The 144,179-nt window shown below is 45.1% G+C and overlaps 2 protein-coding genes and 1 pseudogene across 2 annotated transcripts in view; 2 read left to right on the forward strand and 1 right to left on the reverse strand.

Annotated features, from left to right (window-relative positions):
• Positions 1–17,136: 17,136 nt before the first annotated feature.
• LOC142301743 (migration and invasion enhancer 1-like) lies at positions 17,137–26,952 on the forward strand (annotated as a pseudogene).
• A 21,696-nt stretch (positions 26,953–48,648) lies between these two features.
• USP50 (ubiquitin specific peptidase 50) lies at positions 48,649–110,491 on the forward strand. The gene is made up of 7 exons (XM_075342765.1): positions 48,649–48,750; positions 49,610–49,795; positions 64,906–65,101; positions 85,980–86,177; positions 86,827–86,969; positions 91,223–91,355; positions 110,282–110,491. Exons 1-7 carry the CDS (start codon positions 48,710–48,712, stop codon positions 110,480–110,482), a joined length of 1,098 nt encoding a protein of 365 aa, XP_075198880.1. The 5' UTR covers positions 48,649–48,709; the 3' UTR covers positions 110,483–110,491.
• Positions 110,492–132,954: 22,463 nt separating this feature from the next.
• Positions 132,955–144,179, reverse strand: part of USP8 (ubiquitin specific peptidase 8) — a 163,131-nt gene continuing 151,906 nt past the window's right edge. The window contains 4 exon segments of the mRNA XM_075345832.1: positions 132,955–136,490; positions 138,460–138,589; positions 138,694–138,836; positions 140,009–140,245. Of these exon segments, the coding sequence (XP_075201947.1) occupies positions 136,305–136,490; positions 138,460–138,589; positions 138,694–138,836; positions 140,009–140,245 (696 nt within the window). The 3' untranslated portion in view covers positions 132,955–136,304.

Consider the following 144,179-nt stretch of genomic DNA (forward strand, 5'->3'; position numbering starts at 1 on the left):
TTCTGGAAGTTCTGCTATGGGTTCTGGCCCGGGGAGCCTGCAACGTTCCCTGGGCCTCGGTTTTTACTGTTTGGAGATGATCTTTGCACTCCTCCAGTCTCTAGGGACCGTCCCCTGTAGCAGCTTAATCTCTCCACCGATGTTTTTGTGGACCAGGCCACCGCAGCTCTAAACTGCCCTGGACAGCTATACAGACTGCCCGTGGCCCTGCGACTCCTTCTGTTTTCTACGTGGTGTCACCTGGACCTCTGGGTCCCAGGGTCTTCACCAGGAAGCGTCTCTTTTCTTATTTCTAGCCCCTGACTGACTTGGGGCTTTTCTCTCCTCTTTACTTCTCCTCCTTGCCTGCCTCCAGCAGGCCTCCTTCTCCTTCCCCTCCCTCTCTTCGACTAACTAAACTTGACCTTCCTCTCTGTGTCTGCTCTCAGATGGCTCCTCCCACCTCCCCAGTTGCTCTGATCTACCCTATAGGAGCAGGGATGGGTCTTATGACCCCCTCCCAGCATGCAGCATGGGAGGGTTGTCTGCCACTTTCCCTGGTCCCAGTGTGTTCCTAGCAATGGGTGTAGTGTGGATTTACCAGGGGACCGGAGTTCACTCTCTTCCTCTCTCAGAATGGGGCATCACACCACTGGATTGGGTGCAATGACCTGTGGCGACGGAAGCCTCAGGGGCGCCACACTCCCCCACAGCAAATCCCAGCACGTCCTCGGGCTGAAAAACAACAGAAAATGTGGAGAAACTGCAAAAACATTTTTACATGCATGTAACAACAACAGTAAAACATTTCTTCCCTTTATGGGAGGCACATATAGGTAAACGTTGCAAACTTCTTATAAAGAAAAAACTCTAAGTGTGCACTTCCAGTCCATTGCACGGTTCGGGCACATCCCCCATAATTCTGGTAGGGGGCACAACGGGTGCAACTATATACATTTCTTAGCTACCACAAGTCCAGTAGCCTGGCAGTTCGTTCAGCTTTTCAAATAACAAAGGGCAAATACACAACCAGCCACTAAGTCCAGTGGCCTGGTTACACAGACACAAAAACATTCACCGGGGACCACATTCCAGTTCCGTGGCCCGGTACATACAAACATGGGGGGTGACATCTTCAAAAAGTACAAGGGGCAGTAAGGCAGGAAAGGGTGTCATCTTCAAAAAGAACATAAGGGCAGCACAAAAGGGACATCTTCACAAAGAATGAGGGGCAGACAGGGGCTATTTACAGTTCAGCTTCTTCTTTTCTTTACTTTCACTTTACTCTTGCATTTCTGTGCTGGAGTCCCTTCTTGGCAGGGCCCTAGGCAGCATATAAGCCATGGAGATCCGGGTCTGCGTCTCCTGAGTGGCTGTTGCAGGACCGCTGCTCAGTTCTGCGGCCTGGGCCTGCCTTGAGGTAGTGCTGCTGCTAGGGGAGATGCTGCGCGCTGGCATCGTGCGGCGCCACTCTGGTTCTTCTGGGGCCGCTTCTTCCCTTAGGATACGCACGTGCAGCGTATACCAGCCACGGCTCCCCATCAGCCGTGTGTATTCCACCACATCACCCGGTTTAGCATCTCTCCCTGGGTGGCCTCTGGGCAAGTGCTCCTCGATGTCGCGTCGGGCCACAAATACGTCTTTGCCCAGACCGGGCTCCCTGATGAAGCCCCAGCCGCCTTTTTGACGGAAATCGATGACTAGGCCCCGTCTCACTGGGCCCTCGGATCCCTTCAGGGCCTTCCTGACCTGTTCCTTGGAGGCCAGGTTAGCGGCTTCTTTGGCCTTCCGCTTCTCCTCCCGGACCTCCCGCTCCCTCTGGTACTCTGCCACCAGTCTCCGGCAAGTCAGCTCGTTTGCTAAGGGAGTCTCCTTGGGGCGCAGAGGCTGCTGAAGTCCCCCACTTGCAATGGGCGCTGCGTCCCAGTTCACTCCCGGGGATGTCGTTCCCAGGAGGCTCACAGGGGGACTCGGTAGGGGGCCCGCTAGCTGTTCGGGGTCCACCCCACCCCAGGCGCCGTCTGCGGGGGTCTCCGGCAGGCCTCCGGTACCCCACCGGGCGTCAGCGGGGCTGGCGGGGAAGGCCAGTGGATTGGTGAAGGGGCTAGGCGATGGCGTTTGGCGGGGCCATGGGTCCGGACGGGTCGGGGGTTCATTTTGCTCACCCTGCTGCTGCTCCGCGGCATCCATCCACTGACCCAGGCCTTCCGGCACCAGTGGTGTTTCTCTCTGCCGGTCCGCTTCTACTTCCACGTTGCTCAGCCTTCGCGCCAAGGTTCGCATATCCTCCCGGAGCAGGTCCAGCTCAGGATCCATTCTTCCGGTCCCTGGTGCACCTTGCTGCAGCTCCTCCGCCATGCTGCCGACCTGGGGAATGCTGACTGGAACACTGCTCGGGTGCTCGACCACGCCACTCGGCTGCACCCTTTCCCTTCTTGGAGACGGGGCCGGAGGCTGCACTAGTATCTGGCGCCAGACTGGCGCCCAGCCCATCACGACCGGCATCACTCCGCTTGCGATAAGGTACATTTTCTTTATCTGCTGGTCTGGCATTTAGACTCTTTCTGCCAGCCGGCCAGCTTGTCTAGTCGCCATTTCTTCTTCTTCCTCCGCCTTCCATGGCGGGCACTGCTTCGCGCTCTTTTCTTGGACAAGGGGGCGGGGCTTCTCTTCGCGCCCTTTCTTCTTTCACGCCCCCCTTCTTCCCGCGCTCAGTGGCTTCAATGGCGGCAGTTTCTCACAGTAAACACAGGCTATTTCACGATTCTTCAGGCGCACAGTACCCGGTGTGACCGGGCACGAAATCCTGTTCGTGACGCCAAAATTGACTCGCCCACCCCAGGGCTATGGGACACCCGGTGCCGGGCCGGACTAGTCCGGTGGTAGTCAGTGGTGGCTGGGCCCGGCTCCGTGGCCCTGGTGGGTGTCAGTAAAATATGTGGCTAGATGAATAAAGTTTGTGTTCATGACGCCACCTGTGGTATGCGGCTAATAGGCCGCCGCTGCTGTATGAGGCCTCCGGGGGATGTTATAGCAGCAATGGTGGTACTGCTCCCCACAGGTGGAGCAATGCCCGGGGCACTGTTGGTGCTTGTGAATGTCTATGCAGCTGAAATGACTGAGACCACTCCAAGGGTGCAGTTCAAGTTCTTTACTCACAATTCTTGTCGGGTCCCGGGAACCCTTGGACTGCTGGGACCACTGTCAGGGACCTCCGCCGTTTTTGGGTGATTCTGAGAGTAAAAGCCGGTACCCTTCTCTTAGTGTCTCTATCTTCTGCTGTCTTCCTTAGCCTTGCCTTTGATAGGATTAACCTGGCTTGGCCTCCACTACAGCCTCCAGGCTGGGGGGTCACCTGTCGGCTGATTACCCCTTTTCTGGAAGTTCTGCTATGGGTTCTGGCCCGGGGAGCCTGCAACGTTCCCTGGGCCTCGGTTTTTACTGTTTGGAGATGATCTTTGCACTCCTCCAGTCTCTAGGGACCGTCCCCTGTAGCAGCTTAATCTCTCCACCGATGTTCTTGTGGACCAGGCCACCACAGCTCTAAACTGCCCTGGACAGCTATACAGACTGCCCGTGGCCCTGCGACTCCTTCTGTTGTCTACGTGGTGTCACCTGGACCTCTGGGTCCCAGGGTCTTCACCAGGAAGCGTCTCTTTTCTTCTTTCTAGCCCCTGACTGACTTGGGGCTTTTCTCTCCTCTTTACTTCTCCTCCTTGCCTGCCTCCAGCAGGCCTCCTTCTCCTTCCCCTCCCTCTCTTCGACTAACTAAACTTGACCTTCCTCTCTGTGTCTGCTCTCAGATGGCTCCTCCCACCTCCCCAGTTGCTCTGATCTACCCTATAGGAGCAGGGATGGGTCTTATGACCCCCTCCCAGCATGCAGCATGGGAGGGTTGTCTGCCACTTTCCCTGGTCCCAGTGTGTTCCTAGCAATGGGTGTAGTGTGGATTTACCAGGGGACCGGAGTTCACTCTCTTCCTCTCTCAGAATGGGGCATCACACCACTGGATGGGGTGCAATGACCTGTGGCGACGGAAGCCTCAGGGGCGCCACAGATACAGCACCTCCATAATGACTAGTAAGAAAGTTGTGCTGCCATTTTATAAACATAATTCAACAAGCTTGTTTGGACCTGTACTACATTCAGCATAATAGCATGTCTGTGGCTCACTATCGTAAGCCTTAGTGACAGGATCCCCAAGATAATAGCAGATATCTCCATGGAATCCTCTCGTCCCTGGAGATCCCAGGAGGAGCGTCTATTTTACATTTCAGATACAATAATTGTACGGCTGAAGATCTAGATACTAGATTTTATCACGAGGGGATGTTCTTTTTATTCACACATTTTTCATTGTATTTTATTTGCAGATTAACTTTTCCTGTTTACTGCAATGTCATGTAAAAGCATTGTTTACAAGCATGGAACACTTGAATTTGCGCTGATCAAAGCAAAACGAGATCATCATTGATCAACTAAGACAAGTTGTGTAATTTTGTTTTCTATTGGTCCTGGTCATTTTTGTACTTAATAAAATACTTTTTTTTGCAAAATATGTATTCTTTATTAACTCTGCCATATATATTGCCTGTTTTCCTCATGATAAGCCTGGAGTTGCACAGTTAAATATGAAGTGCAACTGCTACACATCCACATTGTAACGCTATTTGACATTTCAAAGTTTCTAGGCAAAATAATTACCGTATTTTTCATTTTATAAGACACACCGGATTATAAGACGCACCCCAAATGTGAAAGAAGAAAATAAATAAGAAAAAAATCATTTTTACTTTAAAAATGGGGGTCTGTCTTATAATCCTAGTGCCTCTTATATTAGCTCACCGAGGGGAGCAGCAGTGGTGGAACGGCTCAGGAAGGTCACAGGAGACAGGGTAGGCGATGCTGTGGGCTCGGAGGAGAGGGTGTCATGGCTCAGGAGGGTCAGTGTGCGGCAGCGGAGGATCAGTGATACTGCAGACTTGTGGGGTGTTGTGGCAGAAAGCGCCATTGATCTGCCGGCGGACTGCCGGCTCCGTTGAATCGCTGGCCATTTACGTGATGGACTTCAAAAAAATAGCCACGGAGGCCATTTTCTCGAAGTCCATTGCATCAACCACCAGGAATTCAAAGCAACCCGCAGGTCAATGGCGCCATCTGCGAGACCCCACACGCTGACCCTCCACTGCCGCACACTGACCGTCTTGAGCCGCGACACCCCCTCCTCCGAGCCTGCCGGCAGATCAATGGCACCCACCGCCGTAACATACCACGAACCTGTAGTATCGCTGATGCGCCACCACTGCCGCTGCGGTAAGCCATTTGCGCTTTGGAAGACGCACCCCCATTTCCCCCCCAGTTTTGGGAGGAAAAAAGTGTGTCTTACAAACCGGAAAATACGGAATATACAATCTAAAATTTCCAGTACAATTTCCACTGAGAATTAAAATATGAATTCTCACTTCATTACTGGGCATGACAGCTTTGAATTATGATATCATATGTTGATGTTTCCGATTTTTTTAAATTATTATTAGATACATTATAGCAAACATGGGCAAGCTCAGATTCATTAAAATGAACCAGGCATGGATCCCACAGACCTTGACCGTACCTTTTAGCTGACTAGAGAAGTATAGCAGCCACACCAAGCCATTGTTATACTACACCGAAGTTTGTTCATTCTATGTGCCATTACCAATGTTTGGGGCCTACCCAAATTAAAAAGAAACAACATTTTGCTGCCTCCTCCTATGCCTCTTCCACCGACACCACTATGTCTATCTTCTCAACCTCCTCCTCCACGTGGACCTCTGCCTCCTGGTTCAGGATTATTAGTATTTTTTTTATTGTATATTATTTTAAAGGGCTTCTGTGTGCTCTGTGGGGGAACTCTGAAAACAGGCTCTGAGGGGCCACTTTTAAAGTTTTTATTTTATTCATTTACTTCCCATTCAACTGTTATTACTATGGTGACAGAACTCCTTTAAAGGGAATCTGTCACCAGGATTTTGTAATGTAAGCAGAGGACGGCATGCTGCAAGAGTAAAGGTGGTGTCACACACAGCGACAACGACGTCGCTGCTACGTCACCATTTTCTGTGACGTTGCAGCGACGTCCCGTCGCTGTCGCTGTGTGTGGCATCCAGCAACGAGCTGGCCACTGCTGTCAGGTCGCCGCTCGTTGCTGAATGTCCAGCTTCATTTTTTGGTCGTCGCTCTCCCGCTGTGACACACAGATCGCTGTGTGTGACAGCGAGAGAGCGACGAAATGAAGGCGAGCAGGGAGCAGGAGCCGGCATCTGGCAGCTGCGGTAAGCTTGTAACCAAGGTAAACATCGGGTAACCAAGGTGGTTACCCGATATTTACCTTCGTTACCAGCCTCCGCCGCTCTCACGCTGCCAGCGCCGGCTCCTGCTCTCTGCACATGTAGCTGCAGTACACATCGTGTAATTAACCCGATGTGTACTGTAGCTAGGAGAGCAGGGAGCCAGCGCTCAGTGTGCGCGGCTCCCTGCTCTCTGCACATGTTGCAGCACAGCGACGCGTGTCGTTATGATCGCTGCTTCGGCTGCTGTGTTTGACAGCTAAGCAGCGATCATAACAGCGACTTACAAGGTTGCTGCTACGTCACAGAAAATGGTGACGTAACAGCGACGTCGTTGTTGCTGTCGTTTAGTGTGACCCCAGCTTTAAAGAAGTAAAAACATCTTGTTTCTCTTATCTGTGTGCTATTGTTTACTCATAGGAAAGGGTTTATTGCTCTGTGATTAACGTTGGTGTGTCTTTACAGACCAGTCCACCAGCCCCCTGTTGTGATTAACACCTCACAGTCAATGCACAATCTGTATTGAGAGTCTGTTGTGGGCAGGGACAGCTCCCAGCTCTGCTACACTCACACTTGGCTAGTTTCAGAATCTCTTTGCCTACATTATGTTGCTCTCAAATGAAATAGGAAAAACCTTGAGACAGATTCCCTTTAAGTAATTTTACCAATCCACATTTGTTTGCAGGGCATTTATCGTACTCTTACCCACTTTTTGCTTCCTTTTGCAGCCCCCTAGCCCTTACTTCGACCATTTTACAGCACCGAAGTTTGTGTCCCCATAGACTTCTATTGAGCTTGGGGTCTGGGGTCAAGATCAAGTACCGAACCGAACTTTTAACTACAGTTTGGGCAAATCCAAACATCCACGTGTACACTCATTCCTAAGAAAGAGAAGAGAACTGTCTGATGACTTGAGAACCAAAATTGTTGAAAAATATCAACAATCGTAAAGGTTACAAGTCCATCTCCAGAGATCTTGATATTCATTTGCACAACATAATCAAGATGTTTACAACATATGACACTCTAGCTAATCTCCCTGGACGGCAGAGAAAAATTGCTGAATGGTTGCAAAGTAGGATAGTCTGGATGGTGGATATACAGCCCCAATCAAGTTGCAAAGAAGTTCAAACTGCCCTACAGGCTGAGGGGCATCAGGGTCAGAGAGAACTATCCATTGACATTTGAAGTAAATGATCTGGCAGGAGACCCAGAAGGACCCCACTGCTGACACAGAGACATATAAAAGTCAGTTTGCCAGAATGTACATGAGTAAGCCAAAAATCCTTCTGGGAGAGCATCTTATGGACAGATGAGACCAAGATAGAGCTTTTTGATAAAAAAAAAAACAACATCATTCTTCTGTTTACCAAAAACAGATTGAGGCCTACAAAGAAAAGAACACAGTACCTACAGTCAAATATGGTGAAGGTTCAAAGATGTTTTGCCTTGACTGTGTGCAAGGTATAATGAAACCTGACGATTACCAAAGGATTTTAGGTCACAAGATAATGTCCAGTGTCAGAAAGCTGGGTTTGCATCCGAGGTCATGGGTCTTCAAGCAGGATAATGAACCCAAACATACTTCAAGAAGCCCCAGAAATGGCTAGAAACAAAGCGCTGGAGAGTTCTGAATTGGCAGCAGTGAGTCCGGATCTAAATCTCATTGAACACCTGTGGAGAGAACTTAGAAATTGCTGTTGGGAGAAGGCACCTTCTAATATGAGCCCTGGAGCAGTTTACCAAAGAAGAGTGGTCCAAAATTCCAGTACAGAGGTGAAAGAAGCTTGTTGATGGTCATGACTGTATATATTTCTATAAGAACTCATTCACATGTCTGTATTTAAAAATGTACATGAAAAAACAGTACTAGTGTCAATTAGTGTTTTGCATCAGTGTGCCATCCATGTGTCTGCTTTTACCATAATTTTTATCAGTGTTTTTCATGGATGCATCAATAAATAAATAAAATTACAAAGCTTCTCTTATACTTTTCAATGTTAAACTTGTACAGCATATGGACGCCATCTGCGTGCTGTACGTATTTCTCATGGACCCATAGACTTGTATTGGCCCTTGTCATCCGTGCTGCTGGAAAAAAAGAGAATTTTGTTTACTTACCGTAAATTCTTTTTCTTATAGTTCCGTATTGGGAGACCCAGACCATAGGGTGCCTCTAATACTCTTGCCAGGGGATCCCTATCCTCTGACCTCCGTCCATCAGAGCTCACAGAGGATTCATCATCAGGTCCCAGACCCCGTCCTTCTAAGAGAAGGCGCAGGGTTTCCTCCCCCTCCTCATCCCGCGGCTCTGACTCAAGAGCTGACTCTCAAGATGGGGAGGATGCCCTCACGGGGGGCTCGGAGGCTATGTACCCCATCGATCTCTCCGAGGGTGACTCAGATGTTAGTGACTTGATTGCTTCTATTAATTCTGTACTGGATCTCAATCCGCCAGTATCAGAGGAGCAACCCTCTCTGGCAGAAAAGCATCAGTTTACCTCGCCTAAGAGAGTAAAGAGTGTGTTCTTTAACCACTCCAGTTTTCAGACCGCTGTGACCAAACCCAGGGCCTGTCCTGACAAACGCTTTCCAAAGCGTGGTTCTGATGACCATTTTCCCTTTCCACCTGAGGTGGTCAGATGAGGGGGGGAAGGAAACCCTTCGCCTTCTCTTAGAAGGACGGGGTCTGGGACCTGATGATGAATCCTCTGTGATCTCTGATGGACGGAGGTCAGAGGATAGGGATCCCCTGGCAAGAGTATTAGAGGCACCCTATGGTCTGGGTCTCCCAAAGGAACGGTAAAGAAAAAGGAGATGTCTCCTTCTGTTTTGCACATATACTGACATGTGAATAGCATCATAGATTAAAGTGGGTATGGGCTCTATCTGTGAAAAAACGGATATAACACGTATGCTCAACATGGACGTCTGAATGAGGCCTGAGACTGTGACATTTGGGTCAGGAGAGGCGTAGCTAGTCCGCCCATTGTGGATAGAGAGAACCAATAGCACGGATGTGTGAATGAGTCAGGTGAACCATGAAAGATCCATTCATTTCGGTCTATGCACAGACCATGAACCACAGAAGTGTGAATCCGGCCTTATGCGTGCTTTCTGAGATTTTAACACTCACTAATATTAAAGATAATGCTTTTGTAATAACTGTAAATTTTCCCTTTTGCAATATTGTGACCACATATGAGAGCAATGCTATATTGTCATTGTATCCTGTTGCAAATAATACATTGTAGCAATAGTGGTTGCAGAACTTACTAACGATGACATACAGAATGAAGGTAAATATTTACAGTGGGTACGGAAAGTATTCAGACCCCTTTACATTTTTCACTCTTTGTTTCACTGCAGCTATTTGATAAATTAAAAAAAGTTCATTTTTTTTCTCATTAACCCCTTCACGACCTTGGACGGATCTATCCGTCCAGGATCGTGTCCCGTTAAGCCCCGCCCCCTGCCGCGGGCAGGCGGCGTGGATCGGCACACATATCAGCTGTTTTCAACAGCTGACATGTGTGCCTGCTAGCCGCGGGTGGAATCGCTTCAACCCGCGGCCATTAACCCCTTAAATCTTGCTGCCAAAGTCTGGCAGCAAGATTTAAATGCTCGCGGCCATGTTTGTTACTTACCGCCGCCCCCACCGGAAGTCACGTGTGTTATCACGTGACTATCGGTGGTTGGCATCGTAGCACAGGGTCATGTGATGACGCCTGCTGCTATGATGTTTCACTTTCGTTTTCCCTCGGCCGAGAGCAGAGGGAAAACCAAAGTGACTGAATCTGCTGTTTACAGCTGTATTGCTGTGATCAGCAGATAGCGATCAGCGATCGGATTGCTGATTGCTATAGCCCCCTAGGGGGACTAGTAAAATAAAAAAAAAAAGTAAAAAAAAAAGTTTTAAAAAAAACAAAAAACCTAAAAGTTCAAATCACCCCCCTTTCCCCCCATTGAAAATTAAAGGGTTAAAAAATAAATAAATATACACATATTTGGTATCGCCATGTTCAGAAATGCCCGATCTATCAAAATATAAAATCAATTAATCTGATTGGTAAACGGCGTAGTGGCAAAAAAATTCCAAACGCCAAAATTACATTTTTTGGTCGCCGCAAGTTTTACGCAAAATGCAATAACAGGCGATCAAAACGTAGCATCTGCGCAAAAATGGTACCATTATAAACGTCAGCTCGAGACGCAAAAAATAAGCCATCACTGCGCCATAGATCCCAAAAAATAAGAACGCTACGTGTTTCGGAAAATGGCGCAAAACGCGCGCCACTTTTATTGGACAAACTTGTGAATTTTTTTAACCCCTTAGATACAAGTAAACCTATACATGTTTGGTGTCTACAAACTCGCACCGACCTGAGGCACCACACCCACACATCAGTTTTACCATATAGTGAACACGGTGAATAAAACATCCCAAAAACTATTGTGCAATCACACTTTTTTTTGCAGTTTTTCCACACTTGGAATTTTTTTGCTGTTTTCCAGTACAATATATGGTAAAACCTATGGTTTCATTTAAAAGTACAACTCGTCCCGCAAAAAACAAGCCCTCATATGGCAAGATTGACGGAATAATAAAAAAGTTACGGCTCTCGGAAGAAAAGGAGCAAAAAGCAAAAACGCAAAAACGGAAAGTGCCCGGGGGCTGAAGGGGTTAATGTAGACTCCGCATCGCATCTTGACAGGAGAAAAAAAACAGAAATATAGACATTTTTGCAAGTTTATTAAACAAGAAAAACTTGCCGGACGCGCTGGGCACGCACGCGGTTCACCTCCTCTGGTCTCCTCATACCTAGGTTTGTTACCCAGCAACCGCTATACCCACAGTTCCGTGCTTAGCCCATGTTCCTGAACATTTAGAACCTCTGACTCTATGAAAAAAACAAGCATTTTTCCTCAAAATTATTGTTTTGGACTATGACCTGAATATAATATATTACCCAGCCATATACAAGTTTTTCAAGGAATTTCCATTTTGCGCTATGCGCACTATTTTCAGTCTCACAGTACCCTAACCGTAACGGTTTTCGTCATCTAGCCACACATATACGGATTGGCCTTTTCAGCTCTGATTGAGCTGTGCGTCACGTACATATAAGCCAAGAACCCCTTCAGAAGAAACCATAAGCATAGATGAGATCTTACCATTGATTCTCCACGGGATACCCCATATCCCCAATTGTAGTCAGTCTGTCCGACCAGATGAAGGCCGAAACGAAGGCTGAAACGTTTTAAAGTGGACCTTCTGCAATTGTACCTCTTTTTTTCAATAAATAATCTGAGACAAATACAGACGTTTTACTTCTTGACTTTCCATTGCGAGGCATAACGGTGTGCCGGAGTTACCCTCTTTATACTCCATTTTTTCCTCCTGAGCACCTGTGACAGGTGACGCTAGGTCTTTCTTTGAAATTTGAAATATTAAACAAGAAAAACTGAAATATCACATGGTCATAAGTATTCAGACCCTTTGCTTAGTATTGAGTAGAAGCACCTTTTGAGTTATTACAGCCATGAGTCTTCTTGGGAATGATGCAACAAGTTTTTCACACCTGGATTTGGGGATCCTCTGCCATTCTTCCTTGCAGATTATCTCCAGTTACATCAGATTGAATGGTGAACATTGGTGGACAGCCATTTCCAGGTCTCCCCAGAGATGCTCAATTGGGTTTAGGTCAGGGCTCTGGCTGGGACAGTCAAGAATGGTCACAGAGTTGTTCTGAAGCCACTGCTTTGTTATTTTAGCTCTGTGTTTAGGGTCATTGTCTTCTTGAAAGGTGAACCTTCGGCCAAGTCTGAGGTCCAGAGCACTCTGGAAGAGGTTTTCTTAAAAGATATCTCTGTACTTGGCCGCATTCATCTTTTCTTCAATTGCAACCAGTTGTCCTGTTCCTGCAGCTGGAAAACATCACCATAGCATGATGCTGCTACCACCATGTTTCACTGTTGGGATTGTATTGGGCAGGTTATGAGCAGTGCCTGGTTTTCTCCACACATACCGCTTAAAATTATCACCAAAACATTCTATCTTCAACTCATCAGACCAGAGAATCGTATTTCTCATAGTCTGGGCGTTCATGTGGTTTTTTTTTTGTAAACTCTATGCGAGCTCTAATATGTCTTGCACTGAGGAGAGGCTACCATTGGGCCACTCTGCCATAAAGGCCCGACTGGGGGAGGGCTGCAGTGATAGTTGACTTCGTGGAACCTTCTCCCATTTCCCTACTGCATCTCTGGGTAAAAAACTGGAGGGAAGAGAGCGCAATAGGGTCTTACCCAGTAACAAGGAACAAAAGTAGTAAGGGAATATGCTCACTTTATTAGGTTGTGTATCGTACAACCAGATGTAAAGCCTGTAACCAGCTGCTGCAGAGTCTACATTCTAAGAAGCCAAAGATCACTCGAGAACACTGTAAATGTGGAACTGTTACTGCGCTGCTGGAGATACGACACATATCAAGGAGAGGTATAATATGTTTCGAAGTGTTACCCCACTTCTTCATCAGGAAATCCATACTAGTTGACTCCTGATGAAGAAGAGGATTAACACTTCGAAATGCATTGACTTAAACCCCTGCATTATACCTCTCCTGGATGCAGTGCAGTAACAGTTCCACATTAATTGTTCCTTAGTACTGCATCTCTGGAGCTCAGCCACAGTGATCTTGGGGTTCTTTACCTCTCTCACCAAGGCTCTTCTCCCACGATTGCTCAGTTTGGCTGGATGGCCAGGTCTAGGAAGAATTCTGGTGGTCTCAAACGTCTTCCATTTAAGGATTATGGAGGCCATTGTGCTCTTAGGAACCTTGAGTACTGCAGGAATTATTTTATAACCTTGGCCTGATCTATGCCTTGCCACAATTCTGTCTCTGAGCTCCTTGGGCAGTTCCTTTGACCTCATAATTCTCATTTGGTCTGACATGCTCTGTGAGGTCATATATAGACAGGTATGTGCCTTTCCAAATCAAGTCCTATCAGTTTAATTAAACACAGTTGGACTCCAATGAAGGAGTAGAACCAGCTCCAGGAGGATCACAAGGAAATGGACAGCATGTGACTTAAATATGAGTGTCTGAGCAAAGGGTCTGAATACTTACTACCATGTGATATTTCAGTTTTTCTTGTTTATTAAATTTGCAAAAATTTCTACATTTCTGTTTTTCTGTCAAGATGGGGTGCAGAGTGTACATTAATGAGAAAAAAAATGAACTTTTTTGAATTTACCAAATGGCTGCAATGAAACAAAGAGTGAAAAATTTAAAGGGGTCTGAATACTTTCCGTACTCACTGTATATAAAACATTTATTTGTATCAGCTCTCGGCTATCTTTGTATGCATTCACAGAAGAAGGGAATAGTCGTGGCACTGACCAAAAGTCCATATATTCAGACAACTTTACTTTAATCCATGTTAAACAGATATTTTGGATACTCTTAAGGCCCCATTGACACGTCCATGATTCTGATATGTATGACGTCCATTTTCATACGTACAAGAGACACGGACAATCACCACAGACCCATTAAAATCAGTGGGTCTGCGCACACATCCTTGTTTTTTCAGGGACGTGTATCCGTGTGGCGCACACACATGTCCATGTGTTCCGCACGGAGGCAAGTCCATGTTTCTCCGGCAGCACTGATGTCACACAGACTGCACACTAACTTGATCCATGTGACACGTACTGGAGAAAATACTTGTCTTTGAAATAAAATTATTTTTTACACTCACCTGTCTCCAGCAATGCTGTCTTCGGTGCTGATGTCATTTGTTTCTGGGCCCACTTATTATGCTCATGCATATTCACTGAACTGTGAACTCGGAAGCGGCAGCACCAGGGACAGGTGAGTATGGAAGTTCCTGCTGTCCATGTGCTATCACAGAGAGCACACGGAGAGCATACTGACAGCACACGCTAAACACACATGGAACATGCACACACATATGCACCCACATCATGGACCGTGAAAAAGTGCGTTTTTATCAGGGACGTGTGTATTGGGCCCAACATGATTTAAATGGTTCTGCCACTCTCTTCAATATCAAGGACTGATATCACATTAACTCAATGGATATGTTTTGACTAGAGCTGAGTGAACTCGAGGTAGGCTGTTTGACGCAAACACAGACTTTATGAAGTTCAGTGTTCATGCCACAAACTTTACCAAAAAAACAGAGTTCGGGTACTTTACGTATACAAACCACTCGTGTGAGCATCGCTGGGCCTGGGTATGCTTGGTGCTCAGACAAGTGTGAGCCGCTAGCAGTGTCTGAATGGCTTGCACTCAGGGTAACAACAGCATGATCGGATGTAATGTGTACAAAAACAAAATATGGAAAAACCTCGCTCACCCGCCAATGGAAGTGTTCTGTTTTTGGCTGGCTGCATGTAGGCAGAGACCCAAACTGCCCAATTAGTGACTTTAATTGGGGTTCAGGTCAGGTCCGGGTCCCAAACTGAACTTTATCTAAAGTCTGGCTGAACCCGCCAAACTGAACTTCCATGGGTCCGCTCATCTCTCGTTCTGAACTTAAGTTCTGCTATCTTCTTTGTAGGATGCTCTAGGTTACCACTGAACCTAGAAACTGTCTGGTTACCAAACCTATTTTATTACAATGCAGTTGTCATTATTTTACATCTTTGAATAATGTGCCAAGGTGTCAGCTGATCGGTCACATGAATGCATTTCATGATCATTCCACACCTATAATGCTCAGGTAACATAATATACACCTGGTTATATGGCATATGCGTTCATTTTCCTGTAATCTACAGATATTTCATGATCATTCCACACCTATAATGCTCAGGTAACGTAATATACACCTGGTTATATAGGATATGCGTTCATTCTCCTATTATCTACATATATTTCATGATCATTCCACACCTATAATGCTTAGGTAACATAATATACACCTGGTTATATGGCATATGCGTTCATTCTCCTATTATCTACATATATTTCATGATCATTCCACACCTATAATGCTCAGGTAACGTAATATACACCTGGTTATATAGGATATGCGTTCATTCTCCTATTATCTACATATATTTCATGATCATTCCACACCTATAATGCTTAGGTAACATAATATACACCTGGTTATATGGCATATGCGTTCATTTTCCTGTAATCTACAGATATTTCATGATCATTCCACACCTATAATGCTCAGGTAATGTAATATACACCTGGTTATATGGCATATGTGTTCATTTTCCTATTATCTACATATATTTCATGATCATTCCACACCTATAATGCTCAGGTAACGTAATATACACCTGGTTATATGGCATATGTGTTCATTTTCCTATTATCTACAGATATTTCATGATCATTCCACACCTATAATGCTCAGGTAACATAATATAAACCTGGTTATATGGCATATGCGTTCATTTTCCTGTAATCTACAGATATTTCAAGGTCATTCCACACCTATAATGCTCAGGTAATATAATATACACCTGGTTATATGCCATATGCGTTCATTCTCCTATTATCTACAGATATTTCATGATCATTCCACACCTATAATGCTCAGGTAACATAATATACACCTGGTTATATGGCATATGCGTTCATTTTCCTGTAATCTACAGATATTTCAAGGTCATTCCACACCTATAATGCTCATATATAAAGTTAATTCCATGTCTAACTTGCCAAAGAAACCTTTTATAGATCTACATAATATACACCTAATAAGTTATTATCCTCATTCTTTTTATTTATTCCTTTTCAGCATTCTTTTTAGTATGTCCCTTCACATGTTACATATTTAAATCACACCAAATCTGCAAGGAGAAAATACTCAATGTGTCCATGAGACTTCAGGATCCTCATTAACTTTGCTGGCATCAGGAAACCTTTCAGAATTTGTGACAAATCTGCACTGAAAAAACGCATCAAAAACATGGAAAACCTGCCACATGTGCACACAGCCTAAGGCTACTTTCACACATCCGGCTTGAGCCCTGCGGCTCAATCCGGCTGTGCAAGCTATGCAACGGATGCGGTGAAAACACCGCATCCTTTGCATAAGTTTTTCCCATGCGGCCCGCCCGGTTTTTGCCGCTTGCGGCATGCTACTGAGCATGCGCAGTGGCAAAAAACGCATGCGGCGGCCGAATGCGGTATTTGCCGCATCGCGCCGCATCCGGCCGCCATAGGCATGCATTGAGAGATGCGCCGCATCGGCCGAATGCGGCGCGATGCGGTTTTTTTTTGCCGCACGAAAAAACGTGCCAGGCAACGTTCCATCCGGCCGCCGCATCGGATAAATCTGCTGCATGCGGCAAAAACCGGATGGAACGCAAGGCCATGCGGCACAATGCAGCACTAATTAAAGTCTATGCAGGAAAATCGCAACCGGCAGCAAAAAAAACCGGTTGCGATTTTCCTGCAAAGTGCCGGATTGTGCCGCAGAAGAAAAACCGGAGGTGTGAAAGTAGCCTTAGACGCTGCAGTTTTTTAGGTGCAGCAGAAATACGCAGCATCAAAAACTCACTAAAATTTCATTGTGACAAGAAACCTATAGTCTTGCTGTAGCAGAGCTGGTTTACACAATGTGAGCTCTCTTCATGTGATTTCCATTTACTACACAAAGTTGCCATAGAAAAGTCCGAACTTAGGTCTGTGTCGCCTTGGAGATGCTATGTTTCTACGCAGTTCCTATCTTTTTCCTCCCACGAGAATTGTCTAATATGTAAGCCAAGCAGGGTATTGTGTTGCTGGTTTCAAATTACAAGTCACATGACAGAGAAAACACTAGTGGAATGACTAGGCAGATCTCCAAGCCTGATCCTCCTCTGCCGCTCCCATCAGATTCTGAGCACTGACTGCAGCCTCCACCATCCCCAGGAATCAGCAGCATGCAGACACAAACACAAACCATGAAGATCCATGTAGAATACTGGTAAGTTTTACTGTGCAGTTAAATCATATACTAGAGCGCTGATCTCTATCGTTACGTGGGTTTATGTTCTCTAGAAATTTACCCTTGTCTTGCACCATGAAAAAAAAATCACTAGTTGTACCAATCAATCTGCATGAGATCACATTGACCCCATGGTACCAGACAAGGATTAAGATCACAGACGTTGTCCTCCTGCCCATTTATGTCTCTTCTTGAAAATTTGTAAGATTTTCTAGGTGATTTCTGCAAGATTTCCTGACACCTCTTAAATATTGTACCTCCGTCAAGTTTATATTATGGGTATTAATAAGTGTACTGTTATAAGTGTAACACATAGATAAATGGACAGGAATCTGATGTAAAAGTGAATTTAGCGATCCAAATGTTAATTGATGACACTTTCTTCTTTCTGCTTTTTAGTGGAAGATGAGGATATGAGCCCCGTTATCAGGAGCTTGCCTCTGAAATCAAGGAGCATGTACCTGATGCGGACATTAGTGGTGGTGTTGGCAGAGTTGGTGAGTATTATTTCTAATAATCCTCTATAAATGAGCCTGTTCCTGGTATAGGTCAGTATTGAGATGTAATCTTGTGATAGTACTACGATACATTTTTATTATTATTAATTCATTTCTGAATACTTTCTAGTGTGTTACAGATGTTTTCCATTTCATGCATCGACCGCATATGTCATAAATTGCCTACTTCTTGAACAACCCCTCTCTCCAGGCAAATGCCAATGTGAACATTGACGTAGCTACCCATAAACTTTCCCCTCCAGTCACTTCTCTGGAAGGTCTATTCTCATATAGATCATACTCAATAATATGTTTCATGTTCAGCATGCACCTGTTCATACTTGTCTGTTAGGGAGTATATTTCATGTTCAGTATGCACCTGTTCACACTTGTCTGATAGGGAGTATGTTTCATGTTCAGTATGCACCTGTTCACACTTGTCTGATAGGGAGTATGTTTCATGTTCAGTATGCACCTGTTCACACTTGTCTGATAGGGAGTTATGTTTCATATCAGTATGCACCTGTTCACACTTGTCTGATAGGGAGTATGTTTCATGTTCACTATGCACCTGTTCACACTTGTCTGATAGGGAGTTATGTTTCATGTTCAGTATGCACCTGTTCACACTTGTCTGATAGGGAGTATGTTTCATGTCAGTATGCACCTGTTCACACTTGTCTGTTAGGAAGTGTCATCAGTGTTTTCTGTTTTATTCTCCTATAGATGTGAGTAGTGAGACTATAGCTATATCTCCTTTCACAGATCATCAGACTGACCTCCATTCTCTTGATAGGTGCAGGCCCTAAATGTGGGTTCCAATAGATATTATAGCTTTACCGTATCCTAGATAACATCTAAAGAGATTTTCCTATCTACCACGGTTCACAAGCCTTTACCTCCATACTTTTTTTTCTCCTAAATAAATAAAATTAAATTATAATTTTCTGTTACAATGAAAGAATATTGAAAGCAGTTACACAATAAGTTTTATGCTCTGGATAAGATGGGGTTAAAAAGTCCACACCCTCCAAAACAGCCAGAGCTGTTATTATAGGCTATTGACCTCATTAGAATACTTTGGCTCTTTAGTTTTCCAGGTCGGACAGGTAGCACAAATTCATAACCTGACATCAGCTCTATATGAGTTTGTTACTATGAGTTTGCCCATTTTATTTATTTTATTAATTTATTTTTACCTCATATTTGTTTAACACTGTGTACCAGAAGTCCAAAAGACGCCTTCTCTCAGGTCACATGTATTTCATGGAATGCAGGGTTTTCTTCTCTTTAATAATCCCGTTTTGATTATAGCATGTGCTAAGGGTGAGCCGTATACAGTATGATATTTTAGGGAAGAATATCGGATATTCTTCAAACCCCATTGGGTTTCTTAGTGTTAAATTCAAACCATACTGGACAAGGATTGTGTTTTATTTATTATTAGATACAATGGTAATATTGGTATTTGTTTAACTGTAAATTAATTTTATTATTGTATTTTCAGGAAGCTTCGAAGTGAAAGTCAATGATGAGTTGATCTTCTCTAAACTCGAGTGTGGCGGGTTTCCATATCCAAAAGATGCAAGTGTTGATATATTAATTATATTATAGAGGAAACATTTGTCTGTGGCATGAACACGGAACTTCAGATTCGCTCTTTTCTAGTTATAAGTAGCAAAGGTTATGATCAAGAGAACCTGTGAGGCGATTTATGCAGAATTTACCACATGGGGACATGCTTCACTAGTGGTGGACCCAGACTTAAGGGCGCTTTACACGCTACAATATATCTTACGATGTATCGGTGGGGTCACGTCGTAAGTGACGCATATCTGGCATCGTAAGTTACATTGTAGCATGTAACAGCTACGTGCGATTGCGATTGAATGGTAAAGCGTTCATCGCATGCACGTTGTTCATTTCCTAAAAATTGAACGTGAGGTTCAATCTTCCCGAGGTAGCACACATCGCAGTGTGTGACACCCCGGGAACGATGAACAGATCTTACCTACGTCCTGCGGCTCCCGCCGGCAATGCGGAAGGAAGGAGGTGGGCGGGATTTTTACGTCCCGCTCATCTCCGCCCCTCCGCTTCTATTGGCCGGCTGCCGCGTGACGTCGATGTGACGCCGAATGTCCCTCCCACTCCAGGAAGTGGATGTTCGCCGCCCACATCGAGGTCGTATGGACGGGTACGTACGTGTGATGGGGGGTTATTCGTCTGTACGACATGTTCAACAAATTGAACGTGCCGCACATACGATGGGGGCGGGTACGATCGCATACGATATCGTATGCTTAATTGTAAAGTGTAAAGCAGGCTTTAAGGACTCCTGTACAAGAGCTATTTAAGGACCCCCTCTTATCCCTTAGTTCAACATAAAGTATCCATAAGAAATTTCTCTAACAATTTTCCAGTAATTTTGAGTTATGGAGTTTATTAATTCAAGCCCTTATAACCAATCTATTTGATAGTAGGAAATTGCTTTTAGGATGACAGTGGGCGTCCCTAACCTAATGAGCCCCTGTGCAATTGTACAGGCTGCACCAATGGTATGTCCACCTCAATGCTTCACATTGATGTTTTAATGTAGAATGCTATGCTATATGAATATTAGTTGAAAAATAATTTAGTGAGTCCTGACTAGGGGAAGAAAAGCTTGGGTGGTTCTCCACCTGGCTTGGCTTGATTGACAGTTCATTCTCTGTGCATAGGCCGTCAAATCAATGGGGACCCATGACCTCACCCAAATGACTTTTGTCCCTTTTCTACTCCCTTTTCTTTGTCGCTCCATTGGGAGACCCAGACAATTGGGTGTATAGCTTCTGCCTCTGGAGGCCACACAAAGTATTACACTTTTAAAAAAGTGTAACCCCTCCCCTCTGCCTATACACCCTCCCGTGGATCACGGGCTCCTCAGTTTTATGGAATTTCATACCCAGCCAGCGTTAGTCATGCTACCGCGGGACAAACAGCTTTCTCTGCAGGCGGGGGTGCAGTCACTTCTTTGGAGTCAGTCACACCCCTTAAGGCGCCTCATGCACTTCCTGGGGAAGATGGTTGCAGCTATGGAGGCAGTGCCGTTCGCGCAATTCCATCTACGGCCACTCCAATGGGACATTCTTCGCAAATGGGACAAGAGTGCTGCTTCCCTCGACAAGAACATCTCTCTTTCCCTCGCAATTAAAACATCACTTCAGTGGTGGCTCCTACCCACATCTCTGGCCCGGGGAAAATCCTTCCTACCCCCAAGCTGGGCCGTGGTCACCACGGACGCGAGCCTGTCAGGTTGGGGAGCGGTTTTTCTCCACCACAGGGCTCAAGGAACCTGGACTCCAATAGAATCGTCCCTTCAGATCAATATCCTGGAAATAAGGGCAGTATATCTAGCCCTATTGGCTTTCCATCGGTGGCTGGAGGGTAGGCAGATCCGAATCCAGTCGGACAACGCCACTGCCGTCGCCTACATCAACCACCAAGGCGGCACTCGCAGTCGTCAAGCCTTCCAGGAAGTCCGGCGGATTCTGCAGTGGGTGGAAGACACAGACTCCACCATCTCCGCAGTTCACATCCCGGGCGTAGAAAACTGGGAAGCAGATTTTCTCAGTCGTCAGGGCATGGACGCAGGGGAATGGTCTCTTCACCCAGGCGTGTTTCGAGAGATCTGTCGCCGCTGGGGAACGCCGGACGTCGATCTCATGGCGTCACGACACAACAACAAGGTCCCGGCCTTCATGGCACGGTCTCAGGATCACAGAGCTCTGGCAGCGGACGATTAGGTCCAGGATTGGTTGCAGTTTCGACTGCCATACGTGTTTCCCCCTCTGGCGATGCTGCCCAGGGTACTACGCAAGATCCGGTCCGAATGCCGTCGCGCCATTCTCGTCGCTCCAGACTGGCCGAGGCGGTCGTGGTATCCGGATCTGTGGCATCTCACGGTGGGTCAACCGTGGGCACTTCCAGACCGCCCAGACTTGCTGTCACAAGGCCCGTTTTTCCATCTGAATTCTGTGGCCCTCAACCTGACTGCGTGGCCATTGAGTCCTGGCTCCTAGCGTCTTCAGGGTTATCTCAGGATGTCATTGCCACCATGAGACAAGCCAGGAAACCAACGTCCGCCAAGATCTATCACAGGACTTGGCAAATCTTCTTATCCTGGTGCTCTGATAATGGTTTTCCTCCATGGCCGTTTGCATTACCCACATTTCTTTCATTCCTACAATCTGGAATGGACAAGGGTTTGTCTCTCGGCTCTCTCAAGGGCCAAGTGTCGGCGCTCTCCGTGTTTTTTCAAACGCGTCTAGCCAGGCTTCCGCAGGTCCGCACGTTCCTGCAGGGGGTTTGCCACATGGTTCCACCTTACAAACGTCCGTTGGAACCTTGGGATCTTAACAGGGTCCTGACGGCTCTTCAAAAGCCGCCTTTTGAGCCGCTGCGGGATGTCTCTCTCTCCCGTCTTTCTCAGAAGGTGGCCTTCCTGGTGGCAGTCACATCACTTCGCAGAGTGTCTGAGCTTGCAGCGCTGTCATGCAAAGCTCCCTTCCTGGTTTTCCACCAGGATAAGGTGGTTCTGCGTCCTGTCCCGGAATTTCTCCCTAAGGTGGTATCCCCTTTTCATCTAAATCAGGATATCTCCTTGCCTTCCTTTTGCCCTAATCCAATTCACCAGTGTGAAAAGGATTTGCACTCTTTGGATCTAGTGAGAGCACTCCGGTTCTACGTGTCTCGCACGGCGCCCCTGCGCCGTTCAGACGCGCTCTTTGTCCTTGTCGCTGGCCAGCGTAAGGGCTCTCAGGCCTCCAAGTCAACCTTGGCTCGGTGGATCAAGGAACCGATTCTCGAGGCCTACCGTACTTCTGGGCTTCCACTTCCTTCAGGGTTGAAAGCCCATTCTACCAGAGCCGTAGGTGCGTCCTGGGCATTGCGGCACCGGGCGACGGCTCAGCAGGTGTGTCAGGCAGCTACGTGTTCTAGTCTGCACACTTTCACGAAGCACTATCAAGTGCATACCTATGCTTCGGCAGACGCCAGTCTAGGTAGGCGAGTCCTCCAGGCGGCGGTTGCCCACCTGTAAGAGGGGGCCGTTTTCGGCTCTTTTTATTGAGGTATTGCTTTATCCACCCAGGGACTGCTCTTGGACGTCCCAATTGTCTGGGTCTCCCAATGGAGCGACAAAGAAAAAGGGAATTTTGTTTACTTACCGTAAATTCCTTTTCTTCAAGCTCCTATTGGGAGACCCAGCATCCGCCCCTGTGCCCTTCGGGCTGGTTGTTCTTTGTGTACACATGTTGTTGATGTTGATTTGTTCTTTGGGTTCATGGTCTTCAGTTCTCCGAACATCCTTCGGATTGAATTTACCCTAGACCAATTTATAAGTTTTCTCCTTCCTGCTTTTGCACCAAACTGAGGAGCCCGTGATCCACGGGAGGGTGTATAGGCAGAGGGGAGGGGTTACACTTTTTTAAAAGTGTAATACTTTGTGTGGCCTCCAGAGGCAGAAGCTATACACCCAATTGTCTGGGTCTCCCAATAGGAGCTAGAAGAAAAGGAATTTACGGTAAGTAAACAAAATTCCCTTTTTTTGCATTATTTTCTCTGAAACCCAGCAGCATTTCAAAGTAACATACAGGGCTGCAATGACGGAGCATTTGTCTGATAAAGCACATTTATTGCTTTGCCAATGAGACTCCATTTTAGTTAGAAATGAAATTGCCAGTTTTTTCGAATTAACGCTTAGTACGTCTCCTGGCGACCTGCCCTGAATTGGGCTAGCGAAACACGTTAAGATACTAAGGATTGAGGTGTATTAAATAGAAAAATATTTGGACGCTTTTTTTTTATATTGGTGGCAATGCTGCTTATAAAATTGTGTGTAATTAATACCATATTTAATTAGTTGTTTTTGTTGTCTATTTTTAATTTTATAATTAAGGATTAAAGGGTGTATATTAGTGACTCCTTGTAGTTTCAGTGAATGCTCTTTAGTTAGACAGACTAAAGGCTATGTGCCCACGCTGCGGAAAATGCGCGGATTTTGCCGCGGATTTCTCGCGGAAAAGCCGCGGATTTTCCAGAAATCTGCAGCAGACTGTGTGCACACGTTGCATCTTCGCCTTGTTTTTTTATGCGTTTTTGCTTGCAGATTTGTCATAAAACTGGAAGCAAATCCTGATGCCAGCAAAGGCAGTGAGAATCGGGAAGTGTTGTGCACACGTTCAAGATTTTTTCCTTGAAAATTTAATGCAGAAATTAATCTGCAGCATGTCCATTCTTTCAATGTTTTTGGCTACATCTTCCCCATCAATCGCTATAAAAAAAAACACATGCCAAAAACGCATAGAAAAATGCTGCAAAACACGTGTTTTTGCCGCTTCGTTTTTCTTGCTCAGAGATGCAGATTGTGTGCAGAAATTTCTGCAATGTGGGCACGTACCCTCAGGCAGGAATTACCGTGAATTTTCCCTGGCAATTTCTTATATTGTGCTTTTTGATTTTTTTTATCCTATTTTGTTCTTACATTGTTCATTGTGTGGTAAAAAAATGACCTGGAAAGGTAGTTATTTACAGTCACCAAACTTTCATCCTCTTTCTTTTTCTTCCAGTATATAAGTGATGGAGAAAACTTCTGAATTATATTTATTTATTTTTTTACTTTGCTTTCAGTTGCTATTTTACAAGACCTGTAACATTTTCTTTTATTTTTTTTGTTGAGTAAGGGCTCGTTTTTTTGTATGGTGAATGAATGTTTTTATTGATCTCAATTTAGAGTAGATTGACGTTTTGATTCCCCTTAATTGCATCCACCAGACACCCCTCTGCCATGATAATCAATCAGTACGCCATGGTTGTGTCGCAGGAGCCGATGGAAGTGCACACACTGAAATTTGCTCTATTTAAAGGTAACCTGTCAGGTGCAATATGCACCCAGAACCACAAGCAGTTTTGGGTACATATTTCTAATCCCTGCCTAACCGTCCCTGTATACACTAGCATAGATAAAGGGATATTTAGAAAAAGTATTGCTAAAGATCTTTTATCGTATGCTAATGAGCGAGGGAACTAGTCCCTTGGGCGTTAGTTCCCCTGGCTAGTCGGATCCATTAGCATGTTATTATGCCCCTGTGGGTGTGCTAGCATGCTAATGAAATGCGTAGCATCAGAGGATGATCTCACTTACCTCACCTCTCCGGCTGCCATCACCACCCGACACTGGATTTCGGCTCAGTGCTCATGACCCTGGAGTTTCGGTCATGCGCACTATGAAGCCGGGTGTACGTGTCCTGGCTTCAAACTGAAGTAGTGCGCATGACCAAAACTCTGGGGTCATGCGCACTGAGCCGAAATCCATCGTCGGGCGGCGATGGCAGCGGAGAGGTGAGTGAGATCATCCTCTGACACTGCACATTAATTAGAATGTTAGTACACCCACAGGGGCGTGCAAATATGCTAATGGAGCTGACTAGCAAGGGGCACTAATGCCCAGGGAATAGTTCCCTCGCACATTAGCATACGATGAAAGATCTTTAGAAATACTTTTTCTAAAGATCTCTTTATCTATGCTAGTGTATACAGGAACGGTTAGGCAGGGATTAGCAATATGCAACCATAACTGCTTGTGGTTCTGGATGCATATTGGACCTGACGGGTTCCCTTTAAATTCCATTTGTCAGAAATTTATAGTGGCATCTCAACAGAAAAGGTCAAAACTCAACTCCAGCTGCGGCTGTTAAAAGGGGTATTTTCTACTGCACAACTCAATTTTAATTAATTCATGACACTAATTAAAAGAAAATCCGTGTACACTCACCTCCTGCAATGACACCATTCTATCGATTGGTGCTTCAAAAGCGTGACGTAACTTGTTGTGTGATGTGCCAGCTGCAGCCACTGAGCACCTGCTCATCACCTGCAGCCTTTACTATTTCATCAGAGTGGACATCTTCCCTGATAGAGTATTGATGCGCTGCAACTGATGAGTGTCCTTTATTGGCTGCAGATGACACGTGACACAACAAGCAACATGACTTTACGGGAATAGTGGCTCTGACATCACTAGAATGGCACCACTGTACATGGAGAATACATGCTGTTTTTGATTAGGGCTCTCAACTGATTAAACTGGGGTTCTCCAGTAGTGGAAAGCCCCTTAATACACAAATGCAGGATATGTAAGACAGCCAGCATCTCCTGCATGTTAGTGGAAAGCCCCTTAATACACAAATGCAGGATATGTAAGACAGCCAGCATCTCCTGCATGTGAAGGAGGCTTAGCTCCTGAGCACATTTCATTCTTGCAGACCCCTACCTGGGATGTTTATTCACATCTTAATCGGGTATGAGTTAATTTTAAAAGCATGTTTAATTTGAAAAAATAAAATGCGACCTACGAATCCAACAAATGGTTTGAAGAGCGTTCTGAAAAATTTGGTGGCCATTTTTCTTCACAGTCATATGGTGGTGTTACATATACGATGCCACCAAGAAGGACAGTGTAGAATCAGCTTTTGTTTCAATAATTTGTATTAATTTAACATTTAAATAACAATGATATATTATGAAAGAGGTTGGTAAGAAAATGGAAGAAGTATTGTCTTAATTCGCAGATAAGATTATATTAGAAGAGGGAAAGGGAAAGGAGATTAGTACATTTTAGGGCATCATATAAATAATTTGTAGTCAGTTTTGATCAATTGCAAATAGCAATGCCAATGCAATGATTTCTCTGTAGAAAACTGCTATGTCTCAATAGACGATGAGGGTACATTAGGGCAATAGACCATATGGATGACACATAAATTGACTGTATGATGTTGGTTGTGTAGCAATGTGCAGTAGGCTGCATTATTATGTAACACTTCCCTGTTTTATGTAATAAGTAACATATTTCTGATTCTTGCGTAATTAGATCATAGAAGCACTAAAGAAGATGAAAGATGGGAAGAAAGCTGACAAAGTCATCAGAAACAAGAAAAGCTGCTCTGTCCAATAAAAGAAGGAAGAGTTGAGGTCGGACTGGTTTACAGACAAGAACAGATTCTGTTAATGACTGGTTTCGTCTAAAAAGTCGAAGAAATCATGAACAATCTTAGAATCTGGTCTTAAAACCTGTAACTCAGCTATAACCTTGCTCCGCATCCAATAAATGTTCCAGATATTGTCTGACATGTTATATCTTCATTTTATTTTCTCTTTGATCGCTCAAGCTTCAATCTACAATCACTGAATATTAGTAGATCACAGGTAGAATAGGTAAGAAATTAACAAGTGTTGTGACAGAAATTACCTACTTATTAAAAACTTTCTTTATTCATATGCATTAAAAACCAAAACAAAAACATAAACCAAATGTGGACTAAAAAGTTCCTATGGTAGCATAGACAATACCATGAGCCCAATTTGAAATTTCTGAGACCCTTAAATGTCAAAAAACAGATACCTCGTCAGATTAGGAGGCAAAAATGGGGGGGGGGTGGTAAATTCCCTTTCCTCTCACCCTAATTCAATATATCACTGCCTGTCAATGGAGTACATCCTAATGTAAACGATGCCCCCATTCCTCGGCGGCTCTCCCTTCTCTGACCCTCACTTACTGCGTGTTGGGTCACCAGGGTCACACGTGAAAATTATCACTTAGGGTTCATAGACAAAATATAACCACTACCACTTAAAAATCAGTGCACTCGAGAAAATCCTCATCTAGATAGCAGACACTTGTATAGACACATAAATCATGTCTCATAGAAAAGGAACCACATACAATGATAGATATCCCTTTCTAGTTTACTGCTATTCTAGAAAGGGCTCAGCAACTGTATTAAATCAAAAAATCGTGTCAACAAATTTTTCACCCAACCTAGAAACGGATACTCCAATAGTGACATTAGACCATATCTCGTATAGTACAGGGGGTTGTTTATAATAATAAATGTCCCTAATAAGCTTTCCTCTACCTAGCAATGGAGCACACCCTCAGTTTTTTGGTGCCCCCATTCCTTGGCGGCTCTCCCTTCTGTACCCTAAAACTCACTCTCAATTCATTTGGGATTATGGTTTCAAGATATGGAATAATTAGTTCCAAGTCACTTATCTGTCATTCTAGGAATTGCTCTGGGAACATATCATTTTCATGTCAGCATTAATTCCTATTTTATCTCGACGCGTTTCTCTCCGCCCCGATTGTGGATGGAGTTCATCAGGAGATTTTTGTTAAACAGCACAATGGCTTCCTATAAAAAAGTATGTTAAAGTCAAGATTTTTTATATATTTTGCAATGAAATAATCAAAAAAGAAATTGGCTCCCAATCATGGACCAATTCACCCCATCTTAGTGCATCACGTTAGTTGCCCACCCACAGACCAAGAGACTACACAGCTCAAATGAAGCTGCTCTTACCTTAGATGTATCACCTTCAAGAATCAAAGTGGTATGATACAAAGAGGACAGGCAGCAGGGGTTTAAATAGGGATAAACCCTCCCCTTAAGGTCATGTGACATTTTACTAACTTTCTATTGGTGGACAGCTTATTTACAACTATAAGTTACTATCTGCTTCCAGAATACATTTAAAGAATCCCTTTATGTTTTTAGGGCTGGCGCTAGTCCAAGGAACACATCCTGATCCGGGAATATAGTATGCAGGCCAGAATAGCGTATTTCGCTATCCGGAAGTGTTAGTGGAACGCATAATGCGTTCCATGCCTCCGGACCAGGTACTGATCGATCTGACAGCGCAGGCGTGCGACGCGCAGCACATCTTACATCACACGCCTGCGCTCTGATTCCCCCAGATCGGCTGGCTACATGAGATGTTCCTTAAAGACACGCATGCGTAGTTATGCCAAATGTCCGGAAGTATTAGTGGAACGCACAATGCGTTCCACGCCTCCGGACCGGGTACTGATCAATCTAACGGCGCAGGCGTGCGACGCGCAATACATCTTATATCGCACGCCTGCGCTCTGTTCCCCTTACATCGGCTTACTACATTGGGCGTTTCTAAAGGCCAGGCATGCGCAGATATGCCAAATCGGGACTTAGATTACAATACCTTGCTGCGATCTTATTCAGCCGCAGCAACGTCCTTTTTCCTCCACATCCATAGAATAAATCTAAACGTTTTTCGAGCATGTAGACTCCGGCCAGGGGATCACAGAATTAATTGTTTTATTATGTTTGGCTAGAGATATTCATTAGATAATTGCCAAGTCCATCTTCCCTTTAAGGGGATTTTTCAGGTAGATACCATTAGTTTTATTATATTATTTAGAACATTCAATCCTATGTACAATATCCTGGACTACCGTATGTGCAGTGCACTCCCATGATGCACACTTATAAATGGGGTCAAGACAGCCCCTATAGGGCAAAAAGAATATTTTTAAAGAACGGGGTGACCAATTTTAGATCAATACATCCCATGAAGGCAAATAAAGAACCAATGACACCAGCTATACTAAAAGGCAAAAACGTCTTTCTCCTACTTGGTTCATAAAAAGCAATTTAAGGTCAATTGTTCATTCAACCCATCAGGGTGAACTGATTTGAACTGATAGATCCACTTACATTCCTTTTGAAGTAGAATCTTATTCCAATCTCCCTTTCTAGGTGACGGGGACACCTGCTCGATTACTCTAAAGTTTATACTATGCAGGTCTCCACCATGGACCATACGTACATGTCTAGATACTGGGGTATCCCTGATGTTCCGGATATCTCCCAGGTGTTCACCTAATCGTTTGCGTAGTTCTCTTTTCGTCTTCCCTATGTAATTCTTAGGGCAATTACATGTGATCAAGTAGATTACTCCTTCGGAGTTGCAATTAGCAAATTCCCGTACCTGGTAAGTTTTTCCAGTGCATGCACTTGTTACTTCTTTGCTCTGTATGATCCATTTGCAAAATTTGCAATGGCCACATTTATACGTCCCCGTCACTTTCTTTTCTAGCCATGTCCCTGTGGCTTTCGGGGCTTCATAAAAGCTGTGGATTAAGCAATCCCTCAATGCTCTCCCTTTTTTAAAAGTCACTGATGGTCTAGGTGCAATATATTTTTCCAAACTAGGGTCAGCCCTCAAGATACCCCAATGTTTCTCAAAAATTGATAGAACTTCCCTACTACAGTTGTCAAAGGTACCAATAAGTCGTACCATTGAGTTGGACATTTCTTTTCCCCTAGGAATCAACAGATCTTGTCTATCCCTCTCAGCCGCTTCTTTATACGCCTTAGTCAGGATAAAAGGGGGGGTAACCCCTTTCTGAAAATCTTTTTTGTAAATCTTTTGCTTGCTTATGAAAAACATCATTCGAGGAGCAATTTCTACGTAGTCTCAAATATTGGCCTTTTGGGATTCCTCTTTTCAGAGGTACTGGATGATGACTTGTCCAGTGAAGCAAGTTATTTGATGCTGTGGGCTTCCTGTGGACTTTCGTTTGTATCAATCCCTGTTCGTCCTTACTTAACACCACATCCAAAAAGGGTAGATCGTTCTCTCGGACCTCTGATGTGAAAAATAGACCCAATTTATTTTTATTGAGCTCTTTAACAAACTCCTCAAACAAGTCTCTGGGGCCGGTCCATAGAATTAGTATATCATCTATGAACCGACCCCAGAACATGAGATGGTCAGTCCACTTTGACATTGGTTCCTGGAAGACAACTGTATCTTCCCACCAACCCAGGGTCAAATTTGCGTAAGACGGGGCGCATGAGCACCCCATTGCAGTTCCCCTGAGTTGGTGGTAATATTTTCCATTAAACAAGAAAAAGTTATGATTTAAGACATACCTCAAAAGATCTAAAATGAAGCAATTATGTCTCTCAAAGTGAGTACCTCTTGTCTCAAGAAAGTACTTTACTGCTTGCATCCCTATGTCATGTGGTATTGAGCTATACAATGATTCTACGTCTATGGACGCAAAAAAGGTTCCCTCGTCCATAGTAATTCCATCAATTTTGCTTAAGAGGTCACCGGTGTCCCTTATATACGAGGATAGAGATGTCACAAATATTTTTTGACATTTAAGGGTCTCAGAAATTTCAAATTGGGCTCATGGTATTGTCTATTCTACCTTAGGAACTTTTTAGTCCACATTTGGTTTGTGTTTTTGTTTTGGTTTTTAATGCATATGAATAAAGAAAGTTTTTAATAAGTAGGTAATTTCTGTCACAACAATATTACCCTACCTGTTAATTATATTATAGAACTGAATTCCAGTGGGAAGTAATTTGACGACAAAGCACAAACTGTGACCCATCAAGATTTATTCTACAGTGCAGTGATCATTCTCACCTTTTCATCCTTTTAGTACTAGTCCTCTTCACCACCCTGTCATAGTCATTTCTTCCATTGTATCTCCCAATCTCACTATACTGGAGCTTGAATCTGCAAAGATTTAAATTCTGGAAATCGAGTGACTTTTACAGGAAAATTCAATTTGCAGCTAGTACAAACTGAATGTTCCTCTTGGGTCTGTAGAATAAACTTAGGCTGTTACATTTTTACTTTTGATTTATACTAGTTTTACCTTTCCCCCCAGGCCTCCATTTAGTTCTCCGTGCCTCCTCTTTTCCCCTTCTCTCATTGTTAACCGAAGAGGTGAGTTTTGTTTGTTTTTTTGTATGCTTGGCTTTTTATGGATCAGCAAAATGGTGGACATTAACAATGTACTACGTGATCCCCATATAGTAATAATGTCCCTTAGTTCTGGCCTCATAAATTATTACTGATCCCCTATGAGGCCCGTTATTGTAATAATATCCTATTCATTAACATTTGCTCACATTGTTGTTTTTTTGTTTTTGTTTTTTTTTCAAATAGTACAACAATCTCTCACCTATCCTCTCTTCCACGCCGAGTGCATCAGTCCTCTTCCTCCTTCTCCTGGCACCCAGTGCACCACTTACTAGAAACCTGCAGGGGCAGTGCACTCCAGTGTCACATTACAGTTGGCATAATGACGTCATATCGCAGGGCCTTGCTGATGTCATTACCCTGGACTGCTCAGATAGGCCTGCATCTTCTCTAATAGGCCTATACCTCTGAGGCTGCAACTCCAGGTGAAAATAGTTGGCTCCGTCCAGCCCCCTATATTCACAGGCCCAGTTACAGTCGCATACTCTGCAACTTCAGGTTTAAATTCATTGGTCCAAGTGGGCCCCCCTCACTCACAGGCCCTGTCACTATTGCATCCCCTGCGACCGCAATCGTTATACCTCTTCATAAACCCCCTTTAATAAAAGTAAAGTTATCGCTTAGTCTACCTAATGTGCTGTTGATGTTTTGTCTAGTAATGGAAAATATTGGATAAATAGGCTGTAGGCCTATATCTGATACATGCGGCCCAATCTATGGACATCATGTACCAGCTGTCAGGGTCTTTTTTAAAACAAATTTTTAAAGCAAGAGATAACCTTTGCAAGAATGTTTAGTTATTTGGTGATAAGATGGCTGCCTAACCATTACTAGTTCAGTACTATAAATAGTGTAAGCAGAAATCTCGCCAGAATAATAACAAGATGTATCACATAAACCAGTAGCACGCAAATAAAATTGAAACCTACGTCTAAAGCAAGGGATTTAACCTGAATCCTAAGGCTCACGTGTAGTCCACTATGCCATTCTGTGTGGCCCGCAACCATCTGCTCACAGAAATGTGTTTCTGTAAGTGGCTGTCTGCATGTAGTTTCATTAACAAACAAAAGCCGGGTGGCACAGTTGTGTCCCTTCTAAATTTAAGGAGAATAGTTCCTTGACCCTTAAGGCCCCTTTACACACTGAGACTTTCTAGCGATCCCACCAGCGATCCTGACCTGGCCGGGATCGCTGGAAAGTCTCTAATTAGTCACTGGTGAGCTGTCAAACAGGCAGATCTGGCCAACGACGCAACAGCAATACAGACCTGCAGAATGACCTCGCTGGTCATTGGGGACGTGTCACACAGCAGCTATTTGACGTCTCACACCTATGTTAGGGGCGTGGTGTTTGGCGCTGAAGCCACCTAGGTGTCATTTTTACACGCCCCACTTAGCTCCGATTGGTGATTGCTAGTGCGTTCTTAGTGGCGATCCCAAGCTTGGAAAGATTGGCAAAAGTCGCGCTTGTATATCCTTTGTTCCTGAGCTTCTGTTGCTTAGTGGATCTTTGTAGAGTTCTCTGTGCAGCGACTCCACACTGGTTTATCTATACATCATCAATACAGCTTCAATCAAATGATGCTTACCGTATAGGCTTTATAGTATTGCAGACTGGAGAACTCTCTAATGATCCGCAAACCAGCACGCTCAGGAACAAGGTAGCTTTGAAATGAAGGACGGAAGTGCTAAAGTTGCCTTCTTTTCAGTGAAAGCTGCCCAATCAGAACGCAACAGCAACCACCAAGCAGAGGTAAGGGGGCAGGAAAGGGAACGCTATAGCACACCTACGGGCTGGGTTCTAAGTCGCTAACGATGTCGTTGTAACGGTGTCAAACACACCGATGCATGCTGCGCAGCAGGAAACAAAGGACCAAAAATGTTCCTTAACGATTTGTAGCGATCAGCGACCTCACACGGGGGCCAGGTCACTCATGCGTGTCACACAGTGCAACATCGCTAGCGATATCGCTGTAACGTCGCAAATGGAACAATTTCAGCCTTGTCTTCTCAAGGAAAATATAGAGGCTACAAGTCAAACACCTACAATAGTGAAGTACTGCAAGAACACGGCTTCTTTTCTCAAGGTATGTATTGTACTTACAAAAGATTCATTAAAAACAACTGTGAAAAAGTACACCACAGCAAGCCCAACTTGAGTTTCACCAGCTTCAGCTTCATCTGGGGAATGGCTAACTTGTCATCTATTCGCTACTCGCACAAATAGTCCGGCATTCGGATTACTCGTTTACATAGCGAGTTTTCTCCATTGACTTGCATTGCACACACTATTCAGAATGCATATGCGAGTATTAGACAGTACTCGTTACGAGTATCGCAAATCCAGTATTTCGAAACTCGCTCATCATTAGTGCTAGCTATTCCCAGTGCCTTTCCTTCAAATTGCATATTGTGCTCATTCTGCAGAACCACAGCTATTTCCTGGCAGGCAGTTCCATATATAAAGTTAGCCTGTGTGCAAAGCAAGAACAAAAAACAAACAAACATAATAAAAATAAACATGCAAAAAAAACCCCACCAAAACACCCTGTCTGATCATAGCCTAAAGCTGTTTTTTTTACTTCAAATGAGTAGAAGTTAACATTTGCTTTCATACTTCTGGGAGTAAACAAATGAATCTATGCACATAAAATAACACACAGTGTTAAAGGCAGCATGCCTATCAAAGTGACTGAAGTGCCCTTTAAGGAGCATGAAAACTTCTTTAGAAAAAAAACACCAAAAAAATACAATAAAATGTTATGTTTTTTCTACAAATCTCTATAGCAGTTTGATAGTGTACATTATAATGCTCGTGTGATGCCCTAGTCGGGCCAGGTAGTCACAAATAGGCCCCTACACTACACTTTTCTCTCACAGGTGACATCAGCCGACCTCTAAACCCTAGTCACCCCCCCTCAGGGCCAGATAGACACACCAGGGGGTGAAACAAAGCGGTTGGAAGACGCCCACCAAAGAGTTTAGACAACTTGGGGCAGGAAAAACACAGTGTCAGATCAGTTTCAGAGTTCAGGGAGAGTGGAGGTCAGGCCTGTGTGACAGGCCTGAAGCAAACTGACAGGTACCAGGGTAGGTACCTGATAATGAAGAGGATTCTGCTCTACATATGATGCTGCGGTCATATAGCTGATAGGCAGGGATACAAACTCAGACCCCACTGAACTAATATTAATGACCTATTCTACAGATAGGTGATCAGGGAAGCTGTTGTTGTCACCATTTAGGGAATGTGTAATGACATTTTTGGGGGCAGATCCCACCATGGAAACTATTATAAAAAAATCCTGGAATGATCATCTGCCTCTCCTCGCTGTCCACAGGATCAGGATTTTGAGCATCTCTTACCAACTTTGGGTTTCTAAAACCACCAAGTGATTAAAAGAAGTGACTGCTCCATTCTTCTGGTGTTTTCCACTCGGAAAACGCTCTGTATTTTACAATGCAGATCAATGGGAAGGCTCGGAAGATGCCGGAATCTACAACTCCCAGCTTGTCCATAACAATGGTAAGGAGATGCTGGGAGTTGTTGTTATCAGACTGCGAACTATACAGGAACCACAATAGGCAATATCACAAATAATCATTTACATCCAGGTACCTTTATAGGTGACATCTTCTGAGTAATTCCCATCCCTTTTGCCTCCACGCAGTACAGATGCCATGATGAGGTTTTGTGCCCACCGCTCATCTCTGAAGACCTCCCTCTTTATTCTTCAGCAGCACTTCCCCACACAGCACCTTTACCAATAAAAGTATCATTATACTGCCCCATAAATATAAATATCTCCCATGCTGTGCCCCTAAAGAAATAATTGCTGTGCTTCCTTCACAAAATATCCCCCCCACACTGCCCTTATCCAAAATACCTCCCACACTGCCTCTCTCCTTAATATACCCCCACGCTGCCTCTTTCCATAATGTCCCCATACACAGTTTCTCTCCATAATGTCCCCTCCACACTGCTCTCTTTTTAATATACCCCCACACTGCCTCTCTTAATAATATCCCCCATATTGCCCCATTTTTTTCTTTATTATTATTATTATTATTTATTTATATATTCCCCCCAAACTGCTCTTTTGAAATACACACACACACACACATTGCACCCCCCATCACCCCTCCCCCCACACACAATACAATGTACCGCCCATTTCCCCTCCCCCCACAGACAATACAATGCACCCTCCATTACCCCTCCCCCTACTCACACAGACAATACAATGCACCCCCATCACCCCTACACACACACACACACACACACACACACACACACTACAATGCACCCTCCATTACCCCTCCCCATACACAATATAATGCACCACCCATCACCCCCTCCCCACACACAATACAATGCACCACCCATCACCCCCTTCCATACACACACACACACACACACAATACAATGCACACCCCCTGCACACACACAATCACACACAATAAAATACACCCTCCATCACCTCCTTCAGACACACTCATACCAAACAATGCACCCCACATCACCCCTCCCTCGACATAATACATTGCACCCCCCATCACCCTCTACACACACAAATTACACTACCCCATCACTACACACTCCTGCCTCTCCCCCTCCCTCGGAATACAGTAACCACCCCTGCCTGTCACAAAGCTGTGTTCCTTCACAAATGTTCCCCCATTATGTGTCCTCAGCCCCTCCCAACTCATCCCAATATCTACGGCTCCTCTATGAAGCGCTTACTGCTGCCTGATGTATGCTGTGTGGCGCCAGCAGCACTGTGATGACGTCAGCAAGGTGCTGATCTCATCACGTTGCTGCACGTCGGGGCAGGGCTCAGTCCTGGCGCACTGTTCAAATGTATTTATATCTGAAAGACGCAAATACATTTGAATAGGAAGGAGGAAGCTGCGGTCACCGGCACCACCATTGCCACGCTCCTCAGCTTTGTGTGCATGCCGGGCACACTATCACACAGCAGAGCCGGCACAGCACAGCGCGCTGCCTCCTGCTCCTGCTGCAGCTAGTGTGTGCATGGCAGATAATGCTGCCCAGCCTGCATACTGCTGAGGAGAGCGACGGTGATTGTAGATACAGCAGCCCACTACAGGCACCGGCCCACTACAGGGACCGGCCCATCTGGCATTTGCCAGAATTGTCCTATGGTCAGTCCGGGCCTGGGTATGGATATGAACAATCACTGATATAGTAGGTGCAGTCGGGCTGGCCGATGTGGCAGAGGCCGGTATAGCAGGCTTGACCAATAAAGTACGATGCAGCAGCGGCCGATAAAGCAGACTTGGCCGATAGGGTATGATGCAGCAATGGCTGGGGTAGCAGACTTGGTGGACAGGGAACGATGCAGCAGCAGCAGGTCCTGGAACACAGAACAGTATTAGCAATGTGGAACACAGCACTAAACAGCAGCAGCACTTAGGGACCTGAGAACTACCAACTTATAGACCAAGTTGCCCATGCACCTCCCATAAAGGAAATGTGCCTTAAATACCTGATGCCTCTCAGCCATAGACTGAGAGGCACATCCAAGTTAAAGCGTACTGGCCTTTTAAGACAAGGTGTTCACACACCCTAAGAGCAATTCCAGGAGGCCAGTGTCGCGTGCATAGGCCCCGCTGGGCAGCGGCAGGGACCGAGGAGAGATCTGTCAAGCGGTTGGGAAGGTGAGAGTGTCCGCGCCCCCACCAGCTGAGGGGAGAAGGATAGTGCGGGGATACCAGTAAGGGAGTTACACACTAAAACCCTATGAGAAATTTTCAACAAATATCTGGAAGTACACATGAAAGATTAGTTAGTTCTTGGAGGTAATAGTTCAGTATTTCCTCTTTATTACAATATCATCCTCCAGTGTTTGGCAGAAGGTGTCAGATTGCCTCTCATACAAATCCCATCATTGACATTGCTGTAGCTCTAACAATTGACTACAGTACATACTGTAGATTGCTAATGCTCAGTGGCCTTTACTTAGGAGTCACTGGAAACCAAACTAACCACTCCCATAAACAAAAGGCGGTCAACAAATGTCATGTACTGATTTCCCTGAGACTTCACAATCCATTTTGTGGATATGGATATTACAGCTGCCACACTAAAATGGGCACAATGGTCATTTGAAGATTACTCGACAGTTTCCATTGCCACTTCATCCTGCTCCCTCTGTGGAAGATGTTTTAATTTGAAACGCAGAACAAAATCAACCGAAGCTAAAAGGACTAGATTTGGAAAACCTATTTCCCAAGCAACAGCAACAAAACACTTATTTCTTCATTTCTTAGATGAAGAGATACTGGGAAGAGTGCAAAAGAAAATCAACAAGAATATAAGGAGACTACATAAAAATGGAGGTCCGTGCCTGGTGAAGGTGGAGCAGGCAGATGTGCTGAAATGGGTGGGAGACTTCTTGTTGTGTGGCCTAATTGGATTGTATGAAAGATCTCCAAAAGAATCATTCGATACTTCAATGAGAAAATATGTCACTTCTGTCTCACAGGAACCATTCCAAGATTTGTTTCATCTATTTTACGAGGAAGGAACTAAAAATGTAAGAACTTTATTTCAAGAAATTGATCAGATGCAAGAAAGACTTGGATTAAATTGTAGGACAACTTATCAACCTGTACAGTTTCTCTGCATTGAAAAATACAAAATTGACTTTCGAGAATCCCAACATCCCAGTGACCTGCGAGTTGTTATACTGGTGGAAAAAGAAACTGGTTACATGTGTAATTTCTATATTTACTCAATTACTGAAGTCCTTAGGCAAGCTCAATGCATCCCATTCCTATACATCATGCGCAAACTTCTAATCCCATTTTGTAAGAGAAATTATACAGTACACATTGACAGTTCAGCCCTCATAAATAAGGCAATTTTTGAAGAATTTAACAAGCTGGGCTTAAACCTGCAACTTGTTTCTAAGCTCGGAGGAAAATATGGGTCAAGTGATAATAAAGAAAATCATAAGGATAAGACATTTGGAGAATATTTCAAGCTGCCTTGCATAAATGGATACAGACTATTCCCAGTCTATGGAAAAGACATTAATACAATTATATTTTCGGTAGTGTTTGGACTGTTAGTAACGTTTTCTTGTTTTAATTCTTTCATCCTTTATTTGATGGAACACGTAGACTATGGGGAAAATGTCTCACTACAAAGATTTGTAAAAATGCTCTCAGAAGACATACTGGGAAATAATGTCCACATGGATACTTCTCAATGGGAGGAACCTAGCTCTGATGAACACCAAGATGCAGATATGTACAGTGATTCAGAATGGTAAGTGCCAGAATAATCCTGCAGAAATAATTTAATGATTATGTCAGGGGCAGACACTGTCACCATCACAGTCACAGCAGGCAAATCCAGCGTGTGCGCAGTAGTGTTCTTCAGCCTGAGTTAATTCACCCCAATTGAATCTACTGCGCATGCATCGGTGAGTCAGTTCCACTTACGTTATCGGTGCGCTATTAAACGTTGTCATCCTAACTCCCGCCGATTAAATAAGGGGTGAATTAACTCAGGCTGAAGAACACTACTGCGCACACGCGGGATTTGACAGCTGTGACTGTGAAGCTGAGAGGAGATGATAGGAAGGATAATAAACCAGGGAGGCGGGGATTTCTTCCTGGGAACCAACCACCCAGTAACCGAAGCACACCGCCCAGTAGCCCAGTAGGCTAATTTGCATATGGTGATCTAAAGTTATGTTTCTGCAACAAAACATCTACTATGAGGCATACAAGTAAGACTACTTTCACTATCCTATTACCTGTATGCCCATAGTAATAGCTTAAAATGGTCAAAGGGGTGACAAATTCCCTTTAAGCGCTGTCATTGTTCAATGCAAATGTCTAAATTCTGTAAATGTCATAGTTATACTGTACATTGTACACTTTTCAGGTCCCAGAGCCCTTGTCAAGTTGTTAATGGCTACCCTTCATAATCATGATGGGTCCCTGAGCTGCTTCATTGGCTACACAGGCAATATGTCCGCCCTTCATCTATACTTAACTTAAAACATTAAGCATGTGATTAATCTACATTTTAGTCCTGCACCTCCTTTTGAAAGCTGCAGGACTGCATTTGGCATTTATGCTGCCCTAATCACTTTAAGTTGTCACGCCCCCTACTGGTAAGTCAGACTAAGGGTATGTGCACACGAGATATGCATAAACATTCATAATATAGAACGTGGCCCATACAAAAATCATACCAGGTGTATACAGTTGAGCTTAACATTTGCTGAAAAATACATATTTATTTAATATGCAAATGAGAGCTCTTCAGTGCACGCTATGCATTGGTGCAGTTTTATGCCCCAATATTTGCATATTAAAGCCAGTCCTTTTTCTTTATTGATAGCGGTCTGCTGGAAATAGAGAGCGCTCCCAGTGACAATGTAGGTGCACAGACAATATAGCTATGGACATGCTCTGCTGCGCAGATCCTGCCTGTCGATGCTCACTGCTCGAAGTACCAGGCAGTCTAGCAAGTGACTACAGGAAGAAGAGTACCATATGTGCACATGCTGTCGGTCCACTTAAACACCCCTCATCCTCCTTATTGAAGCAACTAGAGTGTGGCCAAAGGCAATCAGGAGCCAGGTATCATTTTGTGCATGGCCTCACTGACACTTGGAGCGCATCGATTTTAGGCAGCGCTTGCTCTTATCAATGGAGCGCTGTCAATCAAGTCAGAAGACTGGCTTCAATATGCAAATAGAAAAGTGTAATGTTGCACCAAGTCATAAACCATGCCAAAAGTACACCAATGTACCCTCATTTGCATAATAAAAAAGATTTTCATTATTAGGTTAAACTGTATATGCCTGGTATGATTTTTATATGGGCTACGTTCCCTAAATAAATGTTTGGGCAGTTTAATTGCCATTTTGGGGGTGACAGACCCCTTTAAATATCATCTTTCTTTGCAGCACATTGTCTTGCAATCATGTACTGTACACATGAAAGTGCAGTCAACCACTGTATGAACAGGATATTAAACGACTGAAGATCTGTTTGATATAGTAGATAAGCGGTTGTTTAAAAACTGCATTTGGACAATGTATTTAGCCACCACCTGCATTTAGCCACCCTTAGATCTAGGTACTTCACAGGCCCTGGTGCCATGAGGCACCACAGCTTGTCTCTGCAGACCTCCATCTTATTTGGTCTTCTGCAGCACATCCTGACATTTTGCCCTTAAAAATAAGTGTCAATATAATGATGCCTGAATAAAAAATAATCACCCATCCTGTGCCCTAAATAAGCCTTATGTTGTGCCCCCAAATGAATAACTGCCCCTCACTGTGATCCCTGCACAAAGAAACCACCCCACACTGTCCATCTTATGGTACATGGTCTCAACACTATCCCCCCTTATACACCGTGACCACCTCACAATCCCCCCTTATACATTATATCAGTATTTGCTGATATAATCATAATATATCAGTATTTGGTTATATAATCATAATATATTTGTATTTGCTGAAGGGTTCTTTTGACTGACATTATACAACTGCATGGATAAATTATAAATCTCAGAGAGTGGTAGAGCAAGGTATTTCCAAGCCGCGCCAATGACTACCAGATCAGGAAAATTTGAAGATTAATGTAGCTTCATTTGTGCACTGGTCAACGCGTTTCAGGAGACTCTGCTCCCTTCCTCAGGACAGTCAGGCAAAGAACATTAAATGGGATTTAACTTCAAATCTTCATAATCTGGTAGTCATTGGCGCGGCTTGGAAATACCCTGCTCTACCACTCTCTGTTATCTGCCGATTTGGGGACCCCTGCCGTGACTCGGAGTTACTTACATGCTGTCATAGGAGTTGTGACTTTCACAACCCCTATAGGTTAGTTTGACCACCCCTCTTCATAACCCCCCCCCCTTCCTACCGGGGTAAGACCCTATTGCGCTCTTTTTTCCAGTTTTTTCTTCAAATTATAAATCTCGTAAGACATCAAAATACAAACTGCTTAACAGGTAAGCGGGGATTACAGGAGGTGCAGGCACTTGTATAGATGATAGCAGTTTCACACCTTACAGTGCTTCAACAGGTCCTCATGGACATATTGAAGCACTGTAAGGTGTGAAATGGCCATCGTCCGTACATGTACCTGCACCTCCCATAATCCACGCTTACCCATTAAGCAGCTTGTATTTTTATTATCTGACGAGATATGAAATAAAGAAGCATCGCACCCCGGTGAGTGCCCCCTAGATTTTTTTCTTCTATTCACTATTGGAATACACTGCACTGTGGATTTTCTCCAGGACCAGGAGCGCCATCACTGTGTTAAATTACCCTGCGCAAGGTTTGCTATAGCCCAACCCTCAAGTGAACCTGACACCATGTTTGCCAGGTATTATTCTTTAGTGTGGTTCTGATTTTTCTTTTTCCATTGTTATTTTGTAAATTATAAATCTGCATACAGTGTGTCATCTATTTTACATAGGTCCCCATAAACATTAATATCATAGAGAACTTGAAAAATTCCATTATACATCTCTCTGGTCTCTCGAGAGGAAAAATCCACCCCCACACTGAACATATGAGATTAAGTATAGCTAGGGAGAAAGAAACTAATTCTAACTGAGGAGGAAGGAGAGCTTGCAATCTAACAACTGGCCTCCTGTTCAGCTAGAACTCACTGGTGTGGACAGGTAATTACGGCAGAGGAATATTTGGGAAAAGCCAGTAAGTCTGAGATTCATTTACACAGAGGAGAAGAACTGTCTTCTCAACTACATACACTTTTTCTCGTCAAAGCATCTTTGCTAGATACTTGAGCACCAGTGGTCAGTGATGAATATTCAGATTTGTATAGATTTGATATTTATGGGAGGTACAGTTTTTGGCATGGAGATCACCAGAAGAACGTGTATATTATTATTGTATTTATGAGGTCTGCCCAAGATTACTAAATTAATATCAGGATAGATGACAATCCATATATCATATTTCCTAGCTATGGAAAGGTAACATCATGATAGGAAATATGGCGGGAAAAACTTCCACCTGAGATCTCCAGGGAAAAGATATCCTGTAAGTTGGGGATCTCCTAATTCTCTAGGACCGAGCACAACCCACAAACAGCCCCCACATGAGTTCATCAAGGGGAGGTATTTGGGTGCAAATTTGATCTAATATAAAGCATAAATTGAGTTTGGCCCTTTGTCAGTCCTTGAAAGTTGCAGCTTGTTGTTGGTTCTTTCCGATTTCAAAAGAAGTACCTCTCTCCTCTAAGCTCTGAAGCCATTGCAATTATATCAGGTTTGTTTAGTAATTTTATTTTGATAATCTTTTTTCATTTACATAGCTATATATTGTATTGTTTTATTTCCCTTCAAAACATATTTTGTATATTTTTATAAACACTGCACACTTTTGGATTAAATATATAAAATGTAATAGCTTTGTTCCTCTTGCTCTATAAATCACATCCCCGAAATCATATGCTACCTGTAACAGGTGTCCAATCAGCCGATAAAACCATTTTTGGTGGCAGCTAGTTTTTTATTCTTGGGTTATTGTGGGGCTTTGCAGTGAGGGTACTGAGGGTTTTATATATATATATATATATATATATATATATATATATATATATATATATATATATATATATATATATATATATTCCAGGCATTAGAATTTGTTGTATATATACACACACTACACCCTCACTGGGAGCTCCCCAATAATCAGCATAGTGGGGGAAACAGACTCAGCCTCGTCCATTAATCGTCGGTCAATTAAAATTGACCTGACATTTTGAGGCAGTGACAAATTGGTGTCAGGGGTAGGATATCTGTGTTGACCCCCCAACTGTCTCCCTGACAAACTGGTGCCAAGCGTTGGGATTATAGAGCATTAGTTATCTTACTTGAGCAATCATTCCTGTCACTAAAAACTTGAACGCTAAATGCAAGGATTCTGTACAGAGTTTTGAGCTTTGAGCTCAGTGTTTAATTATACCTAGAACATTACTGTATGTGTAGCAGTTACATCTCTCCACCCTCTCTTCTTTGTCTATTCTATCTTTTATTTGGTGAGTGCTAAGATGGCACCTTCTTATAAGAGGCACAAGAAAGCCATACTGATATGTATGTGTGAAGAGTGTGGTCTCGATGGGTCCAGCAAAACCAAAGAATTCTTGATCAAGGCCTTAGTTGAAGATGATGCTAAGGACCCAAAGTGGCACCAGAACCTAGGAACACTACATGACCTAGCTATGGATTTGGTTCCAGAACTGCCTGACTCAGAGGGGGCTGGAAGCAAGTACATTTGCCAGAGTGGAATTAACTCATTCTGCAGAAAATGAGAGAATGTGATCCTCAAATGCACCTGCAGCTGGTGCTACAAGAATGCAAAGTTAAGTTTGCAGAACAGCAGGTTCAAGTCAAGCAAAACGCTGCTGAGCAACATGCTGAGAGAACCAACTGGAAGGACAAACATGAGAGAGCGGTTTGTCAAGCCCAGTAGGAGTACCAGCTGAAAGTAATCCAAATCCAGAAGTTGCAATCTAACTCCCTTAACAGTGAGTCCAGTACTGTCAACATCTTTAACCCCCGAAATGTGCATTTTTCTGTCATAAAAAAGGTCTACGATTACAGGGACACCAAATATGTCTATGTTATTTGTTGATTTGTTTTTATTATTTTTTAAAAAAAAAACTGCATTAAAAATTACATTATTCTAATTTTTGTACTACTTTTTAGTAATTTTATTAGAAAATAAATCTCTTTTATTCTCCTTCTAGAATACAGGATGTAGAGATGCACTGCTCTGTACAATAGATATCTATGTCAAGTATAATCTGCCTGTGAAATCAGAGGCTGCACTGCAGCTTCAGGTACATTAAATCCCCCCCAGTACCATCACCAGAGTCTGTGCCTCAAAGGTTTAGCTCCTGTGTAAATGTTTGAAGGTTGTAGGTTTGAGCCTGGGGAAGAGGGAAAAACAAAATAATGATATTTTTGTAATTACACTATGTAACATGATTTTTGTTCCCAGGAAATAAATGTCATTTTTTAATTGGTTATATCATAAAAACATGGAAAAAATGTAAGCCTGCAAAAACTTTGATTTTGCAGTCAGGACACAAGTTGAAATTGGAATACCATCTTAAGGAAAATTACAAATGTTTGGGTTTAAGTTCATAATGAAAACGAAATACAAAATAATTCAAATCATTAGCATATTTTAATCAAAATGCTACAAATTGATGAAAAGGGACCTAGAAATGTTTACTTTTGTGATGGTATGTCAGATCACCTTTACACATTAATCCCCAAATGTTGTCGCCCATCAGCTTTTCCTTGTAGCTTCCTTGGAATCCTACATTTTGAACTTTGCTATCTTAATGAAAGCACTCTCCTTGCACCTCTCAATAGGCTCAAATCTTCTGTTTGAGCCTATCAAGATGGGCATCAAGGATATGGACTTTTAGACCTCGTGCAGCCCATTTTGCTATAGCTTTTCCCCAATCTCAACCAATGCAACATAGTTTTCGATCTTATGGTTTCCAAAGGAAGCCTGTAACTACATTAACAAAACTGATCCATGCTTCTTTCTCTTTTTTTTGAGCAGTTTGGGAAACTCTTGACACACCATAACTTTCTTGACTGGAGGGCCAACGAAAACGTCAGCTTTAACTTTTGCTTCTGAAAGCTTTTGTAAGAGATCTTGTAGATACTTAAATGGCACTGATTCCTTGTCCAAAGCTGTGACAAATTGTTTCATGATGCCTAGTTTGCTGCGCAGAGTTGGGGTAAAGGGGGCTTTACACGGTAGCGATATCGCTAGCAATTTGTAGCGATAGCGAGCGTGTAAGTACCCGCCCCCGTCGCGCATGCGATTGTTTGTGATCGCTGCCGTATTGAACATTATCGCTACGCCAGTGTCACACATACTTACCTGGTCGGCGTCGGCGCTGTGACTGCCGAACAATCCCTCAAGGGGGAGGGACGTTCGGCATCACAGCGACATCACCGCAACGTCACTAAGCGGCCGGCCAATCAAAGCGGAGGGGCGGAGATGAGCAGGACGTAACATCCCGCCCACCTCCTTCCTTCCGCATTGGGGCCGGCGGCAGGTAAGGAGACGTTCCTTGCTCCTGCGGTGTCACACATAGCGATGTGTGCTGCCGCATGAGCGATGAACCACCTGGATAAACAACCCTTACCGATTTTTGAGTTTGGGACGACCTCTCCATGGTGAACGATTTTCACCATTTTTGAGGTCGCTTAAGGTCGCTGGTCAGTGTCACACGCTGCGATATCGTTAATGACGCCGGATGTGCGTCACTAACAACTTGACCCCGACGACAAAACATTAACGATAAGACAGAAGGAGAATCGGGCACTGCAGAGCGGGTACTGCCAGACAGTGGAGCCGTACTCACGATTTCACAGAATCAGCTGTTCCTGGGTCTCTTATGCGCCTGCATGTAAGGTGCTTAGCAGAGTGGTGCTCAGCGGCAACGTGAAACAAAGTTCAAAGATCCAGTGTAAGAAAGCGGCAACTCACTCCATCAGATGCACAACGTTTCTTTATTCTGCGGTTGCAGACATATGCAGGAGCATTGGGGAGAGAGGGGAGTGCGGGGGACGGTGAACGGACGACAGCCTGTTTCGCGCTGAGTAGCGCTTTGTCGAGTCCTAGAAAATGCAGCCAGCTGATCGTCTTTATGAGTCATTCCAGCTGACGTAAGTGCTATTAAAAAGCAGCGTGAACTGCTGACAAGTACACACAATATCAACAAACCGCAATGACGCTGCGATGGTATACCGATCTTATACACATATATTACAACAATATTCACTGCCATGAATGGCATATCATTATACATTTCCAAATGACCAAAGTCATATTTTTTGCAGATAGTGTTCATTTAGGTACGTAGGAAGAAAGAGGTAAAGTAAATAGTAAAGTAATTCATCAGAACTTTTGCTGGCTCACACAAAAATCAGTACTGGAGCATAGAAGGAAAGCAATTTAAAATAAGCCATTAGGAAGGAGCTAACATCGATTTTTTTATATTATCCATACATATACTCATTTTTATTATTTTTGTTTTTATTCTTTTAAAAAATATCTGCTTATCAACAGAGGCACTGTTCTAACTAGAGAACGTGATAAACACTCATTCAAGTTATTTAATGCATTTTTTTGCCTATTTTATAATCTATGAATTATATTTTTTTAAAACTCCTTTTTTATTTGGGATAGTTCTTTATCATAAACGGCAGATTTATCTCAATAGATGTCACCATATCTTGTTTTTTATAATATCTCATCTCTCTCACAAAAAGCAAAAAATGAAGGATAGCATTAGGGAGTTGAATCCCTGCTAATTTTTTTAAATTACCTCCTAAAAATGCCAGATTTTTTTGGAAACCACTCGCGTTTTTATACAAAGATTATTTAATATTTTTAATATTTGTTGTATTTTTTATATATTTTTTTATAGGTGGGTAATATTACCTCTATATTTTTCCTCCCTGATATGAATTTTTTATTCTTATTCTAATAAATCGGACCATTATGCGACGTATTACCGCGCACAAGAATGTAAGAAAAGGGGTCCGTTATCTGTAATGTGATTTTAGAAGGAGGAAAAAAGTTTTTTTTTATGTAAGAGAGGAGAACAAGAAGGAACTTAAAACAGAAAATTTAGAACAGAAGGTTTAGCCAAAAGGAGGGAAGGAAGGAAAAAAGAAGATTTGCCATGAGCGACCTTGGGGATTTTTGTGCCCTAGATGTCATAAGCATGAAGATAGTAGTCGGGCAAGGGGTAACCCATATGCAGAACTATACTATTCTACCATTATTTTATGCAACTTTTTTATCTGCGTTTTTTTGATGTTTTTTGATCTTCATTTTAACATTCTTAATCAGTATTTTTTAATCTCTTAATAAAAACAAGAAAGAAATATTTTTAATGATTTCGTCATAAAAATACGGCCATGTCATTACGGTCATTAAGACCTAATGGGCCCATTGCTCTTGTTTTTATAATTAAGCGTGATTCCTTTTGTAAAAGCGCTTTGTGAGTGTCCCCTCCCATACCGGATGGAGACACTCTCAAAATGCCAGCAAATCTAAGGGACTCGGGGTTTCCAGCATGCTGTTCTCTTATGTGCTGGATTAATCTAGGTGAACCACTACCGGAGAGAATAGAATTAAAATGTTCTCGAAAACGTACATATAAACAGTGGATGGTTTTTCCGATGTAGAATCGTAAGCACGGGCAGAAGATGACATACACCACATTCTTTGTTTTACATGAAATAAAGTCCACTATATCAATGGTAACATCTCCAATATGTAAAATTCTGTGAGGTGGAAGGAGCAAAACTTGCAACTCCCACACTTGAAATTACCCTTCAGTGGGGTTTTTTGTAACCATGTGCTTTTTTGATCCTTCCATCTATTATGCACTAGGATATCTCCCAGATTTTTGCTTCTCTTATAAGTGACCAAAGGACCAAGAGCCGTCCTATGTTTTAGGTCAGAGTCGTTTTCCAAGACATGCCAGTGTTTTCTAATGCTGGCCTTTATCTGATTGTCCATGGGGCCAAATTTGAAGGTAAATAGAGAAACTTGGGACAAGAGCAGTGACCAGCGGGACTAAGCCCTCAAATCATGACAGTCCCGCTGAATCTAGAACGATTGGGAGCTATGATGATACCATTTGTTTTATCATACATGGTATTAGAAGGCAAGAAAAAAAAATCAGAGTATGGTAAAAAAAAAAAAAGACAATAAATATAATTCCAAGATTGTTTTTTACGGTTTTCATTGTGTCTTTAAAATGGCCAGAAAATAGGATCGTACACTGTCATAATTCAGCACTTTGCAATCACAAAGAGGCACAGGCTTTTTGTTTTGCCACAATGGCCAGAGGAGTTTGTGTTACTTTGATATCGCTGTTTGTGTTGAATTACCCCCATTGAAGATATACAATTGGCAGTAAAAAAATCACCACTCTACAACGTCAAGCCTTTTTTTGTTACATAAATGTGTCCCCAACACAAAAATCCCATGTACATAAGAGATCTGATACGTTGGACATCCAACCAAATAGCTACAGTATTGTCCAGTGTGAACCCAACATAATAGAGATGTCAGGATTCTAAATCCTCTCTGTGATGTAATACTGACTTTAGAGCTTTCCCTTTATAAGCTGTAAAATCCCAACGACATGGAGAAGTGATCGACCATGATACTATAGCGGCCACTCCCAGGAAATAAATTCAGGGATGGATGGCAATAAAATGCAAAATGAACCAAATACTGAGGTGTAAGTGTCATAAATCCATACATGCAGGATATATAAATACTACATTGAGTAGCATGTTAGTACATCCTTGTGGACGTGCTACCATGCTAAGAGGGCAGGCTAGTCTGGGGAAGTAACACCCTTGCGTCTAGTCCAGGGCCTCATTAGCATATGATAAAGGATCTTTAGAAATACTTTTTCTAAAGATCTCTTTATCTATGCTACTAGATACAGGGACGGTTAGGCAGAAATTAGCAATATGCACCCAGAACTGCTCGTGGTTCTGGGTGCATAATGCACTGGACAGGTTCACTTTTAATCCATTTAACTTAAAGGGCTATTTCTATCTCCAAGTTCTTCTCCCTATATGTAGTAGGTGTAATAAAAATAATATTAGCAAACATCTCCAAGTAGAAATATACCTTAGTTTTGCTGATAAGCTATGTCTCTTACCTCATGTGCAGGAAATTGCAGTAGCTTAGGTATTCATGGTTACAACCACTATCAACTAACTAACTGTCCCTATATGTATGGTCATAACCTTGAATACCTGAGCTACTGTAATGTCCTGCACATAAAATAAGGGACATGGCTATATCGGGAACTATACTATATTTATAACTGGGAGTAATTGCTAATATTCTTATTGCACCTACTACATGTTGGGATAGGATTTTGGAGATGAGAATAGCCCTTAAAGTCCAGAAGTGATGTAAAAGTCCCTGTGCTGTCTTCACCTGCTGCATAATTCCATATAATGTTAGTACGGCTTTATATTGCTCCACTGTCACAATGTGTGAGCTCAGCACAGTATGACTTGAAAAATTCAGTAAGACCAGAACTTACTAACTTTTCTCTTTCTCCATTTTTTTTACTACAGCGAAGTCGGAGCAACTACCTCTGTTTATGACATGTCTGTGCAAAATAAAAGAAAAAGAAAAGGACTGACTGGCCTGCGTAATTTAGGAAATACTTGTTACATGAACGCCGTCATACAGTGTCTGAGCTGCACCACGCCACTTGTAGAGTATTTCTTCTCTTGGCAGTTTGAGAAGTTTGTCAGTAGGTAATGAATATGATCATTTACATCTAATACTTCTGAATTCAATGGGCTTTAATAACCAGCTCTAAAATTATTTCAATGTAAGGACTTGTATGTTATATAGAATAATAATACAACAATAAAACAAACTAAAAATTCATACATAATAAGGATGGGGCTACAAGGCATTGTTGGCCATGACACAGATCGCACGGCCAAAGATTGCTGTATGCTCCTGATACATCGCAGCAGAAAGATAGGTCGTAGCACTACTCCCCGGGCCATGGGTGGAGGCCAGCATGACCAGGATTGGAGGGGAATAGAAGATGTCTGCTGGGGGGAGGAGTAGGCCCACTACAGTGGTTTTAAAAGGATGAAGTGGGGGTGGAGCGTCACCATTCCCGCTCTTTTGAGACAGTGCAAGAGTCCCACCCGCTCTCCCGAAAAGTTTATTCACGAGTGGCTGAAGTTGTTTAAATTAGTCCGGTGGATCCATCTGGGTATGGATCCCCTAATTGGCAAGGAATGGTTGGTTACCTGGTGATTTTTGGTCGGTGGACCCCGGAGGAGATTCTCGGGCCCCCATGTGTGTCTGGTTAATGGAGAAAATAAAATGTTGTGGTTTTGGTGCTGCTAAGCTGGTGTGGGTGACGGCTGGGAGCAAGATAGTTTATGGTTTGGTTATGTAATCACCAGGTTTTATAGCTTCAAAGACCTTACCTAGCTTTCACTGTATTTTTCTGTTTATATCTGTTTAATGAAATCGCTGCTATGGACAAAATGATCTAAAAAGGAAAAATGGAGTAGGAGTAGTTATAATTAGGTAAAAGGGGATTTGAGGGGTGGGGTTGTTGTTGGGGGAAATTCTGGAATCTACAATTCCAGGGTCATGCAAGTGAGTGGCAATCCACAATGTACAGTCATGGCCAAAAGTTGTGAGAATGCTACAAATATTAATTTTTACAATGTCTACTGCTTAAGTTTTTCTAATGGCAATTTGCATATACTCCAGAATGTCATAAAAAGTGATCAGCTTAACAGCAATTACTTGCAAAGTCAATATTGGCTAAGAAAATGAACTTTAACCCCCAAAACACATTTCAACATTGCATTCCTGCCTTAAAAGGAGCAGCTAACATTGTTTTAGTGATTGTTCCATTAACACAGGTGTGGGTGTTGATGAGGACAGGGCTGGCGATCAATTAGTCATGATTAAGTAAGAATGACACCACTGGACACTTTAAAAGGAGGCTGGTGCTTGGTATCATTGTTTCTCTTCAGTTAACCATGGTTATCTCTAAAGAAACACGTGCAGCCATCATTGCTCTGCACAAAAATGCCCTAACAGGGAAGAGTATCGCAGCTACAAAGATTGCACCTCAGTCACCAATCTATCGCATCATCAAGAACTTCAAGGAGAGAGCTTCCATTGTTGCCAAAAAGGCTCCAGGGCGCCCAAGAAGGACCAGCAAACGCCAGGACCGCATCTTAAAATTGTTTCAGCTGCGGGATCGGACTACCAGCAGTGCCGAGCTAGCTCAGCAATGGCAGCAGGCTGGTGTGAGTGCTTCTGCACGCACTGTGAGGCGGAGACTCTTTGAGCATGGCCTGGTTTCAAGGAGGGCAGCAAAGAAGCCACTTCTCTCCAGAAAAAACATCAGGGACCGACTGATATTCTGCAAAAGGTACAGGGAGTGGACTGCTGAGGACTGGGGTAAAGTCATTTTCTCAGATGAATCCCCTTTTCGATTGTTTTGAACATCTGGAAAACAGCTTATTAGGCGAAGAAGAGGTGAGCGCTACCACCAGTCTTGTCTCATGCCAACTGTTAAGCATCCTGAAACGATTCATGTGTGGGGTTGCTTCTCAGCCAAGGGAATCGGCTCACTCACAGTCTTGCCTAAAAACACAGCCATGAATAAAGAATGGTACCAGAATGTCCTCCAAGAGCAACTTCTCCCAACTGTCCAAGAGCAGTTTGGCGCCCAACAATGCCTTTTCCAGCATGATGGAGCACCTTGCCATAAAGCAAAGGTGATCACTAAATGGCTCATGGAACAAAACAGAGATTTTGGGTCCATGGCCTGGAAACTCCCCAGATCTTAATCACATTGAGAACTTGTGGGCAATCATCAAGAGACGGGTGGACAAACAAAAACCAACAAATTCTGGCAAAGTGCAAGCATTGCTTATGCAAGAATGGAAAGCTATCAGTCAGGATTTGGTCCAGAAGTGGATTGAGAGCATGCCAGGGAGAATTGCAGAGGTCCTGAAGAAGAAGGGTCAACACTGGAAATATTGACTTGCTGCATTGACTCATTCTGTCAATAAACCCTTTTGGTACTCATAATATGATTGCAATTATATTATGTATGTATGTATGTATATGTATGTGATGTAAACATCAGACAAACACAATTAAAAACCAGAGGGCAACAGATCATGTGAAAAAATAATGTTGGTGTCATTCTCAAAACTTTTGGCCATGACTGTACTGCAATGGTGACAAGCAAATTGAAAAAAGTCAAAACTAATGATATAATCTAATCTGCCCCAGGTTTGAATCCAGCAGGAAATTATTTTTTTCTAATGTAAATTGTATGCTCTGAGGTCTCTCCAGTTCCCAGAACATAATCAATAAATGTAAAAAAAAAAATAAAAAAAATGTAAAAAAAAGTGGTCGATCAACCACTAGTTTGCTGCTAATGATCGAATCACACAAAAAATTCAGATTCTGGGGAATCCAAATATTTTCTAAAATTTGATGTAATCAATTCGCCTCAAAGAGATTCGCTCACCTTAAGTCATAACCATTTTGATTCAGAACCTTGCGGGTCTGAATGTAACCCCTTTCACTTGCACTTTGCAGTGTTGAAGCAGCGGCATACAACATTATTATTTGGCTGTGCGGCTTCTTTCGAGAACAAATGTGCTGTATAGCTCCAATTTAAAGAATATTGTCAAAATGTTCTCAAATCATAATATTGTAAAGCTGGATCCAGTTGGATAAAAACACGCTAGGTGGGCTGCGCTGCTGGAGTAAACGGGGGGTTCCACAATGATGATAATTAGTGATGAGCCAGCACTACCATGCTCGGGTGCTTGATACTCATAATGAACAGTTGGTGCTCGGATGGGTGCGACTCAAGTACCCGAGTATAATGAAAGTTGGGGGACTCTAGCATTATTCTGGAAGATTTTCCTGAAAAATGCTCAACTTCCCCTTTGACTTCCTTTATACTCAGATATATTTCGGATACATGCATCTAACTGCTCATTACGAGTAATGAGCACCCAAGCATGGTAGTGCTTGCTCATCACTAATACCGATCACCCGAGCATGGTAGTACTCGCATATCACTAGTACCAATCACCCGAGCATGGTAGTGCTCATTCATCACTAGTACCTATCACATGAGCATGGTAGTGCTCGCTCATTATGAGTACCAAGCACCCAAGCATGTTAGTGCTCGCTCATCACTAATACCTATCATGTTAGCATGGTAGTGCTCGCTCATCACTAGTACTGAGCATAGTAGTGCTCACTCATCACTAGTACCGATCACCCGCGCATGATAGTGCTCATTCATCACTAGTACCGAGCACCCAAGCATGGTAGTGCTCGCTCACTACTAGTACCAAGCACTTAAGCATGGTTGTGCTCGCTCATTATGAGTGTGACGCCCTGGGCAAGCCAGGGGTCACAGGTCATAACACCACCACACCCTACACCCCAGTTAGGAACACCAAGGCTAACCTAAAATCCTTGTTGCCTTCCTCCAGGGGCTGATGTTCACACCAGGGGGTGGGCCAGGCGGTTGGCTCCGCCCACCGAGGAGTTCACAGCCCTGGAGGCGGGAGAACCAGGCAGTTGAAGCCAGACTAGGGTCTGAGGAGGAGTGGAGTTAGGGGAGTGAAGTAGAAGGAAGCAGTAGTGGAGCTAAAGAGAAAAGCTGAAGTGACAGAAAAGTGACAGTAGTAAAGCCTGAAGTTGGTCCGGGTGTGTGCCCAGGACAGTGACAGCAAGGTCAGCAGATGGCGGTGATAGTCTACAGGGGGACTGCTCGGAGGTTGCTGGAAAGATCGCGGACGGGTGGTGACCCGGCGGTCTGGAGCAGTATACGAAGAACAGTCAGCACCAGGGCAGGGGCCTTTCGGATCCCGGCAAGGCTAGGAGTCGCCATAATTTGCCAAATCCGTCAGTGAAGGGGATGTCTGTCTCCTAACAACCAAGTCCCGATTGAAGGCAACAGTCCAACCGTAACAGAGAGACACCGCCAGGGCACCAGTTTCTCAGGGCCAGCACCTGCGGGCAAAGTAGGGCTCCTCCGGCCCATATCCAAGCCGGGGAGCGGGTTACCGGTGGGAACCCATCGCAACCATCATCATCTTAGGTGCAGGGAAAAGAGACAGTCACCGTCACCTACTGGGGAAAGCAAGTGCAGCCGTCCGTGGGAACCGTCTTTCCAGCCGTGTGTTTTACCGAGAACTGTGTCATCGTCTCAGGCTGAGTGAGTACCACAGTGCCGCAAGGCACAGAGCTGCCCCCGCATCCCTGCACCGCACCAAGCCCTGCATCACCCACCTCATCATTGGGCCCCCGGGACAACCAACCCCCTACCCACGGAGGGGAGGTTTAACATCTGGCTGCTCCATACCACCACTCCCGGGATCCCCATACAGAGCAGCGGTGGTGTCAACAAATCACCACAACCGTGGGTGGCGTCACGGACAATAAACAATCCCAAATCCCAATCCCCTTTCACTCACGGGCGAGGAGCGCCGCTCGAGTCCCCGGAATCCGGCCCATCGCTCGAGCCACCGAGCAGCAGAGGCCGCAGCAGCGGCAGCCGGACCCGAGCAGTAGGGAGAGGCGCGGCGTCCCCTCCTCCGCCCGCGACAACTTGGCATCACGAACAGGATCTTACCACTCTGCCGTTGGCTAGAGGTGCGCCTTGTGACCGCTGGAGGTATCCGGCCGAAAAATTTCAGAAGTTGCCATCTTTGGCGCGAAAAGTTCCCGCTCGAGCGTCTTCTCGAGTAGTAGAGGCGCGAAGGCCAAAACCCCGCCCCGAGAGAGGAGGGGCCGGAAAGAGGCTGAAGGAGACGGAATGGCGGCTAGCTGCATGTGAGCGCGGCTATAAAAGCAGGGACGCCAGGACTCTGCGGACATCTTGTTCCTGGGAGAAGCCGCCAGCAGCATGTGGATGCCGTCCCGCAACACCGTAGCCCCCGCGCCTGGAACTGCGGCGTGGGTGGAGATCCGGACCGCGCAGCTCTACCAACGGCTGCAGGTTAAGATGCAGCTCCTCATGGAGGAGTGGGAGACCGACATGGCGGACGTTATAGCAACCGTGCGGAGACGCGAGGAGGAAGCGGAGGAAGGGAGGGTGAGTGACCCACGCCCCGATGCCCTTGAAGGGCCGGTCATCGCGGCTGCGGGACCCGGTCCAAGCCCTCTCCCCCCGCTGCCTCCCTCGCCACCTGTCTCGGAAGCCGTGACCCCGCCATTAGGCCCGCTACCACCGCAACCGGTAGCGATACCCAGCATGCCCGCCCAGGCGGGCCGACCTGTAGCCGGAGCCCGTAGTCGACCGGAGGTGTTGCCCTGGAAGGCTCCGAAGACCGAACCGGAGGCGTCTTCCGAGAAAGTCCCCGAGCCGGAGCCGATGACCCGCTCCGTGCCGAAGGCCCAGCTGTGGAAAGCCCCTGTGCCCATCCCCCACACCTCGGCTGAGGTAGCGCCGGGTTGTTGCTGCAAGGCGGCGTCCAAGGCCACGTCACCGCGGGACATGTCGCCCAGAGTACCAGCAGTGGGCAATATCCAACAGGTCTTGCGGGGCCCGACCCGTGCGCCGGAGCTCGCAGCAGCGCCGTACTGGGACAGGGAGCCGGTACCGCTGGGCCTGGAGATCGGTGAAAGAGAGAAGAAGAAAGCGGAGCTGGTGGCCCGAGCAATTAGAGAAAAAGAGAACCTCCGTCAAGCAACGTTCCGTGTCCGGGGCCCGCTGTACGAAGGGCAGGTGAGGAGGTTTGATGTCCGCCGGGGCTATGGGTTTATATATGAACCGGGCCTGGAGGCCGAAGTGTTTATAGCCCGGCGGGATGTGAATGCCCACCTGCCTGAGGAGCATCCCGGCCGTAACCTGATGCCGGGCGACATCGTGCAGTATACCCGGCACTGTGGGGAGAGGGGGTAGTTCGCGCTGGACGCTAAGCTAAGGGGCAGCCAGGAGTCCCATGTGAGCGCCGCGCCCCCTCCCTCAGATGAAGCTGACGACTTGGAGTAGGGCAGCGGAGCACCGTTGTCCAGTCCCCGTTGGGACCACCACTGAGTTTGTCTGAGTTTTGTTTGTTTGGAAAAGTTCTACAGATGATGATAAGTAAAATGAAACCGTGAAGATCATCTGAATAACCGTGATTGGAAACAGGCCGTAGCCGGCACCGTTGTCCCCGTGGGGACCGTTTAAAAAGTTGCATGAGGAACTGCTCATGGACAAGCCCGTGAACTTGCAGGGCAACCACAAACGTTAGTGGCTTGTAAATAAGTTGTTTTACCGTTACCGTTTTCGCAGTTGCCGCCTCCGGAGAGGCAGGTTGGAGGGAGGGTCCTCAGCAGAGCAGGCTGGGGCCCAGCCACCACAGGAACCGGTGGCTACCCTCTGGAGGGGAAGGACAGATCCCGCTCGGGTGACTTGGTGCAGGACTGGGGTAAAGGGGTGCTGCCTGGGCTTTAGGGGCAGCATCAGGGCCAGGTTGCTTGGGTGGGAGAGAGCGGAGACCGTAACCGTAAACCGTTAGCAACGTTTAAGGACTGAACCTCCCGATGTGGGATGATGTCATAAGTTGTATGTGTGTTATTCTCTTTTATATATTTTTCAGAAAATAAAACCGGTGTTGGACGGGCAGCCCGCGGACGGTCTGCATTTTGCTAAGGGGGAATGTGACGCCCTGGGCAAGCCAGGGGTCACAGGTCATAACACCACCACACCCTACACCCCAGTTAGGAACACCAAGGCTAACCTAAAATCCTTGTTGCCTTCCTCCAGGGGCTGATGTTCACACCAGGGGGTGGGCCAGGCGGTTGGCTCCACCCACCGAGGAGTTCACAGCCCTGGAGGCAGGAGAACCAGGCAGTTGAAGCCAGACTAGGGTCTGAGGAGGAGTGGAGTTAGGGGAGTGAAGTAGAAGTAAGCAGTAATGGAGCTAAAGAGAAAAGCTGAAGTGACAGAAAAGTGACAGTAGTAAAGCCTGAAGTTGGTCCGGGTGTGTGCCCCGGACAGTGACAGCAAGGTCAGCAGACGGCGGTGATAGTCTGCAGGGGGACTGCTCGGAGGTTGCTGGAAAGATCGCGGACGGGTGGTGACCCGGCGGTCTGGAGCAGTATACGAAGAACAGTCAGCACCAGGGCAGGGGCCTTTCGGATCCCGGCAAGGCTAGGAGTCGCCATAATTTGCCAAATCCGTCAGTGAAGGGGGCGTCTGTCTCCTAACAACCAAGTCCCGATTGAAGGCAACAGTCCAACCGTAACAGAGAGACACCGCCACCGCCAGGGCACCAGTTTCTCAGGGCCAGCGCCTGCGGGCAAAGTAGGGCTCCTCCAGCCCATATCCAAGCCGGGGAGCGGGTTACCGGTGGGAACCCATCGCAACCATCATCATCTTAGGTGCAGGGAAAAGGGACCGTCACCGTCACCTACTGGGGAAAGCAAGTGCAGCCGTCCGTGGGAACCGTCTTTCCAGCCGTGTGTTTTACCGAGAACTGTGTCATCGTCTCAGGCTGAGTGAGTACCACAGTGCCGCAAGGCACAGAGCTGCCCCCGCGTCCCTGCACCGCACCAAGCCCTGCATCACCCACCTCATCATTGGGCCCCCGGGACAACCAACCCCCTACCCACGGAGGGGAGGTTTAACATCTGGCTGCTCCATACCACCACTCCCGGGATCCCCATACAGAGCAGCGGTGGTGTCAACAAATCACCACAACCGTGGGTGGCGTCATGGACAATAAACAATCCCAAATCCCAATCCCCTTTCACTCACGGGCGAGGAGCGCCGCTCGAGTCCCAGGGATCCGGCCCATCGCTCGAGCCACCGAGCAGCAGAGGCCGCAGCAGCAGCGGCAGCCGGACCCGAGCAGTAGGGAGAGGCGCGGCGTCCCCTCCTCCGCCCGCGACATGAGTACCGAGCACCCAAGCATGGTAGTGCTCGCCCATCACTAGTACCGAGCCCGGTAGTGCTTGCTCATCACTAGTACCAAGCACCCGAGCATGGTAGTGCTCGCTCACCACTAGTACTGAGCACCCGAGTATGGTAGTGCTCGCTCATTACGAGTACCGTGCATCCAAGCATGGTAGTGCTTGCTCATCACTAGCACCAAGCACCGAGCATGGTAGTGCTCGCTCACTACTTGTACCGAGCACCTGAGCATGCTCGCTCATCACTAATAATAATAATTGACCTTTGTTTTTTTCCTTGATAAAGACACTGGTGCCGCGTTGACTTGAGTTGTGCATAAACAACCTTATACCAAGATTATTAGAGGAATGGCTGGGCTGCAATACCAAGACAGGTTATTAAACTTTTGGTTATTTAGTTTGGAAAAACGAAGGCTTAGGGGGGATCTAATCACAATGTATAAATATATGAGGGGACAGTACAGAGACCTTTCCAAAGATCTCTTTACACCTAGGCGCGCGATTGGAACACGGGGGCATCCGCTACGTCTTGAGGAAAGAAGGCTTAATCATAATCACAGACGAGGATTCTTTACTGTACGAGCAGTGAGACTATGGAACTCTCTGCCGCATGATGTTGTAATGAGTGATTCACTACTAACATTTAAGCAGAGCCTGGATGCCTTTCTTGAAAAATGTAATATTACCAGTTATGTATATTAGATTTTATGACAGGGTGTTGATCCAGGGAACTAGTCTGATTGCCGTATGTGGAGTCAGGAAGGAATTTATTTCCCCATTGGAGCTTGTTTGCAACATTGTTTTTTTTTGTTTTTGCCTTCCTGTGGATCAACATGTTAGGCTACGGGTTGAGCTAGATGGACTTAGAGCAGGGGTGGGCAATTAATTTTCCCATGGGGCCGCATGAGAAGCTTGGATGGTTTTAGAGGGCCGGACTAATATAATTAACTAGGTTCTACAATATATATATATATATATATATATATACACATATATTATATATATATATATACATTTAGGTCCAGAAATATTTGGACAGTGACACAATTTTCGCGAGTTGGGCTCTGCATGCCACCACATTGGATTTGAAATGAAACCTCTACAACAGAATTCAAGTGCAGATTGTAACGTTTAATTTGAAGGTTTGAACAAAAATATCTGATAGAAATTGTAGGAATTGTACACATTTCTTTACAAACACTCCACATTTTAGGAGGTCAAAAGTAATTGGACAAATAAACCAAACCCAAACAAAATATTTTTATTTTCAATATTTTGTTGCGAATCCTTTGGAGGCAATCACTGCCTTAAGTCTGGAACCCATGGACATCACCAAACGCTGGGTTTCCTCCTTCTTAATGCTTTGCCAGGCCTTTACAGCCGCAGCCTTCAGGTCTTGCTTGTTTCCGTCTTAAGTCTGGATTTGAGCAAGTGAAATGCATGCTCAATTGGGTTAAGATCTGGTGATTGACTTGGCCATTGCAGAATGTTCCACTTTTTTGCACGTAGCTTTGGCTGTATGCTTGGGGTCATTGTCCATCTGTACTATGAAGCGCTGTCCGATCAACTTTGCGGCATTTGGCTGAATCTGGGCTGAAAGTATATCCTGGTACACTTCAGAATTCATCCGGCTACTCTTGTCTGCTGTTATGTCATCAATAAACACAAGTGACCCAGTGCCATTGAAAGCCATGCATGCCCACGTTGCCTCCACCATGTTTTACAGAGGATGTGGTGTGCCTTGGATCATGTGCCGTTCCCTTTCTTCTCCAAACTTTTTTCTTCCCATCATTCTGGTACAGGTTGATCTTTGTCTCATCTGTCCATAGAATACTTTTCCAGAACTGAGCTGGCTTCATGAGGTGTTTTTCAGCAAATTTAACTCTGGCCTGTCTATTTTTGGAATTGATGAATGGTTTGCATCTAGATGTGAACCCTTTGTATTTACTTTCATGGAGTCTTCTCTTTATTGTTGACTTAGAGACAGATACACCTACTTCACTGAGAGTGTTCTGGACTTCAGTTGATGTTATGAACGGGTTCTTCTTCACCAAAGAAAGTATGCGGCGATCACCCACCACTGTTGTCATCCGTGGACGCCCAGGCCTTTTTGAGTTCCCAAGCTCACCAGTCAATTCCTTTTTTCTCAGAATGTACCCGACTGTTGATTTTGCTACTCCAAGCATGTCTGCTATCTCTCTGATGGATTTTTTTTCAGCCTCAGGATGTTCTGCTTCACCTCAATTGAGAGTTCCTTAGACCGCATGTTGTCTGGTCACAGCAACAGCTTCCAAATGCAAAACCACACACCTGTAATCAACCCCAGACCTTTTAACTACTTCATTGATTACAGGTTAACGAGGGAGACGCCTTCAGAGTTGATTGCAGCCCTTAGAGTCCCTTGTCCAATTACTTTTGGTCCCTTGAAAAAGAGGAGGCTATGCATTACAGAGCTATGATTCCTAAACCCGTTCTCCAATTTGGATGTGAAAACTCTCATATTGCAGCTGGGAGTGTGCACTTTCAGCCCATATTATATATATAATTGTATTTCTGAACATGTTTTTGTAAACAGCTAAAATAACAAAACTTGTGTCACTGTCCAAATATTTCTGGACCTAACTGTATATATATATATACACACACGCATATATACTGTGTGTGTATATAATATATATACATATACACACAATGTATACATACATACACACACAATCCCCATATACATCACTACACCCGCCACATACTACACCTGTAATATACATCCCTATACACTACACCTGTAATAAACTACACCTCTATATACTATACCACTATATACTACACCACTACACCCCTATATACACCTGTATTATACTACACCCCTATATACACCTGTATTATACTACACCATTACACCCCTATATACACCTGTATTATACTACACCACTACACCCCTATATACACCTGTATTATACTACACCACTACACCCCTATATACACCTGTAGTATACTACACCACTATATACTACACCACTACACCCCCCCCATATACCACACCTGTAAAACTACATTCCCATATACTAAACCACTACACCCCAAATATTTGTCAAGAGTTAACCCCCGCCCCCCCCCCCCCCCCCATTGCCCCCGCAGGTTACTAGTAATCACTCACCTCTCTTCTTATTGTCCCCTCCTCAGGCACCTCCGTACGAGCTCCCCGCTGAGCGGCTTTTCTTTCACATGCCCAGGCTGTGCCGACGCTGTATTCCCAGGAGCCGCTGCTTCTCTCCATCCGGCCCCCGCCGCTGCAGCAGCTTCTCCTGCCGGCCGGGAACTTTTCAAATGACACACACGCCGTACTGACGATATCAGGGCGCACGTGTCACAGAGAAAGCTGCGGCAGGGAACAGAGGAGAGATTCCTGCGTTCCGCTGCCTGCACTGACTGTGCGGAGCTGCAGGATCTGTCCTCTGTTTCCTACCCGGCACGCAGCGTGTGATAAGGGCAATCTGACCACGGGCGTCCCGGAGCCTGGAGCTCCGGACAACAGGTCAGATTGCCCTCATCAGTGACCGGCCAGCAAGGACGCCCTGAGCCAGGCGGGCCGGTCACAGAGAGTAGGCGGGCCGGATGTGGCCCGCGGGCCGCCCCTTGCCCAGGTCTGACTTAGAGTCTCCCTTCAACCTTAAAAACTATGATACTATGATTGTCATCATTGTAGAAGAATCAGTTACTCCAGCAGAGCAGCCCACCTAACATGTTTTTATCCAAGTGGATTCCAATATTTCCTGGAGGATTCATCCACCAGCCACAGGGCAGCAGCAGCCTACATAAGAGTTGTGCCAGTGACAACTCAACCAGATGAGCATTAACCAGCACTTAGCCATTCTCCCTCCATAGGGTATCAACCTATTGTGCGCTCTGTTCCCCACATCTAGATTTCTCTTCCAATATAATGCCATAATATAAATTAAGACATTTAAAACCACAAGGGGGAATAAAGGTCATGTAACTTGGTCGATATTCAAAATATATTTAAATATCCCCAAATTTCTGTGAGACACCCAAATTAAGCTCCTGCTGCTGCACCCTCATGATGCAATTTAACAAATATGGTAAATACCAGTGTGACGCCCTGGACTAGTCAGGTCGTCACAGGGTTCTGCACAATCTTTCTCTCCCCATGCAGGGCTCAACCCCCCATGGTTCTGGGTCCCTATCTTGCAGTACTGCCTCCACCAGCATTCACAAATCCTAGTGATACCTTGCACCACACCTGTCAGGCACCCCAGTGGGCTGCTTAAGCTGGAATAGGGCAGTCCACCTAGGGGTCAGACAGAGTGGTGGGAAGGGGGAAGTCAGCGAGGGAGGAAGTGGAGAGCAGAGCAAAGCTGACAGGCAGAATAGTGAGAGCTCCCAAAGAGTGAGGAGCTGGGAGTAGCAGCTCCCTGAAGAACAGAAGTAGCTCCCAGTGAGTGAGGAGCTGGGAGTAGCAGCTCCCCAGAGTTCAGTGGTAGCCCTTGAGCAGTGAGGACCTCGAGGAAACTGGGAGTTGGAGCTCCCAGAGGAGAAGTATCCTAGGTTGAAGACGGTGGTCTGGACCCAGAGGAGTCGGAGACCCGGTCGCGGGAGGTTGTGACTGGGTGCTGGGCTAATCTCGGAGGATAGCCAGCAGTCACAGTTCAACAGCTGGGCTGGGACCGAAGGCACGATGGGGTACACGGGCCCTAGGTCGGGGAGAAGCTGCAAGCAACCCGGCAATTAACCTTCAGAGGACAGGGCCTCTATGGACTGTTCCCACCAGCTCAGAGATCAGGGGCACTAGCGCAACGAGGGGGATAGGGCTTTCCAATAAAAGCAGCCCACTGAAATCCCAAGCATGAACCCCTGAGAGCAAGATCCTTTGCTAGCCACAGCAGGGAGCGGGGCCCGGAAAGCTCCAGGCTGACGGGCCGCAACAGACAATCTAAATTCAGGTGCCAGGAGAGAGGCCACAGACCACCAGGCAGTGCTGCAGGGGACGGGACCCGGACGAGCTCCCCTCAGGAGACAGCGGCAGTCAGAGACTTGGTTTACTACGTTGTTAGTGTCTGCATTCTTCTGAGTGAGTACCTGATTAACCCCTGCAACCGGCGAGCCTGCGAGCTCCTACATTCCCAAGGCAACATCCAGAGTCCTGGGGTAATCCCCTACCTGTGGAGGTATGTCACCTAGCTGCCCCACTCCATCATCCCGGGTACTCCCAACGGCAGTGGCGGTACTCCTCATTATCGCACACCACGGGTGGCGTCAGAACTATATCTCCCCTGTAAATAGCCCCTTCTTCATTTGAGTGTGGCCCCTAGTTCCCGGGTCTGGAGACCCTTGAGCCACGAGCACTCACCCCCGGATCCGAGCAGTTCGGCCGCTGCTGGAGCGGCACACCAGTATAATGTAATACAAAAATAAGAACTCTTTTATCTAGTGACTCATTTAAAAAGGGATAGAACTCTGAACTATAAAGTCTGTTTTCTGTGTTTCATCCCCATAGACTATAACAGTCAAGTGTGATCTGCAAAATGGATGAGAATAGGACATAGAGCAGAGTCACCCTGGCATATGACTCGCACAAGTGCAGTGAGAAAATCTCACATTGCACTTGGTCCCATTTAAGACAATGCAGCAGCTCAGATCTGCGAGTTTTTCCTCAGCCCTAATCAAACTTGTGTCTCGTATCACACAGACCCTTACAAGTCTATCTGTGCAAGAGAAACATCAGACTGCACACGGATGTCATCCAAGTGCAGTGTGATATATGCACAGGCTGAGAATGGAGAAGATGGGGGGATTAATCTCTCCCTTTCCGCCGCAGCTGTGTTCCGAACTCCGGAACGGATCACAGTCGCATGACACTCGGCTCACACTGGCAGCAGAGAGGGAGCTGAGGGTCATTAGCAAATCACATCCGATGCGCTCACATTGGATGCCGTATGCTAGTGTGACCCCTGTCCATAATCTGAGTCTCACTTACAAGAGGCACAGATATGTATTTAAAAATGATGTGTGTGGATCAATGAAACTCTACGGTTTAGTGTGCTGTCCAGGGAAAAAACAGGCAACACTAGGATGTGTCCTGTGGATGTGTGAACATAGTCTAGTACCAAAAACAATGCAGTTACAATTGAGACAGTTATATAATTAAGGTTAAACCCAGTAAGATCAACTGTGCATGTGACAAGGCGCTCACAGTGAAGTTAATTGCATCCACATAAACCGGCATAAACTAGTAACCTTCCATCACACTCAAAAACAGGAGATCAAGAAAATACACTAAGGGTTAACCATACTGACCAGTGTAAGTGACGGTACCGCAACAAACAGTCCTGTTTGTTTATGTGGATGCAATTAACTTCACTGTGAGCGCCTTGTCACATGCAGAGTTGATCTTACTGGGTTTAACCTTAATTATATAACTGTCTCAATTGTAACTGCATTGTTTTTGGTACTAGACTATATACTTTACTAAACTATGTAACTGCAGTACTATATTACAGTTGTATATGCTTAATATAGGTGGTTATTTATACCATATATATTGATGCCTTACATAAATTATTATTACTGATCTAATCTGGTGTACGGTACAACTTACTTAAAACTGAGGACCCTTGTTGTGAACTAATTTTATTCTATTTTGTATCAATAAAAATGGTGATTTTAATTAATTGGAGTCATACCACTCTTTCTTTGGGTTGATATATTATTATTGTGGTAACCAGCAATTAATGATTAGGTCTGTGCAGTGATCTATTTCTAATGCCCATATTTATCTATGTAAAAATGTATCTTGTGCTTATTAAGAATTAGATGTATAATCCATCATGGGAGCTAGTCATTATATTGATGCCTTACGCCAAAAAAAGAAAACATTTCTCGTGTATTGCTGACAACTCTAGGTTTTATGGCTCTTTCACAGAGAGAAAAAAGAAATGGTGAATGCATTTGCTAACCTAATGACAGACATGTGGTTTGGGAAAGACCAGTATGTGTCCCCAGAAGACTTCTTGTCTGTAATGAATAAAGTCCATCCACCTTTCGGGAAGCGCATTCAACAGGATGCTCAGGAATTATTGATTTACACCCTCAATGCATTACATGAAGACCTATCAAATGTAAGTAAATATATATAGGAGAAGGGCAAGGAGGCAGTTTTATAAAATAATCTTCTATTGTGTTTGTATAGAGAATCAATGGTGTTACACAATACTTAAAGGGAACCATTAAGCATGAGTTTTGCTAAATAAAGTAAAACCAGTGCCACGCTGGCGCTAGGAAGCTGAATACAATTATACCATTAATTGACAAATTGCATGGTTGATGCTCAAAAATCTTGAATCCAAGTTTCAGGAATGCACTGCTCATTTTATTGGCATGTGCATCGAGGCGGGACTATGTGGGCCACGTCTTATGTTCCTCATCTGCCCTTGTATTCTGGCCTGGCTGTTATTTTCCCGTCTTTGCCTTTTCCTTTATGTCCGGCATGTGTGCTGTAGCATTGGAAAGTTAAAGCAATTCTTCAGTAACATGGCGTCGAAGTCAGCGCCTGTGCATATCGCCATCATTGGCGCTAACTTATTGAAGAGGGTCTCCTCCTGCTTGCTATATGTCCGATGCTGTTTCCGGGGTCAGCTTGATTCCAAGCATTCTGCCTGCTTCGGGTCCTGCTGCTGCTAGGCGGGCTCCTCATCTATTGTGACCATGCCCACTCCCACGGTGTTGAAGAGGGAAATGGATGCGAGGACGCATACGCCATTCTTCGCAATAGCATAGGAAGCAGGAGGAGACCATCTTCAATAAGTTAGCGCCGGAAATAGCGCTATGCTTAGGCGCTGAGTCAGACACCATCTTATTGAAGAGTTAATTAAATACTTGCCAATGCTACTGCGCACGCATCAGACATAAAGGAAAAGACATAAAGGAAAACAGGGGGATAAAAGCCAGGCCAGCATACAGGAGCGGATGAAGAACGTAAGACCTGACCCACGTAGTCCCAGCCCAATGCACACACCAACCAAACAAGCAGTGTATTTCTGGAAGCTAGATTAAAGATTTTTCAGCATCCAATCTCTCAACTAAAGGTATGATTGAACTCCGCTTCCTAACGCCAGTGTGGCACTACCTCTGCTAATATCTCAGAGGCTGTGGTGGAGTGGTGCTTTAACTGTAAGTTCATTGATCCTGGTCTTATACTCACCCTCCAGTGGCTTCATCTTTTTCCAGCAGCACTTCGGTCGGTCTCCGGTTTTAATTTATAAAAAGACACTGGAGTGGGGCTTTAAGGTAGTATGTGTCCCATTAGCCAATGTTTCTATGCCATAAACCACAACTGTACTTTGCGACTAGCAGGGGTAAAGTGATGTAGTGTAAGAAAGGGCCTTAATAAAATAGGTAAAAGCAGCTACTATTAGTGTAATATATTAGTAAAGTATATGTCATGTCTATACAAACAGTCTCCTAATAATAAGTGTAAAGTTTAGGTTTTTTTTAAAGATATACTGTATATACAGTATATAACAAGTGAGTACACCCCTCACAGTTTTGCTAATATTTTATAAACTATCTGTTCATGGGACAACAGTGGAGATATAACACTTTGATACAATGTAAAATAGTCAGTGTACAGTTTGTATAACAGTGTAAATTTGGTGTATCCTCTAAATAACTCAACAGCCATTAATGTCTAAACTGCTGGCAACAAAAGTGAGTACACCCCTTAGTGAAAATGGCCAAACTTTTCCCCAAGTAATCATTTTTCCTCTGTGTCATGTGACTCATTAGTGTTACAAGGTGTTAATGGGGAGCAGGTGTGTTTAATTTGGTCCTATCGCGCACACACTTTCTCATACTGGTCACTTGAAGTTCAACATGGCACCTCATGGCAAAGAATTCTCTGACAATCTGAAAAAAGTATTGTTGCTCTACATTAAAATGACCTAGGCTATAAAAAGATTGTCAACACTCTGAAACTGAGTTGCAGCACAGTGGCCAAGACCATACAGCGGGGTGTAAGGTACCGTCACACTAAGCGACGCTCCAGCGATCCCACCAGCAACCTGACCTGGCAGGGATCGCTGGAGCGTCACTACATGGGTTGCTGGTGAGCTGTCAAACAGGCAAATCTCACCAGCAACCAGTGACCAGCCCCCAGCCAGCAGCGACGCGTGGAAGCGATGCTGCACTTGGTAACTAAGGTAAATATCGGGTAACCAAACCGATATTTACCTTGGTTACCAGCGCACACCGCTTAGCGCTGGCTCCCTGCACTCCTAGCCAGAGTACACATCGGGTTAATTACCCGTTGTGTAGTCTGGCTATGTGTGCAGGGAGCAGGAAGCCGGCACTGACAGCATGAGAGCGGCGGACGCTGGTAACGAAGGTAAATATCGGGTAACCAAGGAAAGGGCTTCTTGGTTACCCGATATTTACATTGGTTACCAGTGTCCGCAGAAGCCGGCTCCCTGCTCACTGCACATTCAGTTGTTGCTCTCTCGCTGTCACGCACAGCAATGTGCGCTTCACAGCAGGAGAGCAACAACTAAAAAATGGTCCAGGACATTCAGCAACAACCAAAGACCTCACAGCAGGGGCCAGGTTGTTGCTGGATGTCACACACAGCAACATCACTAGCAAGTTGTGTCTCAGCAGCGATGTTGCTAGCGATGTTGCTTAGTGAGACGTGGCCTTTAGTCCAAACTGAATAGAACTAACTAGAAACTAAATGGCTAAACTCAATGGAAAACAACAACCTCCTGTGGTGCGACAGTAATGGCCTTAATTACAGAACAAAACACGGTGATTATAGAATGTTAGCTAAAATCCTTCAGGTCATTCGACCCGTCTCTGGGTTCCAAAGGTAGAAATGTTAAATGAACCCCCTCTGGGACTTCTAGTGTTAACAAGACAGGTTCCACTCACAACAGGCCTCACCACAGTTGATATAGAAGTTGAGTGCATATGCTCAGCGTCATATCCAGAGGTTGTCTTTTCAAAGTAGACATATGAGTGCTGCCAGCATTGCTGCAGAGGATAAAGGGGTGGGGGGCAACCTGTCTGCATGGCTTTCATCCCACAAGGAAGCCTCTTCTGAAGATGATGTGCAAGAAAGCCCGGAAACAGTTTGCTGAATCAGACTAAGGACATGTATTACTGGAACCATGTCATATGTTCTGATGAGACCAAGATAAAGTTATTTGGTTCAGATGGTATTAAGCGTGTTTGGCGGCAATCAGGTGAGGAGTACAAAGGCAAGTATGTCCTGCCTACAGTCAAGCATGGTGGTGGGAGTGTCATGGTTTAGGGCTGCATGAGTCCTGCAGACTATGGGGAGTCTGGGGGGAGAGAGCTTTTAAACTAGGATCCGGGTAGGAGGGATTGTAGTGGAGCAAATAAGGGGATAGATAGAGCAGATAGAGACAATGAGACGATAGGGGTCAATGAAGGATTAGAGGGGGATGGGACATGCAAGGAACGTAGGGAGGCTAGAAGAGATAAATGTGTTAATAATATTAAATGTCTACTGGCAAATGCAAGAAGTCTTGCAAACAAAATGAATGAATTGGAGACTCTTATGTCAACCATAGATTATGATGTGGTGGGCATTACGGAAACCTGGCTGGATGAAAGCCATTACTGGGTGACAAACATACAGGGTTATACTACATTCAGGAAAGACAGGAAAGACAAAAAAGGTAGTGGGGTGTGTATATTTATCAAATCTAACCTAAAACCTGTGTTGAATGATGACATTGGGGGGAACTGCAACAATGAGGAGTCAGTATGGGTAAATGTACATGGGGAGGGGAACAATGGAAAAATTCTAATTTGAGTTTGCTATAAGCCTTCTAACATACCTGAAAAGGTAGAGGGTGAAATGCTGCAACAAACTGAAAAGGCAGCTAATAATAATAATAAAGTTCTTATTATGGGGGATTTCAACTATCCAGACATTCAGTGGGACATAGAATCTTCTGGCTGTGCTAAAAGCTGTAGGTTCTAATCTACAATTCAAGACAATTTCCTCTCTCAGATGGTAGATGAACCGACAAGGGGAGATAATTTGCTAGATCTGGTCCTGTCAAATAGACCGATTACAATTTCAGATCTACAAGTCCGGAAGCATTTGGGCACCAGCGATCATAATATAGTAAGCTTCAAAGTAATATTTAATAGAACATTTCAAAGGGGAAATGCTAAAACCTGGAATTTTAGGAAAGCTGATTTCAACAAATTAAGGGAAGAGCTTAAATGTGTAGATTGGGACAATGTTATAGTAACTGGGGATACTGAACATAAATGGGGTAAGTTAAAGGATATACTGCTAGAGTCCTGTAAAAAACTTGTACCCTCTGGTAATAAAATGTCCCGGAATAAAAAGAAACCACTATGGATAAATAAGACTGTACAAAGTATAATAAAACAAAAACAAAGGGCATTTAATATCTTAAAGGCTGAGAATACAGAAAAAGCATTTCAGAAATATAAAGATATCCTGACTGAGTGATTTTATGCTTTTGCACTTTCAATTTTCCTCTCTTGTTTCCAGGAACCACAACTTTTTTTTTATTGTTCTGTCCACATAGTCATTAGATGTACAGTATATCACAGGCTGATATACTGTACTATCTAACGATGGGAACATTGTAGCACTTGTCAGATGAAAGCACCACACTTTAACCCCTTAGTGACGGAGCTAATTTTCACCTTCATGACCAGACCAAATTTTGCAATTCTGACCAGTGTCACTTCATGAGGTTATAGCTCTGGAACGCTTCAACAGATCCCAGTGATTCTAAGGCTACATGCGCACGCTGCATCTTGTTGTGTTTACAAACTGCAGCCAAAACTGCACCTTGTCAGAGAGCGCCTGGAAATGTCACAAAAAACGCTTGTAATTGTAGGTGCGTTTTCGGTGCGTTTTTCACAACATGCGTTTTTGCTGCATTTTTGGGACAAATGTTGACAAAAACGCAGGAAGAATGAACATGCTGCATTTTTTTTGTCACAAACTTTTGACAAATAAAACGCTGACAAATAAACTGCAATGTGCGCATAGTAAATCTGACTTCTCATAGACTTTACTGGGAAGTCAACTGTCAGAAAGTTCTGACAACAAAACTGCAGCCAAAAACGCAGCGTGCGCATGTAGCCTGAGATAGTTTTTTTGTTACATATTGTACTTCATGTTAGTACCAAATTTTGGACAATATTTTTTCAGTTTATTTATGAAAAAATTGAATTTTGGCAAAAAGTTTGAAAATTTAGCAATTTACAAATTTTGAATTTTTTTACCATTAAACCAGAGAGTTCTGTGACACAAAATCTAAAGCTGAGTGTGTGTGTGTGTGTGTGTGTGTGTGTGTGTGTGTGTGTGTGTGTATGTCTGTCTGTCCGGGATTGGCATCTGCACCATCGCAGCTACAACCACAAAATTTTGCCACTCACACTTCTGGACGCCGAGAGCGTTATAGGCTATGTTTTGAGGGGAAATTTTAACCCCGCTCTTTACAGTTATTCGCCAAAAAACCTGCCTCCATTAAAGCGAATGGAGCTGGGAGCCACAGTGCAGCCAGAACTTCAGAAGAATGCACAGCCACACCCTTATATGGAATGTTGGCGTGTCACAATGCAGCCAGGGAAAGAGACAGACCAGACAGGGAAAGAGGCAGACATAGACAGGGTAAGAAACAGACATCGACAGGGTAAGAGACAGACACAAAGAGACAGACACAGACAAAGAGACAGACAGGGAAAGAGACAGACACAGACAGGGTAAGAAACAGACAGACAGGATAAGAGACAGACACAAAGAGACAGACACAGGGGAAGAACAGACTGACAGGGAAAGAGACAGGCAGGGAAAGAGAGGGAAAGAGAGAGACAGGTTAAGAGACAGACACAGACAGGTAAAGAGACAGACACAGACAAAGAGACAGAGACAGACACGGAAACAGACAGACAGGGAAAGAGAGGGAAAGAGACAGACAGGGAAAGAGACAGAGGGAAAGAGGGAAAGAGACAGACAGGGAAAGAGAGGGAAAGAGACAGACAGGGAAAGAGAGGGAAAGAGAGGAACAGAGACAGACAGGGAAAAAAACAGACAGCAAAAGTGACAGAGATAGACAGACAGGGAAAGAGATTGAGACAGACGGAGAAAGAGACAGAGACAGAGACAGACAGACAAAGAGATAGAGAGGGAGACAGAGATATATATACAGAGGGGGAGACAAACAGAGAATGGGAAAGAAACAGAGACAGTTACTATCCCGGGCAGCGGATATTGTCTGCAGAATAAATTTTTGTTAATACATTCTATTTTGTTAACAACAGTTATTAACCTGGGTGAAGCCGGGTAGTACAGCTAATAGTTAATAAATTACATTTTCCACTTTACATCAGCGAAATTTTGGAAACAAATTTTTTTTTGTTAGGAAGTTAGAAGAGTTCAAAGTTTATCAGCAATTTTTCATTTTTACTTCAAAATTTACAAAATCATATTTTTAGGGAGCACATCACATTTGAAGTGAATTTGAGAGGCCTAGGTGATAGAAAACACCCAAAAGTGACACCATTCTAAAAACTGCACCCCCAAAAGTACTCAAAACCACATCCAAGAAGTTTATTAACCGTTCAGATGCTTCACAAGAACTAAAGCAATGTGGAATGAAAAAAAGCAAAAAATAAAATGTTACCTTTAAATGTTGCTCTACCCCAAATTTATTCATTTTTAGAAGAAATAACACAACAAAATGGACCCCAAAACTTGTTACCCACTTTCTTATGAACGCGCTGATACCCCACATGTGGTAAGAAACCTCTGTTTGGACAAATGGGAGGACCTGGAACAGAAGTAGCAATATTTGAATTTTGGAAAGCAAATTTGGCTGAAATAGATTGCGGGCACCATGTTGCATTTACCAGTCCGCTAAGGTACCTAAACAGCAGAAACCCCCAACAAGTGACCCCATTTTGGAAACTGGACCTCTCAAGGCTTCGATCTAGGGGTATACTGAGCATTTTGGACCCACAGGTACTTCACAGATTTTGATAACGTTACGTTGTCATATTGAACATTTTCATTTTTTTCTCAAAAATGTTGCTTTAGCATCAATTTTCTCACTTTTTCAAGAGGTAATTCCTAAAATTGGACCCCAACGTTTGTTACCCATTTTCTTATGAGCGTGGTGATACCTCACATGTGGTCATAAACCTTTGTTTGGACAAATGGGAGGGCTTGGAACGGAAGGAGCAATATTTGAATTTTGGAAAGGAAATTTGGCTGAAAAAGATTGCGGGCACCATGTCGCATTTGTAGGGCCCCTAAGGTACGTAAACAGCAGAAACCCCCCACAAGGGACCACATTTTGGAAACTAGGCCCCTCAAGGAATTTAGCTGTTTGGTGAGTACCCTGAACCCCCAGCTGCTTCACAGAATTTTATAATCTTAAGCCGTGAAAATAAAAAAAAACACACACACATTCAGTTGTATATATTAGATTGACAGTTCCTTGACAAAATCTGAAGTTTAGATGTCTAGGGAAGATGACGGGACAAAAATGAGGGATAGAGTATGGAGGATAGAGGAACATCCTCTCTTTGGCTCTGATGTACATTTCTGCTAAGATGGCACTGAGCAGAAAGTACAGGATGGGAGGAAATAACATAGGAGGAGTTATAAAAAGAGAGGCATGGTGGGAAAGTACAGCTACAACACATGAAAACATATTATAACTATGGCCAGTAGATGGCAGCAAAAGACAAAAAAACACTGTACAACCATCATACTCTATATCAGTTTCCCACAATATTTCTGGGCTTGAGAGCCACATTCAGCTCTGAGGAACGGTTGCAAGCCGCATTTAGATCTTGACCCTCACAGTAGTGACATCGGAGCCCCCATTACCAGTATAATAACCGGCAAAGGTTTTCTACAGAAATCACATTGAGGCAGTATACTAAGACCTGGGAATTACTACCTTACCTTCATTCACATTTGTTCTTCTGTGTGGGGCTACTCACAAGTCACCATCTGGAGACCTGAGCTTCATAGCTGTTTGATGGTCCCAGTGCTTATGCACCAAGCTGGAAGTCAGTCACAAGCCATACATCAAGGACTCACAAGCCACATGTGGGTCTCGAGCTACAGGTTGGGGACCCTTGCTCTGTATAATGAATGAATCCAGTCATATAACATTAGGCATATGTCCCTGCAATGGCTGTAAGTTCCAAAGAGAATGGCTGGACAGCACACAGAGCTTCAAAAAGACAATTATTTCAACGATTTACTGCAATATTGTCCCCAAAGAGACTGAAAAATGAAGCAAAGGAAAAAAAAGTTTTTTAAACATGCATAAAAGTAAATATAAATTAGAATCACTCCCTACCCCTCCCCCCACCAATAAAAATAAAGAAATAAAGATTAACATATTTGCTATCACTGATATTTTTACACCACTTAAATTTTAAAAAAAGAAAATAACCCTAAAACTATACAAGTTTGATATTACTGTAATCATACTGACCTAAGAAATCATGTGTCCAGGTCATTTTTTTACTGTACAATGAATGTTATAAAAGCAAAACCCAAAAGACTATGATGGAACTGCATTATTTTTTACCATTTCACTGCACATAGAATTTCTTCACATTTTCCAGTATGTTGTATGTTTTAATGAATAGTGCCATTCAAAATCACAATTCATCCTGGAAAAAACAAGATATGGCTAAGTTGAAAGAAAATTAGAGTGATGGCTATTGGAAGAAGGGAAGGGAAAAAAGAGAGCAAAAAAAGAAAATATTTTTGTGGGAAGGGGTTAAATAGTTAAGGCGTAAAAATAATGGAGGTATCGGGGGGCGTGTCCTGCAGGTGTGGCGCCCCTGACCTGGTCAGGCACCACTGAGTACTGCACCCATGCTGGGACAGTACTTCCAGGTAATCCTGAAGGCTGGAATAGGGTGTGTACGCCAGACGCATAGCAAGCAACCAGGTCTCCCACACCTTGAGAGGGGACCCTTGGGCAGACCCAAGAGGGGGCTTGCCTCCACATCTCAGCAAGGGGTGTAGTGGAGGGCCTGGAAACTAAGGTTGCAGCAGCTGTCAGGAGAGGAGGAGGGCCAGTCTGATAGTGAGTGTGGTTGCTAGGAGATACAGTAGCGCGCACAGAGGAGTCAGGCCCTGCACGTGAAGTAGCCGTTAGCGGGGGAGTTCGGTCACCAGCAAGTCAGTCAGAAAGATGCTGAAGGAGTCAGCTGGTCGAGTACGGGGACTCCTGGTGACTAGGCATGCATGGGGAACAGGTCCCTAGAGTGGACATCCATTTAGTGGTCTGTTAAACCTGCAGGTGGAGGGACTAGAGGTTCCTCACCAACCATACAGAGTCCGAGCCTCAGCAGCAACGAGGGGGCCCATAAGAGGGATCGAGCCTGGAGCCATCTCACTTGGTCCACGCTGCCGGCAAACGGGCCAGAAAGTGGAGAAAAGGCAGTAGCGACTTCCCTGGATGAATCCCAAGGTACTTTAAGTCAGGGGTTATCCGAAACAAGAAGTGCTAGGAAGGCGAGTTAACGGTTACCGTTAGACCAGCCTAAAGGATACCTGGTTCCACTTGGTTGAATCTCAGCATCGCCCGGGTTTCTCACAACAAAACATCCAACAGTGAGTAAACAAGTTGAAAGACTTTCTGGACTGAGACTGAGTTATTCTACACACCCGAGGTCCTGGGATCAGCCTCACTCACGGGAGGCCACACCACCCGACTGCAGACTCCATCAGCCCCAAACGTCATTAAACCTGCAGTGGCGGTCACCCATACTCTGACCGCATACCGTGAGTGGCGTCAGGACTCCTATTTATATATAAATCCACCATACCTGTTGCCAGAAATAAGCAAGTGGAGACCCAGTGGCGTCCCCGAAGGTGGAGTGAAGTCCCTGAGGCGACCGCTGCAGGTGGGCGACACACAGGAAGCTGGAAGTGCAGTGAGCAGCTCCTGAGCTTTTAGGTCCTTAAACAGCATCCAAACCGGCTATTATCTGCCCTAAAGTCCTCACACCCGGTGATAAGGATTCTTACTGCTTGAAGATATGAAGGACCCAAAAGTTAAAAAAGCAGACAGAGGAGAAACACATTGAAACTCACTCAGTTCTTTCCTGCTGTGGATGGCAATCAAGATGGAGCTGGAGACCTCACCGGTGATCTGCCTGCAAGCTCTGCTGTCTCTGGGGAGAGCCGTGCGGTAGAGATCGCCCCCCTCCCCCTTGGTCAGCGCCAACCTCTTCTCGCTTCTCTGGGGAACCTGGGAACCTGGAGGGGGACTGCCCAGGCACCGGAGGAAGAATGAGCTTGTGACAGGAGAATTGGAGGGGAGGGAGGATGATGGGAAGCGTGGTGCAGTCAGGCCTACCTCCCTGCTGCTGCACCCGGTGCCAGTGCGCAGTCCCAGTCTGAGGAGATCATCTGAGGGGGATATTGAGGACCCAGCAGCCAGTTCTCCCAGATTATCAGCTCCGGTCACCGAGGAAGTCATGAGAGCTCTAATGCAGATGGTGCCGGCATCACTAAAGGAGGAAATACAGAATGCCCTGCAAGGACTACAGAAAGAAACCTCAGCAGTGGGAGAAAGGACCTCCCATATAGAACAAAAATGGCTGAACTAACCACAATGCATAATGAAGTAGTGGACTTGGCTCTTTCCACGGAGGGAGAGGTGGAGGCCCTGAAGTTAAAAATTGGGGATTTAGAATATAGATCCAGGGGGAAAAATATACGCCTTAGGAATACCAGAGTCAATTCCAAACAAAGGCCTCCGTGAGTATCTCATTGATCTTTTTACTGCCCTTATGCCTGAAGAAGAGCAACTAGATCTATTAATAGATAGAGCACATAGACTTCCTAAGCCAAAATGGATCCCTTCCTCTGCACCAAGGGATGTGCTTATATGGGTTAATTTCTTTCATATTAAAGAAAAAATATTGTATGCAGCTCGCACAGCATCCAGCGTGCCTGACCGTTTCAGGGACATTCAGCTGTTTCTAGATCTCTCGGCCTCTCCACTGCCAAGAAGAACCTTTGCCAATGCCACTAAAATTCTGCGGGATTAAGCTGTTCAGTACAAATGGGGTTTTCCTGTTAAGCTTCTCATCTCTAAGAATGAAACCAGACATGTAGCCTCCACTCCTGAAGAAGCCCTACAACTGTGTAAAGCATGGCACTTTATTTCGTCGGCCCACATCATACCATCTGTGGTACCCTCCGCTACAATAGTTCTAGAAGAATGGTCCCAAGCTCCATCCCCACGAGGGTATAACACTTGAAGCCTAACCTTTGTGGAATACGGGTGTGGAGATCGTCTCTGCTCGTGCAGCTGTTGATAAATAATTAAAGGGCTGACTGTTGAATATGCGTTTTTGTTTTTTTTTTCTCTCCTCCGCTTTTCTTGAATGCCCTGCTTTAAGTTCTTAATTCAGATACTTGTTGGTGTAAGTAAGGACCAGCTTGGACGTGTTGGACTCTTTTTTTTCTCCTACTCTACGTGGCCTGGTGCCTCCGGGTTTTCTTTTTTTCTTTTCCCTTCCAGAGTCCTTCTCCCCCTTGTTTTGTCTTGGGACTCTTGTTCTAGGGCCAACCCCCACTGTCTTTGACCCTTTCTCCCATTTCTCTGGTCATCCTACTATGAGTGTCATGTTTAATTTTTTGGTATGCATTTTTTGTTTCTTCCTTCCTAGGTGTCCCTGGACATTCATGAATGTGGATCTGACACATAAGTACTGTGCTATGAATTTGATATGTACCAATCTATGTAGGGTTCTCTCTATCTACCCCTCCCTGAATAGGAGGGTATCCATGTTAATGCCGGCTAATAAGGTTCTAATTTTATTTTGGAATGGCCTTTAAAATAACCTCAGTTAATGCTTAGAGCCTTAACTCACCCAGTCCAAAGCAGACGTGTGTGTTCAAGAGACCCATTTGAATCTCATAGACGTGGGGAGACTCAAGCATAAGAAATTTCACTTCATATTTTCCTCCCCAGCAGGAAACAAAAAAGGAGGGGTCTATAGCTATTAGCGACTCCATTGCTTTTTCATTGATCTCACAAATTATCGACATGGAGGACCGATATGTCATCCTTAAGTGTAAGATTAACAATGTACCATACACTTTAGTCTCTTTATATGCCCCTAATGTCAATCAATACAAATTTATAAAAATGCTGATTAATTTGGTAATGCGTACTAAAACTGGCCAATTCATTGTAGTGGGGGACTTTAATACTGTTATATGGCCCTCTATGGATTCTACAACCAAGACCCCAAGATCCACACCGAGCCCTTTAGAAAAAATGTTTCACTCCAATGATCTCTTTGATATTTGGAGACTACGTAACCCATCGACTAGACTGATTTCACCTTTTTATCCCACCCTCACCAGGTCTACTCTAGAATAGACTATTTTTTAGTTGAGTGGTCCCTTTTGACTACCATTGAAGGTGTGGGGATTCATGATATTTCTTGGTCAGACCACGCCCCTGTGTCCTTATCCATTTCCGAAAGTTGCAATTTACCCCTGCACCTTAATACGTACATTTTAAATCACCTTAATTGTGGCAAGGAGGTCGAACAAGCTATTAAAGAGTATTTTCATGTGAATGACAACGGAGAGGTCCAGCATTCTACCTTGTGGTGCTCTCATAAGGCTAACATTCAAGCTTATTTTATCAAGCAGATGGCACATAACAAAAAAAAAAATATCAGGAACCAAACTTACATTGATCTACATAACAAACTCACACTCCTCCACAGGTTAAATAAAGCCTCCCTTTTGAAGTCGCGGCAGTTAGAGATCTCACAAATTACCAGATTCATGAATTGGACTTATATAAGCATGAACTGGCTTTAAAGAAATTGAAAATGTTGTTTTATTATTATTATTATTATTATTATTATTATTATTATTCTACTGCCAGGGTAGCAAACCCGGAGCTTTGTTGGCCAAGCAAATTAAATACCGACAAGTCAAGACCAGAATCCCATACATTATTCACCCTGACAATTCTAAGTTGATGGATCCTCAAGATATAGCTAATGAATTTACAAAATTTTAGGGTGAGCTATATAATTTATCGTTGGATCCCCTTATGTCTCAACCTACGCTGGCTGGTGTCTCTGAGTTTTTGGGGAGAGTTATTCTCCCTCGGATCACGGAGACAGAGGCAAACGTTCTTTCCCAGCCCTTCAATCTGGAAGAAGTCGTAACGGCTATTAACTCTCTCCCCCTCCACAAGTCCCCCGGCCCAGATGGCTTGCTTAATGATTATTATAACAAGTATAAACTCCTCCTGGTCCCTGTTCTCACAAGGGTATTTAACCAGAGAAGGTCTCAAGCCAAATTTCCACCAGAGATGTTCACAGCCTTAATTGTCACCTTACCCAAACTCTGCAAAACTCTGGACTCCCCGGCCAATTTTTGTCCGATTTCCCTCTCTAATGCAGATTTAAATCGGACGCCTTCCCTGCTCCTAGGACTGGATGCGGAGAAGACATTCAATCGTGTACAATGGGGATATCTGAGGGTAGTGCTTGAAAAATTTTGGTTTTCTGGACATATACTTTCGGCAGTTATGACATTATATACCTCCCCCTCTGCGCAGGTGTACTCTTCAGGGTGCATATCCAGCCCCAATCTCTATTTCCAACAGTACGCATCAGAGGTGCCCTCTTTCGCCATTGATATTCACGCTAGTAATGGTGCCGCTGGCTCAATTAATAAGGAAATCCACAGAAATATCGGGTATAAAAATCGGGTCAACAGAACACAGAATATGACTTTTTGCGGACGATGTCATTTTGTGCTTGACTAATCCTGAATCCTGTCTTCGAGGCGTATCACGAATTATAAATGCAATAGGAAAAGTAAGCTATTATAAAGTAAATGCCTCAAAATCCTTGGTGCTGGGTATTAATATTCCTGAGACCCTTAAAGCCCAGTTGCATAATAAGTATCCCTATGGCTGGACAAAAGGCACTTTACCCTATTTGGGAATTACCCTAACATCTTCGATTAAATCTTGGAAGCTACTAGATCCCCAAAGCAAATTCTCCAAAAGGAGGCGCACAATTCTAAACTTCCTCCCTTGTGGATTAGCCGTATCTCTATAACAAAAATGATGCTCCTCCCTAAGTTAATTTATTATTTCCGCAACCTCCCCATTCTGCTCTCCCATGCCACATTGAGAAGCTTGCAGTCCATTCTGATGTCCTTTATTTGGAATAATAAATGGGCCAGAGTATCGGAGCGGATCTTGTATCTGCCAGAGGAGCAAGGGGGATGGGGTACCCTAACCTCCTTCATTATTATAGAGCTTCATTGATGGATTAGCTTCAATACTGGTGGTCAAATGACACTTCAAAACAATGGGTCGAACTGGAGACTCAGATGATGGGGCTTCCCCGGATCTCCTCACTGTCATGGCTGGTAAGGCTATCTAAAAAAGCAAATTCTTCTTCTTCACCAATGATTCGAGCTGCGATCTCTATGTAGCTGGATAAGAGTGTGGGTCTGCGACTAATTCCGCTCAGGCGGGATGATATCCTGCTGGAGCTACTCAAATACCCTATATCAAGTATTAATTTGGAGGGGTAGATTGCTAAAGGCATTACCACAGTGGGTAAATGATATCATTCAGATACATTGAGAACCTTTTCAGACTTTGTGCAATCATACGGTATCCAGAATAGTGATTTTTTTATTTATTTACAAGTGTGACATTTTCTTGCTACCCTGGATGGAGAATCTCCCCCTTTACGCTCCCCCTATGAATACTATTTTTATACAAATAGGGATTCAGCCAAGGGCACTACTCAGGCTTGTAAAGCTCTAGTACGCGATCCCTCTCCTCTGTCCCTTCTATTTGTCGGGAAATGGGAAAGAGATCTGGGACATCCTTTTCTGCAGAGGAATGGTCTTTTATTTTTAGCATTAATAAAAAACCTCCCACTGTATTGGTCACTTGGAAGCTTCCCGAAAGCTCTTATATAAGTGGTATTTCACTGTGTACAGAATTAACAACATTTTCCCACACTCTTCCCCTCAGTGCTGGAGGTGCGATACGGAGGTGGGCTCACTACCTCACTACTCCATGTGTGGTGGTCATGTGGACAGCTCCAGGGGTAATGGACCCAGATACAATCCATCCTATGGTCCATACTGCAAATGGATATACCGTGGGGTGCAGTTACTGCTTTGTTATCATTGGACTTGGACAAGATTCCTGAAAAAACCCCAAAGCGTCTAGTAAGGGGTTGCCATGGTCGCACAGGCAGCATAGATTTATGTTATAAATTGATTAGGTGACGAATGAGTTAATATATTTGAATTTTTTGCGGTTCTGTGATGTAACGCGGACAGTTGGTAGATCTGGTTTGTACCAGCTGTTGCACGCCTTTTTTCCCCCGCAGGTGGTTTAAAAAATAAGTGCGGGAAAAAAGATTATTTAAGGCTGACAGGTCAGACAGCTGTTTAGTCCAGCTGATGAAGATTGAGAAGCATGGAAGAGCTCCTGCAACAGCTGCTGAGAAGAGGCGGCGAACGGGGAGGCAAAGAGTGGCTGAGATAATGTCTGGAAGTTACCGCTCCGTCGGCGATTCCAGAAGGGGATGAATCAGCGACTACGCCAGAACTACTGCCTGAAGAAATTGCTGGGTCCGTGGCTGAAGCGGTGATGGACAAGAACCTGCGGAGAAAGAGGCAAAGAAGAGAAGCGTACTCACCGCCGGCGGCTGCATCCAGGAAGAACACGAGTGAGCGGAGGAAGTCGTCGGTGTCAAATTCCCTCGGTGCGGCATCGTGAGATCAGCGATGTCATCAGAACAAGCATCGCGGCAACAGGAAGTCGGGCCAGGTCACCTGATCGGAGAGGCCGGAAGAAGATGGCGGCGGCCGGTGAGCGGGGACGCAGCAGAGTTCGGGGTGTTCAGCCGCTGCCTGCGCAACAGAGCAAACCTAGGGCAGCGGCGGCACTCGGGGCCTGGGTGGGCGGTATGCCTGCTGTGTCCATGGGACATGAAGAGGATGTCCGGAGCTGCCCTGAAGAGGATCCCCACACTTCTGGCGCCGGGTTCAGTGATGAGGGGTCTGGAGGAAGCCTTTGCCAGCAGGACGCCACAAGGGGTGAGATGTCTTCTACCCCTTTTCCTACGCAGAACACATTCCCCAATGATTTTAAAGAGGTTGTCTTTAACACATTAGTTGAGAATTTTAAAAGTGGTAATCTTAATTTACCTTTTATAAATAGTGTAGGTAGCAATAGAGCTCAGGGTGTTCCGGATTCTTTTCTTAAAGAGGCTCTGACTTGTGAGTTATCACCGCTCGGCTTTCACTTGAGTGCCTCTGTTAGGGAAAGGATCTGGAATGGGGAATTTATTGATTTATTTTCGTTACTTCCAATTAATAGGGATCAGCAGCATAAATTGGATAGGAAGGATGATAAACATGATAATGATGATAGAAAAAAGGTTTTTAAATCATTTAATAATTGGATCCAAGCCTTTTCCATTTATGCTGCTGTTTTAGGGGGAAAAAAAGATCTGATTTATGTAGTGGATTATTTCAGCACGTAGATATCATTCTGGAGGTCTACCGCAATTTTGGTGGCACAGCATGGTTAATCTACGATGAATCTTTTAGACAAAAAATGGCAGTTCATTCCAATATTAAGTGGGGGGTAAAAGACGTAGGCCTCTGGCTGAATTTGATGCTTCCTCAGCAGAATAATATGGTAAGACAGAATTCTCAGGTGGTAAAAAAAAGGTGTGTGTTTCGTGTTTAACGAGTCCTCGTGCAAATGGTTAAATAACTGTCGTTTTCGACATGAATGTTCGTTTTGCGGAGGAACACACCCCGTGTCTAAATGTTTCAAGAAACATGCACAAAATAGTACTCAGGGACCTTCCATTAAAAAATAACTTAGTAAAAGCATTGACGCCGGTGAGAGTGGAAAAAATGCAGCCATGGCTCGATCTGTTTCCAGACAGCGTGAAGCGTGAGATGGTCCTTGGGGGGGTTTTCTCATGGATTTTTTGTCCCTGAGTTTAAGGGTGTTGGTTGTTATATCTTTGAGAATTTGGCATTAGTAAAGGAGTATCCTGGTATTGTTAAGGAAAAGATTGAGAAAGTTGTTGAAGCTGGAAGAGTCGCTAGTCCGTTTAGTTCCCCCACCATTTTCTAATTTTAGAGTTTCTCCTCTTGGGCCAGTGCGTAAAAAAGAAGTGGGTAGATTTAGACTTATTCATCATTTATCATATCCAAAAGGATGTTCTCTAAATGATAAAAATTGATCCATCTAGTATGGCGGTAAAATATGCGTCTTTTGATATGGCGGTAGATTTACTTAGGCAGTTTGGAAAAAATGCGTTATTGTCAAAAGCTGACATTAAGTCAGCTTTTAGGTTGTTACTTGTTACCAATTAATCCGCTAGGTTTTAATTCTAGATGATTTTTTGTTTATAGGTGATAGTAATTCTATCGTTTGTGCTGATTTGTTGTTCAAATTTATGGAGCTGGTTAGTTTGTTTGGGGTCCATTTAGCTGATGAAAAAACGTTTTATCCATGTTGCAGGCTGGAGTTTTTAGGTATTGTTATTGATTCTAATAAAATGGGAGTGTGTGTTGCCAGAGGAGAAAGTCTCGAAGTTAAAATTGCTGATCAGTGACATGATAGTTAAGGAGAAAACTAGTTTGAAGGATTTACAATCTCTATTGGGTTCATTAAATTTTGCGTTAAGGATTATCCCGATGGGCAGAGTTTTTTCTAGGAGCTTATATGGCGCTACAAAAGGTGTTAAGTCTTCCCAGGCTCATATTAGGTTAACTAGAGGAGGATTTGTCCATTTGGATGGAATTTTTACGAGATTTTAATGGTATTTCTTGTTGGCAGGATGATTTTAGGTCCTCTGAATCTTTATCTTTGCATTCAGGTGGAACCAGTCTTGTTGGCTATGGGGTAATTTTTAATGGTCATTGGTCGGCCAGTAGTTCGCCTTAGTCATGGTTATGTAAAAATGTCACTAAGAGTATTACAGTGCTTGAGCTGTTTCCTATTTTGGTAGCAGTTGTAATTTGGGGCCATTTCTTGACAAATAAAAGAATAGTTTTTTATTCCGATAATCAGGGGGTAGTTTTTAGTATCAACACTTTATCCTGCAAATGTTTCTGGACAGCAAAAATGTTAAGGCATCTTGTCTTAATGTGTCTCAAATTTAATATTTGGATAAAAGCTTCATACATTACAAGTAGAAATAATAGTTTGGCTAATTCTCTTTCTCACCAGCAGTGGGTGAAGTTTCGGCAACTGTTACCCGATGCCGATCCAGACAACACCTCTTGCCCTCCTCATCTTTGGGACATTCTATGGGATTAGTTGCGGGTGTCATTAAAAATGCATTGGCTGATAGATCATGGACCGGGTACGCAGTCGCATGGAAGAAATGGCGTGATTTTTGTCTGCATAGGAATTTTAATTTTCTTGAGACAAAAATGGACTCAGTCTTACTATTTGTGCATGAGTTATGGAAAGAAGAGATCAGTTATGGTTCATTAGCAAAAGTTATTGCTGGTGTATCATTTTTTATGAAAATTCATGGTAATCCCCCGTTGAATAGTTTTTTCCCTGTCAAACAAGTGTTATAGGGTTTAAAAAGGTCTGGGTCTCATCCTGACAAGAGGTGTCTAATTTCTTATAAATTATTGGGTAAACTTTGCGACACTTTACCGTTGATATGTTTTGACCAGTTTCAAACTTGTTTGTTTCGAACGGCTTTCATTCTTATGTTTTTTGCTGCCCTGAGAATTAGCGAGTTAATGAGTGTTAGTAAGCGACAGTTGTCAGGTTTATCAGTGGGTGATGTGATATTATCAGAGCATCAGTTACTGATTACTTTACGTAGATCCAAGACTGATCAACTTGGTAAAGGGTTTTTGATTACATTAAAAAAAATTGTTGATTCTTGTTTGTGTCCATTTATTAATGTAAAAACTTGGTTACAGCTGCGTCCTAATGTGCCTGGTTCTCTTTTGGTACATGCTAATGGGGAACCTGCCACCATATTTCAATTCAATAGTGTTTTAAAAAAATGTTTAGTCAAATTGAATATTAGTTAAAAAAAAATGTCCTCCCATTCTTTTAGAATTGTGCTGCCACGGAGGCTGCCATGCTCGGGTTAGGTGATGACAGAATAAAATATATTGGATGTTGGAAGTCAAAGAGGTTTAAGTCTTATATTCGCCCTAATGTATTGTTCTAATCATTCCCCATTTTTTCAGGTCCTTTGACGGTATGGATAGTAGGACATTCTTTTATTTATTGGGCACAGAAGCGAGCTGGGTGCAGGAATTATACAAAAAATTATCTTTTCAGCAAGAATTACTTCAATTTTTTTGGTTTGGGTATAGGGGTCTTCGATGGCTCAGTCTGATTAATGTATTAAATGATTTGATTTCTATTGCTCCTTTTCCTGACCTAATCATCATCCACCTTGGCGGTAATGACGTAAGAAAAATTAATACATTGCAGATATTATTTCAAATGCGCAGGGACTTAATGCTTATTAAAAGCCCTTTTCTGGACACAGTCTTAGTTTATTTGGAAATGGTGCCACGCTTAATTTGGGTGTTGTTTTATGAATAATATAAGGAAGAGAATTAATAAAGAACTGGAAATTTTTTTTGGAGTTTTAGGTGGTTTCACATACTGTCATGTGGACTTGGAGGGTTTTACTCCTTGTTTATTCAAACAGGATTGGGTACACCTGTCTGAAATAGGCTTGGATATTTTTAATTTGGGCTTACAGTCTGTGGTTGAGAGGTGGCTGTGTGGTGGGGGGGGGGGGGGGGCACGTCTGTTTAGTCGTGTTCTGGTGGAAAAATCACCCAGTTCTTCTGGGTGTATTTGGTTGAATTCTTTCTGGTTTTTATTATGGAGTTATGATATATGTTTGGTTTAAATAATTTGTATATGGGGTTTATCTTTGATGGTTAATTGTTTATTAGTAACTCTTATTGAACCATCACGGCCACTTTTCATCCACACATTGTCTTTGTCTCTTTATTTATTTAATTTAAGTTTTAATGAAAGTATGCCTTGTGCTACAATGTGGAAGATGACTTAATTGCATCCCATGTTCTTGCAGTAGCCAGATTGGTTGATCGATACCAACTGGAAATCGTCCAAGATACTCTCCATTCAGGAGATAACGAACAGGATTCATAATAATTGTGTCATGGAACATATGATAGCCAGCCAAATAGGAACTCTAGAAAAATTCAGATCCCGATGGGACAAATGGTTTCAGTTATCCAGTTATGCGTTATAGCGAGAATATGTGTAGGAGGGTTTAATGGTGTGAATAGCGATAGCCGAGTCGAGCCTCGGGTGGACCGGAATAACCCTGTATTGTGTCATGTTCTAGTATGGTGAAAGGGATAAATCTCTGAATCATAATGTGTGATCTGATCCAATAATTTGGTATGTTCTTCTTTCTCTTTCCTCCCTTCTCCTTTTCTCACCCTTCTTCTTTTGATTATGCTTCTCTTCCATTATCTTTAACTGGTGTTAGGTTTCTAAGGAGCGTTTAACTGGTACACAACCATTGAAGAATTGTGATTGTTGACATGACAAGAAGTGTATTTCTCAAATTGTTTGTACATGTTAATTTGAAATCAATAAAAGTTTATATTAAAAAAAAAAAATCATAATGGAGGTATCAGTAGATAATGCAGACTATGGTGGGTCCCAAGTATAGAAAGTTGGAAATTACGTCTCAATGTAGCAAACTGAAAACTGGTTAAGAATAATTGGGGTTCCTTTCACGTTTTGCTATCAGGCCCCAACACAGTGTAATGTACCTAGATATTTTAAGATTTTATCTGGGTCCAAAGGACCAACAAGACTTTTGTGAAATTGCCTTCACGTTTAACCAAGTCAAATAATTGCTTCATTACAGAACAAAAAGAAAGCCGCAGACAATGCTGGAAGCAGCAGTATGGGAAGCAATGCATCAGAATCTATTATTACCCGCTTACTACAGGGCGTTATCAGACAAAACACAACTTGCTTGGTATGTGGAAACACAAAACACAAGGACGACAATTTTACTGTACTGTCACTTTCTTTGGCCTCTGAGGACGAAACCTCTGTACAGGTAAGATGTATTAACATGCAGGAAGTAGTCACTCATGTTTACAAAGACAGAAATATTAAATACATATATTCCAGCTTCAATTCTTCTCATAGATTACACAGATATATCATACATGTAAATAGATTGGTGCATTGTGTAGTGCGCATGCGGTCTTTGACCTTACCTCGTACCTACACATTACAGTACTTTGATCTGCCCTCATGAAAGTGTGCCTGCGCAGGACCGCAATTGCAGCCTGTGTGAATGACATAGGACACGTCATGCACATGGGCCTGCGAAGAAGGAGGACCGCGATCGCAAAAGAGAGGAGGCGCCGGACTGGAGAGCAGCGACACCCATCGAACCAGACTGCCCCCTAGGTGTCTATAATAAAATAGTTTTTTACGTTACACAACGCAGCCTGGGCTCTTATATACAGTATTCTGGAATGTAGTATATAACGGCTTACTGGTGGTGGCCGCAGCTTATAGTCGCCAAATCTGGTGACAAGTTCCCTTTAATATCTAGGATCCAAAATCCCCGTTCTCTGAATCGCTGAGGATCTCAGCAGTCAGACTTCAGTAATAATCAGGTTATCCATAGTTTTTATTTAATTTTTTTAAAACACTTTTTTTATCCCCTTATCTCTATAATTTTTTGTACATTATAGGAATGCCTTGAATGTTTCTTTCAACAAGTATCGCTGACGGGAACAGATAAAATCTTCTGTGTCTTTTGTAAAATGAAACAAAATGCTACAGTCAAAGCCCAGATATGGAAACTTCCCAGGATTCTAATGCTCCATTTTAAAAGGTATGATGGCAGTCCATTCTGATAATAAATGACACATTTGAAGTATTAATATTTCTTAAGAATGCATAACTTAGAAGTCCAAACTAATGTAAATGTCATGCAAGAAATGTCACTAAACCAATGTGTGTGATTAGCATTTACTACAGTCTGGTCTGATGTAGAAGCAAATTACTTCCAGTAAATTCAATACGTCAGTAAGATGCTTAATATCTCAGAAGCAATTCCCTACATTTAATATAATCTAAACCTGCATTACATGGAGCGACTTTCAGATGATGAGGCCTTCTGCACATGTCTGGATTCTGGATCTGTTTTTCAGTTTCCTATACATAATAAGGCACCAGTGCAATTCTATTGGGTCATAACTTCCATCACACATTTTTTGTGTAAAGGAAGCCTTTTAGAGAATTTTTCTACAAGCTAGGAAAAAAACATTGCCTCAAAAGCAAACAACATTTTAGGGTGTAAAAAAAGATAGATTAGATCCCGTGATCCCAACGTATTGTTCCCCCTCTATAAATCACTTGAAAGGCCACATCTAGAATATGGGTCTAGTTTTGGGCTCCACATTTTGTAAAAGATATTCAGAAGTTAAGGCCCCGTCACACGCAGAGATAAATCTTTGGCAGATCTGTAGTTGCAGTGAAATCATGGACATATTGTTCCATTTGTACACAGCCACAAACCTGGCACTGATTGTCCACAATTTCACTGCAACCACAGATCTGCCGCAGATTTATCTCTGTGTGTGACAGGGCCTTTAGAGTCAGACCTAAGGAGGGCAACTATATTATTGCAAGGAATGGAAGGCCTCCCATATGATGAGGTTGAAAAAGTTGAAATTGTTTAGCTTAGAAAAAAGTCGTCTCAGGGGAGATCTCATTTAGATGTATAAATACATGTGTGGTCAATATAAAGGACTGGCACATGACTTATTCCTTCCAAAGACAATATTAAGGACCAGGGGCATTCACTGAGAGTGGAAGAAAGGCGATTCCGGCAGCTAAATAGGAAAGGGTTCTTTACAGTTAGAGCAGCCAGACTGTGGAATGCCCTAGTACAAGAGGTAGTAATGGCTGACAAATATAACAACTTTTAAAAAAGGCTTGATGATTTCCTCAGTACACACAACATTGTGGGTTATAGAAATTAAGTGATCAAATTATATACGGTAACTGGTGGAGGAAGGTTGAACTTGATGGACCCTGGTCTTTTTTCTACCTATGTAACTATGCAAAGGAGATACCACATTTGGTTAAATAAACTTATATTTGAACACATTATAACTAAAAAGCTTTTATGACATCTCATTCTAAATCCATAGGCAGTAATATGGAGGTTGTCGCCCTTTAAAGCTGTAACAGTTTCCACTCTTCTGGGAATGAGCCGAGGTCAAGGTTCTGTGTGGGCAGTCCAATTGTTCCACAAGAACCTCACCCAACCATGCCTTTATTGACCTTGTTTTGTTCACATGGGTACAGTCATACTAAAACAGAGTAGGGCCTTCCCCAATCTGTTCCCACACAGTTGGAAGCATGTATTTGTCAAGAGTGTCTTGATATTCCGAACAATTAAGATTACCCTTCAATTGTATGCAGCTGCTCTCTATGCCCCCCATGCACCTCGCCAGAAATGCTACTCCACTCATTGACAGGAATAGCATTTGTGGCTTAATGATAATCTTTCACCAGGTTTTTGCTATGTAATCTGAAAGCACCGTAATAAAGAGACAGATGCCTTGATTGCAGTGATGTGTCACTTATTGGGCAGTGCATTGCTACTTCAATAGAATTAGCATTTTATTGGGAGTAGATTATCACTAGAGGAAAACTTGGCACAAGCAGGGATGTATAACCCCACCCCCAGGACTGATTAGCAGCTCTGTATCACTAAAGAATGTACACAGAAAGCTGTGGTGAGGGCCAGGTTATAGAGTGATCAACATCTGAGCTCTGCTTTATCTGCAGTAGAGAAAACTGTGACTATCATAACTGCTGTCCCCCAGAAAAGAGATACATGGCTGGAATAGTGGTCTCTGCCTCTACACCATAGTGCTGTCAGATTACATAGTAACCTGCTAACAGAATCCCTTTAACCCCTTCACTACCATGGACGGATATATCCGTCATGGAGTGTGTCCCTTTAAGCTCCGCCCCCTGCCGCGGGCAGGCGGCGGCGGTTGGCACACATATCAGCTGTTTTCAACAGCTGACATGTGTGCCTGCTAGCCGCGGGTGAAATCGCTTCCACCCGCGGCCATTAATCCCTTAAATCTTGCTGCCAAAGTCTGGCAGCAAGATCTAAATGCGCGCGGCCATGTTTTTTACTTACCGCCGCCCCCACTGGAAGTCACGTGCGTGATCACGTGACTATCGGTGGTTGCCATTGTAGCACAGGGTCATGTGATAATGCCTGCAGCTATGATGTTTCACTTTCGTTTTCCCTCGGCATGGAACAGAGGGAAAAAGAAAGTGACTGTATCTGCTGTTTACAGCTGTATAGCTGTGATCAGCAGATAGTAATAGCGATCGGATTGCTGATCGCTATAGCCCCCTAGGGGGACTAATAAAATTTAAAAAAAAAAGTAAAAAAAAAAGTTTTTTAAAAAAAAAACCAAAAAACCCTAAAAGTTCAAATCACCCCCCTTTCCCCCCATTGAAAATTAAAGGGTTAAAAAATAAATAAATATACACATATTTGGTATCGCCGCGTTCAGAAATGCCCGATCTATCAAAATATAAAATCAATTAATCTGATTGGTAAACGGCGTAGTGGCAAAAAAATTCCAAACGCCAAAATTATGTTTTTTGGTCGCCGCAAGTTTTACGCAAAATGCAATAACAGGCGATCAAAACGTAGCATCTGCGCAAAAATGGTACCATTAGAAATGTCAGCTCGAGACGCAAAAAATAAGCAGTCACTGAGCCATAGCTCCCAAAAAATAAGAACGCTACGTGTTTCGGAAAATGGCGCAAAATGTGTGCCACTTTTATTGGACAAACTTGTGAATTTTTTTTAACCCCTTAGATACAAGTAAACCTATACATGTTTGGTGTCTACAAACTCGCACCGACCTCAGGCATCATGCCCACACATCAATTTTACCATATAGTGAACACCGTGAATAAAACATCCCAAAAACTATTGTGCCATCACACTTGTTTTGCAATTTTTCCGCATTTGGATTTTTTTTGCTGTTTTCCAGTACACCATATGGTAAAACTTATGGTTTCATTTAAAAGTACAACTTGTCCCACAAAAAACAAGCCCTCATATGGCAAGATTGACGGAAAAATAAAAAAGTTACGGCTCTCGGAAGAAGGGGAGCAAAAAACAAGAACGCAAAAACGGAAAGTGCCCCAGGGCTGAAGGGGTTAAGAAACTATCAGCTTGAATGAATTTGATGGGCACAACCATGAGCAGAATATTATCAATACCATGGATGGCAAGAAGACCAAACAAATCAATTTTGGAACAAATCAAGCCAGACAGGTCACTATAAGCAAGGATCACCAAGCTACTACTTGCTTACACATCATATGTAGACAACAATCACTGGAGAGAGACATCATGGTTGGAAGTATAGAAGGAACAAGGAGAAGAAGAAAACCAGCAACCAGATGGCTTGAAACTATCACGTTAACAGCGTAGAAGACCCTGGTGGACTTATCTAGTCTTGCACAAGATCGATTTTATCTTCCTACAAAGCATTCATCCATCAAGTCGCCATGCTTTGAGATTGAGCTGAAGGCTGCTAAATAATAAATAATAGCCATGCCCCTTCCCGCATCCTTCCCAGTTCTGCCAATTTGGACGGTTATGAATGAATCTGGGATGAAAAACAGCAAAAGTCACAAACATTCTGTGTAAATCATGTCAATTATGTGTCAAAACACTGTGACTTTTCAAATTAAAAAACCTGTCGTAAACGCTTTGATGATTTGTCCACTATGTTTCTCAGCATTGGACGACTCCACTATGTAATATTATGTGGTATGCTGCTTCCTACCTGAGGGGCTGTGGTTCCTAAACACTTCCACTTTTCAGTCAGATATTGTAATTTTTTCCCCATAAATATTCTACTGGCTGCCTTGTTACAAAGATGCTATCCTGTTACAGGATTAAGCTCAAATTCAGTGATCTCTTTAGATTGATTGTATAGGCAGATTGCATGGCTAGATGTATTTGTATACTTACAATATATAATACATAAAGTCTTTACTTTCATATAATATTACCGATCTCCCTCCCAGGTTTGAATATAAAAGTCATAGGAAGAGAAAGCTGAAGACAAGTGTAGAGTTTCCTCTGAACAATTTGGATCTTTCTCCATTTCTCTCATCATCTAATGCAAAACCCCAGATGTATAAGTTATATGCTGTAGTGGTAAGTATATAGTATATTTGGTGAATTAAAAGATCACTATAGCTGAAGAAAAAAAACAAACAACAAACTTCTGACATGTCATAGTAGCATGGACAATCAAGGGGGGCTCTCGGCACTCAAAATGGGACATGTCATAGTAGCATGTCAAAAGTATTGATTATCCAAAGTTCTGGTTTGGAGATATCCTACCTTCCCCACACAACAGCCAGAATAAGGGTCAGAAGCCGTGACTGGAATTCCTAAAGCCTTACTCCAATTAGAATGTGAAGACCATCAAACTAAGGTTACGTTCACACGTTCAGTATTTGGTCAGTATTTCACATCAGTATTTGTAAGTCAAAATCATTAGTGGGACAATCAAAGGAAAAGCATAATAGAAAGAAACGCATGCTCCACTTGCACATTTTTCACTCAATCCTGGTTTTGGCTTATAAATACTGATGTAAACTTTTTCCAAATACTGACTGTGTGAACGCGGCCTATAGCAGAGTCTCCACCTTAAGCTCATATTGATTTTAGAACTGTATCTTGACGATATTATGGTAAACAGCTAAAATGCCAAAACTTGTGTCACTGTCCAAATATTTCTGGACCTTACTGTCAAACACTGCCCTGGGGATGTTAGAGTTTGTGCATGTCACCATTATCACATACACTGCAACAATCAAGAGAGGCCGTACTGGGCCCTGCCTTGAAAGGGAGGTCAACATGACTCGATTAGGATAGGAATTAAACTGGGAGCAAGTGACTGGGGTTAGGCAGGGGTTAAAAGATACTTAGAGGGTGCGGAAAAGGGGATTTGAAGTAGCATTGAGGGTGTATTCAAGGAAAAGGTGGGCCTATTAGGGGGTTTAAGAGGGTTGGTCCATTAGTGAGGGCATCCATTTTAGGGACGGAGAGCGGAGCAATCTACTGTCAACAGGTTGTTCCTGAGTGCCAGCTTACCTGCCCCGAGAAGATGGAGTCTGTGGATGCAGTGCTGCAGCAACTTAGGGACGCTTCCGGCGTTATGGGATCTGACTGGCTCCAGGCATCGCTGCCCAGCTTGCTGCAGGGGGCTGGGGGTGTTCCAGTACAGCAATCCCTTGAACCACGCTAGTCGCGGAGGACTAGGCCTCCGGCGCGCGTAAACCCAGAAGTTACCCCTGGGTCTGGCACCATCTAAGGAGCCCCTCAGGGGACCCCCCAGGTCAGGGCACCACCAGGCCCACCACCTTGCACCGCTCTCATCCTGGAAGGAATCTGACATCACAGTGGGACCTGAAGCTGAGGGAGGTGTCGATCTCCCTCTCATCCATGATAGCGCAGGAAGAGCCAGGAGTGGCAGCGGTGGGTCCCCGGGAGTCGGAGGGATCTACTCGGTGTGGAGGAGAGGGAGCTGGGGTCTCTCAGCAGCAGCTACAGAGCGGGAAGCACTCGGCTGGCCCTACCGCTATGGAAGGAAGCAGGGCATGCCTCCCTACAGGTGCAAGGTGCACAGCAGTCTCAGCTTCCAACCAGCAGATGCAAGCCTGCCCCCAGCAGATGATGGCTTTCGGCTGGCAGGCACAGGCCCGCCCCTTGCTGATGACAACTTCCGGCCAAAAGGCGCTGGGCCTCCCCCTGCAAGTGATGCCTCCCGGCCAGCAGGTGCTGGACTCTTCCCCTTCGGACAGCGATATGGCAATGTGTAGTAAAGAGTGGCCCTCTCCCCAACGCCAGTATGGATACACTCTCATCAAGCCTCCCCCCCCCCTCAAGGCTGTGGGGCCTCTGCTGGAAACATATCTGAAGACCGAAGACAACATCAGGATCATCGGCTACTGGTTCACAGCACCCAGGCAGGCAGGTGAGAACACCTTTTATTTTTCCCTTAACTCCATACTACCTCCCCCTTTAATTAGTGGTGCTGGGGTGCCATCAGGGAGGTAGGGACAGGTGCAGATATGTTAGCGCAGGGCCTCCGCACGTTAGTAGCCATTTTAGGGATGGCACCGGCAGTGGCATGGACAGATAGTTCAAGTTTAACTTCGGAAACTGCCGGGGTTAAAATCTCCCCTCAAAACATAAAAATTTTTTGGCTGTAGCTGCGACGGTGCAGATGCCAATCCTGGACATATATATATATATATATACACACACACACACACACACAGCTTTATATATTAGATATCTAATATATAAAGCTGAATGTGTGTGTGTGTGTGTATGTATGTATGTATGTTTGTCTGGGATTGGCATCTGCACCGCCGCAGCTACAGCCACAAAATTTTGCACACTCACACGTCTGGACCCCGAGAGCGTCATAGGCAATGTTTTGAGGGGAACTTTTAACCCCGCGCTTTACAGTTATTTGCCAAAAAACCTGCCTCCATTAAAGCGAATGGAGCTGGGAGCCACAGTGCAGCCAGAACTTCAGAAGAATGCGCAGCCACGCCCTTATATGGAATGTTGGCGTGTCACAATGCAGCCAGGGAAAGAGACAGACAGGGTAAGAAACAGACATAGACAGGGTAAGAGACAGACACAAAGAGACAGACTGACAGGGAAAGAGACCGACGGGGAAAGAGAGGGAAAGAGAGAGACAGGTTAAGAGACAGACACAGACAGGTAAAGAGACAGACACAGACAAAGACACAGACACAGGGAAACAGACAGGGAAAGAGAGACAGGGTAAGAGACAGATAAAGGAAAAGAGACAGAGGGAAAGAGACAGACAAGGAAAGAGAGGGACAGAGACAGACAGGGAAAGAAACAGACAGCAAAAGTGACAGAGATAGATAGACAGACAGGGAAAGAGATTGAGACAGACGGAGAAAGAGACAGACAGGGAAAGAGACAGACAAAGAGAGAGAGAGAGATAGAGAGATACATACAGAGGGAGAGACAGATAGAGAATGGGAGAGAAACAGAGACAGTTACTATCCCGGGCAGCGGATATTGTGTGTAGAATAAATTTTTGTTAATACATTCTATTTTGTTAACAACAGTTATTAACCCGGGCGAAGCCGGGTAGTACAGTGTATGTAATATTTATATTATATATATATAATATATATATATATACATATATATATAATATATATATACAGTGCCTACAAGTAGTATTCAACCCCCTGCAGATTTAGCAGGTTTGATAACATGCAAATAAGTTAGAGCCTGCAAACTTCAAACAAGAGCAGGATTTATTAACAGATGCATAAATCTTACAAACCAACAAGTTATGTTGCTCAGTTAAATTTTAATAAATTTTAAACATAAAAGTCTGGGTCAATTATTATTCAACCCCTAGGTTTAATATTTTGTGGAATAACCCTCGTTTGCAATTACAGCTAACAATCATCCTTTATAAGACCTGATCAGGCCGGCACAGGTCTCTGGAGTTATCTTGGCCCACTCCTCCATGCAGATCTTCTCCAAGTTATCTAGGTTCTTTGGGTGTCTCATGTGGACTTTAATCTTGAGCTCCTTCCACAAGTTTTCAATTGGGTTAAGGTCAGGAGACTGACTAGGCCACTGCAACACCTTGATTTTTTCCCTCTTGAACCAGGCCTTGGTTTTCTTGGCTGTGTGCTTTGGGTCATTGTCTTGTTGGAAGATGAAATGACGACCCATCTTAAGATCCTTGATGGAGGAGCGGAGGTTCTTGGCCAAAATCTCCAGGTAGGCCGTGCTATCCATCTTCCCATGGATGCGGACCAGATGGCCAGGCCCCTTGTCTGAGAAACAGCCCCACAGCATGATGCTGCCACCACCATGCTTGACTGTAGGGATGGTATTCTTGGGGTCGTATGCAGTGCCATCCAGTCTCCAAACGTCACGTGTGTGGTTGGCACCAAAGATCTCGATCTTGGTCTCATCGGACCAGAGAACCTTGAACCAGTCTGTCTCAGAGTCCTCCAAGTGATCATGAGCAAACTGTAGACGAGCCTTGACATAACGCTTTGAAAGTAAAGGTACCTTACGGGCTCGTCTGGAACAGAGACCATTGCGGTGGAGTACGTTACTTATGGTATTGACTGAAACCAATGTCCCCACTGCAATGAGATCTTCCCGGAGCTCCTTCCTTGTTGTCCTTGGGTTAGCCTTGACTCTTCGGACAAGCCTGGCCTCGGCACGGGTGGAAACTTTCAAAGGCTGTCCAGGACGTGGAAGGCTAACAGTAGTTCCATAAGCCTTCCACTTCCGGATGATGCTCCCAACAGTGGAGACAGGTAGGCCCAACTCCTTGGAAAGAGTTTTGTACCCCTTGCCAGCCTTGTGACCCTCCACGATCTTGTCTCTGATGGCCTTGGAATGCTCCTTTGTCTTTCCCATGTTGACCAAGTATGAGTGCTGTTCACAAGTTTGGGGAGGGTCTTAATTAGTCAGAAAAGGCTGGAAAAAGAGATTATTAATCCAAACATGTGAAGCTCATTGTTCTTTGTGCCTGAAATACTTCTTAATACTTTAGGGGAACCAAACAGAATTCTGGTGGTTTGAGTGGTTGAATAATAAATGACCCTCTGAATAAACTTTTCACCATTTAAAAAAAAAAAAACAAATAAAGAAATAACATTCTTTTTTGCTGCAGTGCATTTCACACTTCCAGGCTGATCTACAGTCCAAATGTCACAATGCCAAGTTAATTCCGAATGTGTAAACCTGCTAAATCTGCAGGGGGTTGAATACTACTTGTAGGCACTGTATATATATCATATATATATATAATATATATAATATATAATATATATATTATATATATATATTATATATAGATATATATATATTATATATAGATATATATATATATATTATATATATATATTATATATTATATATATATATTATATAGATATATATATATATTATATAGATATATATATATATATTATATAGATATATATATATATATTATATATATATATATAGATATATATATATTATATATATATATATATATATATATATATATATATATATATATATATATATTATATATATATATATATATATATACTAGAAGGTGGCCCGATTCTACGCATCGGGTATTCTAGAATTTACGTATTGTGTAGTTCATGTATGATTTTTGTTATATATATATATATAGAGAGAGATGTTGTTGTCTTTAGTTACCAAGTGTTTGTGTAGGCGCTGTACATGTTCTGGGTGTTGTCTGGGTGTGACGGGGGGTGAGAGCGGTGTTGTATGTGTGTTGCGTGTGTTGCGTTGTTTGTGGAGCGCTGTGTGTCTGTAGCGTTGTGTGTGTGTTGCGCGGTTTGTGTGTGTGTGGTGTGTTTTGGGGGGAGGTATGTTTTGTGCAATGTGTGTGTTGTGCGGTATGTGCGTATATTTGTGTGTGCCGCGGTGTTTGTGTGTTGGGTGTTGTGTGTGTGCAGCGTTGTCTGTGTGTGTGGGTGTCTGTGTAGGGCAGTTGTTTGTGGTTCCCAGTGTGTGTGTGTGTGTGTGTGTGTGGTGTGTTGTGCAGTGCGCGCGCGCGTGTGTGTGTGTGTGTGTGTGTGTGTGTGTGCATCAGCCTCTCTTCTCTCAGCCTACCTCTCCCAGCCTCCCTCCTCCCAGCCTCCCTCAGCATCAGCCTCCCTCTCCCAGCCTCCCCAGCATCAGCCTCCGCCAGCATCAGCCTCTCTCCTTCCAGCCTCCTCCAGCATCAGCCTCCCTCTCCCAGCCTTCCCCAGGATCAGCCTCTATCCTCCCAGCCTCCGTCCTCCCAGCCTTCCCCAGCATCAGCTTTCCCCTCCCAGCCTCCCTCAGCATCAGCCTTCCCCAGCATCAGCCTCTCTCCTCCCAGCCTCAGCCTCTCTCCTTCCAGCCTCCCCCAGCATCAGCCTCTCTCCTTCCAGCTTCCCTCAGCATCAGCCTCCCCTTCCCAGCCTTCCCCAGGATCAGCCTCTCTCCTCCCAGCCTCCTTCCTCCCAGCCTCCCTCAGCATCAGCCTTCTGCTCCCAGTCTCCCCCAGCATCAGCCTCCCCATGCATCAGCCTCCACCAGCATCAGCCTCTCTCCTTCCAGCCTCTCTCCTTCCAGCCTCCCCCAGCATCAGCCTCCCCTTCCCAGCCTTCCCCAGGATCAGCCTCTCTCCTCCCAGCCTCCTTCCTCCCAGCCTCCCTCTCCCAGCCTCCCTCAGCATCAGCCTTCCGCTCCCAGTCTCCCCCAGCATCAGCCTCCCCAAGCATCAGCCTCCACCAGCATCAGCCTCTCTCCTTCCAGCCTCCCCCAGCATCAGCCTCTCTCCTTCCAGCCTCCCTCAGCATCAGCCTCCCGTTCCCAGCCTTCCCCAGGATCAGCCTCTCTCCTCCCAGCCGCCTTCCTCACAGCCTCCCTCAGCATCAGCCTTCCCCTCCCAGTCTCCCCCAGCATCAGCCTCCCCAAGCATCAGCCTCCACCAGCATTAGCCTCTCTCCTTCCAGCCTCCCCCAGCATCAGCCTCCCCAAGCATCAGCCTCCACCAGCATCAGCCTCCCTCGTCCCAGCCTCCCCCTCCCAGCCTCCCCCAGCATCAGCCTCTCTCCTCCCAGCCTTCCCCATGATCAGCCTCTCTGCTCCCAGCCTCCTCCAGCACGCCGTGCTCCTCTGCCGACACTCACACACCCGATCGCATCCACTCACACACACCCGATCGCATCCACTCACACACACCCGATCGCATCCACTCACACACACCCGATCGCATCCACTCACACACACCCGATCGCATCCACTCACACACACCCGATCGCATCTACTCACACACACCCGATCGCATCCACTCACACACACCCGATCGCATCCACTCACACACACAGACACTGACGATATCGCACATACGCGCTTATACTCACAACATCCGGGGATATCACATGCTTCTGGCCATGTGATCCTCCGGCAGGTCCTGGAAGATCACAACAGCACAGTCTCGCCGCCGAGAAGCAAGCGATATCTCCGGATGCTGTGAGTATGTGGATGCGATGTGATGTGTGTGTGAGTGAGTGTGATCTGATTTGTGTGTGTGTATGTGTGTGCTGTTATGTGTCTGTATTTTCCGCCGCTGCAGGACCTTGATGTGTGGATGCGATGTGATGTGTGTGTGAGGTGTGTGTGAGAGTGAGTGTGAGCGTGTACACTGGTAACTATGATACACATCGGGTAACTAAGGGACCTTAGTTACCCGATGTGTATAATGGTTACCAGCTTTCACGGCCTCCGTGAAGATCCCAGCATCGCAAGGTTATGTGTGGCGCTGCCGGGATCCTGACGGAGCCGGTGTAGAAGCAAGCGATATCCCAGCATGTTGTGATGTGTGAGGTGTGTGTGAGAGTGAGTGTGAGAGTGAGTGTGATCTGATGTGTGTGTGTACTCACCTGGGAATCGGGGCTCCGTGTCAGTTGGGCCAGAGCGAGCGTGCATTGCGTTAGGGGGGCGGGGCCTGCAGAGAGCCGGGGCGAGAGGCCAATCCGTGTGGGGGGGCGGGGCCATGGCGAGCCCAGCGGCCAATCAGCTTTGTGTCACCGTAAGGACACAATTTCGGAGCATGACAGACAGACAGATAGACAGAATAAGGCAATTATATATATAGATATATATATATTAATATATATATATTAATATATATATATATATATTATATATTATATATATATATTATATATATTATATATATATATTATATATATTATATATATATATTATATATATTATATATATATATTATATATATTATATATATATATATTATATATATTATATATATATATTATATATATTATATATATATATTATATATATTATATATATATATATATTATATATAGATATATATAATTATATATATATTATATATATATATATATTATATATATATTATATATATTATATATATTATATATATATATCTATATATATAATTGCCTTATTCTGTCTGTCTGTCTGTCTGTCTGTCTGTCTATCTGTCTGTCTGTCTGTCATGCTCCAAAATTGTGTCCTTACGGTGACACAAAGCTGATTGGCCGCTGGGCTCGCCATGGCCCCGCCCCCCCACACGGATTGGCCGCTCGCCCAGGCTGCGCCCCCACACGGATTGGCCAGCCGCTCGCCCAGGCTCCGCCCCCCCCACAGATTGGCCTCTCGCCCCGGCACCCTGCAGGCATTGGCAATTCAGCCACGCCACGCCCCGCCCCCCTCACGCAATGCACGTTAGCTCTGGCCCCACCCCCTCCCTCCCCCCGCGCATTTCTCTAACTGACACGGCTGTCACGGAGGTGAGTACGGTACTCCCTATCCCCCCCCAACCCCCCCCCCCCCCCGGCCCCCGCTCCCAAAGGGGTGGTGTGGATACTCGCATGGTTACAAGCGCTGTCACGGAGGTGAGTACTGTACTCCCTCCCCCTCCCCCGGCCCCCGCTCCCACGGCAGTGGTGGGAGTGGTGTGGATACGTTGGTAACCATGCTCGCATGGTTACAAGCCCATCAAGGTCCTGCTGCGCCGGAAGGTCCACACGCACACACACAAACATACACACACATCAGATCACACTCACACTCACTCTCATACACACCTCACACACACCTCACATCGCATCCACATACTCACGACATCCTGGGATATCGCTTGCTTCTCGGCGGCGAAAATGTGCTGTTGTGATCTTCCAGGACCTGACGGAGGATCACATGGCCAGAAGCATGTGATATCCCCGGATGTTGTGAGTATCAGCGCGTATGTGCGATATCGTCAGTGTCTGTGTGTGTGAGTGGATGCGATCGGGTGTGTGTGAGTGGATGCGATCGGGTGTGTGTGAGTGGATGCGATCGGGTGTGTGTGAGTGGATGCGATCGGGTGTGTGTGTGAGTGGATGCGATCGGGTGTGTGTGAGTGGATGCGATCGGGTGTGTGTGAGTGGATGCGATCGGGTGTGTGTGTGAGTGGATGCGATCGGGTGTGTGTGAGTGGATGCGATCGGGTGTGTGTGAGTGGATGCGATCGGGTGTGTGTGTGAGTGGATGCGATCGGGTGTGTGTGTGAGTGCATGCGATCGGGTGTGTGAGTGTCGGCAGAGGAGCAGGGCGTGCTGGAGGAGGCTGGGAGCAGAGAGGCTGATCATGGGGAAGAGGGAAATGCTGATGCTGAAGGAGGCTGGGATGGGAAGGCTGGGAAGAAGGAGGCTGGGAGGAGAGAGGCTGATCCTAGGGAAGGCTGGGGAGAGGAGGCTGATGCTCAGGGAGGCTGGAAGGAGAGAGGCTGATGCTGAGGGAGGCTGGGACGAGGGAGGCTGATGCTTAGGGAAGCTGATGCTGGAGGAGGCTGGAAGAACAGAGGCTGATGCTGGTAGAGGCTGATGCTTGGGGAAGCTGATGCTGGGGGAGACTGGGAGAGGAAGGCTGATGCTGAGGGAGGCTGGGAGGCGGAGGCTGGGAGGAAGGAGGCTGGGAGGACAGAGGCTGATCCTTGGGAAGGCTGGGAAAGGGAGGCTGATGCTGAGGGAGGCTGGAAGGAGAGAGCCTGATGCTAGGGACAGAGACGCTGATGCTGGGAGGAGAGAGGCTGATGCTGCGGGCAGAGAGGCTGATGATGCGGGTAGAGAGGCTGATGCTGGCGCAGCATGGCGGATGGAGCACGTTTGGTAATGCGCAGCATGGCGGATGGAGCACGTTTGGGAGTGCGCAGCATGGCGGATGGAGTACGTTTGGGAGTGCGCAGCATAGCGGATGGAGCACGTTTGGGAGTGCGCAGCATGGCGGATGGAGCACGTTTGGGAGTGCGCAGCATGGCGGATGCAGCACGATGGCGAGTGCGGAGTATGGCGGATGGAGCATGTTTGGGAGTGCGCAGCATAGCGGATGGACCACGTTTGGGAGTGCGCAGCATGGCGGATGGAGCACGTTTGAGAGTGCGCAGCATGGGAGATGGAGCACGATGGGAGGTGCGCAGCATGGGAGATGGAGCACGATAGAGAGTGCCCAGCATGGCGGATGGAGCACGATGGAGAGTGCCCAGCATGGCGGATGGAGCACGTTTGGGAGTGCGCAGCATGGCGGATGGAGCACGTTTGGGAGTGCGCGGCATGGCGGATGGAGCACGTTTGGGAGTGCGCAGCATGGATGATGGAGCACGATGGGGGGTGCGCAGCATAGGGGATAGAGCACGATGGGGAGTGCGCTGCATCGGGCATGGAGCACGATGGGGAGTGTGGAGTATGGCGGATGGAGCACGTTTGGGAGTGCGCAGCATGGTGGATGGAGCACATTTGGGAGTGCGCAGCATGGCGGATGGAGCACGTTTAGGAGTGCGCAGCATGGAAGATGGAGCACGATGGGGAGTGCGCAGCGTGGCGGATGGAGCACGATGGGGAGTGCGCAGCATGGGGAATGGAGCACGATGGGGAGTGCGCAGCATGGCGGATGGAGCACGTTTGGGAGTGCGCAGCATGGCGGATGGAGCACGTTTGGGAGTGCGCAGGATGGGAGATGTAGCACGATGGGGGGTGCGCAGCATAGGGGATGGAGCACGATGGAGAGTGCACACCTCCCCCCAACACACACACACACGCGCGCGCACTGCACAACACACCACACACACACACTGGAAACCACAAACAACTGCCCTACACAGACACCCACACACAGACAACGCTGCACACACAAATATACGCACATACTGCACATATATATAACAAAAATCATACATGAACTACACAATACGTAAATTCTAGAATACCCGATGCGTAGAATCGGGCCACCTTCTAGTATATATATATATATATATATATATATATATATATACAGTTAGGTCCAGAAATATTTGGACAGTGACACAAGTTTTGTTATTTTAGCTGTTTACAAAAACATGTTCAGAAATACAATTATATATATAATATGGGCTGAAAGTGCACACTCCCAGCTGCAATATGAGAGTTTTCACATCCAAATCGGAGAAAGGGTTTAGGAATCATAGCTCTGTAATGCATAGCCTCCTCTTTTTCAAGGGACCAAAAGTAATTGGACAAGGGACTCTAAGGGCTGCAATTAACTCTGAAGGCGTCTCCCTCGTTAACCTGTAATCAATGAAGTACTTAAAAGGTCTGGGGTTGATTACAGGTGTGTGGTTTTGCATTTGGAAGCTGTTGCTGTGACCAGACAACATGCGGTCTAAGGAACTCTCAATTGAGGTGAAGCAGAACATCCTGAGGCTGAAAAAAAAGAAAAAATCCATCAGAGAGATAGCAGACATGCTTGGAGTAGCAAAATCAACAGTCGGGTACATTCTGAGAAAAAAGGAATTGACTGGTGAGCTTGGGAACTCAAAAAGGCCTGGGCGTCCACGGATGACAACAGTGGTGGATGATCGCCGCATACTTTCTTTGGTGAAGAAGAATCCGTTCACAACATCAACTGAAGTCCAGAACACTCTCAGTGAAGTAGGTGTATCTGTCTCTAAGTCAACAGTAAAGAGAAGACTCCATGAAAGTAAATACAAAGGGTTCACATCTAGATGCAAACCATTCATCAATTCCAAAAATAGACAGGCCAGAGTTAAATTTGCTGAAAAACACCTCATGAAGCCAGCTCAGTTCTGGAAAAGTATTCTATGGACAGATGAGACAAAGATCAACCTGTACCAGAATGATGGGAAGAAAAAAGTTTGGAGAAGAAAGGGAACGGCACATGATCCAAGTCACACCACATCCTCTGTAAAACATGGTGGAGGCAACGTGATGGCATGGGCATGCATGGCTTTCAATGGCACTGGGTCACTTGTGTTTATTGATGACATAACAGCAGACAAGAGTAGCCGGATGAATTCTGAAGTGTACCGGGATATACTTTCAGCCCAGATTCAGCCAAATGCCGCAAAGTTGATCGGACGGCGCTTCATAGTACAGATGGACAATGACCCAAAGCATACAGCCAAAGCTACCCAGGAGTTCATGAGTGCAAAAAAGTGGAACATTCTGCAATGGCCAAGTCAATCACCAGATCTTAACCCAATTGAGCATGCATTTCACTTGCTCAAATCCAGACTTAAGACGGAAAGACCCACAAACAAGCAAGACCTGAAGGCTGTGGCTGTAAAGGCCTGGCAAAGCATTAAGAAGGAGGAAACCCAGCGTTTGGTGATGTCCATGGGTTCCAGACTTAAGGCAGTGATTGCCTCCAAAGGATTCGCAACAAAATATTGAAATTAAAAATATTTTGTTTGGGTTTGGTTTATTTGTCCAATTACTTTTGACCTCCTAAAATGTGGAGTGTTTGTAAAGAAATGTGTACAATTCCTACAATTTCTATCAGATATTTTTGTTCAAACCTTCAAATTAAACGTTACAATCTGCACTTGAATTCTGTTGTAGAGGTTTCATTTCAAATCCAATGTGGTGGCATGCAGAGCCCAACTTGCGAAAATTGTGTCACTGTCCAAATATTTCTGGACCTAACTGTATTATATATAATATATATATATATATATATGATATATATACAGTGCCTACAAGTAGTATTCAACCCCCTGCAGATTTAGCAGGTTTACACATTCGGAATTAACTTGGCATTGTGACATTTGGACTGTAGATCAGCCTGGAAGTGTGAAATGCACTGCAGCAAAAAAGAATGTTATTTCTTTTTTTTTTTTTTTTTAAATTGTGAAAAATTTATTCAGAGGGTCATTCATCATTCAACCCCTCAAACCACAAGAATTCTGTTTGGTTCCCATAAAGTATTAAGAAGTATTTCAGGCACAAAGAACAATGAGCTCCACATGTTTGGATTATCTCTTTTTCCAGCCTTTGACTAATTAAGACCCTCCCCAAACTTGTGAACAGCACTCATACATGGTCAACATGGGAAAGACAAAGGAGCATTCCAAGGCCATCAGAGACAAGATCGTGGAGGGTCACAAGGCTGGCAAGGGGTACAAAACCCTTTCCAAGGAGTTGGGCCTACCTGTCTCCACTATTGGGAGCATCATCCGGAAGTGGAAGGCTTATGGAACTGTTAGCCTTCCACGGCCTGGAAAGCCTTTGAAAGTTTCCACCCGTGCCGAGGCCAGGCTTGTCCGAAGAGTCAAGGCTAACCCAAGGACAACAAGGAAAAAGCTCCGGGAAGATCTCATGGCAGTGGGGACATTGGTTTCAGTCAACACCATAAGTAACGTACTCCACCGCAATGGTCTCCGTTCCAGACGAGCCCGTAAGGTACCTTTACTTTCAAAGCGTCATGTCAAGGCTCGTCTACAGTTTGCTCATGATCACTTGGAGGACTCTGAGACAGACTGGTTCAAGGTTCTCTGGTCTGATGAGACCAAGATCGAGATCTTTGGTGCCAACCACACACGTGACGTTTGGAGACTGGATGGCACTGCATACGACCCCAAGAATACCATCCCTACAGTCAAGCATGGTGGTGGCAGCATCATGTTGTGGGGCTGTTTTTCAGCCAAGGGGCCTGGCCATCTGGTCCGCATCTATGGGAAGATGGATAGCACGGCCTACCTGGAGATTTTGGCCAAGAACCTCCGCTCCTCCATCAAGGATCTTAAGATGGGTCGTCATTTCATCTTCCAACAAGACAACGACCCAAAGCACACAGCCAAGAAAACCAAGGCCTGGTTCAAGAGGGAAAAAAATCAAGGTGTTGCAGTGGCCTAGTAAGTCTCCTGACCTTAACCCAATTGAAAACTTGTGGAAGGAGCTCAAGATTAAAGTCCACATGAGACACCCAAAGAACCTAGATAATTTGGAGAAGATCTGCATGGAGGAGTGGGCCATGATAACTCCAGAGACCTGTGCCAGCCTGATCTGGTCTTATAAAAGACGATTATTAGCTGTAATTGCAAACAAGGGTTATTCCACAAAATATTAAACCTAGGGGTTGAATAATAATTGACCCCCACTTTTATGTTGAAAATGTATTAAAATTTAACTGAGCAACATAACTTGTTGGTTTGTAAGATTTATGCATCTGTTAATAAATCCTGCTCTTGTTTGAAGTTTGCAGGCTCTAACTTATTTGCATCTTATCAAACCTGCTAAATCTGCAGGGGGTCGAATACTAGTTGTAGGCACTGTAAATATAAGCATTATGCTAAATATTATTTAGTAAAATATTCAGCACATTCTGCATTGCACTACTGTCCCCAATTTATTATATATTTTAGGAGTCGGAGTCTGTGCATTTTATACCAACTCCGACTCCACCAAAATGAGCTCCGATTCAGACTCCACAGCCCACTGTATATACACACACATAGCACTCTAATTAATACTAGTAATTGTTTTAACTTCTTTAAGGGGGGGGGGGTAGTCCTGCTTTCCTCACTCTGTATGTAGCGGGAGATTATTTGGGATGCCTACTTTACATTTACAGGTAGCGGTAGACATGACAACACTAGCCCCCTCACCTCCCAATGCAGATGTGAGCATATCAGGACTACCCATTTAATGTACTGGATTAGAAATGCCATCACTATAAATTAAAATCAAACTGCCTTTGATTACAATATAAAGCATATATACTGTATCTATATACTCATAGAATATTAGCCAGATTTAGACAAAAGAACAGCCCTCTTGGCATAAGTTTAGTATGATTGCAAAAATAGGCATGTATCAATATAGATAAATGTATACATCTGGGGCAAATAGTTAAAGAGAACCTGTGACCAGTTTTATGGCCTATAAGCTGCGGCCACCACCAGTGGGCTCTTATATACTGAATCTACGTCATACACACTTGCCGACACTGAGGTCCTTCGCAGGCACACTACAATACTTTGATCTGCCCTGTGCAGGACCGCAGTGCCGACGAGAGTGAGTGACGTAGACACGTCATACACACAGGCTTCAAAAGACTGAGGAGCAAGATGGCCGAGAGAGGAGGCGCCGGTCCCGGAGAACAGCGCCGCCCACCGGGCCAACCAGCACTGCAGCGACCGGTTTAGGTGAGTATTATAAAGTGTTTTTTATGTTCTCACAGCGGCCTGCACTCTTATATACAGCATGTTAGAATGCTGTATATAAGAGCCCACTGGTGGTGGCCGCAGCTTATAGGCCATAAAACTGGTGACAGGTTCCCTTTAACAGAATGCTTACCCTAATGAACATAGACTGAATGCATTTATAGGACTTTGAAATTATCCAAGACAAAATTTATTTTCTCAATCTGTGGGAGGGTCAGCTTACTTGTCTGTGTCTAAGGCTCCTTTCACATTGTGTTCCGATGTCCATTCAGTAATCCTGTCAGGACTTCCATCCGAACCCCCCTGCAAAACGAGTTTTGGATGTATGCGCCGACGTGGCTATTGACTATAATAGTGTAGACGAAGTCACAGCGTGCTCTGTTATGCACCATTTTCCCGAGTATACACTTTCTGGAGGTGGACACAAGGACGTAGTAGACTGTGTCTGCCGCCGTAAAGCGTATACTGTGGAAAATTGTGCACGACAGAGCACACTGAGCCTAATGGTGCAGACGGAGTCAATGTGCTAACTCTTGCCACAAATCTCAAATGTTAATAATAAGTACAGTTCGGAATTTTTAGTGCAGTAGTGCACATTTAGTGCTGGCTATCTTGTTTTTTTCTGCGGAGAGTTTACCGCACTTTTTTGCGGAAATTCCGCGGATTTCTAAAAAATCCACAGTACAGCGAGTCCACAGCTATTTCTATGGCATTTTGGAAATGGTGTGCCCATGCTGCATTTTTTTTTTTTCTGCAGTGGAAATAGTGCAGATTTCACTGCAGAAAAATCTGCAGCATGTCAATTATTCCTGTGGATTTTTCCGCGCGATCCTACACGTACCTGCCTTGATTGAAGATACCGAAGTCACTTCCTCCGGTGCAGAGGAGCGCGGTGGAGCCAAGAGCAGGAAGCAAGAGGTGGGCGAGGCCTGCACGAACTCCGGTCATGTGACAGCCGAAGCTATTTCAGGCCCGCCCACCTTCTCCTGCAAAGTGCAGACAGACACAGCCGGAAAGTGAAGTGCTGCATGATGGAGGCAAGTATGAACTCCCCCAACACTCCAGCACTTGTTCTGCATTGAGAATGCAGTGCCCAAGCTATGGTACTGTATCATCAATGCAGAATGACCCCAACATATCCGCAGGACATTCCGCAATACATCCGCAGCATAAAACAGACAAAGTTGTGCTGCGGTTTTCTGGGAGCTCCTGCGGAATATACACACATATATATATAGATATATATATATATATATATATCTAATTGCCTTATTCTGTCTGTCTGTCATGCTCCAAAATTGTGTCCTTATGGTGACACAAAGCTGATTGGCCGCTGGGTTCGCCATGGCCCCGCCCCCCCACACGGATTGGCCTCTCGCCCCGGCTCTCTGCAGGCCCCGCCCCCTCACGCAATGCACGCTCGACATGGCCCCGCCCCCCGCATGCATTCCCCAACTGACACGGAGCCCCAGGTGAGTACACACACACACATCACACTCACTCTCACACACACCTCACACACATATCACATCCACACACTCACAACATCCTGGGATAATGCTTGCTTCTCGGCCGCGATACTGTGCTGTGAGCTTTCAGGACCTGCCGGAGGATCACATGGCCAGAAGCATGTGGTATCTCCGGATGTTGTGAGTATGAGCGCGTATGTGTAATATCGTCAATGTGTGTGTGCGTGAGTGTATGCGATCGGGTGGGTGTGAGTGTATGCGATCGGGTGGGTGTGTGTGTGTGTGTGTGTGTGTGTGTGTGTGAGTGTATACGATCGGATCTGTGAGTGTCGGCAGAGGAGCACGGCGTGCTGGAGGAGAGAGGCTGATCCTGGGGAAGGCAGGGAGGGTGGAGGCTGAGAGAAGAGAGGCTGATGTTGGGGGAGGCTGAGGCTGGGGTAGGCTGGGAGGAGAGAGGCTGATGCTGGGGACAGAAAAGGCTGATGCTGCGGGCACAGAGGCTGATGCTGCGGCCAGAGAGGCTGATGCTGCGGGCACAGAGGCTGATGCTGCGGCCAGAGAGGCTGATGCTGCGGGCACAGAGGGCTGATGCTGCGGGCACAGAGGGCTGATGCTGCGGGCACAGAGGCTGATGCTGCGGGCACAGAGGCTGATGCTGCGGGCACAGAGGCTGATGCTGCGGGCACAGAGGCTGATGCTGCGGGCACAGAGGCTGATGCTGCGGGCAGAAAGGCTGATGCTGCGGGCAGAAAGGCTGATGCTGCGGGCAGAAGGGCTGATGCTGCGGGCAGAAGGGCTGATGTTGCGGGCACAGAGGGCTGATGCTGCGGGCACAGAGGCTGATGCTGCGGGCACAGAGGCTGATGCTGCGGGCACAGAGGCTGATGCTGCGGCCAGCATGGGAGATGGAGCACGTTTGGGAGTACGCAGCATGGCGGATGGAGCACGTTTGGGAGTGCGCAGCATGGCAGATGGACCACGTTTGGGAGTGCGCAGCATGGCGGATGGACCACGTTTGGGAGTGCGCAGCATGGCGGATGGAGCACGTTTGGGAGTGCGCAGCATGGCGGATGGAGCACGTTTGGGAGTGCGCAGCATGGCGGATGGAGCACGTTTGGGAGTGCGCAGCATGGCGGATGGAGCACGTTTGGGAGTGCGCAGCATGGCGGATGGAGCACGTTTGGGAGTGCGCAGCATGGCGGATGGAGCACGTTTGGGAGTGCGCAGCATGGCGGATGGAGCACGTTTGGGAGTGCGCAGCATGGCGGATGGAGCACGTTTGGGAGTGCGCAGCATGGCGGATGGAGCACGTTTGGGAGTGCGCAGCATGGCGGATGGAGCACGATGGGGAGTGCGCAGCATGGGAGATGGAGCACGTTTGGGAGTGCGCAGCATGGCGGATGGAGCACGATGGGGAATGCGCAGCATGGGAGATGGAGCACGATGGGGGGTGCGCAGCATGCGGGATGGAGCACGATGGGGGGTGCGCAGCTTAGGGGATGGAGCACGATGGGGGGTGCGCAGCTTAGGGGATGGAGCACGATGGGGGGTGCGCAGCTTGGGGGATGGAGCACGATGGGGGGTGCGCAGCATGGGGGATGGAGCACGATGGGGGGTGCGCAGCATGGGGGATGGAGCACGATGGGGGGTGCGCAGCATGGGGGATGGAGCACGATGGGGGGTGCGCATCATGGGGGATGGAGCACGATGGGGGGTGCGCAGCATGGGGGATGGAGCACGATGGGGGGTGCGCAGCATGGGGGATGGAGCACGATGGGGGGTGCGCAGCATGGGGGATGGAGCACGATGGGAGGTGCACACCTCCCCCCAACACACACGCGCACTGCACAACACACACACTGGGAAACACAAACACCGCCCTACACAGACACCCACACACACAGACAACGCTGCACACACACAACACACAAACACCGCGGCATACATAAATATACGCACATACCGCGCAACACACACACACTGCACAAAACATACCTCCCCCAAAACACACACAAACCACGCAACACACACACAATGCTACAGACACACAGCGCTCCACAAACAACGCAACACACAACGCAACACACAAACAACACCGCTCTCACCCCCCGCCACACCCAGAACATGTACAGCGCCCTACACAAACACTTGGTAACTACACACAACAACATCTATATATATATATTTTGTTATATATAACAAAAATCATACATGAACTACACAATACGTAAATTCTAGAATACCCGATGCGTAGAATCGGGCCACCTTCTAGTATATAAATAGAGATAGATAGATATATATATATATATATATATATATATATATCTATCTATCTATCCGCAGGACACTTTCCCTGTGGGCACATAGCCTTATAGTCAATGGCCCCTGGTTTGCGGGGTGTTCGGACAGAAGCCCAGACGGGCTCACTGAACTAGATCAGAATGTAATGTAAAAGAGGCCTTACACTAGTGCTTAGGCTGAGAACTCTGTAAAAGGCAAAAGGCTTCTATAATAAATTAGTACATCCATCACATAACTGCCCTGCTTTTATTTTACAGAATCATTTTGGGGAACTAGATTTCGGACATTACACTGCATTTTGCAAACATCCTGAGACCAAAGAGTGGAATGCCTTCAATGACATTAGGTACTTCCAGATTTCAGAATCTAAGGTGCAAACGTCTTCAGCGTACATATTGTTTTACAGTAGTCAGGCATTCAGCCTGCCACAGAAGACGTCTTCCTGCTCTTCGTGCTGATAATACACACTGTACAATAAACAAGATTGAGTGTGTCTTTTGTCGTTCCAAGAGCTTAGAAAACAGAAATCAAATAACTTGGACAAGCCAGTTAGACAGGGATCGTATTCAATGGAGTTTGTTGTTTAATTTTCATGTTTATCATCCATACTGACTGATGTTTTATTGCACAACAGTAAGCAATGTGTTTTCAAGATGTATGCTGAATATATTCATGTTTCAATGAAAATCAATACAAAAACAATTGGTCAAAAAAAAAACCTAGAAATCAATATGGATTTGATGTAAGGGATATGCTGCACTCAAATGAAATAAACAATATATATAGAAATGTATCCCTAAAATTAAAGAATCCCATCCAAAACTTGGAAACAAATCTTTGAGAACTCAAGCAAAGTCCAGCTTTTGAGGTTTTTTGCTTTTAAGAAATGTATTCAAAGGGAAGTTATTTGCATCCTAAGGCTATGTGTCCATGGTAGAATGTACCTGCGGACTTTTCTGCCTGAAAATCCGCGACTTTCGCGGCAAATCCGCACCCGCGGATTTGCCGCGGATTTACCGCGGATTTTGATGCGGATTTTTTTTTCCCATTCTATACCCAAATCCGCACCAAAATCCGCAACAAACAATTGACATGCTGCAGATTTTTCCGCATCAAAATCCGCGGCAAATCCGCAGCGGAAAAATCCGCAGCATGGACACAGCATTTCCAAAATGCCATTGAAATGGCTTGGAAGTGCCGCTGCTGCAGATTTTCGGCAAATCCGCGGTAAATCCGCGGCAAAATCCGCGGTAAATCCGCAGCGTGGGCACATAGCCTAAGGCTTTGCGCGCACTTTGCGTCGAGGTTGTTGCAGTTCTAAACGCATCCTCTGGCAGAAATGGTCTTTGCCAAATTTGGTTTTGACCATAAACACGCTATAAATACGCTTGCGTTTTTGCCGCGTTTTACTGCGTTTAACATGCTTTTTAATTAAAGTCAGATGCGTTTTGAATACAAATCAGATAGAATCACTTTTAGTGTCCTAAACCCCTGCGGTATAACATTGTGCTGGTGGTTTAGGCTGTGTGTGCACACTGCGTTTTTGCAGTGTGTTTTTGTCCGTTTTCGGGCTCAAAACTGGCTGACTTTGCTTCTCCAGCAAAGTCTATGACATTTCATTTTTGCTGTCCGCACACAACATTTTTTTAGCTGCGTTTTTGAAGTAAAAAAAATGGACATGTCAGTTTTTTTCTGCGTTTTGCTGCGGTTTTCCACCCATCCAATGCATTGAAAAAACACAGCAAATCGCAGTGGTCAACAACGCAGCGAAAAGCAGTCAAAAATGCAGCGAAACGCAATCAAAAACGCTGCATTTTTACATGATTTTTAGCGGCCAGAAACAGAGCGTTTTTGATGCCACAAAAAATGGTTAGCTGCGCACATAGCCTTAAGGGGGGGAAAAAAAAATCTAGTGACTGGGTCCCTACAAAGTTCAAATGGATAAGTAAGCCGGAAAAAGTATTAATTTGGAAGTTAGGTTATAGGTCTCATAGATGGTCTGTAATGGGAACAGGTCATAGCTGTAGCAGGAATCAGAGACCAGAAAGTGCCAAATAGGCCCAGAAACCGGGCAACATGAGTTTTATGATAAGAACTTACACATTAACCCCTTCACAGCCTATGAGGTACTGGTATGTCATATGTCATGTCCCTTGCTTTGATGCGTGGCTTGCACGCCTTGCACATCAGCGGATCTGATCAGCCAACATGTGCCTCCAACGGCCGCAGTTGGATTGGACATCTGGTACACTGCTCTGTATAGCAGAAGTGATCGACCAATCGCAACTTCAAATCTCTACAGTACAGTAAAAGGTTTTTAAACTAATGACGAAAGCAAAACAAACAAAAAGTTAAAATTACCCCCTTTTTCCTCATTGAAAATAAAACAATTTAAAAATATATATAAAATATACACATAGTTGGTATTTGGAAAATAGTGACAAATGCAAATTATTATTATTATTTCACAAACTTCTGATTTTTTTTCCCGCCAACTACCGTATTTTTCGCTTTATAAGACGCACTTTTGTTCCCCCAAATTTTGGGGGAAAGTAGGGGGTGCGTCTTATAATCCGAATATACGGGAGGGGGGTGTATATATATATATATATATATATATATATATATATATATATATATATATTTACATACATACACACATACATACACATATACACACACACACACACACACACACACACACACACACACACACAGAGTCCAGTGGAGGTGCGGGCAGCTCTGGAGCGGTGCTGGGGACTGCTTGGGGCTGGGAGCGGTAGCGTTTGATCTCCTGCTCCCGCTCATATAATATGCACAGCCGCTGTCCATCAGAAGCATGGTGCTGAAACTGCATCACGCTGATGGGCTGGGGGAGCTGTGCATATTATCTGCCTGTGCTTACCTTTGATTGCACAGGACCCCCCCTCCCCCTGTGTTAGATATGGCCTCCCATGCTGCCCATAGTAAAATAAACTCTTTACTCACCTCCTCCAGCATCTGCCCGGTCTCCCTCCTGCTGGCTGTGATTAGGCATGCAGAGATATCTCTCTGCTGTCCCGATCACATGACCTGCACTAGAACTAGGAAGTGCAGGAGACAGGAGGAGTTCAACCCCGAGGAGGGACACACGAGACAGTTCTGTGCTGCAGAAGGTAAAGAGTTTATTATACTAAAAGCAGCAACATGGGGGCGATATGTAACAGAGGGTGATGTCTGCCTGCCACAGTGGGCCTGTCTGCCTGCCACAGTGGGCCTGTCTGCCTGCCACAGTGGGCCTGTCTGCCTGCCACAGTGGGCCTGTCTGCCTGCCACAGTGGGCCTGTCTGCCTGCCACAGTGGCCCTGTCTGCCTGCCATAGAGGATGTGTGCCAGCCATAGGGAAAATGTGGCATCACTGGGGGACGTGTTCAATATAAGGTGGCCATATCCAGATTAAGGGGGCTAATTTTAGGATGAGGGGGCTATGAGGGACATATACCCTATATTTGTTAGACGGACACTGGCATTATGAGACAGACCCCATTTATTAAAAAATTCTCTATTCCTTCACCAAATATGGGGGTGCGTCTTATAATCAGGTGCGTCTTATAAAGCGAAAAATACGGTAAATAAAAAAAAAAACTTAAACATGTTTGGAATCTACATATTCCTGCTGACCTAGAGGAATAATACTGCCAGGTGAGTTTTACCATAAAGTGAACATGGTAAATAAAAAAATAAAAAAGAGAATTTTGTTTACTTACCGTAAATTCTTTTTCTTATAGTTCCGTATTAGGAGACCCAGACAATGGGTGTATAGCCTCTGCCTCCGGAGGACACACAAAGTACTACACTCAAAAGTGTAGCTCCTCCCTCTGAGCTTATAGACCCCCTGGAGAACCAGATCTAGCCAGTTTAGTGCAAAAGCTGAAGGAGAATAGCCACCCACAAGTAAAAACAGAGCAAGAACCGGAACAACCGGAGACTCTGTCCACGACAACAGCCGGTGATAACACGCAGAACAAGGAACTGCCAACAGGAAACAGGGAGGGTGCTGGGTCTCCCAATACGGAACTATAAGAAAAAGAATTTACGGTAAGTAAACAAAATTCTCTTTTTATCGTTCCTATGGGAGACCCAGACAATGGGACGTCTCAAAGCAGTCCATGGGTGGGAATAAACAGAAAAACTAAGAAGTAGGCGGAGCCTAACTTCACAAATGGGCGACAGCCGCCTGAAGGATGCGTCTGCCCAAGCTCGCATCTGCCGAAGCATGAGCATGCACTTGGTAGTGCTTTGAAAAGGTATGCAGGCTAGTCCAAGTGGCAGCCTGACAGACTTGCTGAGCCGTAGCCTGGTGCCTGAAAGCCCAAGAGGCACCGACAGCTCTGGTCGAGTGTGCCTTGATCCCCGGCGGGGGAGGCACCTGAGAACACTGGTAGGCATCCGAAATGGCCGACCTAATCCAACGGGCTAAGGTCGGCTTAGAAGCAGAGAGGCCCTTACGCCGACCTGTGGTTAGCACAAAAAGAGAGGTGCACCGCCTAAGAGCAGCGGTGCGAGACACATAGATCCGGAGAGTACGCACCAGATCCAGAGTATGCAACGCTTTTTCAAAGCGATGAACAGGAGCCGGACAAAAGGAAGGTAGGGTAATGTCCTGGTTAAGGTGGAAAGGAGAAACCACCTTAGGAAGAAAGTCCGGAGTCGGACGGAGAACCACCTTGTCTTGATGAAAAACCAAAAAAGGTGACTCCGAAGAGAGCGCAGCCAAATCAGAGACTCTCCTGAGGGAAGTTATGGCCACTAGAAAGACCACTTTCTGTGAAAGACGAAACAAAGAAACCTCCCTAAGAGGCTCAAAGGGGGGTTTCTGCAAAACCGTGAGAACCAAATTGAGGTCCCAGGGATCCAAGGGCCGCCGGTAAGGCGGAATGATGTGAGACGCGCCCTGCACGTGCGGACCTGAGTCAGCCGGGCGATACGCCGCTGGAACAGCACTGACAGAGCCGAGACTTGTCCCTTGAGAGAGTTGAGGGACAGTCCCAGCTGCAGACCGGACTGTAGAAAGGACAGAAGGGTCGGCAAGGAAAAAGGCCAAGGAGGATGGCCGGAAGAGCGACACCAGGACAGATGGAGCAGGTCTGGGTACCAAGCTCGCCTGGGCCAGTCCGGAGAAATGAGGATGACTCGACGGCCCTCCATTCTGATCTTGCGCAGAACTCTGGGCAAGAGAGCTAGAGGGGGAAACACGTAGGACAGACGAAACTGGGACCAGTCTTGAACCAGAGCATCCGCGGCGAATGCCTGAGGATCGTGGGAGCGAGCCACATAAACCGGAACCTTGTTGTTGTGACGGGATGCCATTAGGTCCACGTCCGGAGTGCCCCACTTGCGGCAGATTGACTGAAACACTGCCGGATGCAGGGACCACTCGCCACTGTCCACGGTTTGACGGCTGAGATAATCTGCCTCCCAGTTTTCCACGCCTGGGATGTGGACTGCGGATATGGTGGACTTGGAGTCCTCTGTCCATTGAAGGATGCGTTGTACCTCCAACATTGCCAGGCGGCTGCGTGTCCCGCCTTGGTGATTGATGTAGGCAACCGCTGTCGCGTTGTCTGACTGGACTCGGATATGCTTGCCCGCCAATAGGTGGTGAAAAGCTAGGAAAGCCAGAAGCACGGCTCTGGTTTCCAGCACATTGATCGAGAGGGCTGACTCGGACGGAGTCCAAGTGCCCTGTGCTCGGTGGTGGAGACATACCGCTCCCCAGCCGGATAGACTGGCGTCTGTGGTAAGGATCACCCAGGACGGGGCCAGGAAGGAGCGTCCCTGAGACAGAGAGAGGGGCCGAAGCCACCACTGAAGAGAGCTCCTGGTCTGTGGCGACAGAGCCACTAACCTGTGCAAGGAGGAAGGCCGCTTGTCCCAACAGCGGAGAATGTCCAGCTGCAGTGGACGCAGATGGAACTGGGCAAAGGGAACAGCCTCCATTGACGCCACCATCTGACCCAGCACCTGCATCAGGTGCCTGATGGAATAACGGCGGGGCCTCAGCAGAGAGCGCACCGCCAGTTGGAGGGACTGCTGTTTGATTAAGGGCAACTTCACAAGTGCCGGCAGAGTCTCGAACTGCATCCCTAGGTACGTGAGCCTCTGGGTCGGAGCCAGAGAGGATTTGGGCAGATTGACAAGCCACTCGAATTGGGCTAGAGTGGAGAGAGCGAGCGAGACACTCCGCTGACAGTCTGCGCTGGATGAAGCCTTGACTAGAAGGTCGTCCAGGTAAGGAATCACTGCCAACCCCTGGAGGTGCAGAACCGCAACCACTGCTGCCATGACCTTGATGAATACCCGAGGGGCCGTGGTTAACCCGAAGGGAATAGCCACGAATTGGAAATGTTCCTCTCCGATTGCAAAACGTAGCCAACGCTGGTGTGAAACTGCAATTGGCACATGGAGATAGGCATCTCTGATGTCGATGGATGCCAGGAAATCCCCTTGGGTCATTGAGGCAATGACTGACCGCAGAGACTCCATGCGAAAATGCCGCACCTGAACATGCTTGTTGAGAAGCTTGAGATCCAGGATGGGCCGGAAGGAACCGTCCTTTTTGGGGACTAGGAAGAGATTTGAGTAGAAACCTCTGAACCGTTCCCGGGCGGGAACCGGTACAATTACTCCGTTGGCCTGCAAGGATGCCACGGCCTGAGAGAAGGCGGCGGCCTTGGAGCAGGGGGGAGTTGACAGAAAAAATCTGTCTGGCGGGTTGGAAGAGAATTCTATCCTGTAGCCGTGGGAGATGATATCCCGCACCCACTGATCGGAGACGTGTTGAAACCACGCGTCGCCAAAGTGGGAGAGCCTGCCACCGACTAAGGACGTTGCTGGCGCTGACAGATAGTCACGAGGAGGCTGCCTTAGTGGCAGCAGCTCCTGCGGTCTTCTGTGGACGCGCTTTTGTGCGCCAGTTGGATTTTTGGTCCTTGGCTGAGTTAGTGGACGAGGCCGAGGGCTTAGAGGACGACCAGTTGGAGGAACGAAAGGAACGAAACCTCGACTGATTCCTACCCTGGACAGGTTTCCTGGTTTTGGTTTGTGGCATGGAAGTACTCTTCCCGCCAGTAGCTTCCTTAATAATTTCATCCAGCTGTTCACCGAACAGCCTGGACCCAGCAAAAGGGAGTCCAGCAAGGTACTTCTTTGAAGAAGCATCTGCCTTCCACTCTCGAAGCCACAAGATCCTGCGGATAGCGAGGGAATTAGCCGAAGCCACCGCAGTGCGGTGAGAAGCCTCCGGCATGGCAGACATGGCATAGGATGAAAAAGCTGAAGCTTGGGAAGTGAAGGTAACCATTTCGGGCATAGATTCCCTGGCGAGGGAATGCATCTCCTCTAGGGAAGCAGAGATGGCTTTGAGAGCCCACACTGCTGCAAAAGTTGGGGAGAACGAGGCCCCTGCCGCCTCATATACAGATTTGGCCAGAAGGTCAACCTGGCGGTCAGTGGAATCCTTAAGAGAGGTGCCATCAGCCACTGATACAACGGTCCGGGCTGAGAGTCTAGACACCGGGGGGTCTACCTTTGGTGAATGAGCCCACTCCTTAACCACCTCAGGTGGAAAGGGAAAACGGTCATCAGAACCACGCTTTGGGAAGCGTTTGTCAGGACAGGCCCTAGGCTTGGTTACTGAAAAAACTCGTTCTATCAGTCAGCGTAGGGGTAAACAGCAATCAAAACACAATTTGCCATTGGCAACTAGAAACCCTAAACTAAAGACTGATCTGTTAAAATCTAACTTTTAATTCATTATTTAAGATATAAAGGGACATACAGTTTAAAATCACTAAACATTGTGGTCTAAATCTGATTGGTATATAACCGTTCCCAGATAAAGTGATTCCTAATCCAGACTGACGTCTGTGAGTGATCTCTATATTATTCTTGTAATGAAGGACCACTAATGCTTGCTAATTAAAAGACATGAAGCAGTAGCCTCCCCAACATGTTTCACCACACTGGCGTCATCAGGGGGCTGAGGCTAATACTGACTTACTCTGTGTTTGAGGACCTTTTATAGTCTGAACCAGATACTGACAGCAGAAGTAACCAATAGTAATCAGTGTCATATAGTGTGGGAAGAAGGAGCCTGTCATATCAAGAGGGGTGTGTTTCCCTTTAAATGCCACAAGATGTTTTGTTAATTCAGCTGTCTATCACAACGCAGCTTGTGCATTGGTCAGATCTGTCTAACACTAAATTCCCTTAAGGTTAAAGTATTACAGTCCCATCACCCTAACAGGGCAGTAGACAGGCTCCCATCAAAGTTTTATAGAGCATATGGTATACACTATATAGTACAGAAGCAAACACGATCACTGTCAGTGTGATCGCAGTCGGACGGCATCTGCTCAAACCGCGCATGCGTCCGCACTTAGAGTCCAAAGAGTGAGGTATTACTAACCGCGCATGCGTCCCCTCTTAGACTCGGAGGAGATGATCTTTGCTTAATGCGCGTGCGCCCGCACTTAGAAGCAGGGAAGACAGTTGCTCACAACTGCGCCTGCGTCTACACTTAGAAACAAGGGGAATAACTATACATAATGCGCGTGCGCCCGCACTTAGAAGCAGGGAAGACAGTTGCTCACAACTGCGCCTGCGTCTACACTTAGAAACAAGGGGAATAACTATACATAATGCGCGTGCGTCTGCACTTAGATGCATGGAGCATAATTTCCTCAATCGTGCCTGCAGCTATACTTAGACTATGGATCATACATACTCACACTTAGACTCTAGAGGGATTATCTCTTGCTATAACTTGCTATAAATATGTCCCTCTTTAGAACTGTAGGAAAATATATTAAATACCATATGTACACTATATTCAAGGCTACTATGGCATATATATGTCCATGCTTAGAATGGGGTAGAATTATATCTCAGAGAGACAAGCTTTACAATGATATGTTCCGATTTCAAACCTCAGTTTTATCAGTCAGTATCTGGTTCAGACTATAAAAGGTCCTCAAACACAGAGTAAGTCAGTATTAGCCTCAGCCCCCTGATGACGCCAGTGTGGTGAAACATGTTGGGGAGGCTACTGCTTCATGTCTTTTAATTAGCAAGCATTAGTGGTCCTTCATTACAAGAATAATATAGAGATCACTCACAGACGTCAGTCTGGATTAGGAATCACTTTATCTGGGAACGGTTATATACCAATCAGATTTAGACCACAATGTTTAGTGATTTTAAACTGTATGTCCCTTTATATCTTAAATAATGAATTAAAAGTTAGATTTTAACAAATCAGTCTTTAGTTTAGGGTTTCTAGTTGCCAATGGCAAATTGTGTTTTGATTGCTGTTTACCCCTACGCTGACTGATAGCTACTGAAAAAACTCGTTCTATTTAAATCTCATGTGGAGTCAATGGTTAACTCCATCTAGTGTTCAATGTATAGTATGGCAGGTTTTTTGTCACAAAAACAAAATATTGATAATTTACTATTGGAGGCTACACAAGTTTTTTCGAAATCGGAGATTACATTTGTTCCGAAAGATATCAATTCCCAATTTAACAATTTATTCAAAATCTTTAAACAGCAGACCAGAGCATGGTGGGAGATAGCTAGCCTGGAGACGTATCTGACAAAGAGAATCGTTTATAGGGGACTAAGGATACAGATAGCCCCCAATACACATAGGGAGAATGTTGACTTTATGAAGGAATGGGAAGATCTATTAACAGATAACTCCCTTAGAATGATGAACTATCTGCTAGAATTTGAAAAGAAAAACCTAAATAAAATTAATGAGCAGCTTGAAAAAGAGATCATAAATATTCAACAATTCTCATCACAGCCGGATTTTGCAAGATTAGAATTAAATTTACAAAAAAACATTGAGACAGTCAAAAAGGAAATTAAAGAACGTAAACATCAGAAGTTTATAAGGGACTTGACTGACTTTGAGAGGGGTGAAGTATATAGGTTTGGGAGAAGGTTCACAAGACAGAATAAATCACGACAAACAGATCTCTCTGAGACTGATTTTTCGGAATCAGATAGCTCTACAGGCGGTAATTCTAATAGGAATCCCTCCAAACGGAAGGGAGGTCCAAACAGAAATAACAGGGAGAGGAAGAGCTCTTTCTCCAGATCATGGACAGCAGAACGAATTGGGAAAAATCGAGATCTGTCAAACAGCAATTCCTTCTCCTTCTTGTCATCTGTTTCACAATCTCTGAGAGGGGAGACACAGAACACACAAACTGTCTCGGCCCCTGGGAATGTGACACCTATCCCAAACGTGACCATCCCGTCACAGTATGGAACACTAAATCAGATGCAAAATCTAACGGGCCCAACACAGACTTCGGTCGTATTTGGAAATACATCTACTGTTCCAGCTGTGACGAGTTCACTACAAAATATGACTCATGGTCAAATGCCAGTGCAAAATGGTCTGGTCCAAAATACTCTCCAAATAGGAGATGTAACACAATTAAATACGACCACGAGGGTGGGGAATCCACAACTATCTATGGGCCAGATGCAACAGACCATGCTCCCCTTAAATACACCTCTACAAAGTATGATGACTTCAATAGCAACCCCACAAACGAGCACGAGCGAGATGATGTCGACAAATCAGTCTTTTTTGGGGAGATAGCTGATAGTGCAACAGATATAGTGATGCCACCAGAAAGAGATCTGCAAATATTCAATTTATCATCAATTGAACTGGAAGAGACACATAGGCGATTATTGAAAAAAGGATTGTCCTTCACACCAGTTCCTAAATATGATCCTTTTCTTTGGACAAAGGATCTAAATCTCTTTGCAAGAAGGTTGGCATTACATAAGTATCACACTATAAAAAACAGGGATCCTGTGATTATGAAAGAGAAAGAGGATGAAGCAATCAGAGTCTTGGAAAGTCTAGAGGATGGTAGTGATGGATATGTGAATGAGATTGTACCCCCATTCTCGTCATTAAAACCAAAAAGTAAGAATACTCCTCCTTTCTCCCAATATCACAATATTGACACCTTTGTGAATATGGTAGGAGAAGACCTTAAAAAAATCAACCGTAGAACATATTACCCCCTAAAAAATCTCAGTACACCTGAACAAAGAGCCCTGAATGACCTTGAAGATCTAGAGGAGATCACTATAAAGGGTTCAGACAAAGGGGGTAATATTGTCCTGATGGACACGACTGACTATGTAAAAATGGCAAGAAAACTACTGGATGATAAGAAAACCTACAAGATTTTGAGTACGGATCCCACTGATAAATATCTTGCAGATTTACAGTCCCTGTTAAAGGTTGCACTATCAGCATCACTGATTTCTGAGGATGAATACAAAGATGTATAACCCTCATCCCACTTTGGCCACGTTCTATGCACTTCCCAAAGTGCATAAGAACGTGGTCCCAATACCCGGCAGACCGATAGTTTCGGGTAATGATTCCCTTAAGGCCCCGTCACACTAAGCAACATCGCTAGCAACATCGCTGCTAACGAACAACTTTTGTGACGTTGCTAGCGATGTTGCTGTGTGTGACATCCAGCAACAACCTGGCCCCTGCTGTGAGGTCGTTGGTTGTTGCTGAATGTCCTGGGCCATTTTTTAGTTGTTGCTGTCCTGCTGTGAAGCACAGATCGCTGTGTGTGACAGAGAGACAGCAACAACTAAATGTGCAGGCAGCAGGAGCCGGCTTCTGCGGAGGCTGGTAACCAATGTAAACATCGGGTAACCAAGAAGCCCTGTCCTTGGTTACCCGATATTTACCTTTGTTACCAGCCTCCGCCGCTCTCACGCTGTCAGTGCCGGCTCCTGCTCTGTGCACATGTAGCTGCAGGACACATCGGGTTAATTAACCCAATGTGTGCTGTAGCTAGGAAAGCAGGGAGCCAGCGCTAAGCATTGTGCGCTGCTCCCTGCTCTGTGCACATGTAGCTGCAGCACACATCGGGTAATTAACCCGATGTGTGCTGTACTAGGAGAGCAGGGAGCCAGCGCTCAGTGTGCGCTGCTCCCTGCTCTGTGCACGTGTAGCTGCGCGAGCTGGTAACCAAGGTAAATATCGGGTTGGTTACCCGATATTTACCTTAGTTACCAAGCGCAGCATCTTCCACGCGGCGCTGGGGGCTGGTCACTGGTTGCTGGTGAGCTCACCAGCAACTCGTGTAGCCACGCTCCAGCGATCCCTGCCAGGTCAGGTTGCTGGTGGGATCGCTGGAGCGTCGCAGTGTGACATCTCACCAGCAACCTCCTAGCAACTTACCAGCGATCCCTATCGTTGTTGGGATCGCTGGTAAGTTGCTTAGTGTGACTGGACCTTTACAGAGGGTGCCAGCAGGTATATAGATGAACTACTATCCCCGTTTGTACAGGTGTTGCCATCCTTCATCAGGGACACAAAAGATCTTGTCCTAAAGTTGCGTGGCCTGAATGTATCAAAGACAACCATTTTGACTAGCTTGGACGTGGAAGGACTGTATAGTAACATCGACCATGAATTGGGAATAGGAGCAGTTGCCCACTTCCTGGCAGCAAAGGGTAAACAATTCACACCTCATAATGAATTTTTGTTATCACTTTTGCGTTTTGTTCTGACGCACAATTTCTTTACCTTTGGCGGTGCCCTATATCACCAGATTAGGGGTACCGCCATGGGTACGACTTGTGCGCCCACTTTCGCAAACCTTTTTTTGGGATGGTGGGAGGATGTTTTTGTATTTTCTGAGGATTTGAGTTTTTACACTAGCCACATCTTGTTTTGGGGTAGGTACATCGATGATGTACTTATCCTATGGGAGGGTGAAATAGATATCTTCCAGGATTTTGTTACTATCCTGAATAACAATAGGATTGGTATGTATTACACCCACGAGATTGGTAATAAAACCATCAATTTCCTGGATCTGACAATCACCATTGATGGGGATGGCAACATACAAACAAATACCTATAGAAAACCAACTGCGACAAATAATTTGTTGCATTGGGATAGCTGGCACCCTATCCCGCTAAAAGCAGGGATCCCAGTGGGACAATACATGAGAGCTCGTAGAAATTGCTCTGACGACAAGAGTTTTGGAGTAGAGTGTAGCAGATTATTTAAATTCTTTACTGCAAGAGGTTACCCAAAAAAAGTATTACATAAAGCCTTCAATAGGGCAAAAGGAATGAACCGTGATGAACTCCTGACAAAGAACAAGGAGAAAAATGAAAGCTCACCGGTTAGGATGATAGGCACATATGACGAACGTTCTAGAGAGGTCTACAACATCTTAAAAAAATATTGGCCCATTTTTAGAGCCGACCCAGACCTAAAATCGGTGATTGGTGTTAACCCCAACATTACTTACCGCAGGGGGAAGAATCTGAGAGAATCTCTAACTCATAGCCATTTCACTCAGTCTAAGGTGAATCCGGAAAGAGATTGGCTAACAAGATTACAAGAGGGCTCCCATCCATGTGGAAGATGCTCCTTTTGCAGCTATCTATCGAAACAGAGAGAGTTTACCAACCCGTCAGACAACCGGATATATGTCATAAAAGATAGAATCAACTGTAAATCGAAGGGAGTGATTTATGGAGCAATATGTCCTTGTAAAAAACTATATGTGGGGAAAACGATCCAAGAGTTTCGGAGGAGGATTTCGAAGCATATTAGTACAATCAACACCAAAGTGGATACACCTCTCTCTAGACACATGAGATATTATCATAGTGAAAATCCCCTAGATCTGAAATTCTGGGGTATTAGACAAGTTAAATTGGGAGCAAGGAAAGGAAATTTGGATAGACTTTTGCTAAAGGAGGAGGCGAGGTGGATTTTTAGATTAAACTGTATGAGCCCTAATTGCTTGAATGAAGGCTTTACATATACAGCCTTTATTTAATAATATGTAAGACCTTTTGTGTGACAGTCTCTACCCCCATACAAATCAATTAATTACCTTATACCATATAGATATAGAAAATCTGTGGACATCTATTATATGGGACCTTATTAGATGTATATTAAAGAGATATAATAATTTTTTATTGCAGACCTTATTACAATTATCAGTGTCAGATAAAACTGAGGTTTGAAATCGGAACATATCATTGTAAAGCTTGTCTCTCTGAGATATAATTCTACCCCATTCTAAGCATGGACATATATATGCCATAGTAGCCTTGAATATAGTGTATATATGGTTATTAATATATTTTCCTACAGTTCTAAAGAGGGACATATTTATAGCAAGAGATAATCCCTCTAGAGTCTAAGTGTGAGTATGTATGATCCATAGTCTAAGTATAGCTGCAGGCACGATTGAGGAAATTATGCTCCATGCATCTAAGTGCAGACGCACGCGCATTATGTATAGTTATTCCCCTTGTTTCTAAGTGTAGACGCAGGCGCAGTTGTGAGCAACTGTCTTCCCTGCTTCTAAGTGCGGGCGCACGCGCATTAAGCAAAGATCATCTCCTCCGAGTCTAAGAGGGGACGCATGCGCGGTTAGTAATACCTCACTCTTTGGACTCTAAGTGCGGACGCATGCGCGGTTTGAGCAGATGCCGTCCGACTGCGATCACACTGACAGTGATCGTGTTTGCTTCTGTACTATATAGTGTATACCATATGCTCTATAAAACTTTGATGGGAGCCTGTCTACTGCCCTGTTAGGGTGATGGGACTGTAATACTTTGTTAACCTTAAGGGAATTTAGTGTTAGACAGATCTGACCAATGCACAAGCTGCGTTGTGATAGACAGCTGAATTAACAAAACATCTTGTGGCATTTAAAGGGAAACACACCCCTCGATATGACAGGCTCCTTCTTCTTCCCACACTATATGACACTGATTACTATTGGTTACTTCTGCTGTCAGTATCTGGTTCAGACTATAAAAGGTCCTCAAACACAGAGTAAGTCAGTATTAGCCTCAGCCCCCTGATGACGCCAGTGTGGTGAAACATGTTGGGGAGGCTACTGCTTCATGTCTTTTAATTAGCAAGCATTAGTGGTCCTTCATTACAAGAATAATATAGAGATCACTCACAGACGTCAGTCTGGATTAGGAATCACTATCTGGGAACGGTTATATACCAATCAGATTTAGACCACAATGTTTAGTGATTTTAAACTGTATGTCCCTTTATATCTTAAATAATGAATTAAAAGTTAGATTTTAACAGATCAGTCTTTAGTTTAGGGTTTCTAGTTGCCAATGGCAAATTGTGTTTTGATTTTTGAGGCCCTAGGCTTGGTCACAGCGGCCTGAAAACTGGAGTGGTTAAAGAACAAACTCTTTGTCCTCTTAGGCGAGGTAAACTGGTGCTTTTCTGCCAGAGAGAGTTGCTCCTCTGATACTGGCGGATTGAGATCCAGTACAGAATTAATGGACGCAATCAAATCACTAACATCTGAGTCACTTTCGGACAGATCAATGGGGCACATGGAGTTAGCCTCCGAGCCCCCTGTAAAGGCATCCTCCTCGTCCTGCGAGTCAGCTTCTGAAACAGAGCCGCGGGACGAGGAAGGAGAGGGAGCCCTGCGTCTCCTCTTAGAAGGACGGGGTCTGGGACCAGATGATAAATCCTCTGTGAGCTCCGGTCCTGAGAGAGCCCTAGCAGCAGAGGCACCCTGTGAAGGGGGCTGATGCATGTTCAGCAAAGTCCTGGACAGCTGTCCCATGGAGTCGGCAAAAGACTGGGAGATAGACCTAGATAAGGATTCTACCCAAGCCGGGGGTTCAGCCACAGGAGCCGGAGCAGCCGGAGAGACCACTGGGGGTGCGATTCCAGGCTGAGGCATCGTCAGGTTAGAGCAGGCATCACAATGTGGATAGGTGCTCGGTTCAGGCAGTAGCAGCTTACATGCAGTGCATACTGAATACAGCTTTGGAGCCTTGCTCCTCGTGTGAGACATGCTGCTGGAGTGGGGGCTCTGCCAGAATGACCCCCAGAAAGTATATACAGAGGTCCACAACCAGAGGTTGTGGCTTACCAGACCGCTGGAGCGGTGTTGTGTGCCCTCCAGATCCCGAAGCCCGGACCCCCAAGCACCTCAGCAGGGATGCTGCAGACCAGTGCTGATCGCAGGGAAAACGCTGAGAAAATGGCCGCCGGAGCGAAGAGAGGGGGCGGAACTTACTCTGGGAGCGGGATCTGGAGGCCCATAGAGACTTACAGGGGAGGAGACATGTACCCAGTGAGGAGTGTCCCTCCCCTGTGCAGAACGGCCGCTGGGCGGAGCTGCGCTGTCCCTCTGCATGAATGATATGCGATGGCAGTGAAACCGAAAGTAGGCGTCCGGCGAAGTCGGGGCCTAAATTTGAGTGGTGCGGCCGGCGCGCAGGCACCATCTGCGCGGTTCTCAGGCGACAGCCAGAGAACCCGCCGGAAATGTCATAAAACTCACTCAGCACACTCTCCCACAACAATAAAGTACAGGGACCCCCAATATATAAACGTCTCAGGTACTTAGCTTGCTGAGACGCAGGGTTCCAAGTCACTGGGGATGAGTGCTCCGGTCCAGCAGGATCCTGAAGGGTTGCGGATGGAGACCGGTCTCCTGCCAAGCATGGAGAACCGTGCTGGCTCCCACTTCAAGCCAGGGCCCAGGAGGGATGGTGAAGGAGCACGGCATGTAAGGCTCCAGCCTTGGAATCAACCTTAACAGCACCGCCGACACAGTGGGGTGAGAAGGGACATGCCGGGGGTCCAGGCTTGGACCCGCTTTTCTTCAAACTCTTTCCAAAAATCAAAAATCAGATGAGAATGCATGTGTGGATGTATGCCTCCTGAACACAAAGCGATAAACTGGGTAGATCTGGTTCTCCAGGGGGTGTATAAGCTCAGAGGGAGGAGCTACACTTTTGAGTGTAGTACTTTGTGTGTCCTCCGGAGGCAGAAGCTATACACCCAATGTCTGGGTCTCCCAAAGGAACGATAAAGAAATAAAAAATAATTGCGGGAATTGCACTTTAATTTGCAATTTCACCACACTGATTTTTTTTTCCCCGTTTTCCAGTACACAATCAATGGTGTCATTCAAAAGTACAACTTGTCCCACAAAGAAACAAGCCCTCATATGGCTATACTGACTGAAAAGAAGGGAATTTTGTTACTTACCGTAAATTCCTTTTCTTCTAGCTCCTATTGGGAGACCCAGACGATTGGGTGTATAGCACTGCCTCCGGAGGCCACACAAAGCATTACACTAAAAAGTGTAAGGCCCCTCCCCTTCTGGCTATACACCCCCCGTGGGATCACGGGCTGCTCAGTTTTAGTGCTAAAGCAAGAAGGAGGAAAGCCAATAACTGGTTTAAACAAATTCACTCCGAAGTAACATCGGAGAACTGAAAACCGTTCAACATGAACAACATGTGTACCCGAAAAAAAAAACCAACAATCCCGAAGGACAACAGGGCGGGTGCTGGGTCTCCCAATAGGAGCTAGAAGAAAAGGAATTTACGGTAAGTAACAAAATTCCCTTCTTCTTCGGCGCTCCATTGGGAGACCCAGACGATTGGGACGTCCAAAAGCAGTCCCTGGGTGGGTAAAGAAATACCTCATGTTAGAGCTGCAAGACAGCCTTCCCCTACGGGGAGGTAACTGCCGCCTGCAGGACTCTTCTACCTAGGCTGGCGTCCGCCGAAGCATAGGTATGCACCTGATAATGTTTGGTGAAAGTGTGCAGACTCGACCAGGTAGCTGCCTGGCACACCTGTTGAGCCGTAGCCTGGTGTCGTAATGCCCAGGACGCACCCACGGCTCTGGTTGAGTGGGCCTTCAGCCCTGACGGAACCGGAAGCCCAGCAGAACGGTAGGCTTCAAGAATTGGTTCTTTGATCCATCGAGCCAGGGTGGCTTTGGAAGCCTGCGACCCTTTGCGCTTACCAGCGACAAGGACAAAGAGTGCATCCGAGCGGCGCAGGGGCGCCGTGCGGGAAATGTAGATTCTGAGTGCTCTCACCAGATCTAACAAATGTAAATCCTTTTCATACCGATGAACTGGATGAGGACAAAAGGAAGGCAAGGAGATATCCTGATTAAGATGAAAAGAGGATACCACCTTAGGGAGAAACTCCTGAATGGGGCGCAGCACTACCTTGTCCTGGTGGAACACCAGGAAGGGAGCCTTGGATGACAGCGCTGCTAGCTCAGACACTCTCCGAAGAGACGTGACCGCCACTAGAAAGGCCACTTTCTGTGAGAGACGAGAAAGTGAAACATCCCTCAGAGGCTCGAAGGGCGGTTTCTGGAGAGCAACTAGTACCCTGTTTAGATCCCATGGATCTAACGGCCGCCTGTACGGAGGGACGATATGACAAACCCCCTGCAGGAACGTGCGCACCTGAGAAAGTCGTGCTAGACGCTTCTGAAAAAACACGGATAGTGCCGAGACTTGCCCTTTAAGGGAGCCGAGCGACAAGCCCTTTTCCAACCCAGATTGCAGGAAGGAAAGAAAAGTAGGTAACGCGAATGGCCAGGGGGATACTCCTTGTGCAGAGCACCAGGATAAGAAAATCCTCCACGTTCTGTGGTAGATCTTAGCAGAAGTGGACTTCCTAGCCTGTCTCATGGTGGCAACGACTCCTTGGGATAATCCTGAAGACGCTAGGATCCAGGACTCAATGGCCACACAGTCAGGTTCAGGGCCGCAGAATTCCGATGGAAAAACGGCCCTTGGGACAGTAAGTCTGGTCGGTCTGGTAGTGTCCACGGTTGGCCGACCGTGAGATGCCACAGATCCGGGTACCACGACCTCCTCGGCCAGTCTGGGGCGACGAGTATGACGCGGCTGCAATCGGATCTGATCTTGCGTAGCACTCTGGGCAAGAGTGCCAGAGGTGGGAACACATAAGGGAGCCGGAACTGCGACCAATCTTGCACTAAGGCGTCTGCCGCCAGAGCTCTTTGATCGCGAGACCGCGCCATGAAAGTCGGGACCTTGTTGTTGTGCCGAGACGCCATTAGGTCGACGTCCGGCACCCCCCAGCGGCGACAGATTTCCTGAAACACGTCCGGGTGAAGGGACCATTCCCCTGCGCCCATACCCTGGCGACTGAGGAAGTCTGCTTCCCAGTTTTCTACGCCCGGGATGTGAACCGCTGATATGGTGGATGCTCTGTCCTCCACCCACAACAGAATCCGCCGGACTTCCTGGAAGGCTTGCCGACTGCGTGTCCCTCCTTGGTGGTTGATGTATGCCACCGCTGTGGAGTTGTCCGACTGAATTCGGATCTGCTTTCCTTCCAGCCACTGCTGGAAGGCTAGTAGGGCAAGATACACTGCCCTGATTTCCAGAACATTGATCTGAAGGGTGGACTCCTGCTGAGTCCACGTCCCTTGAGCCCTGTGGTGGAGAAAAACTGCTCCCCACCCTGACAGACTGGCGTCTGTCGTGACCACTGCCCAGGATGGGGGTAGGAATGATCTTCCCTGTGATAATGAGGTGGGAAGAAGCCACCATTGCAGAGAGTCCTTGGCCGTCTGGGAAAGGGAGACTTTCCTGTCCAGGGAAGTTGACTTCCCGTCCCATTGGCGGAGAATGTCCCATTGAAGTGGGCGCAGATGAAACTGCGCAAACGGGACTGCCTCCATTGCTGCCACCATCTTCCCTAGGAAGTGCATGAGGCGCCTTAAGGAGTGCGACTGACCATGAAGGAGAGACTGTACCCCTGTCTGTAGTGACCGCTGCTTGTCCAGCGGAAGCTTCACTATCGCTGAGAGAGTATGAAACTCCATGCCAAGATATGTTAGTGATTGAGTCGGTGACAGATTTGACTTTGAAAAGTTGATGATCCACCCGAAAGTCTGGAGAGTCTCCAGCGCAACATTCAGGCTGTGTTGGCATGCCTCTTGAGAGGGTGCTTTGACAAGCAGATCGTCCAAGTAAGGGATCACCGAGTGTCCCTGGGAGTGCAAGACTGCTACCACTGCCGCCATGACCTTGGTGAAAACCCGTGGGGCTGTCGCCAGACCAAATGGCAGAGCTACGAACTGGAGATGTTCGTGTCCTATCACGAAACGTAGAAAACATTGGTGCTCTGTAGCAATCGGCACGTGGAGATAAGCATCTTTGATGTCTATTGATGCAAGGAAATCTCCTTGAGACATTGAGGCAATGACGGAGCGGAGGGATTCCATCCGGAACCGCCTGGCGTTCACATGCTTGTTGAGCAGCTTTAGGTCCAGAACAGGACGGAACGAGCCGTCCTTTTTTGGAACCACAAAGAGATTGGAGTAAAAACCTTGCCCTTGTTCCTGAAGAGGAACAGGGATCACCACTCCTTCTGCTCTTAGTGAGCCCACCGCCTGCAGAAGGGCATCTGCTCGGTCGGGATGTGGGGAAGTTCTGAAGAACCGAGGCGGAGGACGAGAACTGAACTCTATCCTGTACCCGTGAGACAAAATGTCTGTTACCCACCGGTCCTTGACCTGTAGCAGCCAAATGTCGCAAAAGCGGGAGAGCCTGCCACCGACCGAGGATGCGGAGGGAGGAGGCCGAAAGTCATGAGGCAGCCGCCTTGGAAGCGGTTCCTCCGGTTGCTTTCTTGGGGCGTGAATGAGCCCGCCAGGAATCTGAGCCCCTTTGCTCCTTCTGAGTCCCTTTGGACGAGGAGAATTGGGCCTTGCCGGAGCCTCGAAAGGACCGAAACCTCGACTGCCACCTCCTTTGTTGAGGTTTGCTTGATCTGGGCTGGGGTAAGGAGGAGTCTTTACCCTTGGACTGTTTAATGATTTCAGCCAATTGCTCACCAAACAGTCTGTCTACAGATAGTGGCAAGCTGGTTAAACTTTTTGGAAGCAGAATCCGCTTTCCATTCCTTTAACCACAAGGCTCTGCGCAAAACCACAGAGTTGGCAGACGCCATTGAGGTACGGCTCGTAGAGTCCAGGACAGCATTGATAGCATAGGTCGCAAACGCAGACATTTGCGAAATTAAGGACTCCACTTGCGGCACTGCTGGACGTATGATAGAGTCCACCTGTGCCAGACCAGCTGAAATAGCTTGGAGTGCCCACACGGCCGCGAATGCTGGAGCAAACGACGCGCCGATAGCTAACTGCAAACTCTGTCCCCGTCACCGGGACAGGGTTCACCGGTGACTCTGCCTGGGCCACTACCACCATAGACTCCGGCTGACGAAGTGGCACAGGGACCGAACATTGCACACAATGGGGGTCATTGGAACCTGCCGGTAGATCAGCCCCACAAGCGGCACAAGCAGCGTATACAGCCTGTGTCTTGGCACCCTTGCGTTTTGCGGGTGACATGTTGTCGTCTCCTCAGAGCAATATAGGGTATACAGCCAAGAAGCGACCTTACAGTGCAATATATATATATATATATGGTATAGAGAAAAAAATACACCAATATAACACTGTGGCACTAGTGGGGCCAGCACTAATGTGCTGCTTACCGCCCGCTTAACGCGGGTGTGTGGTCGCCAGAAATCCCTTGTCTGGGTCTCCCAGAGCCTGTGTCCGTTCTCCAGCCAGACTGCATGCAGGAATGGCTGCCGGCGTCCTGTGGAGAGGGGCGGGCCCTGGGTGTGTCCAGACGAAAAGCGGGAAACTTGCGTCCCACTGTGCCTAGTGAGAGGGCTGGAGTATGTAAATAAGACTCCAGCCCTCGGCGCTGACTATAGAACAGCGTCTCTCCCTTTCCCTGATTGACAGGGTGGGGGCGGGAACGAAGCGGAGCTAGGCCGCAAAAGCCGGGGACTAGATTTATAAGCGCCGCCGTCGTAAAAGCACGGTCGGCGCTAAGTCCCCGGCGCACCACAAGTCTCAGCCGCGCCGCCGCTCCAGGGGCGGCCGGCGCGGCAGTCCCCAACACATAAAGTCCCTCAGAGAAACTGCAGTGACTGTAACCCCAGCGCGCAGCGCTACTGTCCCCGGCGCACTAGCACACCCAGCAAGTCTGGAGTGTGCGCGGCCTGTCCATACGGGGACACAGAGTACCTGAATGTTGCAGGGCCTTGTCCCTGAACGGTACCCAGCTCCGTATCCAGCAGGTTCTACGGGTCTGTGGATGGAGCCCGGCCTCAGGGCTTGGGGGCCGGTAAGATCCCACTTCCTCAGAGCCCCTCAGGGGGATGGGGAAGGAAAGCAGCATGTGGGCTCCAGCCTCCGTACCCACAATGGGTACCTCAACCTTAACAAACACCGCCAATAGGAATGGGGTGAGAAGGGAGCATGCTGGGGGCCCTAGTATGGGCCCTCTTTTCTTCCATCCGATATAGTCAGCAGCTACTGCTGACTAAACAGTGGAGCTATGCGTGGATGTCTGACCTCCTTCGCACAAATCTTGAAAACTGAGCAGCCCGTGATCCCACGGGGGGTGTATAGCCAGAAGGGGAGGGGCCTTACACTTTTTAGTGTAATGCTTTGTGTGGCCTCCGGAGGCAGTGCTATACACCCAATCGTCTGGGTCTCCCAATGGAGCGCCGAAGAAATAAAAAATAATGGCTGTTGGAAGAAAGAGGCAAAAACGAAAGGTCAAAAATGGAAAATTGCACGGTTGTTGGTTAACCGTTTTACATAGTTGTAAACTTCTTTCTATCCTAGTGAGGACTAGTTTGTAATTTTTTTGGGACCGGAGTAGCACATATGCTGTATCTCTAGTTCCTTAGTAATTCCTAGCATAGAATAACCTTTATGTTTCAGAATAATAGACGGATGATTTTTGAAGAAGCTTCTTTCTTTCTGGAAAGTTTGAGACAAAAAACGCTGACACCTAAATCCCAAGTTTTTAAATAAACATATGAGATTTACAAAATATAACACTGTCAAACGACTGAGATCTAAAGTCTAAAATAAGGAAAATACCAACAAGAAAGAAAGGCCAGTCAGACATCACATCTAATTATTCAATTATTTCTGAGTAATTTGCTTATTAAAAAAAAATACTTCAATACATGGAATAGAAAAAAAACTTTATTTCATGAAATGCAATTGTAGAGAAAATTAAGTGCATATGCACTGAGCAAAAATATAAATGCAACACTTGTTTTTGCTCCCATTTTTCATGAGCTGGACTTGAAGATCTAAGACTTTTTCTATGTACACAAAAGGCCGCCGCCTTATATCAAATATTGTTCACAAATTTGTCTAAATCTGTGTTAGTGAGCACTTCTCCTTTGTCAAGAAGGTGCTGCATATCACGATGCTGATTAGACAGTATGATTATTGCATAGGTGTGCCTAAAGCCCGCTTTACACGCTGCGATATCATTACCGATGTCGCTAGAGTGTGTACCTGCCTCCATCGTTTGTGCGACACGGGCATATCGCTGCCCGTAGCGCACAAAATCGCGCACCCCCGTCACACTACTTACCTGCATAGCGACGTCACTGTGACCGGCGTACCGCCTCCTAAGGGGGCGGTTCGTTCGGCGTCACAGCGACTCACTAAGCGGCCGCCCAATCAAAGCGGAGGGGCAGAGATGAGCGGGACGAACATCCTGCCCACCTCCTTCCTTCCTCATTGCTGGCGGGACGCAGGTAAGGTGAGGTTCCTTGTTCCTGCGGTGTCACACGTAGCGATGTGTGCTTCCGCAGGAACGACGAACTACATCGCCCAAGCATCAGCAACCATAATTGGGAATAGGGGGGGGAAATGTCACCAATGAGTGATTTTGCACGTTTTTGCGACAATTCAAAATCACTCATAGGTGTTACACACAACGAGATCGCTAAAGCGGCCGGATGTGCGTCACAAATTCCGTGACCTCAACGAGATCGCTTTAGCGAAATCGTAGCGTGTAAAACCACCCTTAGGCTGGCCACAATAAAAGGCCACTGTAATGCCAGTTTCACACATCCGGCATTTCACCGGATCCGGCACGCATGCAGTGCAGTACTTTCATTTACAGTGGAAGCGTGACACCATGTGGTTGTGTGCTTCATGCACAACCGCATTTGTCTGCATGGTGTCGCGCTTCCACTGTAAATGACTGTACTGAATGCGTGCCGGATCCAGCATTCGGCGAAATGCCGGATGTGTAACGGGCCTTAAATGTGCAGTTTTACAATATGGTGGGGGGGGGGTGGGGGGGGGGGGGTCATAAAACCAGTCAGTATCTGGTGTGACCACTATTTGCCACTCACAATGCAACACAAGTCCTATATAGAGTTGATCAGGTGGCGATTGTGGCCTGTGGAATACAGCTCCAGTTCTCTTCAATGGCTGCAAAGTTGAGGACGCAGTCATATATGCTGATCCAAGCATCCCAAACATGATCATTATGCGACATGTCCGGTGAGTATGCTGACCATGTAAGAACTGGGATGTTTTCACCTTCCAGGAATTGTGTACAGATCTTTCCAACATGGGTCCATGCATTATCATGCTGTAACATGAGGTTATGGTCGTAGATGAATGGCACAACAATGGGCCTCAGGATCTCATCATGGTGGGTCTGTGCATTCAAAATGACATCAATAAAACGCACCTAGGTTTGTTGTCCATAACATACACCAACCGCCACCATGGGCCACTCAATTCACAACACTTACATCAGCAAACGGCTCAGCCACACAACACCATACACACAGTCTGCCATCTGCCCTGTACAGTGAAAACTGTGATTCATCTGTGAAGAGAAAACCTCTCTAATGTGCCAAATGCCATTGAATGTGAGCATTTGCCCACTCAAGTCAGTTACAACTACAAACTGCCGGCATGTGGAGACGCTGATGAGGACTGGGAGAGGATGAGCTTCCCTGAAGCGGTTTCTGACAGTTTGTGCAGATATTCTTTGGTTATACAAACTGATTGGATAAAACTGCACATTTTTAGAGTGGCCTTGTATTGTGGCCAGCCTAAGGCACACCTGTGCAATAATCATGCTGTGTAATCAGCATCTTGATATACCACATCTATGAGGTGGATTGATTATCTCCGCAGAAGAGAAGTGCTCACCAACACAGATTTAAACAAATTTGTGAGCAATATTTGAGAGGAAAAGGCAGTTTGTGTACATCGAAAAAGTCTTAGATCTTTGCGTTCAGCTCATGAAAAATGGAAGCAAAACCAAAAGTGTTGTGTTATTATTGTTCAGTGTACGTAATTTTTTTTCAAAATCTGAAAAGAAAAACACTGAAATAAGTGGGATGTAGGATTCATGTAATACACGGAGACTAAAATACTGTAATGAAAATCAAAATCTTATTTAATGCAAAGTGTGAGATCCGCGGTGCAGCTCTTCTTGTATTCATAAACTGGAAAAATGAATGAAAGATTAGTGAAGAGATTAAAGTGGAGAAAAAGTCATGAATTAAACACTTATCCAAGATATGAAGATAAGGTAAAAAAATACTAAGGAGAGAAATGAATGGTCAGAATGAATTAAGTGTGCCGACCTTCATATTGGACGGCTCGCATACAAAGGCTATCCGTGGCCATCTGACCGCTGCTAGGCATAATATAGGTAGCGACCATTATAAATGTTTGATAGGGCACTGCAGCTGCTTTTGGACCAGGTTACATCCGCAGACCACATGCACAATAAAGGCAATAAATATTTCCAAGAAATGCTGTTTTCTGCGCTCTGAATGGCTGCTATAGGACTTGTAGCAGAGCTTGGTAACTGTATACTGTGATTTTATAACTAAGTATATACATCCTCAAGTAGATCGATTTATTTAGGTATTAGACAATTTATCAAGTGCTATAGGTATTTTACATAAATATGATTTACAACAAAGAAAAGGTTATATACATTATGAGTGATGTGCAAGATTGCAGTCTTTGATTCAATACATTCCGAATCTGCTTAGACCGTTTGTATGCAACAGTAGAGAAGCATATGGAAAAAGGCAAGAAAAGGACAACAGACAAGTTACTTATCACGGGAGAAATACGGACATATCCAAGGCATTTTTAGGATCATGCTGCTGCAGTTTTTATACTTTACTATAAACTGCAGGCTTCCTCTGAGCCTAGCCTGTCCTGCCAGTAGTAAAGAGTGTATAGCATAGACGGTCCATAGTGAGGAGCAGGGGTAAGAGGTGGAGATCATCTAAAGCCACCATTGAAGGCTTTTATCATACATCAGTCTGTGCGAACTCTTATAGAAATGTGTCTCCCTTCTCTCCTTGGCAGTCTCTCCACATCATACTATGAGAGCAGTAGAATAATCGCTCTTTAATACCCCTGTGGTGAGAAGATTATGAGCGTTACACCTCTTTATTTAATTTCAAATGACTATGTAGAATCATCCTCTACTTTTGTATAGAAATTCCTAAGGAGCGCCTCTGGACGAATGCTTATATCAAAGGCTCAGCTACTCGAAGATCCAACGATGTGTAAAACAGGATGTATGCAGCCGAGGTCTTCACAGATGAGACGGATATTTCGGACACTTCATGGTCATCAAACTTAAACCACCTTTGTCTCGTTGCATTCTTGCAGTAAGCCGTATAATGCCCACCATCCAGACCTCCATAATGGTTCTGTTCACAACACAAAGCATGGGATATGTCAAAAGGAGCAACAAAAAACACTAACTTTATAAATTAGATAACTAGAAATACAACCTACCTACAGGAACTTAGTCCATTTCATTACAAGCCTTTCCGCTAATAACACCAGTAGTGAAATGGCTAATGAGCCTGAAGTGTCCTGTGTTGTAGGCTCACACATGAAGGCTAGTGGGACCCGTCAGTGGCCATTCCTGCTCCCGTGCATTTTTAAAAGGGTTGCACAGCGTTTCAAAAATATAGCTTCTGTCTAATAAACTCAGTGCTACATCTGTCTATAGGTTGCTTAGTGTTTAGCTGCAATACCCGACACAACCAGCGACAGGTGTGGTGCTGAGAAGCCATGAAATCAGTTATGTTTTTCCAACACTGTACCACACTGCTAATGCCCATTCTGTTAAGAACACGCCAGGATTATACATTTCTACCTCCACTTCTTCCATACCTGGGATCAGTACCCTCTTGTGGGTGTTAAAAATGGTGGTGGTAGATGAATAGCGAGAACTGTAGAAAATCTGAACCCTGCGTCCTCTTAGTTTACATTGGTGGGGGATGGACCAATGTGTGTACTTCCCTGTGCAGAGAAAAGGGTGGGGTATAGCCTTAATGACATTTCCCAAGCTTCTGCAGTGGCCATTATGGAGTTGAAGTGAAAGGGGCAGTGACCACAGGAGGCCAGAGGCCATTAGCTATAGTGACTATACATTATAGATTCATAGTAACATTTAGAGGTGGTGGGCTGCTTTAAGATGCAGATTTAATGAATTACAAAGCCCATAAACAGAAGACAGATGATTTTGAACATAACCAGGTATTTGCCACCTAATTTGGGAGCAGCGGTTGTCGAGTCTAAATGACAAGTCTGCAGTCACTCAATGTGTTACTTATTGTGACTGCAGACTTGTGAATCCCCTTATCGCATGTATTTTGGGCTGTAGCCAGGGACAACATTGAAGAGTATGCGATACGCATGCCTCTGCCAGAATCCGACTAAATGGGTGGGACTCGCTCAATGTGTGTATTGATCAAGGCCGTGCCCATCTAGTCAGATTCTAGCCGGGGGCTTGCATACCGCATACTCACAGCCACGTGACTGTTGTTTTCCCAGCTCTGACACCGGAGAAGCCTCACTGCACAAAATCCGTGCAATAAGAGGATTCACATATCTGAAGTCACATATAGGGACTGCAGACTTTGACATTTTAGACCGGACATCTACTTTAATGTAAATACAGAGACCCTGATTCCAGCAAAATATGGGCTGCTTGCTGTAGTTTTGATAAAATTAATTTTACCTACAAGAGATTATCACTAGAGGACAAGTAAACCTGTCTTCCATATGCATGAGCTTTGAATAACACCGCCCTCATCACTCATTGGTAGCTTTCTGTGTATACTGTGCATAGGCAGAAAGCTGTCAATCTGCGGTATGGGTGGAGTATTAAAGAGCTCATCATTCAGAACATACTAGATCTGCAGCAGAAAAAAACATTAATTTTATCAAAATTACAATAAGCAGCCCAGTAAGTGACACGTCGCTGGAATTACAATCTCTGCCCCTACATCATGCTGCTCTCAGATGGGGTAGCAAAAACCAGGGGTTCTCTGGACCCATAATTTAATATAGATGACTCATTTTTAGGATAGGTTATAATTTTAGATCTGTAGTGGTGCTACTATTCACTGCTGATCGGCAACTATTTGAGAATATAGCCATTATCAGCTGCAATTGTTACACACTAATTACAACTGTGCTTTCAGCTTCACACAAGGTTTACAACCAGCTGCCGTCAAGCGATTGTGGGGGTGCTGGGAGTGCGACGCCAACCGAAAGGTCATCAATATTACATGCCTTGACAACCCCTTTAATACTGAAAGAAAACAGGTGTATTTTGTAAAAAGGCCAGGAAGAGACAGGTTTTTATTAGAACTAGATACTTACAGATACGCCAAATAAACTGTACTTCTTAAACGTCTTGGGTCCTATGACGTATTGTGATAAGTCCAGATGTTCCAATGGAAAGTCCACGCATGTCTGAAGTTTTTGCTTCCAGCGCCCTTCATAAGAAAATCTAGGAAATATTTACGTATGTAATTGTTAAAACCAACTGATCAATATGGGTTATGTCAAGTATTGCAAAAATTAACACAGTAAAGGTGCACAAAATACAGTTACCGTTTTAGGTGCACAAGAAGAACTGGAGGGAGTTTCCAAATCTCTATCTTCTTCATGGAATCTCTCCTAGTTTTACAATTACTACAAAAAAATCTATTGTTATCTGTCAGCTTTTCTTCTTTGGAAAAAGACTTAAGGCAATCCTGAAGAACAAAAAAAAAAAACAAAACAAAAACACAGGTAAACCCAAAGATGTTGGAATCAATCGCATAAGATAATTTTTTTTAACCAATTTAATTAGAATAACTAAAAGATTATATACTAAAAGCATCGTAGAGGTTTTATGGGACTTTGATATTGTTGGCCTGTTCTTAGGATAGACCACCAAATCTGATTGATAGGCATCCAACATTCAGCACCTCAATGATCAGTTGAGTGAGAAGGAAAGGGACACCTTGGAGTTGCAGTACCAAGCAGAGCCACTAGCAAAATACAGAGCTTCGCCTGGTAAACAACAAGGTGGATGCGGAGCTCGCTCATGTACCCTGCCCTTTAATCAGCTGATCAGTAGGATGTTATTGATGGGAGATTAATATTTTCGGGTGTCTAAGTGTATACCCCCGAAAGTGGTGGACAGAGCATACGGTGACTTCGTCTGCACCATTATAGTCAGTGGCCCAGTCAGCTCATACATTCGAATCTTAAGGGGTTTAGACGGAAGCCCAGATGGGACCAATGAACGGGGAGAGGAACAAAGTGTGAAAGCACCCTTAAAGTTATCTGAAGAGACCCATGTGAAAACAGTGGTGGTCAATCACGCAAACTGCACCTCCATTCAGTCTTATGGGAGTGCCGAAGACAAGTCGAGCACAGCGCTCAGCATCAGTTGATGTCTGATCAGGAATAAATGTACATTACTCATGATCAACCACTGCACCATCTGCTTGGGGTGCTTTAGAGCCCCGGTTCTCAGGATCAGTGGTGAGCTGAGCAGTCTGCCTGCTCCAGTGGCTAGAGAATAGCTTCCAAACTTGAGAATACCCCGTTGAATTACACCTCCTAGAAATAGTCAGTGACATTAGCAGAGTTCTGAACATGGAAATCAGTGAAATACCTGAATAAACTTGAGTATTTTAAGTATTTGAAAGTACTTATGAAAGTGCCTTGTAAGAATCTAAAGCATGGCTGCTTATAGTTCCCCTCTACAGGAGGCAGACCCGTAGCCAACACAAGAAGAGCTTCAATGGGATACTTACAACTTGTGCTCTGATATATGGAATTTGTCCAATTTTGTCAGCCATATCTATTCCCAAACTTAAAACAAAAAACTTAAATGATTTTGAGAAAAGGAACAAAATTATCTCCATACACATACCTGAAGAGAACATTTGCTTGACGATGGCAGTGGTAGAGACAAGTACATGAAAGCTTCAAACGTTCGGGACTTTTTGTGGCACGTTAGGCATTGCACAGTCGACTTGAACTGGCCTTGGAAAAGTGCCACAATAATAGATTCATTGAGTTGCTTGTGCTTTATCCAAGCTATATCTGCAGCCTGAGAATCATTCAAATGATCGTTGTTTTCTTCCTTATGTCTCTTCCTGTTGTCCGCCTGCAAAAACACAAAAATAATCCACTTGCTCCAATCATTCAATAGAAAAGAATGGAAACTAAAACAATCCTGTAAGCCAGTGACACTATAGGTGACGACTGTATAGGAATTGGGGACCAAGAGGTAAAATTTAATATAGGTGACTAGTAATATCCCAAATACGGGCCTTACACTGTAGGATCAGTAATTATAACAGGGACACATTCGTATTTATACACTACAGATCATATTCTGGTTCATGCATCCAATGATTTCACTACCATGCTGACCTCTCGCATAAAGCTGTCCACAAATTATAATGCAGAAAATTAAGACGATGAATGGCCATGTGATAGAAAAGGTCTCATCTGAAGGAATTTTTACTTGGCACTGTGAAGGTACCAGGCAATATTTAAATAAAAAAAAAACCTGAATTCAGTGTGTGTGTGTGTGTGTGTGTGTGTGTGTGTGTGTGTGTATATATAGTGTGTGTGTGTGTGTGTGTGTGTGTGTGTGTGGGTGTGTGTGTGTGTGTGTGTGTCATCTAGTGCTGTTTTTTTCACGAATAGCACACTAAGCTATAAAGTTACATTGACGCATTAGTTAATTAGACTCAGTGCATAGGCCATTCTCATTCATTTTGAAGATTAGACTGGGCCATTAAAGTCTATGGGGACCTGTAAGACATGGATGAAACTAAAATGACAAACTTTGTACTTCAAAGTTCAATCTGTTTTTATCTAATCCAGGATGTCTCCAAGAATGACATAAAATGGCATCCCTGGTATCATTCAAACTGCAGACTATCGTAATCACATGTCAGTACAGGCTGATAATTGAAGGTATACAGCTCCAGAGACCTGTGTGCAAACGGACAAGAGCTGTATCACACATGCCTCTGTTAGCAGCTTGGAGCAGGATTTTCAAGTGTGACGAAATATAGCTCTGCCTCGCTAAGCACAACGGGGTTATCTCCAGGTTGATTCGCCTCAATTTTTATTTGCTTTCCAGTCGGGCGCAGTCTGTCTTTGTACATAATATATAAAGTACATAAAAATTGTTCATAAAATTAAAGAGCTTGTCAGACTGACAGCGAAAAATGAAACTAAAAATCTCCTTGTCAAGCACAATAGGAGTTAAAACATTTCTTCACATATGAGAGCTTGTAGTTAAACCCCAAACCTTGGGAGCTGTAGGTCTTCAGTCTGCAGTCCATACTAATGCATGATTAGGTTGGGCTGCAGTTTGAAATATTTTTTGGGGAGCCCCTTGAAGAATCAATTGGAAAGAAAATTCAGATGGTCTACCTGCATCAGTGAAAACAAAATGTATGGGAATAAAAACTGAAGCAACCAAGATGACAACTGAAGAAAAAAAAATAAAAATATCAGTGCATTCCTCTCTGATGGTAACACTAAAGCAGGCTTTACACACTACGACATCGCTAGCAATTGCTAGCGATATCGAGCGTGTAAGCACCCGCTCCCGTCGTGTGTGCGATATCGTGCGTTCGTTGCCGTAGCGAACATTATCGCTACGGCAGCGTCACACGCACTTGCCTGGTCGTCGTCGTCGCTGTGACTGCCGAACAATCCCTCCCTCAAGGGGGAGGGACGTTCGGCATCACCACGACGTCACCGCGACGTCACTAAGCGGCCGGCCAATCAAAGCGAAGGGGCAGAGATGAGCGGGACGTAACATCCCGCTCACCTTCTTCCTTCCGCATTGCGGCCGGTGGAAAGTAAGGAGACGTTCCTTGTTCCTGCGGTTTCACACACAGCGATGTGTGCTGCCGCAAAAACGAGGAACAACATCGATAATCAACCATTACTGATTTTTTGGTTTTGGGACGACCTCTCCATGGTGAACGATTTTCACCTTTTTTGATGTCGCTTAAGGTCGCTGGTAAGTGTCACACGCTGCGATATCGTTAATGACGCCGGATGTGCGTCACTAACAACGTGACCTTGACGATAAAACATTGACAATATTGTAGCGTGTAAAGCCCCCTTAACACGAATGTGTGAATATACCCCGACTGCCATCGCTCACATGTTGATGATCACATGAAAGTGGCACCATGGACTGACTGGCGGGAGTCCTCTTCTGGTAAACCCTACCAATAATACAAAGACACATCTAATGAAAAAGGTGTATACCGCCTTAAGACTGACTGCACTATATTATTTTCCCAGCCTCCTTTGGTTAAGTACCGTTCGTACCTTTCTTCTATAAGCATCTATGGTCATGTTAAGGATCACTGTGTAAAAGATCCCATCTCAGCATTTGTACTCTTTAAGGCCAGTAGAAAGAGGTCTTTTCCAGAAGAGGTAAATGGTTTATTTAATACACACACAAAAGAAAAAAAAAAGTGATGAATCATGTAAGGAAACAAACCACCACAAGTGTATGTATGAGATGGCCCACATTTAATGGTCAGGCTGCAGATGTGAGCGACGTTCATAAATCCATTTGTAATGAGAAGACATATCGAATGGGACAACACACGGACATTTTATTTCATATTACCCCTGATTCCGACACAAAACCAACACAGATCTATCATAGAAACAGAAAACATAGCCTTTTGCCTTTACAAACATGAACATGAATGGGTTTGCTTACTTACTCTCTACAAGGATCATCAAAGGACACGTAAAATAGAAAGTAAAACAAAATGAGACATTACGTCATGTATACTTTATTTTCATGTATAACATGATATGCTATCACTGCGCCACGTTGTAGCAACTACCAAGGAGGAACGCATGGGCTTAAAGGGGTTTTATGGGAATAGTCATTGCTTTTCTAATCTAAAAACTAGTGATTGACTGCAGCAAATAAAAAAGGTACAAAGACGTATATTGGGCTTATGGAGGCCAAAAGGACACCTACAGTTAGGTCCAGAAATATTTGGACAGTGACACAATTTTCGCGAGTTGGGCTCTGCATGCCACCACATTGGATTTGAAATGAAACCTCTACAACAGAATTCAAGTGCAGATTGTAACGTTTAATTTGAAGGTTTGAACAAAAATATCTGATAGAAATTGTAGGAATTGTACACATTTCTTTACAAACACTCCACATTTTAGGAGGTCAAAAGTAATTGGACAAATAAACCAAACCCAAACAAAATATTTTTATTTTCAATATTTTGTTGCGAATCCTTTGGAGGCAATCACTGCCTTAAGTCTGGAACCCATGGACATCACCAAACGCTGGGTTTCCTCCTTCTTAATGCTTTGCCAGGCCTTTACAGCCGCAGCCTTCAGGTCTTGCTTGTTTGTGGGTCTTTCCGTCTTAAGTCTGGATTTGAGCAAGTGAAATGCATGCTCAATTGGGTTAAGATCTGGTGATTGACTTGGCCATTGCAGAATGTTCCACTTTTTAGCACTCATGAACTCCTGGGTAGCTTTGGCTGTTTGCTTGGGGTCATTGTCCATCTGTACTATGAAGCGCCGTCCGATCAACTTTGCGGCATTTGGCTGAATCTGGGCTGAAAGTATATCCCGGTACACTTCAGAATTCATCCGGCTACTCTTGTCTGCTGTTATGTCATCAATAAACACAAGTGACCCAGTGCCATTGAAAGCCATGCATGCCCATGCCATCACGTTGCCTCCACCATGTTTTACAGAGGATGTGGTGTGCCTTGGATCATGTGCCGTTCCCTTTCTTCTCTAAACTTTTTTCTTCCCATCATTCTGGTACAGGTTGATCTTTGTCTCATCTGTCCATAGAATACTTTTCCAGAACTGAGCTGGCTTCATGAGGTGTTTTTCGGCAAATTTAACTCTGGCCTGTCTATTTTTGGAATTGATGAATGGTTTGCATCTAGATGTGAACCCTTTGTATTTACTTTCATGGAGTCTTCTCTTTACTGTTGACTTAGAGACAGATACACCTACTTCACTGAGAGTGTTCTGGACTTCAGTTGATGTTGTGAACGGGT

The sequence above is a fragment of the Anomaloglossus baeobatrachus genome, chromosome 4 (genome assembly GCF_048569485.1).
Source record: "Anomaloglossus baeobatrachus isolate aAnoBae1 chromosome 4, aAnoBae1.hap1, whole genome shotgun sequence".
NCBI classification, from domain to species: domain Eukaryota; kingdom Metazoa; phylum Chordata; class Amphibia; order Anura; family Aromobatidae; genus Anomaloglossus; species Anomaloglossus baeobatrachus.

Excerpts from the sequence above, each read along its gene's own strand:
- USP50 (XM_075342765.1), top strand. The coding sequence starts at position 48,710 with ATGGATGGCAATAAAATGCAAAATGAACCAAATACTGAGGT. Across the intron at positions 49,796-64,905 it reads TTTGAGAAGTTTGTCAGTAG|AGAGAAAAAAGAAATGGTGA; the intron begins GTAATGAATATG and ends GCTCTTTCACAG. Across the intron at positions 91,356-110,281 it reads ATAAGTTATATGCTGTAGTG|AATCATTTTGGGGAACTAGA; the intron begins GTAAGTATATAG and ends TTTATTTTACAG.